Below are 108,200 nucleotides of genomic sequence, written 5' to 3'. Positions count from 1 at the left end.
CAACACTTTCTAGCTACCTTAACCTTCTTATAACTCCTTGAACACTCTAGGCACACTTTGGTCTCATGCCCTTTCCTGAAATTGCCTTCCTTCAGATGTCCACTTGTTTTCTCTCATGTCCTTCATTGTGAAAGTGGGTGCCCTAATATGCTACTTGGAGTATATAATGTCCCAGATATTTGAAAGCCCTTTTTTCCTTGATTTTTTAAAATTAATTTAACAGGGATGCCTGGGGTGGCTCAGTTGGTTAAGCATCTGCCTTTGGCTCAGTTCATGATCCTGGGATTGAGTCCAGCATTGGGCTCCCTGCTTAGTGGGAAACCTGCTTCTCCCTCTGCCTGCCACTGCCCCCTGCTCCTGTTACTTCTCTCTCTCTAAGAAATAAATACATAAAATTAAAAAAAAATTTTTCAAAGCAATCTTGGGAAAGGTAGAATGATTATTCTTATATTCCAGAGAGGTTAACTGCTCACACAGCTAGTAAAGGCAGGAATGGGGATTTAAACACTAAATCTAAAGAGCATCCAGTTCTGTTTTCTCTCCGACTCTCAAAAGAAGCAATCATGTTGCCAAACATATTTCCTACTGGGAAGGAGATCACTTTACAGTTGAGTATTCTGGGCCTCTGAGCAGTTACATTTCCCAGGACAAATTAATACAGTTGGGCTTTTGTTTTGAACTTGTGTTTTATGAGTTGAGTTACTTTGAGAGATCTCCCAGCACCTGGTTGCCCTGGATGCATTGGATAAAAAGTCTCTGGACTTTCAAATTGAGGAGATTTAAGTCTTTTTCAAGTCTCTTCTTCCATATCACCCCCAAGCGATCATTTTTAGATGTCAGTCAGATCTTATCATTCCCCAGCTCAAATTCCTCTACCCCTGACACACTCTACAGGATACAGTCTCTGGCATATGAAGCCTTTCCTGCTCTGTCCCTCTCCTCTTTTCCTGATTTCATCCCCTTTTAATTCTTCATTTCGCATAGAAATGAATTATTTGCTGTTGCCTGAATATATCTCTTTATTTTATTTTAAAGATTTTATTTATTTATTTGACAGAGAGATCACAAACAGGCAGAGAGGCAGGCAGAGAGAGAGAGGAGGAAGCAGGCTCCCTGCTGAGCAGAGAGCCCGATGTGGGGCTTGATCCCAGGACCCTCTGGTCATGACCTGAGCTGAAGGCAGAGGCTTAACCCACTGAGCCACCCAGGTGCCTCTGAATGTGCCATTTTAATCTGTCACTCCTGGTGATTGCCCATGCTTCCTGAAACCTCTTTTTTTCTCTCTTTTTACTTGAGAAATTTCTTTTGATCCTTAGAACTCAGGTCAGATTGTACTGTCTTCTGGAAGCATTCCCTGACCATCTCCCAACCTGGGGAGATGCCCCAGATGCTGTATAATTATTTAGCTTTCTGAGCCCCCTCTACTGTCTCTGTCCCCCCAACATACAGAATGGGGTGGGGCATCACTCCGAATAGGCTCTGTGGAGGTACCTTCTTCTCCCCATTTTTTTTTTTTTTGAGCCCAATACAGGGCTTAAACTCATGACCCTGAGATCAAGACTTGAACTGATATCAAGAACTGAGCTGAGATCAATAGTCGGATATTTAACCATCTGAACTACCCAGGCGCCCCTATTCCTCCCCGTTTTGTCCCATCAGCTCAGGCAGGTTACATACAGGGAAGGGCAGGTGCTATGGTACCCAGTGATGTCGGCTGTGACCTCCAGGCCACCCTCCCCAAGGGAACCAATGCTTGAGAGAAGTACCCAGGAGAGAACCCAGGCAAGAACCCATGATTGGCCCTTGGGGAAACCAGGTACTTTCTGGAGTCCTTAGTAGCAGCCTGCCAAAGCAAACCTCTTTCTGGAATAATAATAATCTATAATAATAATTTATAATAATATGGTATGTCATCTATGTTCCAGGCACTATTATAACCATTTAACCAGTCTGCAAATTTATCTTATGTAACTCACAAAAACATGACTGCTGGCACCTGGAGAGTGCCCAAGGTCACATAGTAAATGACAAAGTCAGGATTCAAATCTGGGCATTCTGTTTCTAGAGCCCATGGTAATAACCTATATTATCTTCCTGGCTTCTGATCTGCAGGTTCCTGCCTACCCTCTGTGGGAAACCAAATCAGAGGGTCCCAAGGCAAGGGCTAGGAGGCAAGTTTCTCTCCTCCTCATTTCCTACTTTCTCTCAGGACGACGGGCTTAGAGATGGATTTGAGAATTCTCATAAGTGGAAGGGGAGCTCCTAAGTGGCCTGAGCTTTGGAGGCTCCAGGAGAGAAAAGAGGACAGTCTGGTGCATGGGAAAAGGCCTGCCCTGGGGTGAGGGAGCTGGGAGCTGACCAGGAGCCCAATATTCTAGACCGGGTTTTGTTTCTTAGGCTCTGTATAGCCTTGGAGGAAGAAGTCCTTGCTTTTTTCTAAGTCTTAGTTTCCCCATTTGTAAAAAAGGGTAAATATGGGACTGGCTTATCCACCTCCACCAAAAGAGGGGGCATCTTCAGCTCTCCTGAGGAAAGAGCAGGGCAAGGAAGCCAAGGTGCAGGGCTAGTGGAAAGAGCTATCTGAGGTCTCGGTCTAGCCTGGATATGGGACGAGGTGGGCTGCCAAGCTCAGTCCCGCGACCCCATCCCTGTGACAGGGCCGGGTTAGGAAGACGTCGGGATCTCCCGTGTGAGGAGTGGGTAGAGGACAGAACATAGACCAAGGTCTCAGCTCTGCGGCATGCGCCCTCTCATCCCTCACCTCCTTATCCTCTCAAAAGGAGTCGCAGCCTCGAGGGGGTGGCGGTTGCGGGCGACCGGGCAGTGGATGGCCGCGTTGCGGCGGCCGCCTGGGAAGCTGCGGCCCTCCGGGCCCGAAGAGCATCACGTCATCCTTTCCGCCAGGCGCCCGCCCCCTCCCCGACGGCGCCTGCGCAGGCGCGGCGGGAGGGGGTCGCGGTGGGGGCTCTCCTCCGCGCATTCCGCCCTTCTCCAAGCTCGCTCCTGTCGCGGCGCTCTCGGCTGGCGGCGGCGGCGCTGAGAGGAAGGCGTCCAGGATGCGGCGCGGGGCGGCCCGGTGCCCCCCTGCCCCGTCACGGCAGCCGCGGCGGCCGCGGGGACCGGGCCAGGGCCGGGGGCGGCGGCCCGAGCCGCGGTAGCGGCGGCGGCGGCGGCGGCGGGAGGGGCGGCCTGAGGGCGGGCGGGAGCCCTGGTGCGGGGGCTCCGCGCTCCGCACGGCCCGGCCCGGCCCGGCCCCGGCGCCATGAGCGGCGGCGGCGGCGGCGGAGGGGGCTCGGCGCCCAGTCGTTTCGCCGACTACTTTGTCATCTGCGGGCTGGACACCGAGACCGGGCTGGAGCCGGACGAGCTGTCGGGTGAGTGCTCGCGGAGCCCGGGGCTGCTTCCCCGCGCCCGCTGCGGCGGGGGGACCCTCGAGGAAACCTCCCCGCTTTGTCCCGGGAGCTGGGCAAGGGCCGGTCTGCGGGACCCACGGCTGGCGCGAGGGAAGGGGGCGTCGGGCTGGAGGTGGCGTAGCGGGCTGAGGGGGCTCTGAGTCGGCAGGGGTCCGAATGGCCCCTCCGCCCCTTTGCGCTATGGTCCTGTAGTAGGCGACGAGGAGAAGAGGGAAGCGTTGTGTGTTCTGTTTGGTGAAGGTAGAGTGACTTGGTACAAGATGAAGGTAAGCCTGTTGTCGAACACCCGCTAGGGAGGGAAGAGGGTATCCCACATCTCAGTTGAAAGTAAGTTCCACCCAGACTGAAAACCAAAACAAAACAAAAAACAAGGAGAGCAAAACAGAAACTTGTGAGTTTTTCTGGCCTCTTCCCAAGAAGCCAGTTCCTCAAAACTGTTCTAACTCAGCCCTGGGCTGGGCTCCCTGCTTTGGTAGGACATGAAGTAATAAAGTGAACTTGAGGCACAAGAAGGGTGAGAACTCTGTTAGTTCTAGAAGGGGCCTATACCAAGCCATGCCTCTTTTTATGAGAAGTAATGGGTGGCCGTTATGAGACTAGCTTCATTTGTGAGTAAAAGGGCGGTGACCTAGTGGGAGAGTCTGGGTTGGGTGGTGATGCTTCTCAAGTCATCTTTCAAAGGGGGAAGTAGTAGGAAAGTGAACATGGGGCCCGGATCAAATTGACAAGAATTGCAGAAGAATGTCATAATTGTAAAATCCCCATGAATTCCACTGCACCGTCATTGGAACCTTTGAATTGCAACAGTTTTGAAAAAGTTTTTGGACTGTCCAGTTTGCAGGTTTCATGTGAGTTTGTTGTATCATCCTGATTTGATGAGGGATTTCCTTTTCATTGTTTTGTCTTGATGTATTCACCAAAGTTTCCTGAAGGTTATTATGCTGTTGACTAATTTTACCTTGCTTCAGAGATAATAGGACAAAATTTTTGTTTTGTTTTGTTTTGTCACCAGAAAAATTCCAGTGTTTCTTGTGGAAAAAAAAAAAAAATTAGGTGTATACTTCAAATGACAAAAATAGACCATCTTTTAAAAAGCATGATAAATTGATGACCTTTAACAAGGTCAGAACAGATACACAATTTTCTCAAATTAATACCAGATGGAGGAAAAAAAATCATGAAACAATAACGCTATTAATACTAGGCCTTTTGTTGGGGCAACTTTATTGTTTCAAGATCACTTCTTTAGATCTTCAAATTCTAATACAGATGTTGGTTTTTCATGTATGTTTCATATTTATTAAATTTGTGACTTTGTGATGTAGTTGTTGGAATTCAGTCCATGATGTTGGAGCTGGGAGAGACCTCAGAGAGGAATATGAACCCCAGGAAGGACAGTAGGGCCAACATTCTGTTAGTTAATTGCCTGACTTTTGGTTCAGTGCTCTCTCTTACACTAAACTGCATTTCATTGCCTGGTTGGGTCTTTAGAAAACACTAACATGTTGAGAAAGACTAAAAATATCACAGTTCTCCCCCGTAAAAGAAACTTTATAAAGTGGTGGAATAAGCAAGTGTTTGTTTTTTTTTTTTTTTATAATGCTGTGCTTTGAGTATCTATTAAATTATATAGAAATTTGATTTTAGGAACGCCTGAGTGGCTCAGTCAGTTAAGGATCTGCCTTCTGCCCAGGTCAGGATCCCAGGGTCCTGGGATTCAGTCCTGCATTGGGCTCCTTGCTCAATGGGGAACCTGCTTCGCCCTCTGCCTGCCCATCCTCCTGCCTGTCCCCTCTCTCTAACAAATAAATAAAATCTTAAAAAAAAAACAAAAAAATTTGATTTTAGAAAATGAAGAGAATGGTTCGCAAATGGTAAAAGCATTAGAATGAAGCTGGGAAATGATGTGTTAGTGAGAGCATGGGTTTTGCACTTAAACATTACCCCTCTGCAATATGTTGGCTATCTCTGTGACTCCGGGGCAAGTTAGATAACTCTGCTGGCATCTTCAATCTATAAAAAAGGGAATGTATATAAAAAGCATTTCATCAAGTAGACACTAAAAAATGTTACTTTTCTTTTAGTGACTATCTATAAATTATCTGCAAGTGAAAATTATATCCCTGTGAAAATTTATTGGGAGGGACGCCTGGGTGGCTCTGTTGGACGACTGCCTTCAGCTCAGGTCATGATCCCGGAGTCCGAGGATCGAGTCTTGCATCGGGCTCCCAGCTCCATAGGGAGTCTGCTTCTCCCTCTGACCTTCTCCTCGCTCATGTTCTCTCTCACTGTCTCTCTCTCTCTCAAATAAATAAATAAAATCTTTAAAAAAAAAAAAAGAAAATTTATTGGGAGAATAAAGAAAGGGGGAATCAATTGTATAAAATGTGTGAAGAAAGAGTATTTTTTCTGTCTTTTTAAATGTGGTGGCAGTAGTGGAATGCCAAGACCATTTATTCAGTAGGTGGCCTTTGTTCGAATGGGCATTGATTGAAGGATTTCTTTTTTTACTTCATTTCATTTCTGGTGAGTTGGTAGGGGAATATGGACTACGCAGAGGGAATCTGAAAAAAATAAAAACAGAATACAAATAGCTTTATGCAGGTCAATCTTGAGGCTCTCCAGGGTGCGTTTTCTCTCTATAGCTGGCCTTGTAGTTCTCAAACTGATGATGTCATAATAAGTGAAACTATAGGAAATTGTGAATTGCAGTCAGGTCTTTAGGGAGGTACTGAGGAGTCTATAAGTTCTCTCTACGCAAATTAAGTTCTATGCTTTAGGTTGCTTCTGTACTCTTAAAAGCAAATCCAGAACAGGCAAATCCAAGACACTTATTTGTTCCTTCTAGTTTTGTGGAGAAGGATTAAGATTCATTCTCATGTTGCAATAATAAGAGCCTGCTGAGTTGAATGTAAAACTCAAATCACTGGATTTTATAGGAGTCCCTCCCTCTCACTTCCCCTTTCTTTCACACTTAAGCATTTAGGCAAGTCATATGCTTATTTGTTGTGCAAGGAACTGAGGAAGGTATGAAAATTGTTTTCTGGTTAGTTGAGAAATTATTTTGGGTTTGGGGGAGGTGATCAATGAATGAATCGTAAGTCTAGCCAATTTTGGGAAATAGTGTCTGCTTGTTAGCTTCTTGAGCTTGTCAGAGAGATAAGCAAATCTGTAAGAATTGCATTTGAGGGGCGCCTGGGTGGCTCAGTGGGTTAAAGCCTCTGCATTCAGCTCAGGTTATGATCCCAGGGCCCTGGGATCGAGCCCCGCATCGTGCTCCTCTCTCTGCCTGCTTGTGATCTCTGTCAAATAAATAAATAAAATATTACAAAAAAAAAGAAAAAAAAAAGAATTGCATTTGATATATGTTTTTCCATTCCTGTTGGTTCATCCTAAGTGGGGTGGCAGATGGTAGTAGAGTGCATTCCTTATTTACCCCTTTGATGGATGGATATCTGAGGTGTATTTGTTTCTCCTTTTTCTTCTTGTGATCACTGCTGGTGACTGCAGGAGAAGGCTTACTGTGAGATGGGATTCCTGAATTTAACTTTCCCTGTCTGCCTGAGAATTAAGATTCCAGAATACTTGTGATCTGTTTCTTCTTACTTTGGAATCTTTTTAGGTTCCTCTGAACTGACTTGTACCTAGCTTTGAAATATAAGTATTCTTGGTTCATCCATCCAGTACTGCAGTTTTCCCAGGCTCTGAGCAGAGAGCCTTGGCGAGAATTGAAGAGAAAGGCTTGGGAACATAGATAGGAGACTTGTCAGTGTCCTGTATGAGCCTGTTTAGAATACTGAGAATATACTTAAATCATCTCTTAATATCACTGTTAGAAGAGAGAAAAAAATGCTTACTGACTAGGAAAGTCAGAGGACTGGTGAGATCATATTCCTCCTTAACCATATTGAGCAGTGAATTTAGAACCTAAAATTCATGGCATGTCACATGTGGAAGAACTCTCCAAGAGATTATATAACCTTCTGATTTTACAGATGAAGAAACTGAGGCCATGGGAAATTGGAGAATATTTTTCTCCCTTGCCATGTTTCATTTTTTTTTTTTTTTCCTGCTATTTGATGATGCTTTGCAGTAATCTGTTGAGTAGAGGGGACAAGTGAAATATTTGTTTGGCAGAGGCAGGAGCAGACATTATGGCAGTTTTTCTAGTGCAGGTTTCTGTTTCATGTTAAGGAAGAATACTATGTGATTCTCATGAAGGATGTCTTATTTTTTTTTAGATTTTTCTTTTCATATAATTTCACACTGAGCATTAATGTGAATAGTACAAAGAACTTCAGTGCATCCTTTTTACAGATTGACTGATGAACATTCTGCTTCATTTGTTTTATCACTTGTATGTATATATTTTCTTATATATATAAATAACTTCATTGTGATCTAATTCATATACCATATAATTCACATATTCAAAGTGTACAGTTCAGTGGTTTTTAGTATAGTCACAGAGTTGTGCAGTCATCAGTATAGTTAGTTTTAGAATATATTCATTACCCTTCTCCCCCCCCACCCACCCAAGACCCATACCCACCCATTAACAGTCACTCCTCATTTCCTTCCAACTCTGTAACCGTTCTTAGCCCTAGGCAACCACTAATCTATTTTTGATCTCTATAGATTTGCCTTTTCTGGACATTTCATAAAATCAAGTCCTATATGGTCTTTGTGATTGGCTTTTTTCATTTAGCAAAGTTCATCCGTCTTACAGCATTTATCAGTACGGGTTTTTTAAAGGGCTGAATAATACTCTGTTGTAAGAATATACCACATTTTTTTATCCATCAAATTAGACATTGGGTTGTTTATACTTTTTGATTACTATGAATAATGCTGCTGTGAACATTTGTGTACCTTTTTTTTTTTTTTTAAAGATTTTTATTATTTATTCAGCAGAGAGATAAAGAGCACAAGTAGGCAGAGCGGAAGGCAGAGGGAGAGGAAGAAGGAGGCTCTCCGCTGAGCAGGGAGGGAGCAGGAAGGGAGCCTGATGCCGGGCTCGATCCCAGGACCCTGGGATCATGACCTGAGTGGAAGGCAGCCACTTAACCGACTGAGTCACCCAGGAGCTCTGTGTACATGTTTTTTTAAAAAGATTTTATCATTTATTTAAAGAGAAAGTGAGAGAGCACAAGCAGAGGAGTAGCAGAGGGAGAGGGAGAAGCAGGCTCCCACTTAGTAGGGAGCCCATTGTGAAGAAAATAATGTGGGCCTTGATGCCAGGTCCCTAGGATCATGACCGGAGCTGAAGGCAGACGCTTAACTGACTGAGCTACTCTGTTGTCCCTGTACATGTTTTTGTGTGGAGATCTCTCTGCATTTCTCTTGGATATATACCTAGGAGTGAAAATGCTGGTCATATGGCAACTGTGTTTAACCTTTTGAGAAATTGACAGACTGTTTTCCAGTACAACTATACTAGTTTACATTCCCACTAGGGGTATATGAAGGTTCTACTTTCTCTATGTTCTTGCCAATACTTATAACTTTATTTTTGATTATAGGCATCCTAGTGGGTATGAATATATATTTCATAATAGTTTTGATTTTCATATCCCTGATAGCTAAGAAATATACGTTATATAAAAGAAAAAAAAGGCTATCTTTTTCCAGAGATGAATTGACTATAAAAAGCTTGATGAGCCAGTTTCAGAGTCAGTATGAGCTAATTTTTATTTTATTTTTATTTTCCTCTGCTGGTCTTTCAATTTTATGCATGGTCATTGTATAAAGGCATCTCTGCTCTGAATCCTAGACTCCTAGCTGAAGCAAAACTTAAATCCTGGTAGCTTACCTCAAGGGTTTGTGATAACTTCTAGAGGTCAACGTTGCTCTGGCAAGAGGAAGCTTTCCTACATTAGGTCACATATTTTCTTTTTGGAAGTTGAGCAAAGGAGAGATCGAGAGAAGAGATCAAAACATAGAAAACAGAGCAGTCCAAGGCAGTTTAAAAGTATATTCTGGGGCACCTGGTTGGTTCAGTGGATAGAACATGCACCTCTTGCTCTTGGGGTCATGAGTTCAGCCCCCACATTGGGATGGAGTCTACTTAAAAAAAATATTTTTTTCAGTTACATGCTAAATTAAGTTGGAGAGACTGTATATTCTTTAACTTTATTCTTTATTTTATATATATATATATATATATATATATATATATATATATGTATATATTTTCCTGTTTAACCCACTCTTACCAGTTCTGGAAATTTTTTTTTTTTTAAAGGATTTTATTTGTTTATTTGACAGAGAGAGAGATCACAAGCAGGCAGGGAGGCAGGCAGAGAGAGGAGGAAGCAGGCTCTTCGCAGAGCAGAGAGCCCGATGCAGGGCTCGATCCCAGGACCGCCGGGATCATGACCTGAGCCTAAGGCAGAGGCTTCAACCCATAGAGCCACCCAGGCGCCCCTCGAAGTGTCTTTCTTAGATCAAATAGTTACGAGGGCTTTGTTTCTAAGACGCTCCTTTTTTGGTGTGGCTGTTTTAGGATGTTTAATGCTTTTTTGTCTGAGCCACCCAGGTGCCCCGAGACTGTATATACTTTTTTTTTTTTTTTTGGTCAGAGAGAGTGAGCACAGGCAGACAGAGTGGCAGGCAGAGGCAGAGGGAGAAGCAGGTTTCCTGCTGAGCAAGGAGCCCGATGTGGGATCATGACCTGAGCCGAAGGCAGCTGCTTAACCAACAGCCACCCAGGCTTCCCGAGACTGTATATTCTTAAACATGAGAGAACCCTACTTTGCATTCCCTTAGGTAGGGAGGATCAGATTGAAAGTAAGTGGATTTTATCTGAACGGCCCTGGAGCCTTACTCTTCTCTGCTTACAACTCTGCGCGCGACTCTGCTCTGTGTAGCACTTCCTGCCCTCCTAGATTAGAAACTGTTTTCTTTGCCTAGGACATCCTTTGGCAATGCCCATTTCCAGTTCTATATCCTTTTATAAGCTTGTTTTCTGGCTAAATCTGGTGGATAGCCTTCTTGGACTTGGCTTAGCTTCTCAGTTCCTCTGCTGTCCCTGGATATGAATTACTGTCAAGTGGTCTTAGAGGTCTCTCAGGAACCTAGGTACACAGGAGAGAACCTGCTGGATATGGCATAGGATCCAGTGAAGGAGAGAAAGACAGCCTTTTGGAAGTTGGTGACTTAGGGAATTCATTGATTACACATAGGCAATCATTGCCAGATTTTTAGATTTAGTTCTCAAAAGTTACTAAGTGAAGCAGATAATGGCCCGATGTTTGTGTTCCAGATGTCCTGTGGTGACTGATTTTAGTTTGGAGTATATGGAACCCTGCACTGGATTTATGAGTGACATAGTCCTATCATGGTGGAAAATGAGAGCATGTGCCAGCTCTCAAGCTATTTTCAGTGTGCTGCTAGAGGATCAGATATGACTCCAGGAAGTAAGATGGGAACAGCTATAGTTTTGATCATCAGGTTTCTCTGATATACTAAGGTGGTCTGATATCTGAGACCTTAAGTATAGTATCTTACACTTAGGATCTGTCATAGTTTCCTGTTAAAGGTAGCCAGGTTAGTAATATTTTTTGTTCATTGCTGTGGTGGGTAAGTCAAGTCAATTTTGCTAGGCCATCTGTGATCTATTATACAGGTGGAACTAACTGGGTTAGTCTAGAGTATTCACGGAGTGCTGAGAGTTCTAATCAGGGAGAAGAAGGTTTATGGTGGTTCCTCTTACTTCATTCCTCTGTGAGTGTGGGATTCCTTGGCTTCTAAACTATTCCTAGTTGGCAAAACATAATATGAGTGTGTGTTTATTAATATGGGTCACAGAATTTAAAAAGTCAGAGCTAGAAATGAGAGGTAGTCTATCACTTTTTACAGAGGGTAATGATTAATATTTGTAAGTGACTTTATACTTTGTAATGTACCTTTTTTTTTTTTTTTAAGATTTTATTTATTTATTTGACAGAGAGAGATCACAAGTAGGCAGAGAGGCAGGCAGAGAGAGAGAGGAGGAAGCAGGCTCCCCGCTGAGCAGAGAGGCCGATGTGGGACTCGATCACAGGACCCTGAGATCATGACCCGAGCCGAAGGCAGCGGCTTAACCCACTGAGCCACCCAGGCGCCCCTGTAATGTACTTTTAAAGAGTTTTAAAATTTTTTCAGTCCTACTCAAAATACAATTTTTTGTCCATTGTACCCCAGCAAGTTGGAAAGAACTGTTAGAATCCATATCTTTTGTCTGGTTTCACACCATTGATGAGATTATTGTTTTCAGTTGTATATTTGGGAAAATTGAAGCAATGGCTTAATCATTGAATAGCAGAGCTATGGTGTGGCCTCTTTAGCTCAGTCCCCAACCCACATTGCAGTAGAAGAGCTCTGTCAGGAGAAGAACCAGGTCACTCATGGTCTGAAATTGTAGTTAAGGTGGTTGTTATTTTATATATATATTTTCCTGTCTAACCCACTCTTATCAGTACTGGAAATATCTTTCCTAGGTCAAATAGTTACGGGGGCTTTGTTCCTAAGAAGCTCCCTTTTTGGTGTGGCTGTTTTAGGATGTTTAATACTTTTTTGTCTGAGGTTTATTTTCTTTGAAAAAAAAAAAAAAAAAGGTTTGTGTCTTAACCTCAGAAATCCCTCAGTGTAGGCTGTAGTTTGCATATTTTGTGGTTGTAGTTTGGGGACTGGCTCTGACTTCTGGTTTACCATATTCTGTATAACGAAAGAATATTATGGGAAGCAACAAAGAAACTTCCGGGATTTTTAAAAGCAGGAAGACAGAGGAGGAAATGATTTAGAAATGGTATTCATAGAGCCACAATTTGTAAGTGGATAAAACCAATTTATAACAAATTACATGCACTTCTGTTATACATTAGAATTACTTTCCACAGGAATGTCAAAGGACTTGGTTCTTCTCTCAGTTGTGTTATCAGCTGATGTCCTTTTTTTCCCGTTAGTAGTTTTATTTATTTAATTTTTATTTAAAAAATTTAAAAAGATTTTATTTATTTATTTGAAACAGAGTGCAAGCAGGGGGAGCAGCAGAGGGAGAGGAAGAAGCAGGCTCTTCTCTGAGTTGGGAGCCTCATATGGGGCTCAATCCCAGAACCCTGGCTGGGATTATGACCCAAGCTGAAGGCAGATGGTTAACCAACTGAGCCACCCAGATGCCCCTGTAGTTTTATAGTAATAGCCCTCTGACACTGTTTTAGCCTAGTTGTGAAGATAGGTATTGATTATTGTTACATTGTTGAAGAAAACTAGAGATTTTATTTTATGTAAATTAGGCATCCTTTTTCTTGTTTTTCCAAGTCTTTATTTGACAATGTCTGTTAAAATTTTTAATTATTTTTACTGATAATAAAAATCATAGGTCATTATAAAAATTAATAAGAATGTCTGACTGGCTCAGTTGTTAAGTGTCTGCCTTTGGCTCAGGTCATGATCGCAGGGTCCTGGGATCAAGCCCCGCATCAGGAAGCCTGCTACTACTCCCTCTACCGCTCCCTCTTGTATTCCTCTCTCACTATCTCTCTTTCTTTGTCAAATAAATAAATAAAAGTCTTCTAAAAAATTGTTTGAAGATCATGGAATTTTTCTCTCTCTAAAAATAAAACTTTGAGTTATAAAATACACATTTCTTATAGAGAATTTAGAAATTATAGAAAAGTACAGAAATAAGTGACTCATAATTCTTCTATCCAGAATTAAGCTTAGTATTTTGATGTCTTTATGTAGTTCCTTTTAGTTTTTAAACATTTTTATTGCAGCATAGCTTAAACACATATCCTAAGTATATAGCTTGATGTATTTTTATATAGGTATGCATGTGTGTAACCATCACCCAGATCAATTCTTTCCAGTTTTTACTATGTGTGGGTGTATGTATGTATACTTTTACATATTGTGATAAAGTGAAATGTAAAGTTTTGTGTTTTGATATTTTTCATTTAAGGTTCTATCATGAATATTTCTCAATATTATCAAGTATTTTCCTGAAATTTTGTTGATCCCAGTGAAGAGTTAATTACAGGGAGCAGAAACTCATTCAGACAATCTAAACTAAAAAGGGGATTTCTTTCAAATTCTACCATGTGATATATTTATAAATAACATCTTAAAAGAATATCCAACATAAATATAAAGATCTATGGAATATTTCAAATTTTTCTTTTTTTCAGATGTCCTCATATCTATGTTTTTACACTTAGTGGGAGTCATTCTATAAGGTTATCCCTAAAACAAGTCTTTGTTGAGTCTGAGGAGTGTACATCTTAAGTTTTAATAGTATTGTCAAATTTTCTCAACAGTTTAGACACACACTTCAGTGTTTAAGATTCCAGTTTCTCTACATCTGTAATAAAATGTTAGGACTTTTCTGACATGTTTCCAATCTGCTAGGAAAAAAATATCTTGTTTTAATCTGAATTTAATGATTTGTGAGGCTGAGCATTTTTTCATATATTTCATGTACATTTGTATATTTCTTCGGTTCAGGTCCTTTCTTCATATTTCCATTGTGTTTATTATCTTTTTCTCTTTGATTTGTGGAAATTGTGTATTAAGAATATTTTGATTGTCAGGAAATATATCAAAACTTCAAAAATACTTGGAGTGAATGGGATGCTGGCATGGCTCAGTTGGTTAAGCTGCAGTCTTAGCTCCGGTCATGATCCGGGGGTCCTGGGATTGAGTTCTGCATCGGGCTCCTTACTCAGTGGGGAGCCTGCTTCTCTCACTGCCTCTGCCTGCCACTCTGCCTGCTTGTGTGTACTCTCTCTCTTTTTGACAAATAAATAAATAAAATTTAAAAAAAATACTTGCAGTGAAAATATATATGTGCACTAGTATATATTTATAAATTGGGATCATAAGAGAAGTGGATTGTGTATATACTGCTTTTTGAATATATTATTATATGTCAGTAATTTTTCCATGGTATTAAAAATGTCTTGAATATGGGGCACCTGGGTGGTTCAGTCATTGGGCATCTACCTTCGGTTCAGATTATGATCCCAGGGTCCTGGCATTGGGCTCTGTGTCGGGCTCCCTAATCAGCGGGAAGCCCACTTCTCCTCCTCCCACTGTCCCTGCTTGTGTTCCCTCTGTTCCTGTCTCTCTCTGTCAAATAAGTAAAACCCTAAAATAAAAGTCTTAAATAGTCTCATACCATTAAATATACTTCATATATGTGATTTTAATTATTTAATTCCATAGTGTGAGTGAACTATAAAATTTTTTTTTGAACCGTAAAATTTTTAGTGATTGTTTGGCACTTGGGTGGTTTATACTTTTTTATTACAAATAATTTTACACAGTAGTACTTTATACAGATCTTGACTGCCTTATTTTTGCTTTAATGTAAATATCGATAAGACATTATTAAGCCAAGTTAGATGAATCATTAAACACATTTAACATGTAGTGATAAATGTTTTCTCAAAAATGCTGTACCAATTTATGTTCACCTCTAGTTTGCTGTTATTTAATCCTATACACACACACACACACACACACACACACACACACACACACATTGTTCGGAGGGATTGTATATTACCATAACATAAAATTGAGCATTTAACCATTTAAAAATGTATAGTTCAGTGTCAATTTAGTATATTTCATAATGTTGTGCAGCCATCACCAGTATGTAGTTTGATAATATTTTCATCACTCTTGAGAGCAAACCCTGTACTCATTAAACCCTGTACTCCTTATTGCCATTTTCTCCCCAGTTCCAGGCAACCACCAACCTGCTTTCTGTCTCCATAGATGTGCTTATTCTGGATATTTCATACAAATGGAATCATGTAGTATGTGACTTTTTGTGTCTGGGTTCTTTCACTTAATGTTTTCAAGGTTCATCCTAGTTGTTGCATATATCAGTACTTCATTCTTTTATTTATTCTTTATTGAAGTATATGGTAGACACACATTGTTTCATTAGTTTGGGTGTAAAACATACTGATTGAATACATTATGTGATGCTCACAAGTGCAAGTGTAACTACCATCTGTCTCCATAAACACTTACAATATGATGAAGTCTTGTAATTTCATTCCTTTTTATGGCTGAATAATATTCCATTGTGTGGATGTACTACATCTTGCTTATCCATTCATCTGTTATAGACATTTGAGTTGTTTCTATTCTTTGGCTACTGTGAATTATGCTGCTTTGAATATTCATGTGCAAGATTTTGTTTGAACACCTGTTTGGGAATCTACCCAGGAGTGGAATTGCTGGGTCATTTGGTAACTTTATGTTTAACCTTTCCAAGAACTACCAAACTGTTTTCCACAGTGGCTGAACATTTTACATTCTATCAACACATGAGGGTTACACTTTCCCTACATCTTTGATAATAGTAATTTTTCATTTTTTGATGTCATTATGTTTTAATCTGTATTTCCTTACTACTAAGATATTTTAAAAAGAGCTATTTGCTATCCTTTATATTTATATTGTGAATTGTCTCTTTATAATTTATCTTCTTGCTCTTTTTTTTTTGTGGGGAGGAGCAGGAGGGACTGAGGTTGGGGTGCTTTGGAAGGTGATCTCTTTTTGCTTAGGGAAAGCTGATAAGTTTGCTATAGAAATAGGGTGGCTAAAGAAATGTGATTTGTGGCATTTATTTGTTTCCTGTGGCTGCTGCAACAAATTATCACAAACTGGGTGGCTTAAAACAACAATACTGTTTTCTCACTGTTCTGGAAGCCAGAGGTTCAAAATCAAGGTATTAACAGGCTGCCCTCCCTCATAAGCTCTAGGGGAGAATGATTAATTGCCACTTCTAGCATCTGTTGAAGTTTCTTCATCTTTAAAGTGGACTTAAAGTCTATCTCATAGGGTTGTTGTAGGATTAAAGAAGTTAATACATTAAATGGCTTGGGATAGTACCTGACACATGATGAATAAGCATTAAGTATTTTCACTGTTACTAACATTTTTCCTTGCATCACTTAACTCTATAACTTTGACATTAATGCAAAGTGAAGAAAGGGTAATAGTACTACATACATTTTCATTTGGGCCTGTTAGCAACCATATGAGGTATGTTCTGTTGTTATTTGCACTTCTTATGTGAGGACAGTGATGCACAGTATGGTTAAATAACTTGCCTGAGATCATTCGGCTGATATGTGCGAAGATTGGGATTCATCAGATCTGTTGGAATCTAGAGTTTACTTTTTTTAAGGAATTAAACTTCAGTGATATCAATATAGTATACAGTAAAGTGCATATACTCAGGTTCACACTGTGATGTGTTTTTACAAACTGAAGTGTTGCCTGCATCCGAGAACCCTTTCTTGTGCTCCTTCTAGTCAGTTTTGGCTCTCTTGTCTGCCAGAGGTGACGACTGTTCTGACTTCTAACAGCATTGATTAGTTTTGCCTTTCTGTACTTTTATATAAATGGAATCAAATGCTGTTCTCTTTTGTCTGGATTCTTTTGTAGAACATCATGTTTGAGAGATTCATCCATATTGTTAAAAGTAGTTTTCCATTGTTCATTCTCACTGCTGTGTAGTTTTCCATTATGTACTTCTACCACAGTTTATCTCTCATTTCTACTGTTGATGACACTGTGGGTAGTTTTTAGATTTTGAATATTAATAGTGATATATTATGAACATTACTGTATGTGCCTTTTTTGTGAACATGCCCTTTGGTCTTTGGGGTGGGTGTTTACCTAGAAGTGGAATTGCTGGGTCATAGGTATATATTCACTTTTAGTAAATACTGCCATACTGTTTTCCACTGTGGTTGTACCACCTTACATTCTCACCTGTAGTGCATAAGAGTGTAGGTTGCTCCCTGTCTTCATCAGTACTTGACATTTTCCTTCCTTTTTATTTTAGCTATCCTGGTGTTTGTGTAGTGGTATTGCATTACCAAAATTTGCATTTTTCTGGAAGACTAATGAAGTTGAGCACTTGCCAAAGGTTTATCAGACTTTTATATGTTTTTTTTTTTTTAAAGATTTTATTTATTTATTTGACATGGAGAGAGAGAGAGCATAAGCAGGGGGAGCAGCAGGCAGAGCACAGAGGGAGAAGCAGACTCCCATGACCTGAGCTGAAGGCAGACGCTTAACTGATTGAGCCACCCGGGTGTCCCTATAACCCCCTTTTCAGAAGTAACCAAGTCTTTTGCCATTTTTTGTTCAGTTGGTCTTTTTTTTTTCCTATTGATTTAATGGAATTCTTTATATGTTCTACATATGAATCTTTTGTCAGTTTCATGTATTGAAAATATCTCTTAATTTGTTTCCTTTTCATTCTCTTAATGCTGACTTTTGAAGAACAAAAGTCTTTATAATATCCAATTTATCACTTTTCTCTCTTTATATTTGGTGCATTTGATATTCTGTTTAAGATATGTTTGCTGTTGCACAGTCACAAAGATGTTCTGTTTCCTACTAAAGGCTTTATTGTTCTATCTTTCACATTTAGATTTGCAATCTCAGAGCTAACCCTCTTAATCACTATACTGTGACAACTCCATACTGCCTGAAAAAAGCTCTTCTACCCTTCTACCGTGCACGGGGGGCATGCACATGGGTGCCACTTTTCAACATTCTACAGAGTGGAAGAGAAACATTTCCATTGCTTTCACAGCTGGGCCTGTAGTACAACAACGCTTTGATACAACCAAATACAGTCCTTTTGATAGACGTTTAGTAAAACAAATGCTTGTCTTTGTGCTTTGATTTAGTACCAGCTGGTAAAACTTTAGTGTTTAGGAAACTGTTAAAAAAAAAAAAAAGAATATTACTCTAAGATGTCTTAAGGTAAAGAGAATTCACCTCTGTTATTGAGGGTAACCTGATAGGAGGCTCCCAAATTCTTTTTTATTTTAAAGATTTTATTTATTTGTCAGAGAGAAAGAAAGAGCCAGCAAGCACAAGCAGAGGAAGCAGCAGATAGAAGGAGAAGCAGGCTCCCCATTGAGCAGGGAGCCTGACATGGGTCTCCATCCCAGGACCCCAGGATCATGACTTGAGCCAAAGGCAGATGCTTAACCGACTGAGCCAGTGAGGCACCCCTATAATGATAAATTTTTATGTCTCTAAAACACTTAGTACAGAGCTGTGTAAACAATAGGAACTCAGTCAAGACTGATAAATTGCTTGAGCATGGAATAATGTAGTAATGCAGTAGAGTGGCTGAGGGTGTGGTAGACAAGTATTCTATGGTGGCTGAATGGAGAAAACATCACTGTACTTATATTTATAGCTTGCATTTGGTGGGAGGGTGTAAGATGTGAGGTTTTGGATGAATTGTTTTAAGTGTCTTGCACATTCAGTAAATATTTGTGGGTTGATATGTTGATGAATTATGGGGATATTTTCACCTCGAGGGAAAATTTAAATTTTTGGCTTGCACATTTCTTCTGTTTCTCTGTGGTCACAGAGGTGTATTTATTTTTAGAATTCTTCTTTAGCCTTATTTTATAATAGATTGGCTAGTTTGGTTTTTGCTGCTCTTGTAAAAAGAACTGTGTTATAATTAGCATCTCTGCTTCCTTTAACAGTTTTATGGATTTGTTTTGAAGAACTAAAAAAGAAACAAACTAAAAGAAATGTTCGTTGTGCTAAATATTTCTTCAAGAAGAGCATTTTATGCTAGATAGTATTCAAATGTGAAATTCCAAATATCGACACTGGAAAAAAAAATATCTCCCAAGACTGAAATGCCCCCAGAAACTCCTCCCCACATTGTCATGGTAAATTATCTATAGACTGGAAAGGGTAGAAATAAATTAGTGAGAGGAGACCCACTCTATATAGGAGCATTTAATTCCTCTGAATGAATTCAAGTCTCTTTTTTTAATTTAATTTATTTATTTGTCAGAGATGGGGGCGGGGAGCACAGGAGTGGCAGGCAGAGGGAGAAGCAGGCTCCTTGCTGAGTGAGTAAGGAGCCTGATTCAGGACTCTTAGGGCCCTGGGATCATGACCTGAACGGGAGGCAGATGCATAACTGACTGAGCCATCCAGGTGCCCCTGAATTCAAGTCTCTTGACCCAAACAAATTATACCCTAGAGTTTGGTAAGAGAATTGGGATGAGATCATTTAGTTGCTGTCTGTCAGGTCTAAGGATATGGAATTACCACAAAAAGACATATTTTCAAGACTGAGAAGGTAAGAGCTTGACATTTCTAGTAAAAATCTAGAATGGTTTATTAAGGATATGGTAAGAGGATTTAGAAAAGGAAACTGATTATTAAGAGCTGACACAGGCCCACTAGAAACATGTTAGGTCAGACTAACTACATTTTCTTTATTAAGCGGGAGTAGACTGGTAGAAGAGGTTAATAACTGTCACCACCGTTTTTGGATTCAGGAATGGTTTGATGGGAAGGATTAAGATATACATGGGGATAAGAAACAGATTTGAGTTGTATGATGAAGGCGGTAACGTGAAAGTAGCAGGGTAGAAAGATGTCCCTGCCCCCCCAAAAAGATGTGTCTTAATGGCAACACTAAAATGTGAGGCTTTTAGTTGGCTGAAACTTTGATTTATGTCGAAAAGTTGTGATTTTTAGCTTGTATTAATAGGTATTGACAGAGAAGTGGATAGTCCTATTTTAAATGTTGTTAGACCACACTTAAATAGAGTACTGAGTCTAGTTCTAGGTGCTAGGGAGGTGAGGGAACTGAAAACCATATGGTAGGAATTAAATTCAAAGGAGCAGACTTGTTTTATGACCAGTAAATGGCTCTGACAATAGGTCCCACAGAAGAGTTTCAGAAGAGGTTGGAGTTGCAGAATTGGCAACATTGTTGGAATACCATAGATTTTGATAGCACTCACTTGAATAAATGTAGATTGGCTAATCAGGCAAAGAAGCCAATGAAGGTCATTCTAAGCAGAGAATAGCATCTAAAAAAGAACGAAGGCATGATAAAGCATGCCATATTTTAGCAACTACAAGTGAGTTGGTGTGGATAATGTCTAAAGAAGGAGAGAGGGGTTGGGTAGGAAGTAAGACTGGCAGGTGCTTTATTGAAGGTGGAGGAACAGGAGCCCAGGAGATTTGATTGTGTTAAATCAGAAGGAATTCCAGGCTTTCTTACTTCCCTTCAAGAGCTCCGTGTAATACATGCCCTCCATAATACCCACGACCAGGCTCACCTAACCTGCCACCCTCCTCCCCTCCAGAACCTTCCCCCTCCGATTTCCCCTAATTCACTTCTCCTCTCCTTCACCCAATGTCCTCTGTGTTATTCCTTATGCTCCAGAAGTAAGTGAAACCATATTATACTTGACACTCTCTGCTTGACTTATTTCACTCAGCATATTTTCTTTTTCTTGTAGTTGTAAATAGCTCTACTATGAGAAAGTGCTTTATTTATTTATTTTAAAAGATTTTATTTATTTATTTTTTTGTCGCAGGGGGAGCAGCAGGCAGAGGGAGAAACAGGCTCCCTGTTGAGCCAGGAGCCTGTTGGGAGACAAGACGCTTAACCAACTGAGCCAACCATGCATTCTGAAATTGCTTTTTTTAAAATGCTATTGGGGTGCTATTTTAGTGGTTGCTTTTTTTTTTTTCTGGTGCCTTTTGGGTGGAGTTTTAGTGGATTTAGCAGCAGACTAAAGGGTATAGGTTTTTTTAATTTTTAAAAAGTTTTTACAGCTTCTATGATGATATGCTAGTTTGGTTGAGCTTGTGTCAAAGGTGTCAATTTGTGGGTCGGAACCTTTTTAATGTTTAATTCTCTGACTCCCATATGAAGGTTTTAAGGCATATTAACAGTTTGGATAAAAAGAATAATTTTTGTTCTCCTCAAAAGAATTGGGCTTTCATTGAAAACAGGTGGAAGGATGGAAATGAATTAACTGTAAATCTTGCCTTTAGTGAAGTCACAGTTTAGTACAGTACTGGCATTTAGTTCTCTCACAGAGTACATGATACTGGGTAGGGAGAACAGTCACATATGTTGGTAGTGACTAGAGAAAGCTGCAGTCTTAAAGGGTTGGAAGGACTTAGATCTAGAGGATGTGAATGGGGATGGGTAAAGTGTGGATCAACAGGGAACTCTTGGGCATGTTTAGGAACTATTTAGTCATCCTGTTTGACTAGAAATATGCTCTTCAGAGAGGATAGTAATGGAGGCTAGGGGAAACAAATAAAAAAACAACAAGGTTGTGTCAGATAGATTGTATGACAAAAGAATAGTGGGGGAATGGAGAGATGATGGTATTTGACTATAATAGCTTGAAGACTGTTAGCTGCCTCTATTGCCTCATAAATGACTCATTTGCAGGAAGATTGCTACCCTGTTAGTCATTCTGCTAGGGTCCTCATTTTAGCTTTTAGCAGACCTAATGATTTTCCAAGAAAAGGAGGATCAGTGTTTTTGTAGTGCTGTTGATTTTAATGGAACTGACTCATTTTCAGAGTGTGTCCAGACAAGAGAGCATGAGAGATACAGATGCTGGAGGAGAGCAAGAGTTGAGGTGGAGAAAGGTAGAGAGAAAGAACTGACATAGCATTTGTTCCTCTGGATCTTTCTAAGAAACTGTGGGTTTTCACCTAAAGCTTTGGCAACAGTGGTGGCTTTAAGTCTTGGGATTTTTCCAAGAACTGATAGAAGGCCTTAGCCTCCTGTCTGTTCTTACTAATAAGCTCACTTACTGGCAGGTTGTCTCCTCACCCCTTCTCCACCCTCTACCATTCACCATTTTAGCTTCATTTGTTACTTGTCCTGGATCTCCCTATTCCAGCTGCAAGAGGCTCTGAGGAACCATCTGTTAGAGGGTCTTAACTGCTAGAGGTTAGGGCAGCTTGGAGGTTGATGTTACTTGGTGCAGTGAAAGGATGCAGGAGATTTTGGGTTGCCTTTAGTTAGGGTGGAACCCTCTCATGAGCTGTAGACTGAGAATACTACTCTTTATTACAGTAGAGAATTTGTGGTTTTATGGCTTTTTAGACTTTTTGATGAAGATTGCTTAACCCACAGAATGTTCCTTTCTTTACACCAAAGCTGTACTTCTTCTTATTATTATTCTTTTTTTTTTTTTTAACATTTTAGTTATTTATTTGACAGTGAAAGAGAGATCACGAGTAGGCAGAGAGGCAGGCAGAGAGAGAGGGGGAAACAGCCTCCCTGTTGAGCAGAGAGCATGATGCAGGGCTCGATCCCAGGACCCTGAAATCATGACCTGAGCCGAAGGCAGAGGCTTAACCCTCTGCGCCATCCAGGTGCCCCAAAGCTGTACTTCTTTACTGCTCTAAATTCCAGTGTTCTAAGAGACATCCATTCTAGTGTCGTAGGTTAACAGAGTATTAGACAAGGGTGTCTGCAGGAATTTCTAATCCCATTTTGTGTCCTACTTGTTGAATGATTATCTCTGAGCCAGTTTCCTTATCTGTAAAATCTCTCTTAGGGCTGTGATGAAGTTTAATGAAATAATATATGTGAAAGTGGTTCAATGGATTCCAAGTGGTACATACATACTTTTCTTTCTCTTTTGCATTAACAGTTTCTCATTCCATATAATATAGAGAGGAGGAAATGTACAGAGTAGTTGCAGTACAGAAATTAGGAATTAGGTTAATGTTCTAAATCTGAGTTAAAAAGTATCTTCTTCATCAGCTGGGAGAAATGCACTATTATTTATATTCTTTAGTGAAATCACTTTATCATAGAGATTATATATGGTCATAGTAGGTAGGGAATTCAGAAAATACAGAAAAGTATAAAGAAAAAAGTAGCTATCACCCATACTTCCACTTTCCAGAAGTCATATAGCCATATCTAATATTTCGTGTATTCATTTTTATAACTTCTTCTGAGTTAAAGTATTTAAAATATGTATGTTAAGCAAGGTATCATTCTTTGTAATTTATAAGTTATATTCATAGGTGCACAAGAACATCTATTCTTTTCTTTCCTTTTTTTTTTTTTTTAAAGATTTTATTTATTTATTTATTTATTTGGCAGAGAGACAGGCAGAGAGAGAGAGAGAGGAGGAAGCAGGCTCCCCACTGAGCAGAGAGCCCGATGCGGGGCCTGATCCCAGGACCCTGGAATCATGACCTAAGCTGAAGGCAGAGGCTTTAATCCACTGAACCACCCAGGTGCCCCAGTAAATAAAATCTTAAAAAACAAAAGAAAGATTCATCAAGAAGCTGACTGGAAACTTGATGTTCATGGGGGAGGGATTGATTTCTGAGAGTTTCACTGGCTGTATAGTTTCTTCCCTGTAGTATGAAAGTCTCTAAGTCTTTTTTCTTGGGCGGGTCAGATTCATAGAAAACATTTCTCTAAATCTCTGCCTCAAGGACATAATCCCAGCTGCCAACTTTGTGAGAGCCAAGTAGTAGAAGGGGAATCCCAAATTCAGTATGTAAAATGTTTTTCTGTTTTTAGAATGATACCATTGCTTTCAGCTATGCCTTTGGTTTCCTAGCTATTGATGCCTGATACCTCAGCTGTAATCCCAAGTTATAGATATGCCCACTCTTTAAAATTTTTAAAAAAATTTTTCAATTGAGATAGAATTGACATATAATATGGTATTAGTTTTAGGAGTACAACATAATGATTTGATACATGTCTATATATTGTAAATGATGATCGCAGTAATTTTGGTTAACATTTATCACCACATAGTTACAATTTTTTTTTCTTGTAATGAGAACTTTTAAGATCTACTTTCTTAGCAGCTGCTGACTTTTTTTTTTTAATGAGCCTTTTCTTTTCTTTCTTTCTTTCTTTTTTTTTTTTTAATATTTGTTTATTTAGGGGGAATGAGAGAGAGCACGAGAGGGGGAGGCTCAGAGGGAGAAGCAGGCTCTGTGATGAGTAGGGAGCCTGATGTGGGACTCGATCCTGGGACTCTGGGATCATGATTTGAGCCGAAGGCAGTTGCTTAAACAACTGAGCCACCCAGGCATCCCAGCAACTTTAATATAAAAGCAGTGCAATATTGTTAACTGTAGTCACCATGCTGTACATGACATCCCCAGGTCTGACTTATTTTATAACTGAAAGTTTGTACCTTTTGACCACTGACACCTATTTCATTCAGCTCACTTTCTTTTATCTATCCCTTGTTAAGAATAAACTTCCAGTTTTCTTCTGGCATGTTGGAGGTGGCAGAGTGGGGAGAGTGTGTGGTGGGGTGAAGCTGGTTCTTTTATTTAAAAAAAATTCAGATATGATTTATGTGACATAAATTAGCCATTTTAAAGTGTATACTTCAGTCATTTTTAGTTTATTCACTGTTGTGCAGCCATCACCATTACCTAGTTCCAGAACATTTCCGTCATCCCAAACAGAAACTGTCTATCTGTTAGTAGTTAGTCCTCTGGCAACCACTTTCTGTTTCTATGAATATGTCTCTTTTAGATATTTCATATACATGGAGTAATACAATATGTAGTCTTTGTAGAAAGAAGCCTGTGGCTTCTTTCACTTAGCATAATGTTTTCAAGGTTCATTTGTGTTGCAGCATGTAACAGTACTCCATTCCTTTTTATGGCTGAATAATGTTCCATTGTATAGTTCTACAACAATTTATCTCTTCTTGAGCTGATGCCAGCTGGTTCTTCAATAGACTTTCAATCAGTCCTTCTGTTTTTAGTCCCATCTTTAACCCCACTTCCAGAAGTGCCTGATGCTACAAGTTCCTGAGCTTTTTGGAGGTTATATTATATCCTAGCTTTCTTTTATCTGCTGTAAGGAACCACTCATCCATCTGCTTTCCAGCTTCTAAAATTCTGTTGCTATCACCTTCACTTTCATTCTGTGTCTATGCTACCCTGACCCCTACCCCTCTACTGTTGTTTTGTGGGGTTTTGGGAAGAGAGGCCCCAGCAGGAGAACTAACTCATGCCTTCTGCTCACAATTTATTTTATTTTTTATTTTTAAAAAATATTTTATTTATTTATGATAGAGTGAAAGTGAGAGTACAAGCAGGGGGAGCAGCAGAGGGAGAGTGGGAAGCAGGCTCCCTGCTGAACAGGGACCCTGACTCGGAGCTCCATCCCAGGATGCTGGTATCATGACCTGAGTCAAAGGCAGATACTTAACCGACTGAGCCATCTAGGCGTCCCTTCTGCTCACAATTTAAAAGGTACAGTTTCCATGCTGGGTCAGACTGGAGGCCCAATAGTTATTAAGTCATGAAATGATCAAGCTGGGAAAATCCTTTCTAGTAGTATATATATTTTTTTTAATTTGATAGAGAGAGATCACAAGTAGGCAGAGAGGCAGGCAGAGAGAGAGGGGAAAGCAGGCTCCCCGCTGAGCAGAGAGCCCGATGTGGGGCTCAATCCCAGGACCCTGAGATCATGACCTGAGATGAAGGCAGAGGCTTAAACCACTGAGCCACCCAGGCGCCCCGGGAAAATCCTTTCTAAATTAGGAACTTGACCTCTACTTCTTAATCTTTCATGTGAGGAAAGTGAGACCCAGAAGACTCAAATTGTTTAGGTCACACAACTAGTTAGTAGCCAAAGTGAGACCTTAGCTCCATCTCCTGCCTTCTAGGCTAGTTGCTTACTGTTAATTTAGGCTGATTATGTTAAAATTTCGTATTGAGTAGAGAATGAAGATTGCTTACATTTGTCCTCTGCTGTTTCTTACTTAGAGATCCCAGTCCACTGGGTTTGCCCAAGTCCATTTTTCTGGAGGGGCTAGCTTTTATACAAAAGTGCCTATGTACACGATAACTGCTGGGAATCCTTTCTCTATCAGTAATTCAGTACAGTATGTACTGTATGTAATTCAGTACAGTATGTGTATATCCAACACACATGACAGTGTTCATTAGACTGATCTGAAAGTCCATGAATTTGATAGCTTGTTGCTTCCCATACTAAACAGAACAAATTATATAAGTTCAAGATGTTAGCTCAACAGATGTGTGTCCTACCAAGGTTTTTGGCTAAAAGGAAAGCAATGTCTACACTTGATATCTTGCTACCAAAGTTTTATCCTAGCTGTTGTTTGCAGCAATTCTGTCTGGATAGGTTCTCAAATCCTAGACTCTTGTTAAAACTGGGTATATAAGTAGTTCAGTCATTTTAGAAATACTAGATGCAGGAGTTGGACTCGCTGTGGAGCAGCCTGGAAGATGTCAAGCAGGAGGCAAAACATCAATAAAAGTAATGGCTGTATCCCTAAATCTAAAGTTATCTGACCAAGAAAATATGTTGAGAAAGAAAGTGAACAGATCTACCTCCAGGGGAAAACAAAGAGGTAACAGATGGTTTCTGTTGCTTTCATTGAAAAGCCTGGGCAGCAGCTTTTCTGGGTTAGTGACTTAGATAGGACAGGCTTTGTGGTGTGTCCAAAGTGGGGGGCAGCTCATTCTCTGCATTCTGGGTATTTGTGAACGTCTGACCCCTGAGTACATGTCAGCTGATGATGTGGGCCAAGATACAGCCTGTCCCTTCAAGGAGCAGGTACCCTCTCTGTGCCACAGGACCTATAAATTTACCTCAAGTTCATATGATGAAGAGGTGAGGGAAAGCGATGAATGAAGTATAGTGTTTTTGTTTTTGAAGATTTATTTATTTATTTATTTGACACAGAGATAGAGAGAGAGAGACAGTGAGAGAGGGAACAAAAGCAGAGGAGTGGGAGAGGGAGAAGCAGGGTTCCGAATGAGCAGGGAGCCTGATGCGGGGTTTGATTCCAGGACCCTAAGATCATGACCTAAGCTGAAGGCGGATGCTTAACAACTGAGCCACTCAGGGCCCCAAGTGGAGTATAGTGTTAGATGGTTTTGTGTAGCTACCAAAACTCAGCTAGTCTTACTGTGTTTTTTTTTAAGCTATCCCCATTGAAAAACTGCTGATAGTAATGAAATAGTCACCTAAAAGGAGTAGCAAGGTTAATTCTTGTTTAGTTAGAAATTTGCATTCCCTTCTCTTATTACACTGTGCCTTATTAGTCAGAGATGACTAGAGATTATCTCTGATTTATTCAAGAATTCAGAAAATTATCTGAAAGACAAAGAGGAATGAAATACTGAGGCAACAAGTGAATTGGCAAAACACAAGCTGATTTTTCAACATGTACCAGATATTTGTATGAGTTGGTAGTAGTACTGTTTCAATGGGCAGTCTGTTTTAGGAATGTTTGTAATAGGAAAAATACAGTGACATCTTTTAGTGCAGGAAGTAAACTGATCATAGCATGAGTGGCGCTGAATTGGTCACCAGTGTCACCAGCAGGATCAATTTTAGGACATCCCAGACTGCCAGTGTGCAAATGATGGCATAACAACCTGGTTGTATCCATTCCCAGAGGAAGAAAATTCTATCACTCTTGCTGTACATAATGTGAATTAGACCCTATAGGATTGGTGTGGGTATGGTGAGGTGGGGCAGCCCATTAGGCCAAAGCCTGTGTTTTGGCCCTGGAGTAAGGGATAGCTCAGTTGCCTTTGAAGAGTTTGGTCCAAGGTTTAACTTTGGATGTTTGAATTGTATTACCTGAAATCTCTGCTTTAAAACCTTGACAGGTTTTTTAAAAACATTAAACTTTTTATTTGAGGTAATTTCAGTTGCAGGAAATAGTTCAGAATTGAAACTCTACCCTTTACCCAGTGGTGGTAACTTCTTGCAAAGCTATTGGATGCTCTTAAAACCAGGATATTGACATTAATACACTCAAGTAAAACAATAGTTCCATCACCACAGGGATTCTTGGGCACTGCCCTTTTATAGAACCCTCCTTCTCTCCATCTCTGACTTCTGGCAACCACCAATGTGTTCTTCATTTCTAGAATTTAGTAACTTCAAGAATGGTGTATAAATGGGATCATATTGTATATTATTGGGATAGACTTTTCTCCCTTGTGTAGTACAGGTCTGCAGGCAATGAATTATCTTAGTTTTGTTTTACTTGAAAATATTTTTATTTTGCCCTCATTTTTTTTTTAAGATTTTATTTATTTATTTGACAGAGATCACAAGTAGAGAGAGTGGAAGGGAAGCAGGCTCCCTGCCGAGCAGAGAGCCCGACTTGGGGCTGGATCTCAGGACCCTGGGATCATGACCTGAGCCCAAGGCAGAGGCCTTAACCCACTGAGTCACCCAGATGCTCCTTGCCTTCATTTTTGAAGGAATTTTTTTTTTCCCTAATTATAGAATTCTGGGTTGACAGGGTTTTGTTTGTTTGTTTCAGTATTTGTATGGTGTTGTTGCATGTCTTCTAATCTCTGTTGTTTCTGGTAAGAAAGCAGTGGTAATTTCAATCATTTCTTTTCCTTAATGTATCATGTTTCTTTGTATCCTTTCAAGAATTTCTCTTTAATAATCTTCCTCCTTTTATTCCCTTTCTTTAAAAGTTTGACTGTGATGTCCTATTTTTTATTGTCTTCGTATGTATTCTGCTTAGAATTCACTGAGCTTTTTGAACCGGTCAATTTAGGTTTTTTACCAAAGTTGGGAAAATTTTGATCATTATTTCTTCAATTAAAAAAATTTTTTAAAAGATTTTATTTATTTGACAGAGACACGCAGAGAGGGAACACAGGGAAGTGGGAGAGGGAGAAGTAGGCTTCCTGCTAAGTAAGGAGCCTGATGTGGGGCTTGATCCCAGGACCCTGGGATCATGACCTGAGGTGAAGGTAGACACTTAATGACTGAGCCACCCAGGCGCCCCTAAAAAAATTTTTTTTAACTCGTTTGCCATTCTTTTCTTCCAGGGCTCCAATTATATGTATATTAGACTTGTTACTCCACAGATCTCTCGGGTTCTCTCCTATACACTCCTTTCTCTCCTTAATCTTTTTTTCCTCTCTGTTCTTCAGATTGGATACTTTTTGTTGATCTCTTTATTTATTATTTTTTTTTTTTATAATTTTTAAAAATTAAGCTCTATGCCCAGTGTGGGGCTTGGACTCACGACCCTGAGCTAAAGAGTCACATGCTCTACCAACTAAGCCAGCCAGGCACCACTGTTGGTCTTTTGAAGTTCACTAACTGTTCTGCATCTCCAATCTGCTGTTAACCCCATCCTCTGAATTATAGTCTATTTTGCTGTTGAGATTTTTTTTTTCATTCATTATGGACATAGCTGATCCCTCCCTTCCTCCCTCCCTTCCTTCCTTCCTTCCTAAGTTTTATTTATTTAAGCAATCTCCACTCCCAGTGTGGAGCTCGAACTCACAGCCCCAAGATCAAGAGTTATATACTCTACTGACTGAGCCAGCCAGGTGCCCCGATCATAGCTTTTTTTTTTTTTTTAAAGATTTCATTTATTTATTTGACAGAGAGTGAGATCACAAGCAGGCAGAGAGGCAGGCAGAGGGAGAGGTAGAAGCAGGCTCCCCACTGAGCAGAGAGCCCGATGCGAGGCTCGATCCCAGGACCCTGAGATCATGACCTGAGCCGAAGACAGAGGCTTAACTCACTGAGCCACCCAGGCGCCCCTGATCATAGCTGTTTTAAAATCTGTCTGTTGACCATAATATTTGGGTCAAGTCAGGGTCAGTTTCTGTTGATGGACTCTTCTCTGGAGAATAGATCATGTTTTCCTGTTTCTTTATATGCCAAACGATTCTGTTGAGTTGTGTCCTTGATGTTGATTATGATATGTTATAGACACTGGATTTTTCTTCTTTTTTATTTTTTTAAACCTTCCTCTAAAGAATATTGAATTTTGTTTGTTTTGTTAAGCTCTACCCTGCAGTGAATGGCAGTTTAAATCTCAGTTCAGTAAAAAAAAATAAATAAATAAATCTCAGTTCAGTTCTTTTAGGAGAACTTATACACAGGGTTTGAGGCACCTCCTTTTGGTTCTCTTCAGAATTTCCCTTCCTCACTCCTCTGTTGTGGTTGCCTTGAAGTCTGTCCACTGGTTTGTGAAGCTAGTAAGACTGTGGGTTTTGATCTGAATTTTAACCATCTTTCATGGCACAGACTGGGACCTGGTTGGCCAAAAGCCATTAACAGACTTGCTTGATGTCATTACCTATTATCAAGTTTTGACCCTCTTTATTCCATAATAATCTGCTTGCCTTTTTGTTCCCTAGTACCTTCAGGTATTGTTTTTTATATTCTGTCCATGTTCATAGTTACCTGCAAGAGAGTTGGTTTCATAGGAGCTACTCTTCCATGACTGGAAGCATGGAAGAGTATTTATATGCATCATGCTGGATAGAAACAATTCTTCCTCTCTCTCTCTCTTTTCTTTTCTTTTCTTTCTTTCTTTCTTTTTTTTTTTTTTTTTTTAATATTTTGTTTATTTATTTGACGCACAAGCAAGGGGAGCAGCAGGCAGAGGGCAAGGGAGATGCAGGCTCTCCACTGAGCAGAGAGCCTGATGCAGGGCCCCATCCCAGGACCCTGGGATCATGACCTAAGCCGAAAGCAGACACTTAACCAAGTGAGCCACCCAGGTGCCCCATCTTCTTCTTCTTTTTTAATTTTTTTTGGCAGGGGGGGGGGTTGTTCTTTAAAGATTTTATTTATTTGAGAGAGAAAGATAGAGTGAGCTGGGATGGGGAGCTGGGATGGGGAGGGGCAGAGGGAGAGGACTCCCTGCTGAGCAGGGAACTCAACTCAGGGCTTGATCCCAGGACCCTGAGATCGTGGCCTTTGCTGAAGGCAAAGGCTTAACCAACTGAGCCACCCATGTGCCCTAGATATAAATTATTCTGTTGACAATCATTTGTAGTTTCACAAATGTTTATACTATCCTTCCCTTCTAAGAGACTGGATATAAAAATGCCTTAGGGGCATCTCGCTGGCTCATTCTGTAGAGCATCAGACTCTTGATCTCAGGGTTGTGAGTTCAAGCCTCATGTTGGGTGTAGAGATGACTTAAAAATAAAAAATCTTTAAAAAAGTGCTCTTAGGGGTGCCTGGGTGGCTCAGCGGGTTGAACCTCTCTCTGCCTTTCGGCTCAGGTCATGATCTCAGGGTCCTGGGCTCAAGGCCCACATCAGGCTCTCTGCTCAGCAGGGAGCCTGGTTCCCCCCCTCTCTCTGCCTGTCTCTCTGCCTATTTGTGATCTCTCTCTCTCTCTCTCTGTCAAATAAATAAATAAAATCTTTAAAAAAATGTTAAAAAAAAATTGCCCTTAGCTCTTGCTCTTTTTTCTCTCTTTTTTTTCAAACTTTAAATTTTGTGTAAAGCTTCTTGAGTATATGTCAACTCTAATTACTGATAGATTTAGAAATTGAAATACTTTTATTTGGTATATCTAATCAAGATGGAGGTATAACAGATGTGACCCATAAACACTTTCTTAGGGAATGATGGTTACTTTTATTTTTCTTCAATCTAAGCTGACACTATGTTCTGGAGTAGCTTTGTGTAACTTAACATAAACCAAGTGGTGATTTGACTATATTGGGTCTTTCTCACATAGCTGTTTGGAACATGCCTTTTTGTATCTGCACTACTATTCAAAACCATCATTGTTTCCCACAGATGTAATACATTTATTATAAATGTGTGGCTTTGAGATTTTGGTGAAAAAAAAATTTTTTTTTTTAAGATTTTGTTTCTTTTGGAGAGAGAGAGAAAGAGTGAGCCTGATTGGAGGGGGGAGGGCAAAGGGAGAGGAAAGAGAATCTCAAGCAGACTCCCCACTGAGTGCAGAACCCAGCATGGGACTTCACAGCCCTGAGATCATGACCTGAACTGTAATGAAGACCAGGATGCTTAACCAAGTGAGCCACCCATACTCCCCTTCGTGAACATTTTCTGATGAACTTTCAGATGACTTCAGATACAAATTTTGAGGAAAAGATTTTTCTTCTTTTTTTAACTCATTCACATACGTGTGTATATTTAAAAAGAGAGAAGTTTGCATTTATAGACTTCTCATGATAAAAAAGGAGAAATAATGTTGTCATCATTAACCCAGAAAGCAGTTATTTAGTAGTGCATATGTTTTATTTTAGACTGTATGTAAGCCTACCAATTTAGGCTTATCTGTAAGTGGTCAAATGTTTCCTGCCCAAAATGGAGAAACATTTGGAGCTGTGGCTTCTGACTTTTTTGGGTCATGGAACCCTTTGAGTATGGGGGCGCCTGAGATAGTTAAGCATCTGCTTTCCAGCTCAGGTGCTTAAGTATCTGAGAATCTGGAGGCGCCTCAGATGGTTAAGCACCTGCCTTCAGCTCAGGTCACGATCCCAGGGTCCTTGGATCGAACCCCACGTCTGTCTCCCAGCTCAGCGGGAAGCCTGCTTCTCCCTCTTGGAAGCCTGCTTCTCCCTCTTCCATTCCCCCTGCTTATGTTTCCTCTCTGTGTCTCTCTCTGTCAAATAATAAATAAAATCTTAAAAAAGAATGACGAAAATCGCGTTTCTCTTTAGAAAAATGCACATATTTTCATACAAAATTTTGTAAAGTATTTCAGAGAGTTCAGGGTTGCTTTGAAGCTTTTCCGTTGTAAGCATCCCTTATTTAGAATTATTCAAATCAAGCTAGTTACCAACGGGGTAGATAGCAATACAAATATCGGTTTGTTTCTTGCTTGATCAAAACAGAACAAGTAAACAAAGAACCTGTTAGAAGTCCTTGTAAGGCGTGCAGGCTTAAAAAAAAAAATCTGTTATGGTTTATCTGAATTGTACTTCCCCAGGGACAGATTCACAAAGATAGACTGACACCTAGTTGTCTAATTTTTAAGTTGCTGTTAGAAATGGGTCTTAGTTCTGGCATCCAGACTTTATGACATTTGTGGACTCTATATGTGTTAGGCAAATAAGTAGTTACTATTTCCAGGACAATAGGACAGTTGTAGTTGCATGTCTTATTCCTAGTATCATTTGAATTTCCAAAGGTCTAAATAATTAGGGATTTAAGCGATCTGTGACATATGTACAGGTTTCCTGAAGTGGGTCTCTGTAGATGTTCCTGAGGCATTAAGTCTCTACTGCTTAGTCTGAAAACTTAGCCCTCAGCAAATGATGAAAGACTGAATTGTTTTAATAAAAATATCTTAGGTTTGTGAATCCCCTTCCTCTGTGACTTTTCTGACATTCTATATAGGGTGCTGTAGTGAACATGGTTTGGTCTCAGGGCTCTCATACCTCTTATACACCCCCTTTCTCCTTGCAGTGAAAATACTATATTCCCGATACTGGTCCAGTCCAATACACAGGACTCATGTCTAAGATTGGCAGTCTCAGTGGTGCCTTTATTGACTCTTTTTTTTTTTTTTAAAGATTTTATTTATTTATTTGAGAGAAAGATCACAAATAGGCAGAGAGGCAGGCATAGAAAGGGGAGAAGCAGGCTCCCTGCTGAGCAGAGAGCCCGATGCGGGGCTCAGATCCCAGAACCCTAAGACCATGACCTGAGCCGAATACAGAGACTTAACTCACTGAGCCACCCCGGTGCCCCGCCTTTACTGACTCTTTAACAAGAGATCTTTGCTTAGCTTGTTTGAAGAAGGGGCAGGAGGTAAAGAGGTGCTGCGAAGGATAGAGGATCTAAAGACCACTGTTCTTGTGATTCATAACCTTCCCCTCCTCTTTGTCTATACTCCATTTCAGTTATTTTCACCTCTGGCCTTTTCTCACTGGTTGTTTGAAATGGTCCATTCTATCCTTTGAATGCTCATTATGTCTTGGGGTCACCTCATAACCATCTTAAAAAAAATATGCTTCTCTAAAGACTTTCATTAAGGACAGTGGAAACTGCCCTGATTCCTGTTTCTGTTGAAATATTTTGTGGTTTTTAGTGAGGGGATTTTCTGGCCTAATAAGGAAGAAATGAGGAAACTGACAACTACAAGTGAAGAGGCTTAGGAGGAAGACATAGTTATCTTCTCAGAACTGAATGAGTTTAAATGCATATTCTGAGTATTTCAGAGTGTAGACAAGATCATTATGTCAGCTGCTCGCTGTTTAATTTTTCTGTACAGTGAGTGCAGCCTTGCCAAGGGTGTGTTCACAGGTGTTACTGAAAGCTTGAGACTAGCTGTACATAGCTGTAGGGGCTGTATTGTTACCACTGTTACCAGCTGCCTGCTGATTTTGCCAGTCTTTAGTGGAGATTACAAAATGTATTTTGAGAGATGAAATTTCCTGGAAAAGAGTTTCGGAAAACTCAGTTTGGAAGAAGGCAGGAAATGAGAGAAATTGAAATTGTGTTACTGGCTTTACTTGTCAGAAGTTGAAAGTTATGAATAAGTGTGCCTCTTATCATGTTGATGACAAAACCTGAGAGAAAGTGGAAATGAGTGTTTTTAGTTATAAACGATAGCTTTCTAACTGGAATCCTTATTAATTTCTGGACCAAGTACCTTAGAGTTACTATAAACTCTTTAGAAAGCTAAGATGCCTCTGGGATGATGTAGGGTGAAGAACTATGGGACTTTAGGTTTATCCTAATCCTGTTTCAGAAGAATGCAACTTCCTTAATCACTAGCTCCTTTGGGTTCCAAACCAACTCAGAACAACTGTAGAACAGAATTTGTTGTATCAGCTAGAACATGTGAGCAGGATGTTGTGCAAGTGTGCTCCCAGTGGTTGGACCACATAGAGTAAAGATCTGGAGCCTCCCAGATAATAACTTCCCTGTGAAGTGATTATTTGTGTATATTCTTTTTTCCTGTACATTTGAGAGGACAGGTGCTTCATTTTGTTCATTTCTGTCCCCTCAGTACCCAGGGCCCTTGTATGACATGATTATTCGATAGATAGGTATCAAATTCATTTGAATTGTTTTTGATCATGTTTTCCACATATGTTTCCATGACTCCCACTAAATTTATTTGTTTGAAGTATTTGGATACATTTAATTTGTCCCCTATTCCCTAACTCCTTAGGAACAGCAGTATTTGGGGCAGGATACTTTTGGATAAAGTAGCCGTGACTTTATAGTAATTTGATACCTTTTGAGCTCTTCATCTCATTATGTGGCATTGTAATTTTTTTTCCCCAAAGAATTGTGTTAGTAGTTTTAGTTAAGTTTGATTTTAATGATGTAGAGTAGAAGTTATGAAAGGGCATCACACAGAGTAAGGGTAAGTATTATTTTGTGAAATTGTTTTAGGCAAATTTATATGTACACATCATGTATGTGTATATTGCTTCATGATGTAACATTTGTTTCATACTGGAGTCATGGTCAAAAAAGTTTGAATAATATTGCTTTATTGTAATACTCTGTTATTTCATTTATCATATAGCATTATGCCAGTACATACAGGCTTCTAAAGCCAGGGATGGTGCCAGCCCTTTCATTTCCAGTACGACTGAAGGTAAAAACAAAACAAAATTGAGAACACCCAAGCTTTCTGGTGGCTTTTACCTGTCTCTACAGTGGTATTTTGTACCTTTGACCTTCTAACTTTCTTGTGCCCTTTTTTGACCAGTAGGTTTTTCATATTTGAGTCCGTCTAGGTGGTGGGTTCCTTGGTTCTTCCTCTTTTCACTTTAATGTTCTTTATTTCAGTATATTCTAGTGTTTTTAGGGGGGGAGGGGAAACAGGTAGAATTTTAGAAATTTTAAATTTTTCTGAATTGACAAAATACCTCATTAGATTTACCCTGAAATTTGCTTTTTTAAATGTTCTTCAATCTTTTAGTCCCTTCGTGTTTTTTCAGAGATCATAGAAATGCATACTTTATTCTGAATTTAAAATCATTTATGCTTCTATGATATCAGTTGGCTTTAAGCAAGCTAAATGTTGTTTACAGGGAAAAAAAGGTGGATATAGTCCTTGTCATTCCTTATGCTGTTTCCACTCCCAAGAAGATTAACCAGTGGTTTTAGTAATAATTCATTTTCAAGAAAAGAAAAGAAAAGAAAAGATAGCTAGTGGTGTCCACTCTTAACCACATTAAAACCTTTTCAGCTTCTTTACTTACCTAATAACTTTAATACCTTTCCTGTTCTTAGATGGTTGGCATACTAACTCTTTTGCCTTTATTTCTGTACCTTGCTGGATTACCAAGCTCAGGCAGTCATAACTCCATGATTTGGAGGGACTCCGTAGAGATGATTTGCTTCATTCTTTTTCTTGCAGGAGAAAATTTTGAGCAGACACCCCTGAGACGAACATTCAAGTCTAAGGTCCTTGCCCGATACCCTGAGAACGTAGAATGGAATCCCTTTGACCAAGATGCAGTGGGAATGGTTAGTATTTCTTAGCTACAGGTATGAAATAATTTACAAATGAATTTACAGTAGAACTGTGAATCCAGACTATGATAGCAGCAGTTCCACTAACTACCAGTAACTTTTGAAGAAGGGGCTGTCTGTATGTTACTCATGATTCTGCATTTTGATCAATATATCAGATACACTGAAAATCACATTGTTTCTGTTTTGTCAGATAAATGCATAGTAATGGTTCAGGGAACTTTGAGGTACTGAGCTATTTGTTTGCCTATAGTACTGAGATTACATGGTGAGTCTGATTTAAAACAGTTTTCTCTCATTCTCACTTGTGTTTATCTGGGTGATATGGTAGAAATGGGTATTATGTTTCATCCTAATTTTGGACAGGACAGCTTTTTTTTTTTTTTTTTTTTTAAATATGAGAGTGCATGGGCATAGGCTGTGGGGAGGGGCTGAGGGAGAGAGGAGCAGACTCCCTGCTGAGCGCAGAGCCCAACTTGGGGCTCAACCCAGGACCCTGAGATCATGACCTGAGCCAAAAGTCAGATACTTCACTGACTTTTGTTTACTCCAGGCTGCTAGGAGATCGTATGGAGATTGATTGATTTAGGTCAGTTTGATTAGCTGTCCAAGTTTTTTATATAACCCATCTGAGTTAAAATGAAAAAAGTGCATCTTTATCCTGATTATGTCATCTCCTTGCTTTATGTGAAATGCTCCCTTTTTTCCTATGAAAAGAGAAGGTTCTCTTCATGACAGGGTTTTGTGAGCTGATAGAGTCTAAAACTTTGTTTATTTTTAGGTGCAAAGTTGGATTTGTCTAGTATATAGGTATATTTCTAGCATTATTTTCCAGTAAATGCTGTCAGGCTTAACCACCTACCTAAATTCTCCGAGCTTTCTCTTACCTCCTTATCTTTGTGGATTTTCTTCCTGTCTTTGACATACCTTCTTTCCCTTGTCTGACTGATGAATTCTAATATCACCTCATCTATGAAACCTTTTCTGATGTTCCTGGGCTGGGTTGTCTATTCTGTGTTGCTCTAACACTTTGTTTTTGGGTAGTCCTGATAACTGCATTATAATTTTATTTACTCATATATCTTAGAATGGGAGATTCTTAGGACAGATATTTTGCTGCGTTGATCTTGACATCCCAAACACCTAGCATAGTAGGTACTCTGTGAGTAAATGAATAGTGGTGGTATTCTGAAAAGAGGACCAGCAGTGAGTGTTCTCACCACTTGTTTCCTTGTTGTCTTTTGCAGCTATGCATGCCCAAAGGGCTTGCATTCAAGACCCAGGCTGATCCCAGGGAGCCCCAGTTCCATGCCTTTATTATCACAAGGGAGGATGGCTCTCGGACATTTGGGTTTGCCCTCACATTTTATGAGGAGGTGACCAGCAAGCAGATCTGCAGTGCAATGCAGACCCTCTACCACATGCATAATGCTGAGTATGATGTCCTACATTCTCCCTCTGTTGATGGTCGAGACCATGGCATGGAGGATGGTGAAGGCACTCCTGGGACCAAGCTTCAGCGCTTCAACTCCTATGACATTAGCCGGGACACGCTCTACGTCTCTAAGTGCATCTGCCTCATCACACCGATGTCCTTCATGAAAGCATGTCGGAGTGTGCTGGAACAACTTCACCAGGCAGTTACTTCACCTCAGCCCCCTCCACTGCCCCTTGAGAGCTACATATACAATGTACTCTATGAGGTGCCACTCCCACCTCCTGGCCGGTCCTTGAAGTTTTCCGGGGTCTATGGGCCAATAATCTGCCAGAGACCAAGTACCAATGAGCTTCCCTTATTTGACTTCCCTGTCAAAGAAGTCTTTGAACTGCTTGGGGTAGAAAATGTGTTTCAGCTTTTTACTTGTGCCCTTCTGGAGTTTCAAATCCTGCTCTACTCACAGCGTAAGTCAGTGCTTACTAGAGCTTTCTCCCTATATAGGGCTTCCCTTCTTTCCATTTTGAATACAGTGGAACTGACTGTAAAGGTCATGGGCTGTTACAGTTTGAGCAAAACTCAGATCTTTTGCAGGTGGGTGGTAGATGGCAAACTGATGGAGCACAAGAGGGCCACAGTTTCTAATTGGCTGTCATCCTGGCCTTTTGCTAGGCACTTAAGCCTGGGATCCTTCCTGGCATCCCTTCTAATTGGTGGTTCTGGAAAGCTGACTTTTCCTCATTCTGTAGTTACTTTTGCCCCTTCTGCAACCTGACAGTAAAACTGAGGATTCACAAATAATGATCCTTTGAGAAAATGAGGATGTATTACTTCTTCCTGTTGTTTGTTATCACTGAATTGTTTTTTATAAATTAGAGGTGAACTGAATGTGAGGGGCAGGTTTGGACAAAATAGTAAAGTAGATCAGAAGGAAAAAGATGTTTATTAAATAAATCAGAAAAATAACATAAAACTTATTCATTCAGTACCTATTTATTTAGACCTTACCATGTGCCAAGCATTGTTTCAGGGACTAGAGATACAGTGGTAGACAAAACAGGTAAAAATCCTTCCTGTAATGGAACTGATCTTATAGTGGAGAGCAAGGGGGTGACTAAATAAAGTTTAGTTTAAAGTTAGTTTAGTTTAGTTAGCAGATGCCTAACTAACTGAGCCACCCAGGCACCCCTCCACTTTTTAACAGAGTGATTAGTTTAAGCCCTCTCTGAGCGACCCTTGTTAATATCTGTGGGAAAAGTATTCTAGGCAAAGGGCATAGCACATATAAGGGTTTTGAGAAAAGAATGTGCTTGTTATGTTTGAGAACAGTTGAGAAAACTGGGTGGATGGTACAGAGTGAGAAAGCAGGAATATAGAAGTAGATGTTGTTAAGACTTAATAGGAGCTTAGGTATTACAATTGTAGTCCACTGTAAGAACTTTGTTACTCTGAGATGCATAGTCATTGTAGGTTTTAAGTTTTTTTTTTTTTTTTTAAGATTTTATTTATTTATTTGTAAGAGAGAGAGTGAGAGCGAGCACAGGCAGACAGAGTGGAAGGCAGAGTCAGAGGGAGAAGCAGGCTCCCTGCAGAGCAAGGAGCCCGATGTGGGACTCGATCCCAGGAGGCTGGGATCATGACCTGAGCCGAAGGCAGCTGCTTAACCAACTGAGCCACCCAGGCGTCCCAGGTTTTAAGTTTTTTGACTCTTTATTTTGAAGTAGTTTCCAGCTTATGGAAGAGTTGCAAGAAATGTTCAAGGAACTGTTTGTGTGCTCTCCCACAATTCACCAATTATTAACATTTGGCCACATTTGTCTTATCATTCTCTTTCTCTGTGTGTGTGTGAACATAAAACTGAACCATTGAGAGTCGTCGCAGATCCCATGTGCCTTGACTCCTAAATGTGTCAGCTTTTATTTCATAAGAACAAAGATATTTTCTTACATAACCATAGTATGATTATCAAATTTAGAAAATGTAACATTGTTATAATATTGTATTCAGGTTTCACCATTGTCCCCAAAATATCTACTTTGCTATTTTTTTTTTTTAAATTCCTGATCCAGGGTCTTGTCTAGTAATATGCCTTGCTTTTACTTTTTACTTCTTAATGTCTTTCATGACATAGACATTTTTGAAGAGTGCAGCTAAGGCATTTTGTAGAATGTCCTCCAATCTGGGTTTTTCTGATGTTTCCTTGTGATTAGATTCAGGTGTTAAACATTTTTGGTTATAATACATAGAGGTGAGGTTGTGATTCTCTCAGAGCATTGTATTAGGAGGCACATAATGTGTGTTTTTATCATGACAAGAGGTACTTGATGTCAGTTTGCCCATCTTTGATAATGTTAATTTGAACACTTGGTTAAGATTATGTTTGCCAGTTTTCTTAAATGGAAAGTTGTCCTTCTTCCCTTTGTAATTAGTAAGTTGTGGGAAGTTATTTTGAAACTGTAAATATATTGTTCCTCTTTGAAGTTTTACCCAATAGTTTTAACATCCATTGATGATTCTAGTTGGAATTAGTTAATACCATCATGGTCACATTTTTTATTTATCTATACTTTATTTATTTATTTGTTTATTATTTTTTAAATTATTTTAAAATTATTTTAAAAAATATTTTATTTATTTATTTGACAGAGATCACAAGTAGGCAGAGAGGCAGGCAGAGAGAGTGAGAGGGAAGCAGGCTCCCCGCCGAGCAGAGAGCCCGATGTGGGACTCGATCCCAGGACCCTGAGATCATGACCTGAACCAAAGGCAGCAGCTTAAACCACTGAGCCACCCGGGCACCCCCATATTTATTTATTTTTTTAAAGATTCATTTAGTTATTTGAGAGAGAGAGCTCACAAGCAAGAGGGGCAGAGGGAGAGAGAATCTGAGGCAGACTCCATGCCAAGTGCTCAGCCTGTCAGGGGGTTTGATCTAACAATCTTAAGATCATGAACTGAGCTGAAACAAGAGTCAGATGCTTAATCGACTGTTTGACCCAGGTGCCCCTCCATCTATATATATTAGTTATCATTGTACTATAAGGAATAACATTTATTTTTCCTTGTTTGTTTAGTATTATATGGACTCATAGATTTTTATTTTGTTCAGTAAGTTAGGTACCTATAATGCAGGGGGGATGTTGTAGACATGGGAGAAGGAGGATTGAAACAAATATGACAGGTGACATTTTTCCATCAGAATTTGGGCTAAATTTCCCAGAATATGGGTGGTTCTATCAATAATAGAGCAATAATGCAATCAGTAATACAAATTTTAAGAGGTTTGAAGGCGATTAAGAAGATTTGTGTATAAACTCACATGGAACTCAGGACCTAAAGCCGTGTTTATAGCGTGGGCAGGAAAAAAATTTTTCCAAAAAAATTACTGGATATTGTTGAGCAAGGCTGATTGTAAAATGGTGTTGCCTTTTATCGCATGTAGGTTATGCTCTCTATTAATATTTAAACAGTTGAGGTTGGTTTTCTTGAAATAATTTTTATTTATGATTCAAAGGCCTCAGGTGGATGAAAATCTTTCTGGCCTTCCAAAAACATGTCATCACCACTCACAGTGTTGCCCACTGCATGTCTCACCTACTGAATAGAAAAGAAGTGTAACTTAGGGAAAAAATGCAGGCGAAATGGTATGACTTACAAAGTGTAACCCATTGGATGACTGAACTGACAGTTATAAGAATTTTTTTTTAACTTGTACTCCCGGGTAATGTTTGTTCTTTGCTGTATAGATACAGATTTTTTAATAGTGTATTTTTTACCATTTGCTGTTAAATTGTATGTAGAGAAGTTCTTTACCTGATATGAGTTAATAGGGTAGTAGATTGGATAATTGAAAAAGTCATTCAAGTCTGATAATCATAAAAATTATACATTATCCATTAAACATTGTATTTTAGCTTAAAACATGACTGTATAATAACTAGTCTTTTGATGAAGGGACTAGGTATTTCCTTTGATTATAGGTCTACTAGTCAGATGTCTGCATTTTTTTTTAAAGCCACACCCATAATGCATTCACTAGATTTTCTAGATGCATTTTGTTTTTAAAAGGGGAGTGAGAATTTAATGAACCTTGCAAAAGAACCAGAATGGAGACTAAATTTTTGCAGTTTTCCTTGTTTTTTTGGGCACTTAATAGCCTCATGATACGCTTAATTCAATTATGGTATTTTTTAGCCACTTTGCATTACTCAGTCTTCATATATATATATATATACATATATATATATATATATTTTTTTTTTTTTTTTTTTTTTTTTTGAGAGAGACAATGTGTGGTTGGAGGGGAGAGGCAGAGGGTGAAGGGGAGAATCCCAAGCAGCCTCCACTCCCAGTAGGGAGCCTGACATGGGTTCATCTCACAAATCTGAGATTGTGACCTGTGCCAAAATCAAGAGTTGGAGGCTTAACCAACTGAACCACCCAGGCATCCCTACTGAGTCCTTTTTTTTTTTTTTTTAAAGATTTATTTAATTATTTTTTGTGTGTGGGGGGGAGAGGGGAGCAGAGAAAGAGGGAGAGAGGGAGAGAAATCCTCAAGCAGACTCCCTGATTTGGGGCTTGATCCCAGGACCCTGATATCTTGACCTGAGCCAAGGTCATGAGTTGGGCGCTTAACTGACTGAGCTACCCAGGTGCCTCAAAGATAAGCTTTTTTAGAAAACAAATAAATAATGTGTGGACAAACAAGGCAGAGAAAGTTGAAAGTTTCCTTTTTCACCTAGAATCCTACTCCTCAGAAGTAATCTCTTAATTTTTTTAGTGCCCCCTCTCAAATATTTTTGAACCATGAACTATTTTTATGTGAAGTGTTGAGTACATATGTATGGCTTGTAACATTCTTTAAAGTATACATGTACATTATGATATGTGTAGGGTATATTAAAATTAATGTTAAACTTTAATATACCATAAGTATATGTTTTAAATATGGTATATTAAAATGTAGGAAAAAAGCCTTTCAATCATATGGTAGGAATTTTAACACATTACAGAAGGGTCTATATTGAAGTGTAAGACTTCCACCTCTGGTCCCTGGTTCTCCCTCATGGAGATTACTACTGTTTGCTGTTTCCTTCCAAACATAATCATGCATATACAACATATATACTTTTTAGAAACAACACAAATGGAAATATGCTAATCATTGTTTGCACTTTCTTTCATTTAATAATATATCTTGGAGAAAGGAACATAGAGATTAGGTTGTTTCCTAAGAACAAAGATTACCTGAGAAACATCCTTATTCATCCTTACTCACTTTTTCACAAAAGTGTGAGTATGCAAGGACAGTTCATGATTCAGTTTCCAATGTGTAGAATTGGCCCTTTGGTTTGTTTAGGGACAAATTATCTGCAGAGTGGTCCCACAGCTATTATCTTTCTTTGCACAGAGACAAGCCATGAAAACATTCCTCCCTCCCTCCCTCACCACTCAGGAGTGGTGGTTGTAATCCCACTATGTTTTGCATTATCTCCTTTTGTTAAAAGTAATTGCTCATTAAACATTATAGGAATTTTAAAAAAATATTTATTTATTTGGGGGAGAGAGACAGAGCATGAGCAGGGAGATGAGGGAGAAGTAGGCTCCCCAGCTGAGCAAGGAGCCCAATGGGGGACTTTATCCCAGGACCCCAGGATCATGACCTGAGCCGAAGGAAGACACTTAACCAACTGAGATACCCAGGTGCCCCAACATTATGAGAACTTTAAGAGAATATAATTGCCTAGAACCTTAGTGTCTCCAGTTGATTTTGTTTGTTTGAAATACTTTGGGTGCACATGACCTTCGGCTGCTTCCTGTTTATTGGTTTCACCTTCTTGGAATAATGAGCACAGACACAGGCAATAGCAAAGGAGATACTGATTTTATCATTTATACTGGTGTATAGAAATGGATTTTGTGCTATTGCTTAAAGCTCTTGGAAGTCAGCATCCTAGTGGGTACCACAGATTACTGGATCCCTGAGGCATTATTTGTTAGGTCCTCCTCCAAGGTAGGTTATTGCTTTTTCAAAATATAAAAATTTAAAATAGAAAAACAATTTAAAATATAAAATGAAACCAACAACTCAGACCAGAAAGGCCCTACAATTCCAAATTTCTAGTGTCTGTAAAATTAAACCATGTAAATGGAAAGTGACTTAGCCTTGAGAGAAGAGATTATCTCTGACCTCCAAAAGTGTTTTGTTTCTAAGAATCCCATAATTTCAAGTGCATCACAAGAAATTCTTCAGAGATTTCAAACTGAGGTAAATAAGGTTACCCACTCTTAGAAAATAAGTGGGCTGAGTTTTAGATACTAGATTAGATTTATCCTGAAAAGTAGGGAAAAACCAGAACTAGATTTCTGTGTTATTGGAAAACTTGCCTTGATGGAGCAGAGCAAGCCTTTTCTTTCAGACTCCAGCATGCCCTGTTTTATGATTATGGAATTGATGTTCCCAGACGCTGCAGCTAGGTACTGTAAGTAGTAGTCCAGTGCCAGGATGTCTCATGACAAAGTCATATTTGGGACTCCTCTACTCAAACTGTTTCCTGGCCTTCTGTGAAATTTTACTGTCCCTGAGCCGACATGCCAGGAATGCCAGCCATATAAAATACCTGCTTTATTGACTTTGGGCAAAGAAAGGAGAAAATCTTTTGGTTTTCTCATGATTGAAAAGGCCTCTGGTACTCCTGCCTGCCCACTCCTCCTGCCCCCTTTAAATCCAGCAGTGAGGGACGCCTGGGTGGCTCAGTGGATTAAGCCGCTGCCTTCGGCTCAGGTCATGATTTCAGTGTTCTGGAATCGAGCCCCGCATCGGGCTCTTTGCTCAGCGGGAGCCTGCTTCTCTCTCTCTCTCTGCCTGACTCTCCGCCTACTTGTGATTTCTCTCTCTGTCAAATAAATAATAAATAAAATCTTTAAAAAAAAAAATCCAGCAGTGATGTGTGTGTGTGTGTATGTATATATACATAGTGTAGATGGGGATGGGGTATTTCCGTGTAATATTTATTCAAAATATGTTTAAGAGCCAGTGTTGGGACCTAGACCTTCAGCTCTAAATAGCAGTTGAAGGTTTTCTTGCACACTTTTGCATTCTTTTGATTCATCTTAATTTTGAATTGTAAAATAAAATCTTAAGATGTCTGAGATTTTTTTTTTTTAAAGATTATTTAGTTATTTATTTGACAGAGAGAGATCACAAGTAGGCAGAGAGGCAGGCAGAGAGAGAGAGAGAGAGAGGAGGAAGCAGGCTCCCTGCTGAGCAGAGAGCCCAATGTGGGACTCGATCCCAGGACCATGAGATCATGACCTGAGCCGAAGGCAGCGGCTTAACCCACTGAGCCACCCAGGCGCCCTCAATGCTGTAAATTTTGTTAGTTTACTTTCATGTGGGACTAAATCCTCTTTCTGAAATTATATATATATAACCTAATTTAACTCTTCAAAGGTTACTTTTTTTTTGTAATTGGGGAAATGTTTTTGTTGCTGCTTGAATGATGGGTGGGAATCTTCACTAAATATATATATATATATATATATATTTAAAGATTTTATTTATTTATTTGATAGAGATCACAAGTAGACAGAGATCATAAATACTTTTCAATATAGGAATGACGATGCTTTGTGTGGGCACACATGAAAAATGAGACTCTCTTCTTGACCTCTTACTAGTTTGCTTTGATCTTTAATGAATATGAGAAGTTTATATTCTTTTGTCCTTCTGCTAAACCATTTTTTGTTTGTTTTAATTGATGATCCATCTCTCAGTTCACTTTTAGGCACTAATTGGTTGTATCATTTACCTATGTGCCTTAGTTTCCCCCAAGAAGCATATGAGGCATTTTCCTGTAATGCCCTTAAAATTAAGTTTGAGATGATGATGTTTTAATAATTAATTGCTATATATTTGCCCATTGGTTAAACTCTTTCCAGATTATGCTCTTCTTTGCTTAGCCAGGAATAAGGTGATAGGCAATTTTCAAAGTGTGAGTAGTGAGCAAATATGGGATACTTTGCTAAACTTTTACTTAGTTGATACATACCAGCTGTTGCTCGCTTTTTACTCAACCTTCCTCATTTTGGGGAAAGCTGTTTGATACTTATAACCCCTTTATGAACCAAGGTATTATTTTTTTAAATGATGGGGTGGATTTTTAGTATAGGAGACCACTTTAACCCTTATGAAATCTCCTTTGAAATCAGCCATTCCAGAGGATGTTACTCATCTGATTTTAAAATTTATGTGCCTCTGCTCTGTCTTTAAATGCCAAAAACCATTATACCATTTGTGAATAGCAATTTTTAAAATTCTACTTTTAACCAGTCCATTTTATTGGCTTTGCCAATGTATTTATTATTTTTTTAATAAAATGGGTCTAGAAATTGTGTTCTAAAGGAAAGCAAAACTTTGAACTCAGAGCCTTCCCTTCCAAACTGAGATCTCTGACCTAAAATAAGAGTTTTGAGGCATGAAAGTCAATCTTCTGAGTCTTTCAAATTCTCAGGAAGCTTTTTATTGAAGTATTAAAATAACACATTTGTGCTGTTCCTATTCAGGAAAAGTTCCAGGTGGAGGGCAGACTTGGCTAGTGCAGAAAACCAGCTTCTGCATGCTTTGTGGTTCTTTGGGTCTTGGTCTTGAAGGCAGAGCTCACCTTAGTTCCTTAACGAATGCAGACATATCTGAGTGGTAAAAGAACTGCTTTCCTGAATGAAGACCCAGGCTACTGTTCCTTTTTTTTGTTTGTTTTTGTTGCAGTTCCCCAACCCCTTTCGACTTAAGAGAATCTACTTAACCTTCTGATTTAGTATTTGAAGCAAGGTGCCATTTAGGATATCTACTGTATTTCCATATTAAATTTTATTATTAGCAGGAACCTGTTATGTGTGGGTACATTTCAGCTTGTGATCCGCTGAGGTCTCAGGGTTATCTTTCTGATACCCATAAGAGAACCACACTTTGAGCATATCCTTGCTGAAGTTTATCCTGATCCTTTCTAAATGTGAAATTGTATTGCAGGTTTTAACTTACTATTTGGCAAGCAAGTGCTTTGTTTTTGACTGGTTTGTATGTGTTTTGTTTTGTTTTTAACCTAGATTACCAGAGACTGATGACTGTGGCGGAGACCATTACAGCTCTCATGTTTCCTTTCCAGTGGCAGCATGTCTATGTCCCTATTCTCCCGGCTTCTCTCCTACATTTCTTAGATGCTCCTGTTCCTTACCTGATGGGCTTGCATTCCAATGGCCTGGATGACCGGTCAAAGCTGGAGCTGCCTCAAGAGGTGAGAGGAATGTGGAGCTTGGTTGCTGGTGCCCCTGGCCCCATTCTAGGATTAGAGAGAGAATGGCTTTGGGATGAGCCTAGGGTGGTGTCACAAAGTTTTTCTTTTATTCTGAGGAACATAAATAACCTTCCAGGAAAAAAATGTAAAAGCAACGAACATTTAGCTTAGTTTGTGTCGTTTGTCATCTTTATTACCTGACTTTATATACATTGTAATCTCTGTGTGTACACTATTGTGAATTGCCTTTTCCATGCATAGTTTTTCAAGTATTTTACATACTTTTCAAGACATTTATTAGGAAATCTTTTCAGGGTGGCTCTATTTGTTAAGCTTCTGACTCTTGATCTCAGCTCAGGTCTTGATCTCAGGGTCCTGAGTTCAAGCCTGTGTTGGGCTCTTTGCTGGACCTGGAGCCCACTTAAAAAAAAAAAAAGAAGTCTTTTCATTCTGTAAAACTTGAAATATATGCAGAAGAGTAGCATAATGAATTCCCGTGTGCTCAGCACACAGCTTCAATAGTTATCATACATGTTAAATTGTATTTTAGTTTTATACCTCCTACTCCCGATTATTTTAAGGGAGTCCCACATAATGTAATTTCATTATTACTTCATTACTCAGACCAAGTATTAATAAATCAGTGTGTTTCTTTTATAGGCCAGGTTTATCTGTAAAAGTTGACCTGATCATACTGATTCTTATGGTGCTAAGCCAGCTTTGAAAACTTCCCTTGTTCAAGATAAGGAAGGCCTTGAGAGAGAAGCTTTTCCTCTCTTGCTATGAGGATGGTCTGCTCCTCATTCCTATTGGTTGAGATACTGAGAGAATTGATTATAAATATGTATTTCTTTTTTTTTTTTAAGATTTTATTTATTTATTTGACAGACAGAGATCACAAGTAGGCAGAGAGGCAGGCAGAGAGAGAAGAGGAAGCAGGCTCCCTGCTGAGCAGAGAGCTCGATGCAGGGCTCGATCCCAGGACCCTGGGATCATGACCTGAGCCGAAGGCAGAGGCTTTAAGGCGCTGAGCCTCCCAGGCGCCCCATAAATATGTATTTCTTTATTTCCTGCTTCATTCTAAAGAAGATTTAAAGCATAAAATAAGATTGTTTTATTTTTTATTTTTCTATCTTATCTAGAACTGGTCTACCTTTTTATGTCTTTTTGTGGCTAGTATGAAACCACTTGGGAGAAGGGTTTTCATATTCTGAACTTCTCAGTCATTAGAAAGGCCTGGGAATAAGATTTTGGAGTATACATACACTGGTGTTATGTGGCTCTATTTCCTCCCCTACCAAAATGCTTATGGAGGAAGATTTTTGCATAACTAAGTAATATTAGTAAGGAAGCCTCCAAAGAGTATGGTCTCATGGAATTGGATCTGAGCCTCACTCATGTTGTTGGGCATGTCTTGGCAGTGTCCTTGATGAAACCCTCGTCATTAGATCACACCTGTAATATTTACATTGTAGTCAGATGGATCTCTACTTTTCCTTTCTCCTTTGGTTTTAGAAGGAAAATGTCCTCCTTGTAGCTTCTTCCCTTTCCACCCCCTTTGCTGCTTTGATTTTATATACTTTGTATTGTTTGGAGTGGGATAAGGTTAATTAAGGAAGAAAAGATCTGAATGGTGGAGAAAATCACTGAGTTCAGATATTGGGCTTTTATATATATTTGTTTTACTGATAAATATACATGAAGAGTACATGTCAAAGCTTGGAGAATGGAAACATGCATATTTAAATTGACACCTCTTCGGAATAAATCTATCATTTTGTAAAGTCAGAATAAGAATAACAACAAAAAATGGTTGAAGGTGGAGAGCTAAAGAGGCATGCAACATTGCAGTGTAATAAGTAGGTCACTAGGCAAGAAGCCAGTTTTTTCAGTTTTATTTTCATCTTGAGCATCTGCTTGCTGCATATTTGGGGCAAGTTCTGTTCCACGTAGGATCCCTCAGCATCGTTCTTTGGGTGCCTCAGGTACGTGGGTGTATGAAGAGGCTGCTAAGAGACCAGCAGTTTTCTTAATGGGGGACTCAGTGGGAATGTTTGAGAAACCCAAAAGTTCACTCTCTTCTGGGTATCGGGGTCTCCACTTCTGCAGTATTCTCCATCATTGGTGCATCCTTTGTGTCTTGCTGTGGTCTGCTTGGGAAGGAGAGATGACGATGTTACTGAGGAATACCTGTGCACACTTAATTACCAATTCGAGGGTTTCAGAGTCCTACTTCATCCAGACTGTCCTTTTGAAGGGCACATATTTGTGCAGGTCATTTCATAGGTGGATATTTACCTGGACTTTTAGCAGACAACCTGTAGAATACTTGAGCCTGTGTAGTTCCTCCTGGGAACTTTAGACTGGGGAGAACTTTCTCAAGGAGTAAAGCACCCTGAAATGTATGCATAATGAAAGAAGACTAATAATATCTCGAAAAGACAACTTTGGGAGGTTTCGCAAATTATATATATGTGTGTGTGTGTGTGTGTATAAATTTTTTTAAGGTTTTATTTTTAAGTAATCTCTACACCCAACATGGGACTCAAGCTTACAACTCAGAGCTCAGGAGGCACATGCTCTACCTATCAGCCAGGTGCCCATAAGTGATATATGTTTCTAGTAAAAAATTCTAAAGGTGCACAAAAGTAAAAATGACTTCAGATTTTACACCCAGAGATAACTACTTTTAACCTTTCGGTGGACATCCTTTGGTATCTTTACACTGCTAGAAGGAGGTTTGAGGCAGAACTGGGAAAATTCACCTGGGCCTGTGCAAAGGTGCATCATCAGGGTAATGGGGCAAGGTTGATTTAGAAAAAGGGACTTTCTCCAGAGGGATGAAGACTGTACATTTCTTAGATCCCTGAATCCGAATTTATCAGTTGTCGACCCATCTTAGGGCATCAGAAGACTGTGAAAAAGCCCTTTGTTCCTTTTTATACCAACCCATGAGCTCAGCTGTGCCTGAACAAGGGAGGGTGCCGAGCTGCCTTTGTGAGGCATTCTCTGTCCTGCACTTCTCTTTTGGGTTTCATTGTGTGGATCCAGGAAGGAGGCAGTTTGTCCATAGCTATGTCAAGGAAAACAGGCAGAGGATATTAGAGTAAAGAAGAGGGTATTACTTCTTCCTATCTTGGGTCTTTCTTTCCTACTGTTTTTTTCTCCTTTCTCAAGATACTCCTTCAATAGCTTTTCCCGGTAATGTATGTATTGAGCTCCTCTTCCGGGAATAACATGGAGATAGACTAGGGATGAAGCTGGCTGTGACTGTTATTATGAACTCAGGACCGGGAAGGGGCATTCTGACTTCCTGCAGGAAAAGATTTGGAAGACTTTCTGGGATTTTGGGGGTCCATGTAGTTACTACCCCAGAGTAGCTAAGTCTTCCCATGGCCTCTTCCAGCAAGGCAGGAGGTAAAATGAGGAAAAGTGATCATGTGGTTTCAGTGCCTCTTCTAGGCTACTTTTTGTCCCCCAGGCTGTTTTGCAGGAGTTGGCCTCTTAGCTGAGGAAAGGGTTGCCTGAGGAGTTTGAGGTAGGCTTGTAAGTTGCTTCTGTTTGCCAGAATTCTCAGTGTGTGGGAGAAAATAGTGTGAGGCTATTGTATGAGCTTAGTATTTGAATGACCTCCTATTTCACTTTGCCTTCTTATCCCTACCTCGAGTCCAACTCTACAAAAAATGGCTAGTGGTATCCAAGGCTCCTGTCTTAATCTAGCCCATCTCTGAAGTGTGCCTGAGCTGCATTCTGTCCTCTAGCTACCTCTCACCAGGAGTATATCAACAGTATGTGGACATAGCATTTGGAGTTCATAAAATTCTTTATAGACATTCTATATTTGTCTCACATCAGTGGCAGAAAAGCCAAACAAGCATTATTGAGGGTTGCTGTTATTTTTAGATGCCTCTGTGTTTCCAGCTGGACAGACTGCTTTTTTTTCTACAAAGAGAGGAGAACCAGTGGGATAAATGATTGCATTGTGTACCTTCGGTGGGTCACAGAGATTTGTTCTGTGACAGGTCTTATAAGGCAGGTGATCTTCATGACTAGATTTAGTTGTCTTTACTATCTTTTTTAATGATTTGATATGAAAGCATTTTTAATTAAAAAAAATTTTTTTTTAAGATTTTATTTATTTATTTGACAGAGAGCGAGAGATCACAAGTAGGCAGAGAAGCAGGCGGTGGGGGGTGGGTGGGTGCAGCGAGGAAGCAGGCTTCCCACTGAGCAGAGTCCGAGGTGGGGCTCCATCCCAGGACCCTGAGACCATGACCTGACCTGAAGGCAAAGGCTTTAACCCACTGAGCCACCCAGGTGCCCCTAATTTTAAAATCTTAAAGGGACAAACAAAAAGTCCATTTTTAGGTGTTAAACATTTATTAGCCTTTTTTTCTAGTCAAGGATTAAACTAGTAATTCAATGGAAGAACTCCAGAAAGTTAATTTTTTTCACTTAAAAAAATTTAAATTCAGTTAATTATCATATATTATTGGTTTCAGAGGTAGAGGTCAGTGATTCATCAGTCTTATAGAACACCTAGTGCTCATTACATCATGTGCCCTTTTTAATGCCCATCGCCCAGCACCCCATCCCACTAACCCGCTCTCATCAGTTTTTTTCTATGATTAAGAGTCTCTTATGGTTTGTCTTCCTCTCTGATTTCATCTTGTTTTATTTTTCCCTCCCTTCCCCTATATCTGTTTTTTGTCTTATGTTCCACATACGAGTGAGATCATATAATAATTATATTTCTCTGATGGTCATATCTCTCTTAGCCTAATATCCTTTAGTTCCATCCACGTTGTTGCAAATGGCAAGATTTCTTTTTTTTTTTTCTTTTTTTTTTGAGATTTTATTTATTACTTTAACAGAGAGAGCGAGCGAGCACATAAGCAGGGGGGACAATAGGCAGAGCAGGCAGAGGGAGAAGTAGGCTCCCCACCAAGCGAGGAGCCCAAAGCAGGACTTAATCCCAGGACCCAGGATCATGACCTGAGTTGAAGGCGGCCACCCAACCAACTGAGCCACCCAGGCATCCCACCCAGGCATCCCAAGATTTTTTTTTTGATGGCTGAGTAGTATTCCATTGTGTGTGTGTTTGTTTGTGTGTGTGTGTGTGTGTGTGTACACCACATCATCTCTATCCATTCATCTGTCAGTGGACATTTGGGCTTTCCCATAGTTTGGCTCTTGTGGACATTGCTGCTGTAAACATTGGGGTATAGGTGCCCCTTTGGATCCAGAAAGTAGCAAATTTTAAAGCTATTCTTCTAATCTTTGTATCTTAGATATGGGAAAGTTCTCTTCTTTGATTGTGGAATGGTAGATGGAGTAGTTAATGCAAGTGTTTATTGAATGAATGCATGCATGGACATGTTAAAATGTGCAGTTTTAATAGATTGAAAGTTTGGGGAATAGTTATATTTAAGGAGACTTAATGTCATCCTCCCACCTCTTCTTATAGATTGAAACACTTATTGGTACAGAGGAAAATAGAAGGATCAGTGGATCAGCAATTTGATATACAATAGAGGTACCATCCCAAAGGTGGGACTGTTTAATAATAACGCAGCTGGAAAAATTGTTCAAAAGGGAAAAAAGTAAAAAGATCCCTACCTTCCAGCATAACAAAATCAACCTGAGATGGATTAAAAAGTTAAAAACATCAAGAGCAAAAGTTTAAATCTTCTAAAGATAATATCAAGTACATTCTGACCTTTGGGTAGGGACTTTGTAAACAAGATACAGAAAGCACTATCCCTAAAATAAAAGAGATAAATTTGATTTTTTTTTAGTAAAAGGTGGAACATTTATGTGGTCTAAAGAAAAACCAGAGTATAAGTATGATTTTTTAAATTAAGAGAAAGACATCTTAAAATGAAAAGATGAGGGGCGCCTGGGTGGCTCAGTGGGTTAAGCCGCTGCTTTCGGCTCAGGTCATGATCTCGGAGTCCTGGGATTGAGTCCCGCATCGGGCTCTTTGCTCAGCAGGGAGCCTGCTTCCCTCTCTCTCTCTGCCTGCCTCTCTGTCTACCTGTGATCTCTCTCTGTCAAATAAATAAATAAAATCTTTAAAAAAAAAATGAAAAGATGATAAAACCTAGAAGATATATAATACGTATAACCCGCGAAGAATTAGCATCAAGAGTTTGTAAAGAAATTGTACAAACCAGTAAGATGATAAGCCACCCCTTAGAAAAATGGACTAAAGACATGAGCAAATATTGCACAAAAAAATGCACATTTTTTCACTAGCAACCAGAGAAGTATAAATTAAATGCACCTATTTCAGTGACAAAATTAAGAAATCTGATGATACCGAGTTTTGGTAGGATTTTGATCAGTAGATTGCTGGTAAAAATATAAATTGTTATAACCACTTTGGACACAGCTAGGTATTATCTTATAAAGTTGGACATTTGCTGAGCTTACAATATAGCAGTTCCACTTGTAGGGTACACCCAGGAGAAGATCTTGCACACGTGTCCCAGAAACCATTTAAAAATGTTAAAGCAGTAAATAGGAAAGAACTTACTGCCCTTTAATGGGAAAATTGATTAAATTGTGCTCTATCCGCACAGTGGAATATTATACAAGAGTGCAAATGAATATAATACAGCTACATATAAGAAAAGGGCTGAATGTTAGTAACCTTATGTTGAGTGAAGAAAAGTAGTACCACAACACTGCTTATGGAATAGCAATCCTTTCATAAATTTAAAAAACAAGCTGACATTTAAGGGCATTTATATGTGATAAATTGTCTAACAAAGGGCAAAAAGATAATAGAGAATTCTGGATTGTGGTTATATGGGGTTGGGAATGTGTAGGTTGGAGGATAAGATTGGGGAGGTGCTTATAGGTAGATAAAGTATTGGTAATGTTCTAGTTTTTGGATTGCCCAGAAGAAAATGTCTTTAAGATTGTCCTCAGAAAGTTTTCAGTTTATATTCCTAGTAACAGTGTATGAGTTGTTTGTTTTCTAGTAATTTGGCCAGCATTGGACTTTATGAATCTTGTAGATCTTTGCCAGTCTAGTAGGTAAAAAATATTTTGTCTATATTTCTTGGATTATTTAGCAGACTTGAACAACTCTGTGTGCGTGTGTGTGTGTGTGTGTGTGTGTGTGTGTCTGCAGTTCTCAAACTTTTTTTTTTTTTTTTAATTAACGTATAATGTATTACTTGTTTCAGGGATACAGGTCTATGATTCATCAGTCTTATATAATGCCCAGTTCTCATTACAACACATAACCTCCACAGTGTCCATTATCCAGTTACCCCGTGCCCTCACCCCTACCCCTCCAGCAACCCTCAGTTTCCCAAGATTAAGAGTCTCTTATGGTTTGTATCTCTCTTTGGTTTTATCTTGAAACAGAAGCACTATTAAGCATTTAATAATGCACTGCAGTGAAGGAAATGATAGTTGTCTTGGCAAGACAGGTTCATGGTTGTAAGATAAATATTTTTTTAAAAAAGCTTTTCTAATTTATAGCTATAAGGAAATACCAGTAGGGACAGGAGCTATAAAAGGATCTCTAAGGAGAAGAATGGAGGGTTAAGAGCTTGAGCGTATGTCTGAAGTCAGGCTAGCTCAGCTCAAATCCCAGTTCTACATACTGGCTGTATGACTTTGAGTAAGTTACTTAACCTCTTTGTAACAGTTTTGTCTGTAAAGTAAGGGTAGATAGATATTGCCAAGTTGTTGTTTGTTAATCCATATTACCTACCTCACCAGCAGTATATGAAAGTTCTGTCTCTGTATCCTCTCAGAAGCAACCTCAAAGCCAGAACAAAGCACAGAAATAATTAAGACCAGCCACTAAATCTAACAAATTAGTACTAAGGCTCAGAAGGGATAATGGTATGCTCAGGGTCATATAGGGAGATAGTGCTAGAGTCAGATCTGGAACCTAGACTTTCTGATTCACTCCTGGTGTTCTCTTTACTACTATAAGAATTCATGAATGCAACAAACATTTTATAGGTATTTATTATAGGTGTGACTTTTGTGCTAGGTGCTCAATATCTATGTCATCACAGAATCCTTAGCACTCTCTAAGGTAAGTGTTTTTATCTCTTTCTTTCCATTTTATAACTGAGGAGACCAAATCAGAAAGGTTAAGGAACTTACTCTAGAAAGTGGCAGGGGAAGATTGGAACTCAGGTCAGTTTCCCTCCTGAGCCCCATCTTCTTTATACTGTATCCCATACATGCCAGTATCAGATATTTCCTCTTCTCTGTCTTGTTCATTATCCTATCTGATATATATATATTATATTCATCATGCTCTCGAGTTGTTTACACTCTTCTTGTTTTGACTGCCAGGCTAACCTCTGCTTTGTGGACATTGACAACCACTTCATTGAGCTGCCAGAGGACCTGCCTCAGTTTCCCAACAAGTTGGAGTTTGTCCAGGAAGTCTCTGAGATTCTCATGGCATTTGGCATTCCCCCTGAAGGAAACCTTCATTGCAGTGAGAGTGCCTCCAAGCTAAAGAGGCTCCGGGCCTCTGAGCTTGTCTCTGACAAGAGGAATGGGAACATTGCAGGCTCCCCTTTGCAGTCCTATGAGCTCCTCAAGGAGAATGAAACTATTGCCCGCCTGCAGGCCTTGGTCAAGAGGACTGGGGTGAGCCTGGAAAAGGTAAGATGCTGTATGTGAGTTTGTGACAGGTATGGTCTGTACTAGGGGGCTGCCCTGGTGAAATATATATGAGATAAAAAAGCACCTAGTTCAGGGAAAGGCTTATTTGTGAGCAGTGGAAGAATGATTTTGGATGGGAGACTCTGGATTCAGCTCTGGCGAACATTATCTTAAGAAATGCTGTTTAGGGCGCCTGGGTGGCTCAGTGGGTTGGGCTGCTGCCTTCAGCTCAGGTCATGATCTAGGGTCTTGGGATCGAGTCCCGCATCCGGCTCTCTGCTCAGCAGGGAGCTTGCTTCCTCCTCTCTCTCTCTCTGCCTGTCTCTCTGCCTACTTGTGATCTCTCTCTGTCAAATAAATAATAAAATCTTTTAAAAAAAAATGCTGTTTAAATTTGAATTTGGATAGCTTCTCAACTGCGCATCAAGGAGAACCTGCTGTCATTTTTTGTGAACACTATAGCAGAGTGACTTGGAGGGAGGACAGTGGTAATCTTTGTATTCAGACCTCTTCTAAATCCATTGCCCTGTCAGTTTCACAGCAATCTATAGCATGCAGAGCAGGTTTTCTTAACACTGTTTTATAGATCAAGAAACCAAGGCTTAGAGAGCCCAAGGTTAAATGTCTGGTAATTGAGCAGAGGCTAGATCCTGGTCCTCCTGAATGCTAGTCATTTGCTTTTTCCAGGCTGAAGTTTCCTGACTTTGATGAGACTATCAACTTTCTGTAATTTTTTGTTTTCTGTTTTTGTTTTTTTAGCTTTCTGTAGTTTTTTACCCATCTCTTCACCCTCCCCAATTCTCACTGTTAAGTTATTTTTGTAAATTACATATAAACAGAATGGCCAATGTAATCATTTTGTTGGGCTATTTTTTTTTTTTTGCTAAAATGTGAAACATTTCGTTTTCCTGTTCTATTTAGTTAGTAAAGCAGATTTTTAAAAAAGGATTTTATTTATTTATTTGACAGAGATCACAAGTAGGCAGAGAGACGGGGGCGTGGCGGCGGGGGTTTTGGGGGGGGGGGAAGCAGGCTCCTTGCTGAGTAGAGAGCCCTATGTGGGGCTCCATCCCAGGACCCTGGGATCATGACCTGGGCTGAAAGCTGTGGCTTAACCCAATGAGTCAGACACACTAGTAAAGCAGATATTTAAAAAAAATCATGGCTAAAGAGGAGCAGAGAAATATTTAGAGAGGTTAAAACAGACACAGTAAGGAGAAATTCTTAGGGAGAAAGAGAAGAATGTGATGTGGGGGAGAAAATCAAAGAGATGAAGGGAGAGCCAGAGTCTGACTTTGTTGCTTTGCATTATCATTTTCTCATTGACTTTCCAGATTTCCTCCTTTCGATGATCCTTGAGATAAGTGGTAGCCCTTCCTCTATTCCTGAATCTCTGCCCATAATGATCTTATCTCTATTATCATTGAGTTCCTGGGTACCTGCAAGTGCCAACACTCTCATTTTTCTCTTCTGCATGTCAGAATTCCTCTCTCCCTTTGTCTTTCTCTCCTCTCCCCTTCTTTTCCTCCCCTCCCCTCCTCGCCTCCCCTCCTCTCCTCTCCACTCCTCCCCTCCCCTTCTTTCCCTCTCCTCTCTTCTCCTCTCCTCCCCTCCCCTCCTTTCAGCTCCCTTCCCCTCTCCTGTTCTTTTCCCTTTGTTTCTTTTCTCCATTTGCTGTGAACGACCATTGCAGGGTGGGGGAGTAGGGCGGGTGTGGAGGGAGTTAGGAGGGGAATAAGGGGTGGTAGGGGACAGATGAGTTGCGTTTTTTGGGGATAAAGAAAAAGCTTATATTTTCAACTGTTTTTTTCTTTCTTTGTAGCTGGAAGTGCGTGAAGACCCCAGCAGCAACAAGGATCTGAAGGTTCAGTGTGATGAGGAAGAACTCAGGATTTACCAGCTAAACATTCAGATCCGTGAAGTTTTTGCAAATCGTTTTACTCAGATGTTTGCAGACTATGAGGTGTTTGTCATTCAGCCCAGCCAGGATAAGGAGTCCTGGTTTACCAACAGGGAGCAGATGCAAAACTTTGATAAAGTGAGTAATCCTGCTAGGGAGGTGGTGAGGAATGAAAACATTCTAGACTCTCTTGAAGATTTAACTGAAGATGGGTTTTCCTGCATTATATGCTGGAAACAAGTTCATAATCCTTGTGATGTTGATGGGAATATAAGATCTTGCTTTAGAGCGCTGGTTATTACTGTCAGGTGATTTACCTTGAGTCCGAGAGCTCTCTTAGGCTAAGGTGCACTTGCAGGTCGGGCATGAGAATTCTGGGATGATTGGTCACCACAGTAGGTTACCTGAGTAAGTTTGGGCTAGTGTGTCAGAGTTTTAGGAGATCTGAAATTATGAGTGTTAAAAAAAAAAAACCAAACCATGAAGAGATTTTTCTGTTTGCTTTTCATAAAGACCTAAGAAACTTCAGAGAAATATTAACCTACTGGATCCCTTGGGTGGGTTGCCTTTGCTGGTCAAGGCTGATAGACCAGCTTCCCTCTTCCCTATCAATGACTGTTTCCTTTTGGTCCCACCAGGCGTCTTTTCTATCAGACCAGCCTGAGCCATACCTGCCCTTCCTCTCAAGATTCCTAGAGACCCAGATGTTTGCTTCTTTTATTGACAACAAAATCATGTGTCATGACGATGACGATAAAGACCCTGTACTACGGGTGTTTGATTCCCGAGTGGACAAAATCAGGCTGTTGAATGTGCGGACACCTACTCTCCGCACATCCATGTACCAGAAGTGTACTACTGTGGATGAAGCAGGTGAGGCCTTTTTGGTGCTATACTTGCCTGTTGGATTATGTCACTAGTGTCCTTGTTACTAAACATGCCAACTTCTTTCCCCGTTTCTGCTTTTTCATAAATTATTCCCATAGCCTTCCCATTTTTTTGCCTGGCAAACTTCTCCTTTCACATTGTGTCGGTTAGGAATGGATCCTGCTATAAGTAATCAAGAATTTAATCACCTTTGGATTAGACGGATGGGGGTTATTTTTCTCAAATTAGTAAGAAATGCAGAATTAGTGGTTTTCGATGTTGGCTCAGTTGCTCAGCAGTGTAATCAGTAACTGAAATTCTGTCTTTTCACCCAATTAATCCTTAACATTCTGACTTTTATATTCATACTTGTTGCCTCATGGTTACAAGAGGCTTTTTATGTTCACATTCAGGGCAAGAAGAGGGGAAGGTTGATACCAATGGTATTTTCCCTCTTGTATCAGAAAACTAAAGCTTTCCCAGAAATTCCCAACAACTTCTGTTGTTTGGTAGATCATGACCATGTTATATGACTATCCTTAAGTGCAAGGGAGGCTGTGAAAGTAAGTATTGAACTGGTTGTGACGTTACTGTAAACAATATCAGGGCTCTATTAGCAAGAAAGAAGGGGTGAATGAGTTATGGTTAGGCATTGGACAGTATTTGTCACAAAAACTTAGCTGAAATGTTTCTTCTTCCAAGGACTCTGCTCTGATGACCTCACGCTGAGTCAGTGGATTCCCCCTCTGTGTTCCTGTGCTGCTTTGTTCTTGCTTCTTCTCTGTAATCTCTGCTAGTTTGAGCTGTTATTATTAGGGAACAATTTAAGAGCAGAGACTATTTGCTCATTTTCTTGCCCCTAATCTGCTAGAATTGGCCTAGCACATACAGATGTTAAAAGTTGTTCACTGCTTGTGTGAATGAAAAGACCTTTTTGTTTACAGAGGCCCTCCCTAGATCAGCTTAGCTGGAGAATAGTCTCATTTGAGGTGTCACATTAAGTAGTGTGTTCACTTCCTTGTGGGTTGTTCAGTGTCCTTGTTGGAAGCTTTTTTTTCATTCATTTACCAAATTGTATAATAACTGTTCATGCTCAACATATGGTAAGTGTTAACAAATTTTTACTGGGTGAATGAATGTGCCAGGCATTTTTCTAGTTTTGAAGATGAAACTGGTGACAATTTTTTTTTTTTTTTAGATTTTATTTATTAGAGAGTGAGAGAATGAGAGTGTGTGTGCTTGCACATCAGTGTGAAGACGAGGAGAGGGGGAGAGAAAGGGAGGAGGATAGAATCACAAGCAGTTTCTGCACTGAGCACAGGGCCCAATGTGGGCCTCTGTCTCACAACCCTGAGATTATGACCTGAGCTGAAGTCAAGAGTCGGTTGTTTAACCGACTGAGCCACCCAGGCACCCCAAAACTGGTGACAATTTGGACAAAGTCCTAGCTTTGTCAAACTTATGTTCTCTAACCTTCTCTCTTTACCCTTCAACTCTTGTTTCAGGCTTTTCATTAAGATGACAGTCCTCTTGGCTAAGCTTGAGGGCATGTTGCCAATGCAAGTGGCTTAGTCTGACATAGTCATGCTTGCCTCCTGGAAAACATCAGGCTTTGTATTACTGAACCCTGCCTAAATTTTGGTCCTGGGAAGTTTGATGGAGATTTTTTTAAAGAGTGTCAGTTTAGAGAAACATTCCCCAAGCCATCAGTTTAAATCAGGACTTCCCAGTCTTTTCATGTTGTGTTACACTTGAAAATGAAAAATTTATATTTGATTCACTGAAATAAAGGGAGGAGTTTGTGTATAGCTAGAGGCTATAAAGTGAGAAGCTCTAGTCCCTTGAGGCCTTGCCCATCCCCGCAAGGGTTTAGGCAGTCAATTCTCAGCCCATCTGTAATCTATTTGTTGAACACCCAACACTGCAGCATACTGATTTAAATTACTCTGGTCTCACTTGTGGCCAGAGCACATATTCTTATGGGCCTATTAGAATGTGGGGTTTGGGATATGGAAGGAGGGTCAGCTAACCCTCATTTGTGTGATTCATTTCAGAAAAATGGGTGTCACAGACCCTTCAGTGATTCTATGCTCTGCTCTTGGGAATAATGGCAATATTTAGTATGCCCTAGAGAGATGTACTCCAAATATGCTAGGGCAGGGTTCTTGCCACTGGTCTCAGATCCCCAGCTTGGAGGACTACTGGTTCAGTCACCTCACTCCATCTTATATCTCACACCTCAGCTTCTTGAAGCAATCTGACTAGAAAATGGTAAAAACGTAACAAAAAGGGTCTTCTTTTTTTGCTTAAAATTTTAATTAAAAAAAAAATTTATTTATTTATTTGACAGAGATTACAAGCAGGCAGAGAGGTAGGCAGAAAGAGGAGGAAGCAGTCTCCCTGCTGAGCAGAGAGCCTGATGTGGGACTCGATCCCAGGACCCTGAGATGATGACGTGAGCCGAAGGCAGAGGCTTTAACCCACTGAGCCCCCCAGGCGCCCCCAAATTTTAATTTTTAAAATTTTTAATTATTATGTTCAATTAGCTAAAAGGATTTTTTTGGAGATCTTTTAAAAGATCTGCATTTAAAAGGGATCTTAATGGAAATCAATTCTATTTACTTGCTAACTTTATAGATCAAGGTGTTCCTTTGATTCACCATTGTGTCTGCAGGGCCTGGAATAGCACCTGCCACGTTTTGGACACTGAATAAGTTCTGTTGAATGAGAGCAAGGGTGGGAAGAAGTGAGGGAGGCCCAGAGAGAGAATGTGACTTGACCTAGGATAACATCAAGGCCCAACGACTGAGATGTTTTTATATGACTCTAGGAAATGCCAGGAGAGTTACCAGCTTTTTTTGTTCGTTCTCTTTAAATTATTTTTCCTTAATTGTCCAACTTGGCACATGATTCACACCAACCTAGAGGTGCTACAGACATGAGGGTTGGAGGTGTGGTGAGAAGGTGCACATGAGCTCGTTCCTTCTCCCAGCCTGCAGGCAGGCTCCCACAGATGGGTCCAGGGTATGAACCTGTTAGAGCTCACAGTGGTCGCAGGTGGGGACCCGCCTTATTCTTTAAAATTTTTGAAGTTGAGGGGCAGCTGAGTGGCTCAGTTTGTTGTGTTTGGCTTTGGCTCAGGTCATGATCTCAGGATCCTGGGATCAAGTGCCGAGTTGGGCTCCCTGCTTATCAGGGAATCTGCTTGTCCTTCTCCCTCTCCTTCTGCCTTTCCCCAGCTCATGTGCTCTCTCTCTCTCTCAAATAAATAAAATCTTTTTTTTTTTCTAACATTTTATTTATTTATTTGTTAGAGTGTGAGGGAGAGAAAGCACAGGCAGGCAGAGCGGCAGACAGAGGCAGAAGGAGAAGCAGGCTCCCTGAGGAGCAAGGACCCGGATGCAGGACCCTATCCCAGGACACTGGGATCATGACCTGAGCCAAAGGCAGCTGCTTAACCGACTGAGCCACCTAGGTGTCCCTAAATAAATAAAATCTTAAGAAAATATTTTTTGGGGATGCCTGGGTTGCTCAGTTGGTTAAGTCTCTGCCTTCTCTTCAGGTCATGATCCTGGGGTCCTGGGATCGAGTCCCGCATTGGGCTCTCTGCTCAGCCAGGAGTCTGCTTCTCCCTCTGCCTGTGGCTCCCCCTGCTTGTGCTCACTCTCTCTTTTTTACAAATAAAAAAATAAAATCTTAAAAAAATTTTTTTCTGAAGTATAAATGACATATAAGGAAAACTGCACATATTTAAAATTTTGGCATATGTATATATTTACATCATGGACAAGCAAATATACTCATCACCCTCAGAAGTTTTCTTTTGTAATACCTCCATCCTGTCCCCTCCCCATTCTTTCCTGAAATCCTGAGGCAACCAATGCTCTGATTTCTCTTACTATAGGGTTTTCATTTTTAGAATTTTATATAAATGGAATCACACAGTATGTTTTTGTGGGGTGTGTGTGTGTGTGTGTGTGTGTTTTAGTTTGGTTTCTTTGACTCTGCATAATTATTTTGAGGTTCATTCACATTCCCTTCAGTGCTGAGTATTATTCCATTGTATGGCTATTACTGCAGTTTGTTTATTTACCTGTTCGTGGGCATTTGGGCTATGAACATTTGTTTACATGTTTTCCTTTCCCTTGCATAAATACCTAGGAGTGGAATGACTGGATCATGTGGGTTTGTATGTTGACTTTTTTAAAGAAACGGACAAATTGTCTTTCAAAAAAGTGGTTGGTTGTACATTTTATATTCCCATTAACAGTTTATGAGAGTTATAGTTACTCTGTATTGTTGCCAACATTGAGTATGATCATTCTTTTCAATTTTAGCTGTTTTAATAGGTTTGTTGTGATATCTCAGTGTGGTTTTGATTTGGGTGTTCTTGATGACTGATGATATTGAACATTTTTCCATCTGCTTATTTGCCATTTATTTATTTCATCTTTTCCAGTGAAGTGTCTCTGCCCCCCCCCCCCCTTTAGGGTTATTTGTTTAATTTTTATTGAGTTTTGAAAGTTGTTTATATATTCTGGATACAAGTCCTTTATCTATGATTTGCATATATTGCCCCTACTCTGTGGCTTGTCTTTTTGTTTTCTTAACAGGGTTTTTTTAAGAACAGCATTTTAAATTTTGATGAGGCCTGATTTATCAGTTTAAAAAAAAAATAGATCAGAGGTGCCTGGGTGGCTCAGTGGATTAAGCCTCTGCCTTCAGCTCAGGTCATGATCTCGGAGTTCTGGGATCCAGCCCTGCGTTGGGCTCTCTGCTTGGTGGGGAGCCTGATTCCCCCTCTCCCTGCCTCTCTGCCTATTTGTGATCTCTCTCTCTGTCAAATAAATGAAATCTTTAAAAAAAAATGGATCAAATATTTTTTAAAAAATGGGGTACCTGGCTGGCTCAGTTGGTAAAGCATGAGACTCTTGATCTCAGGGTTGTGAGTTTGAGTTGGGTAGAGAGATTGCTTAAAAATAAAATCCTAGGGAAAAAAATGGATTATACTTTTGGTATTATATGTAAGAAAGTTTTGTTTAACCAAGGTCATAGATTTTTTTTCTCCATATTTCTTTCTAGAAGTTTTATATTTTTAGGCTTTTTATTGGGTCTATGATCCATTTCAAGTTAAATTTTATATATAGTATAAGCTAAGGATCCAAAGTTCATGTGAATATCCACTTGTTACAGCATCATATGTTGAAAAGACTATTCTTTCTCCAGTGAATTGCCTTCTAACCTTTGTCAAAATATCCATGATTTATATACATGTCAGTCTATTTCTAGATTCTCTGTTCAGTTTCATTAATCTTTTAGTCTACATTCATATCAGTACCACACTGTCTGGATTACTGCAACTTTATATAAAATCTTGAAGTCAGGTAATGTTAGTCCTCTGACTTCATTCACACTTGCTTTAACTGTTCTGGGTTCTTTGTATTTCATATATATATGGATTCAGCTTACCACTTTTCACAAATAACCTTCTGAGATTTTGATTGAAATTTTCTTGAATTTGTAGATAATTTACGGGGATTTGACACATTAATGTTATTGAATTTTCTGTTCTGTGGACATGGGATATCTCTCCATTCATTTAGGTCTTCTTTAGTTTCTCTCGGCATTGTTATGTAATTTTCACTGTGCAAGTTTTGCATATCCTTTGTCAGATTTATCTTTTAAATATTTTATAGTTTTTGGTATTATTATAAATGATATTTTACAATTTTAATTTCTGATTGTTAATATTAATATTGCTAATATATAGAAATATGAGTTCTACATATTGGTATGTATCCTTCAACCATACTGTACTTTTTTCTAGTAGTTTTTTGTACATTCTAGCAGATTTTCTACGTAGGTAATCATCTTACCTGCTAATAATGATAGTTTTACTTTTTCCTTTTCAGTCCAGATGTCTTTTATTTCTTTATCTTGCCATATTGCACTGGCTAGAACCTTTACTACAGTGTCAAAAAGACATGGTGATAGTGGACATTGTTGAGTTATTCCTGATTTTAGGAGAAAGCATTCACCATTAAGTATGATGTTAGCCATAGGTTTAAAAAAAAGAGGGATATATTTTTTTTTTTTTTTAAGATTTATTTTATTTATTTTGAGGGAGCAAGCAAGCAAACACATGGAGGGGGAGGGGCAGATGGAGAGAGAAAGAGAATCTTGAGCAGACTCCCCACTGAGTATGGAGCCTGACATGGGGCTCAGTCTCGATTTCCTGAGATCGTGACCTCAACCAAAATCAAGAGTTGGATGCTAAACCAACTGAGCCATCCAGGTGCCTCTCAGTGGATATCTTTTACTAGATGGATATTTGTTTCTGCTACTAGTTAACTTAGAGTTTTTGTCAGAGGGGATGTTGCTTTTTCTGCCTCGGTTGAGGTAATTATATGGTTATTAGATGTAGTTTTTTAATTTGGTGAATGACATTCATTGATTTTTTTTTTTTTTTTAAGATTTTTATCCATTTATTTGACAGAGAGAGAGATCACAAGCAGGCAGGGAGTCAGGCAGAGAGAAGGGAAGCAGAATTCCCTGCTGAGCAGAGAACCCAATGCGGGACTTGATCCCAGGACCCCGAGACCATGACCTGAGCTGAAGGCAGAGGCCCAACCCACTGAGCCACCCAGGCGCTCCCATTCATTGATTTTTGAGTGTGTGAATCAACTTGCATTCCTGAAATAAACTGTATTTGGGCATGATGTATTATCCTTTTTGTATATTATTGGATTAGATTTACTAAACTTTTGTTTAGAATTTTGCATCTGTGTTCCTGAGGGATATTGATTCATAGTTTTTGTTGTTGTTGTTGTTGTTGTTTTTTTGGTAATGGTCTGATTTGGTATTAGGATGATAAAGGTGGCTTCAGAGAATCAGTTGACAAGTGCTTGCTCCTCTTCAGTTTCCTCGAAGAGCTTATGTAACTGGTACTATTTTTTCTTTGGATGTTTGGCAGGATTCATCAGTGAAGCCATCTGGGCCTGGAGTTTTTTGTGGGAAGATTTCAACTTATAGATTCAGGGGTCCCTTGCTGGCTCAGTCAGTATAGCAAGTGACTCTTAATCTCAAGGTTGTGAGTTCAAGCCCCACATTGGGTGTGGAGCCCCCTAAAAAAATAAAATTAAAAATAAACTACAAAAACAAAATAAATAAATAAACTACAGATTTCATTCTTAAAGTAGATATTGGTCTATTCATATCTATTTCTTATTGAATGAGCTTTTGCAGTTTTTGTTTTTCAAGGAATCTTTTCATCTAACCTATTGTTAAATTTGTTGGTATTAAATTATTTGAATATTCCTGTATTAATATCTATAGAATCCATAGCAATGTCACCTCATTCCTGATACTGTTAATTTGTCTCTTTTCCTTTTTGTCCTGACCAGACTTTTAAAAATTGGTTTTACTGATCTGAAAGAACCAATGTTTGGGTTTTTAATTTTCTCTGTTTGCTATTTCATTGATTTTACTCTGTCCTTTATTATATCCTTTCTTGTATTTCTGGATTTAATTTCCTTGTCTTTTTCTGATTTCTTAAGGTAGAAGCTGAGGTCATTAGTTTGAAACCTTTCTTTTGTAAAATAGGCATTTCATGCTGTAAATCTCCTTTCAAGTAATATTTTAATGACATATGCTGATATTTTTATCTTTATTCAGTTTCAGAATACTTGATTTCTCTTTTGACCCATGAATTTTATATAGAAGTGTGTTATTTAGGTTTTTTTTTTTTTTAAATTTTATTAATTTATTTGACAGAAAGATCACAAGTAGGCGGAGAGTCAGGCAGAGAGAGAGGAGGAAGCAGGCTCCCGCTGAGCAAAGAGCCCGATGCGGGGCTCGATCCCAGGACACTGAGATCATGACCTGAGCCGAAGGCAGCGGCTTAATCCACTGAGCCACCCAGGCGCCCCAAAGTGTGTTATTTAGTTTTATGATGTTATTATTGATTATTGTGGTCAGAGGACATATTTTGTATGATTCAAATGATCTTAAATGTATTCAGACTTATTTTATGGCCTACAATGTGGTGTGTTTTCAAAAAATATTTGACTTATTTTTGTTATTCTCATTCAGAGAAAGCAATTGAACTGCGTCTGGCGAAAATTGACCATACTGCGATTCACCCCCATTTACTTGACATGAAGATTGGACAAGGGAAGTATGAGCCAGGCTTTTTCCCTAAGTTGCAGTCTGATGTACTTTCCACCGGGCCAGCCAGCAACAAGTGAGTCAACCTCAGGAATTCCCTAATCCAGCTCCCTAACCACAGATGGTGAGGGTTTTCCAGTATCTGGGCCTGAGCTGGTAGAAGACTCCCGGAATTTTATAAAGCAAATATGGGAAAGACCCAGACTGTCAGGTTGTTCACTTGTTTGAACAAGAATAAATACAGGTGGCAAAGTATAATTAATTCTTGTCTGTACTCTGCAAATTGAGATAGCTCCACAATGCCCGAGGCTGCAGAAAGCTATAGATAGATTGCAATAATCTCTTGACTAAATCCCACACCATACCTAGCTAGCATTGTGTCTTCAGTAAGTGGTAGTTGAAATAATTGGAGTCTGAACTGAAAGTAGATACTTTAGCAGCATTGCTCTTTTTTAGTTACTTTCGTAGATGGTTGTATCAAAGCTCAGACAAGAGTTGAATGTGTATAGTTTTGAGTCTGCATATGAAGTTTTTTGGTACATGTTTTAAGAGAACTATGTCTGTGTTCCCTGAGGAGTTTTTCTTACTCAGACACTGAGGTCTGAGCTCCTTTTCCTCAAGGTCTCTGAGCTATCTCAGGTGACTTTTTGGTGGTTTTCCCATGGCCAGTGTTGTTGCCTAGATGTTCAGGTTCTCTCCTGTTAGTAATTTTACCTTACTTTCTCAGTGCAATGTTCATAATTTATCTGCTTGAATTTTGTCAGGTGGACAAAAAGGAATGCTCCTGCCCAGTGGAGGCGGAAAGATAGGCAGAAGCAGCACACAGAACACCTGCGTTTAGATAATGACCAGAGAGAGGTAAGACACGTTAAGAGTGACAGTGATGCTGTGACTATTCTGCACTCTCCTCCTTCCCATTTCCTTGGCCTCTGGTCTAATTCAAATGTCTTAGCGATGACCTCTCTCCATAAAGAAGGGTTAATACTAGAGTTAGTTCCTGATATCTGATACTGGGACTTGGTTATGACAAATCCAGCATGTATCATGTTTTGCAAGTGACAGCTGGCTATTAACCATGTAGATCCTCTCCCTGAGCCACACCCTGTTTGTCGTCCCATTAGGAATGATGTCCCGCTTAAGAAGAGAGCCTTTCACTGTCCTTTTGGTACTCAGTCATGAATGATACTCTGAGGAGTGTGATAGGAACCTCAGAAGATAAGAGTCTAAAATTTGAGAGAATTACTTTTGAAATTTGTGAGTCTTTTTGTGTGTGTAGTGTGTAGTGTGGTAGTAAAGAAGTTAATTCTGTTAGAGTGAGAAGGAAGAAAAGCTGTACTTAGGTTAATACTGTGAATATCTGAAACTTGGGAGTGGGGGGCTTTTCTTCTATTTTTTTGTGTATTTTAATTTAAAATCGATAATCTTGACTTTTTTTCTTAGAGGAGCAAAAGACAGGAATGTTATCATACCTGTTATCATCAGGTCCCTGGGGATTAGGGATTTCTGAATTGACCTCCTGAGTCTACCAGCTGAGTTTCTTAGCTCTACTGTAACTTGTTCCCAGTGAAGTTTCTATTCTAAGCCTCAGGATGGAGACCCTGTCTTAGTTGCAGATAAGTTGTGAAAATGGAGCTTCACCTTCAGAATCCCATTTCAGGAGCTTCTCTTTGAGAAAAGACCCTGCGGTTTACATTTTATACACTTAAAACCTATTAAAGCATATTGTTTTCATATATGTCTGATACCTCAGTGAATGGGAAAACAAATACCATTTTGTCTTTGCTATTTTTTAAATGAATAAGAATTGCAAGGTATGGTTATGAGTTTTTAACTGCTGATTTATAGAATATGATTGTGGTTAGACATTTTGTGAAGGTGGCATAAGGGATTTGGGGTATTGGTGTTATTTTAGAAGTCTCCCCTGGGTCTTCCACTTCACCTCCACATTATTTTTTCAGCAGTGGTTATTGAGCATGTTTCCTTGGTCAAATCATTGTAGTAAGCACTTTGAAATATGAAGATGACAGGAGGTAGGCTTGTTGTCAAGGAATACCAGTTTATTAAGGGAACAAACTGATACACAAATAGCTTTAGTAGAACAGTCTTTGAAAGGGCCTTGTGAGAGGCAAGTCAATGTTTGATCTCTGATTATCAGAGCTCAGTTCTACCTGGGGTAGTATTCAAAGGAAGACTGAGGAAGCCATCATCTCTTTAAGCCTTAGATTCTGCCTTTAAGCCTGTTGCGGACATTGATGGGATTGTGAGAGACAAAGTTAAGAGCATTCAAGTAGAGGAAATAGAGGGTCAAAAGCTTGATAGTTGTGTGATGGAGGCTGTGGACAGAATCATTTGTAGTAAAGAGATGCAGGAGGTAGGTAACAAAATAGGAGGCAGATAGCAGTAGTTCAGGTGAAGGAATTGAAATGTCTAACCTTAGTGGTTGGTAGGAGGGGCAGACTGAGGACCAGAAGATAGAATGGATAGAATTGTACTACTGGAACAAAGTCTAGGGTGAAAATATTGGTTGCAAACTTGTGCTGCTGAGGGGATGTCATAGCGCAGTTCACTGAATTGCTGTGTGTATTTCAAAAAAAGTAGCATATGGAGAATCACCAGCACAGTGTAGAAGAACAGAAAATGGAGTTGTTGTCTTAAATGCACACTCTTATTTTCCAGGCCCTAATTTAGCAAGGCAATATACTTTATGATAGTAAGGGTAGATATTTTTTATATGGGCAGAAGAGTTAAACTCCTTGCAGTGTGGTGGAGAAAATGGATATCTCATTAGTACTCTGAAACTTGGTTGGGTTTGTACACCGAGCTGTACATGCTGCAGCCATGTTAGCTATGTGTTAGCCATGTGTTCTTTACCTCTTACATCATTAAAGCAAAGGTAATTACAGTACTCATGGAATGCCTTTTATCAGAGAAAACTCATAATATTGTCTTAGTTTTTCTTTTTGCTGCAAGAGTTTCATTTTAAGCTTTCTACCTCCAACTGTAAGCAAAAGGAGGCAATAAAAAAGTGTGGGGTGATAGTAGTGCCCTCTTCAGGCTCTCATTATTACTGGTCACCTGTGGTTTGTGTGCATGGATCCAAACAGCCTTGATCTTTCTCTTTGCTGTAGAAGTATATCCAGGAAGCCAGGAATATGGGCAGTACCATCCGCCAACCGAAACTATCCAACCTCTCCCCATCAGTGATTGCTCAAACCAATTGGAAGTTTGTAGAAGGCCTGCTGAAGGAATGCCGCAACAAGGTGAGCCACAATTGCTTGTGTTTATGTGCTCTTTCCCTTGGCAGCCAGGGCGGGATGTGGGGGGGACTACGTCTGGGCTCTGAGCACTCTTTCTTGGTTTTAAAAATTTTGTTAATATAATGGGAGAGTACTGATTTTAAGATCCTGTTAACTTGGAATTAGGTGTATTTATTTTAAATAAATATACCATTACTAGAGAGCAAGCACACTTTCCTTGATATTAACTTAATATGTACTTTTTAAAACTGAGAGATGGATGTACTTTTCAATTTTAGACACCTTACATTACTTAACATGAAATCCTTATAGTTGAATTGTCTTCAACAGATTAGTCTTACACACGGGAAAATGTTTTTGCTTCTCTGTTTTAATTTGATGGCAGTAATATCATTATCTAGACACAAAAATTTACGGGGTGCCAATTATGTGCCAGGCCAAAGTATGTTGTTCAGTTTAAGCTTATTGTTGGGATATTTTTTCTCAATTCTACAGACAGCTTAATGTTTTTAAGCTTTATGAGGTATACTTGATATGCAAAAAATTGCACACCTTTTTTTTTTTTTAAGTAGACTCCACACCTACTCATGATCCTGAGATCAAGACCTGAGGTGAGATCCAAGAGTTGATAGCTTAACTGACTGAGCCACCCAAGTGCCCCTACACACATGTTTTAATATATACATTTTGACAAGTGGGACATACGCATACCCCATGACACTGTCACCATAATTAAGGTGCTAAATATCTACCACTTCCAAAAATTTTCTTATGTTATTTTATGGTTTTTTTGTTTGTTTGTTTTTGTGGTAACTATAAGTAACATGAGATCTATTCTCTTAACATATTTTAAAGTGCACAATAATATATTGTTAATAATAGGTGCTTTGTTTAAAAATAGACAGATCAGTGGATAGAATAGAGTCCAGAAATAAAGCCATGATTAGTTGGTCAATTAATCTTTGACAAGGAGGCAGGAATATGAAACGGGAAAAAGATAGTTTCTTCAACAAATGGTGTTGGGAAAACTGGACGGCTACATGCAAAAGAATAAAACTAGACCACTTTCTTACACCAAATACAAAAATAAACTCAAGGATCTAAATGTGAGACCTGAAACCATAAAAATCTTAGAAGAGAGCACAGGCAGTAATTTCTCTGACATCAGCCATAGCAACATCTTTTCTAGATATGTCTCTTGAGGCAAGGTAAACAAAAGCAAAAATAAACTATTGGGACTACATCAAAATAAAAGACTTTCGCACAGTAGAGGAAATAATTAACAAAACTAAAAAAATGGGAAAAGATATTTTCAAATGACCTATCTAATAAAGAGTTAGTATCCAAAATATATATAAAGAACTTACACAACTCAACGCCAGTAAATGTCAGACTTGAACAGACATTTCTCCAAAGAAGGCATACAGCTGACCAACAGACACATGAAAAGATGGTCATCATCAATGAAATGCAAATCAAAACCGTAATGAGATACCACCTCACACCTATCAGAATAGCTAAAATCAAACACACAAGAAACAACAAGTGTTGACAAGGATGGTAGAGAAAAAGGACCCGTTGTGCATAGTTGGTGAGAATGCAAACTGGTGCAGCTACTATGGAAAATAGTATGTGGGTTCCTCAAAAAATTAAAAATAGGGTTCTATGTTTCAGCAACTGTACTACTGGGTATTTACTCAAAGAATACAAAAACACTAATTCAAAAAGATTATAGTAGCATTATTTACAATAGCCAAATTATGGAAGCAGCCCAAGTGTCCATCAATTGAAATGTATAGGAATATTACTCAGAATAAAGAATGAAATCTTGCTATTTGCAGCAACATGTGTGGATCTAGAGGGTATAATGCTAAGTGAAATAAGTCAGTCAAAGAAAGACAAATACCATGATTGCACTCATGTGTTGAACTTAAAAGAACAAAGAAAAGAGACAAACCAAAAAACAGACTCTTAACTGTAGGGAACAGATGGTTACCAGAAAGGAGATGGGAGGGTGGATGGGTGAAATAGCTGATGGGGATTAAGAGTACACTTATCTTGATGAGCGCTGAGTAATATATGGAACTGTGGAATCACTATATTGTACACCTGAGACTAATATAACACTGTATGTTAATTACACTGGAATTAAAATAAAAAAGATAAAATTAATAATAAAAGATAAAATAAATTTTAAAAAATAAAGTGATGGGATACCTGGGTGGCTCAGTTGGTTAAACGTCTGCCTTTGTCTTAGGTCATGATCCCAGGGTTCTTGGATCAAGTCCCACATCAGGCTCCTTGCTTATCCGGGAGCCTGCTTCTCCCTCTGCCTGCCATTCCCCCTGCTTGTGCTCTCTCTCTTTCTCTGACAAACAAATTAAATCCTTAAAAAAAAAAAAAAGTGAGACCAATTGACATGTTTACTGTACAGGTTTAGGCAGAGTAGGCAAAGAGCTGGCTTTTAACTAACATTGTGGTTTTGTGATGAGCACTGAGTAATGTATAGAGTTGTTGAGTCCCCAGTTTTGTACACCTGAAACTAATGTAACTATGTTAACTATATTGCAATTAAAATAAAAATCAGGGGGCGCCTGGGTGGCTCAGTGGGTTAAGCCGCTGCCTTCGGCTCGGGTCATGATCTCAGGGTCCTGGGATCGAGTCCCGCATCGGGCTCTCTGCTCGGCAGGGAGCCTGCTTCCCTCTCTCTCTCTCTCTGCCTGCCTCTCCATCTACTTGTGATTTCTCTCTGTCAAATAAATAAATAAAAAATCTTAAAAAAAAAAAATAAATAAAAAATAAAAATCAGTGCTATATTGACCAGCAGACCTCTAAAATTATTCGCCTTACATACTGAAACTTCATACCTATAGAGTAACAATTCTCTATTTTCCCTCTTTCCCCTCTCCCAGTAACCACCATTGTGTTTGCTTCTGCGATTTTGACTATTTTGGGTACCTCTTACAAATGGAATTGTGCAGTATTTGTCCTTTTGTGACTAGCTTATTTCACTTAGCATGATGTTCTCTTGGTTCATCCATGTTGCTGCAGAAGGCAGGATTTCTTTCTTTTTTAAAAGCTGAATAATATTGTTTTGTATAGTAAAATTCTATTGAATATCTGTACCACATTTTATTTACTCATTTATCTCTTGATGAACACTTGAATTGTTTCCGTGTCTTGGCTATCTTGAATAATGGGGCAATGATCATGAAGTACAGATAGCTCCTTGAGATTCTGATTTCAGTTCTTTTGGACATATACTTAGGAGTAGGATTATTGGATTAAAATAAACCCCCCCCCTTTTTTTTTTAAGGTTTATGAGATAGAGAGGGAGAAGAGTGTGTGTGTGAGAAGGAGAGGGGCAAAGGGGAAGCAGACTCTCTGCTGAGTGGGAAAGCCCTTGTGGGGCTTGGACAGGAGATCATGACCTGAGCCAAAACCAACAGTTGGTTGCTTAACTGACAAGCCACCCAGGTGTCTCCAAAATATGGCTGTTCTTAATTTTTCATGTTTTAGTTATGAATTAATTCTTTCCTCCCTCCCTCCCTCCCTCTTTCTCTCCCTCCCTTCCTCCCTTCCTTCCGTGTGGTTTAGGAGTATAGGTGAGGGGTTCAGTGGGGTGGAGTCTGGAACCAAAGGCCTAGAAAGAATTATTAAGACATCTTTGGTGCAAAATGGTGGTTTTATTGAGGCATGGGGACAGGACCTCTGAGCAGAAAGAACTTCAGCCTGGGATTGAGGGGTGACTGATTATATACTATGGGGTTGGGGGGAGTTAAGGAAAAAGGGAGGTTTCTGAAAGACAGGCCCTTGTCAGATTAAGGTTGTTTTCCCCCTCTAGCAAGGCATTAACATTAAGTTAGATGGGAGATTGCCTGAAAGAATATCACACATGTCCCACCTAGGGGTGGTGGGGGTTGGGTGGGGGGGTGGCAGGATATCAGCTTGTGGTTTGTCTTCACCTTGCCTTCTGTTCCCTCATATTCCCTCCCCTCCCCTCCCCACCCCCCCCTCCCTCCCTTCCTTCCTTGCCTGGGCAGCAAAGCAAAGTTTATTGAGAGTACAAAGCTCCCAAAGAGGGAGGGAGCCTGAGAGGATTGCCTATGAGTGTACTTTCTAATAAAAATATAGCCTGTCAACCAAATCAGTGTACCATGATTTTTGGGACAATTCAACTAACTTGATCTCTACTACACCCTGTTTATTCATCGGTGGAAAAGAAAGATTTTCCTGCATTTTCAGTTTGTAAGTGGTGGTTGTTATGCCCCAATAATGGGTCCCTGATTAAAGGAGGGAGACTGATACAAAGCGAAGGTCAAGCAAAGCTTTATTTTGCGCCAAGCATCAAGAATCTAACCAAACGTTCGGGGCCACACCTCCTACAAGACAGGGCGACCTTCTCTGCTTCACAGACTAGCTTTTAAGGGCAAAGGCCATGCGGTGGGGCCTGGCCATGCACAGGTGGCCAATGAGATTGTAACACACACAGGAAACTCCACAGTGATGCTAGGTGGCCAATTGAGTTACAATTTACCCTAGTAGACATTTGAACCAGCCTATTACACCTTGATTGGGATTGGCGCCCAAAAGGCTCCCAAAGGGCGGGGTCCATACTCCTTGGTAACCAGGGAGACAGTATGCATCCCCAACACTGATGGGATGTCTCCACCTGGCCTGACCCACCTTTGTATCTTGGCTTTGTTACCTAAAGCTGGTTTCCGGGACTTGTCTCCAAGTAAATCCCCTGGGGGAAGGGGAGCAGGGACAGTTTCTAAATAGGTCCTTAACAGTGGTCATTTATAGGATGAAATCCAATATACTTTCTCTTCCAGAAGAAATCATTACAATTACTAATTAGACAATATATCAGTACTGGTATTTTGAATTCAGGTGTCTTAAAACACAGCTTCTATCAGCTTACTCTGAGTCATTGGTATCATTTTCCACACAATATTGTCTTTTCTGCTATCAAGAACATTGGTGGTGCTGTCTTCCTCGAAAGAAGCCTTCTCTGTTGATTCTGAGGTTTCTTTTCCAAGCGGCTAACATTCATTCTCAGGTTTTGAGATGCAAGTCCAGGTTATATCCATTCTTTGGTTAACAATGATTATGAAATACATCCCAATATCAGAGATGTTAATACGCAGAATAATGTATGTATTAGAATTGAAGAAATACAGTAATCAGTCTAGCACTGCCAAATGGTGGTTACCATTTGTAGAGCAACAGGAACTCTTGTACTATTGGAAGTGTAAATTAGTGTGACCACTTTGGAAAACAATGTGGCATTATCTAGTATTCCTCTGGATACTTTCCCTAGAGAACCCTATTTTTGCAGTGTGATTCAGGAGATCTGTACAAGTAGCTTATAGCAGCATTCTTTGTAGTATCCCCAAACAGGAAACAACCCAATGCTAATCAGTAGTAGAATTAATAAGTGAATTGTAGTATATTCATATGATGGAATGCTGTACAGTGATGGACATGGACAACAGTTGCCCCCATCAATCTGTGTGAATTTCACAAACATAAAGTTTAATGAACAAGCAAATCACAAAAGAAAATGTGCAGGCAAAACTAAATCACCTCGTTTTGCAATGCAAATAAAGATGATAAGCATTTCTTTGCTTCTCTGTAGTTCTATTGTGTAGGTCAGGATAGTGGTCATTTCAGGAGTGAAAAGGTAATTTAGAGAGGACACATGGGATGCTTCAAAGATATGAATGGGCAGTGTTTTATTTCTTAACTTGGTGATGGTTATAATAGTGTGTGAGATATATGTGTGTATATATATATATATATATATATATATATATATATATATAACCCCACATGATTATGAGGTCTTTTTTGTGTTTAAAATATTAAAAATAACAACAATGGAAAAAATATGCCAAAGTAATAAGAATTATTTTCTTAAAGGTGGAATTAGGGATGATTTTCTTCTTGCTCTTTAAATTTTTGTATGGCAGAAATTTATAACCGAATTAAATCTTAGTTAAGGACTTGAACTCAGTATTCAGGCAGAGTTAGATTCAGAGGCCAGATCTGCTACTTTTTGGCTGTGTGATTTTGGCAAGTTCCTTAAGTTCTCTGACCTCGATTTCCTTATTAGTACATTGGGAACAGTAGTAATACATTTCTCAGTTGCAGTGTTTAATACAGTGCCTGGCACATAGTTGAAATTACCGTTATACAGTGTTTTTTTTTGTTTTTGTTTTATAACAAGCATTTGAAAATTTTTACTTACAAGTAAATTATTCTGAAAATCATAGAACACTTATGAAAGAAATTGAAGACACAAGGAAATGGAAAAACATTCCATACTCGTGGATTGGAAGAACAAATATTGTTAAAATGTCTATACTTCCCAAAGCAATCTACACACTCAATACAGTTGTGATCAAAATAACACCACCATTTTTCAGAGAGTCAGAACAAACAATCCTAAAATTTGTATGGAACCAGAAAAGACCCTCAGTAGCCAAAGTAATGTTGAAAAAGAAGAGCAAAGCGGGAGGCATAAAAAGTTCCAGATTTCAGGCTGTATTACAGAGCCATAATCATCAAGACAGTATGGTATTGGCCCAACAACAGATATATAGGTCAATGGAACAGAATAGAGAGCCCAGAAATAAACCCTCAACTCTAAGGTCAACTAATCTTCAACAAAGCAGGAAAGAATATTTAGTGGAAAAAATGGCAGTCCTCAACAAATGGTGTTAGGAAAACTGGACAGCAACGTGCACGATCACTTTCTTATAACACACAAAAATAAATTCAAAATGGATCAAAGATCTAAATGTGAGACAGAAAAACCATCAAAATCCTAGGGGAGAACACAGGCAGCAACCTCTTTGACCTCGGATGCAGCAGCTTCTTACTGAACACGTCACCAGAGGAAAAGGAAACAAAGAACTATTGGGACTTCATCCAGATAAAAGTTTCTGCACAGCAAAAGAAACAACCAACAAAACTAAAAGGCAACCCCTGGGATGGGAGATGATATTTGTAAATGACATAAAATAAAGAGCTCGTATCCAAAAATCTATGAAGAACTTAATCAAACACAGCACATAAAAACCCAATAATCATTAAGAAATGGGCAGAAGGGGCGCCTGGGTGGCTCAGTGGGTTAAAGCCTCTGCCTTCAGCTCAGACCATGATCTCAGGGTCCTGGGATCAAGCCCTACATTGGGCTCTCTGCTCAGCAGAGAGCCTGCTTCCTCCTCTCTCTCTCTGCCTGCCTCTCTGCATACTTGTGATCTCTATTTGTCAAATAAATAAATAAAATCTTTAAAAAAAAGAAATGGGCAGAAGACATGAACAGACATTTCTTCCAAAGAGGACATACAAATGGCTAAGAGATACATGAAAAAATGCTCAACATCACTCAGGGTCAGGGAAATACAAATCAAAACCACATTGAGATACCCCCTCCCATTGGTCAGAATGACTAAAAGTAAAGACTTGGGAAACAACAGATGTTGGTGAGGATGCAGAGAAAGGGGAACCCTCCTACATCGTGGGTGGGTATGCAAGCTGGTATAGCCACTGTGGAAAACAGTATGGAGGTTCCTTAAAAAGTTAAAAATAGAACTATAGTATGATCCAGCAATAGTACTACTGGGTATTTATCCATAGGATACAAAAATGCTAATTTGAAGGGGCACATGCACCCCAAATTATGGAAAGAGCCCAGATGTCCATCCACTGATGAATGGATAAAGAAGATGTGGTATAGGGACGTCTGGGTGGCTCAGTCGGTTAAGTGTCTGCCTTTGGCTCAGGTCATGATCCCAAGGGCCTGAGGTGAGTCCCATATTGAGCTTCTTGCTCAACAGGGTACCTGCCTCTCCCTCTGCTTGTTGCTCCCTCTGCTTATGCTCTCTCTTTGTCTCTCTGACAAAAAATAAAACATTTTTAAAAAAGATGTGTATATATGTACAGCAGAATATTACTGAGCCATTTACGACAACATGGATGGAACTAGAGGGTATTTGCTAAGTCTGATTTGCTAAATCTAGAGGATATTTGCTAAGTGAAATAAGTCAAAAAGAGATAAATACATGATTTCACTTGTATGTGGAATTTAAGAAACAAAACGAATATAGAGGAAAGGAAGGAAAAATAAGATAAAGACAGGGGAGGCAAACCATAAGACACTTTTTTTTTTTAATTTAATTTTATTTTTTATTTTTTTTAAAGATTTTATTTATTTATTTGATAGAGAGAGATCACAAGTAGATGGAGAGGCAGGCAGAGAGAGAGAGAGAGAGAATTGGAAACAGGCTCCCCGCCGAGCAGAGAGCCCGATGCAGGATTCGATCCCAGGACCCCGAGATCATGACCTGAGCAAAGGCAGTGGCCCAACCCACTGAGCCACCCAGGCACCCAAGACACTCTTAATTATAGGGAACAAACTGAGGATTGCTAGAGGGGAGGTGGGTAAATTTGGGGTAGTTGGGTGATGGGCACTAAGGAGGGCACTTGAGGTAATGAGTACTTGGGTATTATATGCAACTGATGAATCACTAAATTCTACCCCTGAAACTAATACTATATGTGAACTAACTTGAATTTTTAAAAATATTTTTTATTTATTTTCAGCATAACAGTATTCATTATTTTTGCACCACACCCAGTGCTTCATGCAATCCGTGCCCTCTATAATACCCACCACCTGGTACCCCGACCTCCCACCCTCCGCCCCTTCAAAACCCTCAGATTGTTTTTCAGAGTCCATAGTCTCTCATGGTTCACCTCCCCTTCCAATTTCCCCCAACTCCCTTCTCCTCTCTAACACCCATTGTCCTCCATGCTATTTGTTATGCTCCACAAATAAGTGAAACCGAACTAACTTGAATTTAAATAAAATCTTGAAAGAAAAAAAATTATTTGTCCTTAATTTTGATCCCCTTGACAGGTACTTTAGATATATTTCTAGCCTTAAATGCTTACAGGTTTGTTTGGTAAGATCAGTTAAACATTGAGAAACAGAGAATGTTGAAACTGATGTGACCAAAGGGTTTTATTCAACTCTTTTCATCTCATAAATGCAAAAAAATTAATCCAGAGTGATGGCATCACTTGCCCAGGGTCATACAGTGATTGCTGTGTTTTTATCTTTGTAACTGGGGGATAAATACATTTAATGTCTCTTGGTCTCACTCATTTTGTCCTTCCCAGCCCAGCAGATGTACTGTGTGGGTCACCACAGCCCTCTGTAGTTGAATGTGATCCTCCTGCTCACCATGATTATCTAATCCTATTGATTGATTCCTTGTAGACCAAGAGGATGCTGGTGGAGAAGATGGGCCGAGAGGCTGTGGAACTAGGGCATGGGGAGGTGAACATCACAGGGGTGGAGGAGAACACCTTGATTGCCAGCCTTTGTGACCTCCTAGAGAGGATCTGGAGTCATGGGCTACAAGTAAAGCAGGTAAGGATTGTGCAGACTCTCCCTGCTGAGCAAAATCTCTTTCTCCTTTCACTTCTAGCTTTCCCACACTCTTCTAGCTGGCTGGCTTTAAAAAATGGTGCATACCGTGTGGGATGAGAGAGCTCATAAGTACCAAATGTACTCTACAGGTCCTTTACTAATGGTACATTCCTAGTGGGAAAAGCTCTGTAATTAATATTTCTTTTATATACAGATAGCTTAACTGTCTAAGGATTTGAGAAAGGACTGCAGGAAATTGAGTAAGTTTGATTTTTGCTGCTTGATAACAGAGAATTTCTTTATTTTAGAATACTCTGGAATAGCTAGTCAAGATGGACAATTTTTACTTTTATGCATTTTTTAAAAGATTTTATTTGAGAGAGAGAGAATAAGAAAGAGAGCATGAGAGCAAGGAGAGTGAGAGGGAGAAGCAGACTCCCCACTGAGTTGGAAGCCTGATGTGGGACTTGATCCTGGGGCTCCAGGATCATGACCAGAGCTGGAGTAACTTAACCAACTGAGCCACCCAGGCACCCCTACTTTTATACATTTTTTAAATTTGAAGAGAATTTGAAATCTTTTCAAAAGCAGTTTTAGGGGCATCTGGGTGGTGCAGTTGGTTAAGTGTCCAACTCGTGATTTTAGCTCATGTCATGATCTTGTGGGTCATGCCCTAAGAGATCTCATAGAGATCGAGCCCTGGGAGTCTGCTTGAGATTCTCTCCCTCTGCCCCTCTCCCCACTTATGTTTTCTCTCGCTCTCTAAAGTAAACTTCTTGAAAAAAAATGGTTTTAATATGGATAAAATAGAAAATACATGTAAGTATCCATTTATCAAGGGCTGTATTTATCAAGGGCTGACAGTGTGCCAGGCGTTGTTGTTGAAGGCACTTGAGGTACCTTAGTGAACAAAACAGACTAAGATCTCTGCTTTTCTGGAGTGCTATTGTCATGGGTATAGAGACTGTCTACCATATCTGTCCTTCAGAACATTTTTTTTCTTTTTTTTTTTTCCAAAACATTTTTCTGTGTACATCGTACCTACATACTATGGATATTTAAAAATCCAACCAAAATGAGATACTTTTTTACATCCACTAAGATAACTAAAATAAAAAAGACAGTAATAAGTTTAGTGAGGATCTGGAGAAATTAGAACCTTCACACTTTGCTGGTGGGAATGTAAAATGGTGCGGCCACTTTAACATTTAACAAAACAATTTAACATTTAACAAAAATGTTAATCATGGTGTTGCATGACACAGTGAGTCCACTTTGAGCTACCTACTCAAGATAAATGGAAATGTGTCTATAAAAATACTTATACAAATGTTCATAGCATTATTCCTAGTAGGCCAGAAATAGAACAACACAGATGTCTATCAGTTGATGAATAGATACAGTAAATGTGTTGTATCTATACAGTGGAATATAGTTAAGCAGTAAAAGGACTGAGGGATGATACATGGTTCAACATACTAAGTGAAAGAGGCCAGTCACAAAAGACCACATACTGTATGATCCCATGTATGTAAAATGACCAGAATAGACAAATCCATAGAAAGCAGATTAGGGGATGTCAGACGGGCCTGAAGAAAGAATAGGGAGTGACGGATGATGGGTATGTTTCTTTTTGGGTGATGACAGTATTCTAAAATTAGGTAGTGGTGATGGTTATACAAATCTGTGAACGTACTAAAAAGCACATTTTGTTGTTGTTTTAAGATTGTATTTATTTATTTTAGAGAAAGAGAACGAGAGAGAGAACATGTGAGGGGGCAGAGTCAGAAGGAGAAGCAGATTCCATGCCAGTCAGGGAGCCCAATGCGGGACTCCATCCCCAGACTCCAGGATCATGACCTGAGCTGAAGGCAGTTGCTTAACCAGCTGAGCCACCCAGGCACCCTTTTTTTTTCTTTTTCTTTTTCTTTTTTTTTTTTTTTGGTAACAGATAATCGTATACTTTGTAAGTGTGGATTTATGGTAATGTGAATTATAGTTCAGTAAAACATTTTAAAAATCCAAATGGGATCATAACTATATGTAATGTTCGTAACTTGCTTTTTTTTTTTTTTTTAAGATTTATTTATTTGACCCAGAGAGAGAGATCACAGGTAGGCAAAGAGAAGGGTGGGGGGGAAGCAGGCTTCCTGCTGAGCAGAGAGCCCAACACTGGGCCGGATCCCAGGACCCTGAGATCATGACCTGAGCCGAAGGCAGAGGTTTAACCCACTGAGCCACCCAGGCGCCCCTAACTTGCTTTTTTTTTTACCTATTAATAAGTTTTTCATGTTCGTACCTAATTTTTAGGTGATACCATAGTAAGTGTTGAAGACCTAAAACTATGAATCTGACTTTGGAGTCAGAAAGACTGGGATTTGAATCCTAGCTCTGCTGGATGACTTCCAGTAACTTGTGATTTTTGAATCTCATTTTCTTTATCCATATCCCTGGAATTAATCCAATCTACCTTTGAGGGTTATGATAATTAGATATAATAAACATAAATACCTGGCATGTGGTAGGAATATAACATACTATGGCTATTATGCGAGGCTCTACATGAAGAATTTGTTTCTTTCCTTTTCTGTATAACAAATGAGTAGAATATATACATAATTATTTTATCATTTTTAAGTTGAGCGATCCCGACGTTTATAGTTGAGCTCTTTAGCTTTTCCGCAAAGTATACACCCCTCTGCCTTTGATGTTGCCATAAAATTTCTAGAGAGTTAGCCTTCTCCTGCATTTTAAGAAATAATACTATATCATCACATGTTCTAAACCTGTTCCCTGAGGCTTTGCAGCCATATTCTTAAAAAATTCCCATAGCATGAGAAATATTTTTTGGAGCCCATTTGACTCCCCCTTCAGTTTGGATAGATAAAGGCTACTTGTTTAGTGAGAAACTAATACAAAATAATGGGGACTTTTCAACTGAGGTCCCATTTTGTTCTGAATCTTGCATTTGGAGCACTAAAAGTGAAGCACTGACATTGTCACCAGAGGGAAGCAAGGGTATGTTCTTTCTGGCAGGGCGTTTATTCCCTCGGGGACCCATACATGTTCAGCTGCAGATTGTGACCATCCATGTTGCGTTTCTACTGCGTGTTCTCCTTAGGCCTTTACTTTGCTAGCGTGTGTGTAGAACACCATTCTTCTGGTGAGACATTCTCTGGTTATGTTCCAGTCCAGAAGTTCTATAACCTGGTTACTTATCATCATGCATTATGCATGATCCTGTGATCACCCAGATTGTGACCAAATTCACTCTGAGAGTGATCTTATTGCCTTTTTCTGAGGGCACCTTACTGATCAACTACCTGTTTTAATCTATTCAAAAGTAGAGAGAACCCAAACAGCAGTTTTTGCTGCTATCTTCCTAAACTTTGTTATTGGCCATGACTGCTCACAACTCTCTGGGTTTTCAATGACATTTTTCAAGGAGATGGGCATCCTTCTCCAGTATATTCTTCTAATGCTAAGAGGTGAGGTTTGGTTTTCATACTGGTTTTGTAACTGTTGCCCTTTGAGTAAGTGAAAATGGGTGGTTTCTCACCTGTGTATGACATCCTTAGAGAATCCAGTGCTATCTATATCTTGCTTTCCCTATATAATACCCTAAATGGGTAATTAGGCTAAATTGAACCTTGCAGTCTCAATCAGCCTCTGTGCAAAGGAGGAAAAAGAATTATTAGTATCTCCTGAACTAGAAAGACCCCAGTGCTCTATCACTGAGCCTTAGCCCAGCTGCAGCACTCTCAGTCCTGCCTTTACTCTCGCTCTAGTAAAATGACTGTGAACCAGAACATCCCTTCTGGCATGGCATCCCTTTGGCTCTTCAGTTGTATGTGAGGGCTCTCTGGTGACCGGCTGTACTTAGTGTATGTCACATGCACACAGGTCTATTAAGGGAGGCTGCCTTCCCAGTCTTCCTAGATTCTGGGGCTACAGTGATGAATAAGCCAAAGTCCCTGCCCTTTCAGGAGCCTACTCTGTTTTGGTAGAGGGATGGACAGATTTCTGGAAGTTGAATTGCTAAATCAAAGAGTGTGAATATTTTAAGCTCTCGTGTTGTCTTTCACATATATTATATCAATGTACCAGTTAGTGTATAGAATTGTAAGTCTTGTTGATATTGTTGAACATAATTTTAAAAAAATACTTGGTTTTTCAATGAATAAAATAGTCTTTTCTAGTTTTAACTTGTGTGTGTTTTTAATACCATTATGATTATTGGGTTTTGTTTTAAGCTCGTTAAATCCTTTTTTTTTTTTAAGATTTATTTATTTATTTGAGAGATAGGGAAAGAGCAGAGTGAGAGCATAAGTGGGGGTGATGAACAGAGGGAGAAGCAGACTCCCCACAGGGAGCCTGATGCAGGGCTCAATTCCAGAACCCTGGGATCATGACCTAAGCCAAAGGCAAATACTTAACTGAGACACCCAGGCACCGATCTTTCTTTTCTTTTTTTTTCTTTTCTTTTTTTTAAAGTTGGTTAAATCTTATAGGATATCCAAACATACTGCAAGTTTATGTTAACAGCTTGCTAATCTATAGGTGAGGATTTTCTTCCATTCAAATGCTTGATTTCTGCCCCCAAAAATCTATCAAATGAATAGAAACAAAATAGATTATCAGCTCTTCAAGGGACAAATTTTGAAACCTTAAATCCTCACATTCATCTGAGAGCGTAACATTTTATTTCAGAATATATAACTTCATAAGTTAAATGATCTCTTCCAGGTAGTCTATATAATATAATTGGGAGCAGTTGTTCTGACATTAGATTGAAGCTTGAATCCCAACACTTTGTTTACTATCTGTGTGATCCTTTACAGGTTACTTAATCTTTCGAATGCTCAGTTTGCTCTTTTCTAAAGAGAATGAGCATAGAGGTACCTATCCTGTAGAATAATTGAGAGCATTAAATAAAGTATTATATTTTGAACATATAACATAGTGCTTAGTTTGTAGCAAGTCTCAGGACATGGTAGCTTCCATTATTATTACTATCACTTCTCTGAAATATGGAACTGAAGTAATTGATAAAATTATTATAATAAATCCTACTACTAAAAAACCATAATACTGTGTTTACATTATATCAGCTATATAGAAACATTTACCATGAATCTAAAATAAAGTTTTTAATCACATAACAAGGGGCACCGTGTATTGCAGGATGACTAGAAAGAGACAAAGCAATGGCTGGATGGCCAGCTGGGCTCATTCATCACCTAAGCAAATGGTTCCCTTACATCAGGCTTGCAAATGTTAATCAGACTTGTGCCTTGGTAAAATGACAAATTACTATATGTCTCAGATAGTTTAAACTGCAGCTCTTACATTTCCAAATGTTAAGGTTCTGTATATTAACTATAGTTAAATGCCAGTGTACCTTCCTGGCGTACCTTCCTGCAGGCTTCTTCATTTTTACCTTCAATAGTAAATCCTCATCTTAATGACCGCTTATTCTCCTCAGCCTGAGCAAAGGGCAATAATGCCTTTAAGTGTTTTAGGAAATTCAGGAGCTATCTTAGGGTCTTGCAGACTAGATATTAGCTCCTCTGTGTAGAAGTAGTCATGCTCTACCCAGGCTGGCCTTTAACCAAAGCAGAAGTTGATAGGTTGTTTGCTTTTTTTCTTTCTTATCCACTGGTCTATTCATAGACTCTTTTTGGCCATGTCCTGTTTGAAGTGGTGGACATTTCTCTTTTCTTTTCCTTTCCATTTTTCTTTATATTTTTCCTACATTTTAGTAGGTTGATATATTTATATACACTTCATCTGGGTGTACATTGATATAAGGAAATAATAGTACAGATACTTTTTAGTAAAAGCCTATGTCTATATGTTAAAAGTATCTATGACTCTGTTCACTGGGTGCCTTGGCCTCTGAAATCTGAAATGATAGGTGTTTCTCCTTTGTGTTGGTTCCAGGGGAAATCAGCCTTGTGGTCCCATCTGTTACATTACCAGGAAAACAGGCAGAGAAAACTCACATCAGGAAGCCTCAGTACCTCAGGTAAGATGGTTTCTGCCCCATTGGGGAGAACCCCGTGCACCTGCTTTCCTATCCCCCACTGGAGTAATCATCTGCAGTGGACTATTCTAGGTCATTGAAACCTTTGCTGTATAATGTTTCCTTTTTTAAATTTTAAGCTCCTCGGCTCTCTGAACCACAGAGTGTGCTAAATCCATGGGGTTTGCTTTCATTATGTGTTTCTTCCCACACCTCCCCCCCCCCGCCACTTTTTAAAGAAAATTCTATGCCCAACATGGGGCTTGAACTCATGACCCCAAGATTGAGAGTTGTGTGTTCTGTTGACTGAGCCAGTCAGGCATCTTTGTTTCTGTGCCTTTTGATCAGTGGGATAGATTTGTATCAGCAAGAGGACAGTCCTAAAATGATTTTAGGTCTTTAATCAATTTGTGTGGTGCTGGTGTCCTATGTTTGGAGCAGGTTGTCTTCAGAGTTTTTGTTTTATACCTCAGAGATGGGCATTGAGATGGTCTATCTATTAAGAGAGCTTGTGTCCTACCTTGGAACTCAGAGTCAAGGCCTGGTATGAATGTGAATGATCTCTTAATACTTCTTTTACCTTTTTTTTTTTTTTTTAAGATTTTATTTATTTATGTGACACAGAGAGAGAGATCCCAGAACCCTGGGATCATGACCCTGAGCCACCCAGCTGCCCTTTCTTTTCCATTTCTAATTTAATAAAAATATCAGAGTGAGGAGGAAACTGGGATCCAGAGAGGAATTAAATTTATTCAAGATCACACACTGCGTTCATGGAAGAGGCCAGATTAGGAGCCAGGCCTCTTGTCTCCTGGTCTGGTATTCCTTCTGCAGTGTCCCTTTCAGGACAGTCCCCCTCCTTCCTGTACTTCTTGGCAGCTTCTCCCCTTCTCCCCTTTCTCCTTCATTTTCCTCTGTCTGCCAGGGATTTTGTTTTCTTGGATGTTCTTATCCTAATGGTGAAGATCAGTTCAAATGGAAGTAAAGACATAGGCTTGAATTCAATGTTTCTTTCTCCTTGTGGAGAAAGAAGTGACCTCAGTTAGCGTTGAATGTGGGGAAAATAGTTCGCTGAAAAACAGGTATAAGAGTTCTGTAAGTAGACTGATGAGTTTTTTTGGTCCATTTTCTGGATATTAGAACAAAAAGTCTTCTCAGGAAGGCTATAGAAGTTACTGCTGAGGGATAGACGATAGCCAAAAATTGTCAACAGCTAAATGGTGAAGATACTAAGTTATCAGTATTGGACCAGACATAGGATATATAAATACATTGGCATAACTCAGAGCTATCATGGGTTTGGTTCTAGACTACCACAAAAAAGTGAATATCACAATAAAGTGAGTCTGGTGAATTATTTGGTTTCCCACTGCATAAAAAAGTTATATTTATACTATACTATAGTCTGTTAAATGTACAGTGTTATGTCTAAAAAATATTTATACATTGATTAAAAGATACTTTATAGCTAAAAAATGCTAGCCATCATCTGAGCCATCAGCAAGTCCTAATCATGGATCATGGATCACTACAACAAATTAATAATAATGGAGGTACCTGGGTGGTCCAGTCAGTTAAGCCTCCAGCTTTTTGTTTCTGCTCAGGTTGTGATCTCTTGGGTCATGAGATTGAGCCCTGTTTCGGGCTCTGCACTCAGCGCAATCTGCTTGGGATTTCTTCTCCCTCTCCCTCTGCCTCTTCCTTGCACTTGAGCACATGCGCATGTGCATGCACTCTATCTCAAATAAATAAATCTTCTAAAAAAGCCAAATATAGTAATAATAAAAATTCTGAAATATTGTGAGAATTGCCAAAATGTGATACAAAGACCTAAAGTGAGCAAATGCTATTAGGAAAATGATGCCAGTAGACTGCTTGACACTGAGTTGCTATGACCTTCAATTTGTTATTTAAAAAAAAAAAAAAAAAAGTGCAATATCTGTGAGGCACAATGTTGTGCTTCATGAAAGCGCAACAAAATGAGGTATGTTTATATTGCAGCATTCTGGGACATTTACACATTCCCTTGGCTCTTTTGTAGCCCAGTTTGAGGCAAGAATAGGACATGAATAGCTCCAAATGGAAATACTGCTTCCATGGATACATAAGAACATGCTGGATTAGAAGCCAGAAGATTTGTGTTCCCTCCAGTCCTGACTTTGCCACTTGGTAACTAGGGCAAAGCATTTAACTTCTCCGAGTTTCAGTTCCCTACTCTGTGATACCTTCCTTGGCTATGTAGTTGTTAGAGGATTAAATGAGATGATATGAATAAAAGCATAACATCTGATAGCTACTAAGTACTTCATAAATATTCATGAATTGCTACATGTTACCAAAGTAAGCAGCTCTTCCTTGTTCAAATTTGGGTAGTCAGCTCTTAGGATATTCAGGTCTCTCTTTGGACATGACCATCTTTTTTATTCTAGGAATACTTTTTGATTCAGAGCGGAGGAAGTCTGATGCCAGCTCAGTCATGTCTCCCCTGAGAATCTCCCTCATTCAGGATATGAGGTCAGTCTGGATTCATATATACTAAGCCACTAAGAGCCCGTTTTCAGTTGTTCCTAAAGTGTCTACTTTCAACAGCAGAGTCTAGGGGACTTGGGCTTCTATGGCAGCTGCATTAACCAGGAAGACTCGCCATTGGTCTTGTGCTTCATGATGTAGTTATAGAGCTGCACGAGCAGTTAGTTTCTTGACATTTTTGGAGAATTATACCAGAGTATCACAGGGCTCCAGGGTTAGCTTGATTTTTTGAGAGCTATATTGTCACCCCTCTGCCCCCTGCAAATTGTGATGGCTTTCTGCAAAGCCACAGGGAAGCCCAGGATTTAGAGAATAAGAGAGATGGACTCTGACCAGGATGGGATCGGATTGTTTCAAGAGGCCTGTTTGGCTTTACAGGGGGAGGTATTGGTAGTGAGTTCCTCTTCTACCCCATTCCCCACCTCCTTTTTCCCATTCTCCCTTCAGGCACATCCAGAACATCGGGGAAATCAAGACTGATGTGGGAAAGGCCAGAGCATGGGTGCGACTATCCATGGAAAAGAAGTTACTTTCCAGACACCTGAAGCAGCTTCTCTCAGATCATGAACTCACCAAGTAAGGCCATTCCACCTGGAGTAGAACCAGGCTCCCAGGAATGGTGGGGAGGGTTTGGAAACCCTTGTGTTAGGAGGGAGAATATTCACTATTTCATTTCTGCTGTGTTCAGCTAAACTCAAATTGCATATGAAGATCTTGTAATATTTCCTCTTCTCCCTCTTTAACTATAGAAGAAAAATTCTGCTATGTTTGTTCTTCCTATCTTCTCAATCTGCCTGTCCCCAAATATCTTTCTTAAAGAGGTAGTGAGAAGATTGAGGTCCTTATTGGGTACCTCAGAGTTTTGGGGCTCCCCTCTCCCAACTGCTTGTGGGTGACTTGCATACCTCTTAGGCACAGGGCATTTTCTTGGTCTCTTTCCTGTCCTGGGGAAGAAAGGATTAGGAAAACAAAAGGAATAAGGTAACCCTTATCTCTTGTTCTTTTCTGAGGCCAGGGTGGGCCCAAAATAACTCAGGCCTTTTTCTTACTGTCTGGACCCTGCCGGAGTCTCCATAGAGCTTAAGGGCTTTCCAGTGGCCCTTGTAGGCTCCCTCCCTCCACGCTTTCCACCTAGAAAGAGGAAGAGGAAAGATTCCAAGGTTCTCACACTCCCAGGGGCCATTCAACCTACAGTTCGCTTCTCTGCATTTGATTTTCTTTTTATTTGTTTTGTACCCTACCTACCAGAGGAGTGGGAAGGAAGACTATCCCCCTTCTCTGCCTCTTGGACCACAAACTTTCCACTTTCCCTGTCTATGTTTGGCTCTTTCTTCACTGGCAAGCCTGTTGGACATTTTTGTTTAGCATTTCCTCAGGCATCTTTTCATGGTGTCCTTTATTATTTGACTTCTCCAAGGATGATAAAGCAGAGGAGTGGGCCTTGGGGAAATTTTGTGTAGACAGTTTTGAGTAAACCTGCAGAATCTGTTTTTATTCAAAGTGAAAATGTAATGATTTAGATTGTTTACTGTGTATGTAAACCACAGCAAGAAGTAGGCTTAAACCCTTTATAGGTCAGAGAGCTCACTTTGAGAGGTTGTGAAACAACAATTCTTAAAGCACTTAAATTTGATTTCCTAGAGGGACAGGAGGGCTTAGGAATAAAATTTGGAGTTTGGGAGAACAAGTGAACATATAAGCCTGGAGTCTGGAAGGGAAGTGTTTGTACACCAGATTCTAAGGGACAGTTGTGTATGGTTAAGAGAAAAACTTGCTATTGTAGCAGGTTAGGGCAAGAGTGTTTCTTGCTGGCCAGTGTGGGTGTCACCAGCAGGAGGACAGGGAGGCATCTGAAAGCAAGTCAAGCACAAAGAACTTTGTGAAGTCCAGTACAGTGGATAGGTCTGGGTATGTATGAGACAAAAGGCCCAGGCAGCAGCAAACAGCAGGAGGCTAGTTTTGCTTTCTTTAAACTGTAGCCCCTTTAAAAGGAGGTAAGCTGAGAATTTACTCAGTATTAGAAACTTTCCTCCTTATATTTTGGCCCCAGTACTACTCTAGTGAGTGGAAAATGAGTTTTGCTGCCATAGATTGCATTTTGGGTGGGGTAGAAGGGAGGAAAAAAAGGGGCCCTTCATCAAAACTTATTTATTCCTTCCTTCTGCTCTCTCTTACCTTTCTCTTCATTCTGCCTAACGCTCCAGCCACATCACACTACTCACACTTCTCAGGTTGCTAGGTGCTAGATTGCTAGAGTTTGTCTAGACATGTCAGAGACTTGGTTTGTCCTTCCCCTGGGCACCCATAGCATTTGTCACAGTATTTATACAAACCTGCCTCACTACTGATGGGCTATGTTATCATTGTCTAGTTGCTTGCCGCTTATTACAATTTCCTTTCATTGAGGGCATGAATGAGCATGTTGCCCAGCACCTAGTAGGTATTCACCTGGGCACATAAAATGTGTGCATAGCTGCACAGACAGGAGGAGGAGGACAGCCTTGGAGAGTATATCTTGATGGAATGCTCCTGAGTCTCTGGGATTTCCAGGTAGCCTCCAAAACTGTTTGCAGCTTGGAGAAGGGAGTTAGGTCAAGGCAGGGTAAGGGGGCTGCAGGGTCTAGGGGAGAAAGTTAGCTCTTGTATACTGAGCTTACACTGTTTCTCCTTGACCTCATTCAGTGACTAATACTGTGTAGTAGCCCCTCTACCCTGAAACTCACTTTGCGTGGCTGCTGTGGCCTTATATTATCCTGGTCTCTTTCTCTTCCTGCCCTTTCCAGGATGCTGGCTTCCACAGTCCTCAGTTCTCTGCATGCACACATGTTCTTTTCACGCTTTCTCTCTCACTTAGTGATCTCACGCATTCTCATGCCTTCTGTTTGCAGTTGTGTGACTTCCACATTTGACCCCGTAGCTTTGACTTTTCTTCTGAGCCCCAGTCCTGCATTTATTTCCATCCAGATTTCTTACCTTTAACTCAGCGAGAACAAAAACAAGCTTCACAGAATTATTCACCATAACTACCTTTCTCTCAAATGTTTTGTTTATATCACAACTCTTCCCCCTGAATGTTTCTATTCCTCCCTACCTCGTTTGAAATTGGGGTCCAGTTTGACTCCTTGCTTTGCTTTACCTTCCACGTGCACATTTCAGGTCCTTTGCCTCTGTCTCCACCTCTCTTCTTGTCTAGTGCTGTTGTCTTAGTTTCATTCTTGGGCCCCGATCACAGACCTCCTGCCATTGTTACTCCTACAATGCCCACTGGGGTGATTCCCCTAGCTAGAAGCCTGAAAGGGCCTGTGCCATCCCTGAAGGGTGACAATTCCAGCCCCTAGTTGAGGAAAGGAGACCCTGTGACTTCTGACACTGCATTGTAGTAACATCAATCCTTGGACACAGGTAGAGTTTGGTTTTGATGTTTCTGCTATGGTTTCAGCCACTTTCCCTATAGCCCTCATTTAGATGGAGTAGCTGGCTTTGTTCCTTTTTTAGGTGGCTCTAAAAAACTTGAAGCTTGACATCTTGTTCTTCCCTTAGCCGTCTCCTTCCAGAACTGAGTAATTCTAGCCTTTCCCCTCCTTTTGGCCGGGAGACTGATGTATTGCCTCCTCTCTGACAGAAAGTTGTACAAGCGCTATGCCTTCCTGCGCTGTGACGACGAGAAGGAGCAGTTCCTCTATCACCTCCTCTCTTTCAATGCCGTCGATTACTTTTGCTTCACCAATGTCTTCACAACTATCCGTGAGTAGCCCTGTGCTCCCCACTAGCCTTCACAATTCCAATCTTCATGAGCCTGCTAGCGCACTGTCCCTTTTTTTAAAGAAAGAAGATTGTCACTTGTACTTTCAATTTGCTTTTTGTTTCTGTAGGAGAGAGGTACATTTGCGCTCTGTGGAGGTTGTTTTTTCTCTGAAGCTTCTTGTTCTTGTTCTGAACTGGGGAGCTTAGTCTTTTTGGCCATCATGTTGTCACTGTTGTCCTAGGCACTGCTTGGGGGGCCTAAGGCGATGAAGGTGGAGTGGAGTTGGATGGCGTGGTGAAGTTCACTGCCCTCTTTGCACACCTGTAAAGAAATCTCCCTTTTGTTTTGCGAAAGGGAAAGCAGATTCCTACTCAGAGGAGTGATACAGCATCCTAGAAGGTTTTAGACCAGCACACAGGGAAAAATTACTCCAGGTTGCAGTGGGAGATTTGGGTTCAGGCTCTGGTCTGCCCTACCTCATTAGGTTTCTGTGAGCAGAGTTGACTCCTTCTGTGGCCCTATCTCCCTATTTGCAGAGTGAGGAAGGAGGGTTCAGTATGGTCCAAGGAAGGCTTTTGGAGCCTCATCTTCCTTTGGTACCAGGATGCTCTTTTCCTTAGGGGTTAGTCTCTGACTTTGCCCCATGGCTAGTTGTTTGGCCCATGACTCAGCAGCCTCAGCAGCATGGACTCTTGTTTCTGTATGACACCCATCCTCCCTCTCAGAGAGGAGTGTTGTAGGCTGCAGGAGAAGCAGTACTGGACTGGAGCTTAGGAGACTCACTATTTCCCTGTCAGTACCTCAGAAAGAACATTATAGGACCTCTCTGGAGATTGTTGTTAGAGTTCATGAGATGATAGATTGAAAAGTGCTCCGAAAAGCAATTCAGTACAACACAGAGTTGGTGATATTATTTGATGAACAAATTCACTTAGCCTCTGAGCCTGCAGATGGGCTTGGATCTTTGACTATGGGTGGTAACCCTGAGAGGAGTGAGACTGAGGGTAGGATTGGCTGATACTCTAAGCCTGCCAGAGACTAGGTCCTGGGAACTGCTGCTCCTGGCTCTCCTCAGGCTGGTACAACAGGGGCTCCAACCACGCCAGTACACCTGGGCAGGCAGGTCAGGGCCCTTTCAGGTATGGAGGGATTCCTGATCCCCCTCAATGCCTTTGTGGCTTCCCCCAAACAGTGATCCCGTACCATATCCTGATTGTACCAAGCAAGAAGCTGGGGGGCTCCATGTTCACCGCCAACCCATGGATCTGCATTTCGGGAGAACTGGGTGAGACACAGATCCTGCAGATTCCCAGGAATGTGTTAGAGATGACCTTCGAGGTATGTGTTATCCAGGGATCACAACCCCAGGCTCTTGGGGATCGGAGTCCAACAATGCTTATGGAGGCTTTCTGCAGGGCTTTATGGTGGTCTTGCTTTTATAATGTTAATGTATTAGCACAGTTGACCTGTCCTGGGATGATCAGAGGACAAAGCCAAGGGTTGACCCAGGAATGGGGGAGCCTGCCCTGTCTAAGTGGTCTCTGACTCGAAGACACTTCTCTGTCTGGATTTGCAGAACTCCTTGCCTTTGTCATGTTCAAAAGTCACAGAGACTTCTGAATCTCAACTACTGTCCCACTTCCAGACCCTTCTGCGTGCAGGCCCTTTTCTTCCTTTGGGTAGTAGCATCTTCTTTCTTGATCATTCTCCATCAGCGAGAGTGCTGGACCCCAGCCTTGGTGGTAGGGGAGTCATGTGCTCGTCCCTGTAGATACTAAGGGACCAGGTTGCAGGCAGCCAGTCAGATCTGTACCTCTGAGTAGTGCCTCTCTGTTCTCTTAACTTCCTGACCTACCTGCCTTCTTTTTTTGGCTGTTTTTTCACAGTGCCAGAACTTGGGAAAGCTCACGACGGTACAGATAGGCCATGATAACTCTGGGTTATATGCTAAATGGCTGGTGGAGTATGTGATGGTTAGGAATGAGATCACAGGACATACCTATAAGTAAGTGTTCCCTCACCTGTGCCCTGAGATAGTGGGGTAAGGTATACCAGGGGCTGGGTTTGATGCATGGGTATGTGGAGTTCCCAAGGAGATCCCTTAGGTCGTGGTAGACTGAGGTACTTCCTGTTTGGCTCTGCCTCATGCACCTGAAAAGAAACAGAAGGAGGGTTTTCCAGGCTAAGACATCTGATGTTGGTGTACACAGGTTCTAGGCTACCCATCATTCAGGTGTCTTTCCCAATGATGCACAGTGGGGCGGATGAGCAGGGCTTTGAGGAACCCCAGCCTGGTTTCAGAGCCTGTCTCCAGGGATTGGCTCAAAAGATGGCTTTTGCTGAGCAGCATGGGGAGGAGCTGGCAGCTCTGACAGGCCATTGCTTGACCTTTAGGTTCCCATGTGGTCGGTGGTTGGGGAAGGGCATAGATGATGGGAGCTTGGAGCGGGTCCTGGTTGGGGAGTTGCTCACATCCCAGCCTGAGGTGGACGAGAGGCCGTGCCGGACCCCGCCCCTGCAGCAGTCCCCCAGCGTCATCCGGAGGCTCGTTACCATCTCACCCAACAACAAGCCCAGTAAGTGGGAGGAGCGATTGGGCCCTCATGCCCCCCAGGTGGGGAATGTGGGCAGATGTCTGGGACCCTGATGTGTGAGTCCATACCTCAGCCTCTACAGCTGCCTTGGTATCTGTCACCCTCCTCTCATGAATCTGTGTGTGTGTGTGTGTGTGCCGGGGGGGGTGCGTGTCACACTCAGAGGCTTCTGCAGCCTGGCCTAGGTCCTCTGTACTATTTATATATGATTCTAGAGAGTGAGAGGTCTACCTTCTGGCCTTCTCCTTCCTTGTTCTTGGGCCTCACAGCCAAGTCTTGCCCTCTTTTGGTTGCCAGAAGTTCCAGGGTAAAATGGAAAATAAACTTTCCCTGCCTCTTTTAGAAATGGAGCTCTGAGGTAACTCTGAAAAGCTTTTGTTTTTCCCCAAGATTTTAGAAAGGGCTACCTCAACAAAGTTGAATGGGCAAGAGCCACTCTTAACTAGGGTCCAGTCCAGGCTATCCTGCCTCTCTCATGTGCCCTTCCTATGTCCTTAGTCTTGTGCTCAGTCAACGAGGCATTGTTAAGCCTCTGAGATTGGTTAGGGATGTCTGCTTGATTTTTATCAGAGCTGAACACCGGGCAGATCCAGGAGTCCATCGGGGAGGCAGTCAATGGTATCGTGAAGCACTTCCATAAGCCTGAGAAAGAGGTGAGCCTTCCTGCCCTCCAACCCAGGGCTTTATATTGAAGAGAGAGAATAATCTTTTTCCAGGCCCATGTAGTGCGGACAACCCGGAGTCTAGAGTGTGTGCCTCGGGGTCTCTGCCAACTTTGGGTTACCCTGTTTCCTTACACACTAATGACCCAGTAGAGTCCCTTGGGCCCCTAATGAGCAGTGTATTTTCCTGTCTTCTTCTGGATTTTCCTGGATCTCCCTGAACAATGGTCACTCTGGCTTTGCCCCTGTCGTGGGGACCCAGATCCATCCATCTGTTCAGCAGCTACACACTGGCAGCTGCTCTGTGCTTCTCACTGTGCCAGGTGCTGGGGAGACAGACAAGGTCCCAGCCAGGCTTTTGCTGCCCTCCCAGCTGTGGACTCTGGTTTCGGGGAAGCAGTGGTGGGGAGACAGCTTGGCTGAGGCAAGCCTGGCATTCTCTTATTTCTTTACATAGCGAGGCAGTCTGACGCTGTTGCTCTGTGGAGAATGTGGCCTTGTCTCGGCCCTGGAACAGGCTTTCCAGCATGGATTTAAATCTCCCCGGCTCTTCAAAAATGTCTTCATTTGGGATTTCCTGGGTGAGTTGAGCCAGGGTGTGAGGGTGGGAAAAGTATGTAAAGACATGGGAACTCACCCACACACTGTGGGTGCTGACCATTGGGGTCTGAGGTGCAGAAGCCAAACCAGGTGACTCTCAAATTAGATCTAGTTTTGTTTGCTCTGGCTTTTCTTGAAGGCTTAGAAACAGTCCTCACACTTTTTCCTTGTAGACTCAAAAGGCCAGTTGATAGTATTTGGAGCCCAATCCCTGTGATGTACCCACTTGGAGAATTTTCATGCAAGAACCTTTTCCCTCAAGAATGTTTTTCTTGCTTCTTTTTTTAAACTTCAGACTAGGGAAAAGACCATCTTTATATCAAGGGCCACTTAAGGAAATTTAAAACATAAGAATAGGGACCTTATATTTTGACATGTGACCAGCAATGTCAGAACATTCATGTTACAATAAGTTACCTGCAGCAACATGGAGAGACCCATGGGACATGGGACTTGCCCACAGGACAGTCAGGCATAGGTTGGTTTTGAGAGTCTTTGTCACTGGGAAGCTTTTCTGCTCTTCACAGAAAAAGCACAAACCTATTATGAGACTTTGGAGCAGAACGAACTTGTCCCTGAGGAAAACTGGCACACGAGGGCCCGGAACTTCTGCCGCTTTGTTACCGCAATCAATAACACTCCCCGGAACATAGGCAAGGACGGCAAGTTTCAGATGCTGGTGTGCTTGGGAGCCAGGTACTGCAGCCGCGTGGCCCCAAGCCCCGGAGGTGGTGCCGGGGGCTTGGAGCCTGCGGGGTGGAGTGGGGAGCGGCTAATGACTCGAGGCTGCTGGGCAGGGGAGGCCTTAGAGGCCCTGAATTTCCCTGTATGAAGCATATGTGTGGGGATGAGAGTATGTGTAACTGGTGGGGGCACATTTTGTTAGGGAGGACTAACACCATCCCGCTGGTGAGATTTGAAGCAGAGTCTATCTAGTCATTCCTTCAGCAAACATTTGGCTGTGTCAAGCATTATGGAAGGCAGGGGGAATGAGCTGAATAAAACATGGTCCCTACCATTTAAAAGTTTACATGTCCAAATTAAAGACGGTTCAAGGCAGAAGGTTGTGAGAGTCCCAAAAGGAAGCATACATTCATAGTTACACTGAAACTGTAGAGGAGAAAGATCAGAGAAAGGAGGAGGTGGTATCTGAGGCTTAGAGGTGGGGAGGGAGTTTGAAGCAGACAGAATATGCAGAGAGGTCCTAAAGGAAGCAAAAAACGTGGAGTTAGGAAATAACAGGTTAACGTGGGAAGGGCAGTCATAGGAAACAGTTGAAAGGAGGATAGGGGCCTTGGGGAGCTGGGGCAGAGAATCCTTCCATATTAGGATAGAGTTGTTTAATCAGGGCACTGAAATAATATGAGTTTGATACCATGCATGGTATACATCAGAGTGGGAAGATTATTGGGGCTCTTCCTGTGGGTCAGGTGAGGACGTGAAGGCCAAATAAATGTAAGGCAGAGGTTCATTTGGGCCAAGGAAGGCATAGTAGTTAAAAACAGACTCTGGAACCAGATTCACTAGGTTCATATTTTCAGATCAGCCACTCACTAGCCATATGAACTTGGACAAGCTACTTAATCTCTCTCTACCTCAATTTTTTCATCTATAAAGTAGGGGTAATAGTAACACTGATAGCACCTACCTCATATCATAGGGTTGTTATGAAGGTTAAAAGCTCTTAAAACAGTGTCTGGCACATGCCAAGTGCTATGTGGATGTGAGCGCTTAGGATTAGTTCTGGTTACGATAGTTCTGGGGAGGACTGATGCTCTGGGACAGATTGGCTATTGAGAGGGAAGAGGTGGTGCTGACTGGACCTCATGTCTGGCTGGGGTTTAGGGAACTGGGGGAAGTAGGGGGAGGCAAGGGAGGAGGTGTGGACCTGGTGGCAGGTAATGGGGTCAACTTGGGTCAAGTTGGGTTGGTGTCCCTGGGGCTTAGTCCCTAGCAGGAGCCTTTTAAAACCATGTAAGGCCTCTTTGCCAGGCACTGTTGGGGGAGGGAGAAGGGGCTGAGGTAGCTATCTACTTTTCCAGCCTCAGACTTTGTTCAAGGAGTGATGGAGCAAGTTTCCCCCTTGATCTTGTACTAACTATTTCCCTTCCCCTTCCCTTCTGATCTGCCCGGACTGACCCTTCCCCACCAGAGATCACCTTCTACACCATTGGATTGCTCTGCTGGCCGACTGCCCCATCACCGCACACATGTATGAGGATGTGGCGCTGATCAAAGACCACACACTTGTCAATTCCTTGATCCGCGTGCTGCAGACATTGCAGGAGTTCAACATCACACTGGAGACGTCCCTTGTCAAGGGCATCGACATCTGACCTCCCAGCACCAGCTAGCAGCAGGACGGAGAGAGACTCACCCTGCAGCTCTGACCCTTCTTCCCAAGGGAATTTAAGCAAGTTATGCAGGAGACAGGAGATGTACACTCACTGTAAAAAGAAAAGTAGAGGATTTTTGGAATAAATAATCTATTTTAGAGTTTATTTGCTGATTTGCTTTTTACACACTTTCATGTGAAAGAGTGATAGGGAGAGGGAGACGAGGTTGGTGCCGCTTATTTTGAAGCTGGTGCCCTCCCTCGCCATGGCCGCAAGCTGGGAGCCTGCGGCCTCCCCGGACTGAGCCTGCGGCGTGCGGGCGGAGCAGCTCTGCTTCCTCACCCGCGCCTGGTCATGAGGCCATTCCACGTTGTTTTTAAACTAATGTTTTCTATATTAACATTGTTATGGATACTTGGCTTTCACGGGCCACACACAGGTGTGCTGAGCAGGAAGCCCCAAGCTCCAATCAAAGGGATTTTTAGTAGTGCCTCTGTGAGCACTGATGAGTCAGTCCCACATCTTTTCTTTGTTTGTCAGTATTATTTGGAACGGAGACATGCCGGGATGCACCGTCGTGCAGAAGATCACGTTTCCTCTTGGCACACAGCTGCACGAAAGTAAACATAAGCATGTTTTAACAGGTTTTCGTTTTCTTTTTTTCTTCCTCTTATTTATTTAACCCTCCATTGTGTGTTTTAAATCTTTTTCTTTTCTTTTTTCTTTTTTCTTTTTTTAAGGAAGGAAAAAGCTTGTCACAGTCTAACTGGCTATGTTATTATTGTTAAATTTATGTTGTTTTGCAACCTAGAAACCAGCTACAATATGGCCCACTTAATAAAACACCTGAAACAAAACTGCATGGATCCCTGACTTTTATGGGGGGTTTGTGAGCAGTGGGTGGTGGGGGATATAGTTAGGTCCATGTGAAAGACCAGTGTGAGAGGCGTCGCATTGCCTAGGCTCCTCCCTCAACTGCCCAGGGTGCCCTCTCAGGGCCTGGCGGCTCCTGGGTCCTTCCTGCTGTAGCACCAGGAGCTTTCCCTAGTTTTTTTTTTTTTTTTAACTCAAATGGCTATTGAGAAGGATGCATTTAAGGGTTATTTTCCCACTCCACAGAAGACGAGGCTGAGGCACAGAAGGGAAGGGACCTGGCCAAGGTTGCAAAGGTGGTCAATTGACAGACAAGGTGTGAGATATTTCTTGAAGGGTAAGGAAAACCAGGGGTGGGAACATAGGGCACATGAGACCCTATCTTCTCTCAGGGGGGAAAAGAAGCTTTTTCTTGAGAGGATTTGTCTTTCCCAGGATGGTAGGTAGTAGATCTTTATGAGGGTCCTGAGAACTAGCTTCCTTCAACCACACCATTTTTTCAGGAAGTTTCAGAACTGTGGCTTGGTCAGGTAGAGGGCCTCAAACCAATTAATGTTCTCTTTTATGCTTCCCTGATTTTGCTTGTATGTTCTCCCTGCCTGGATGGAATGTATCCCCTGCTGCCTACTTCCTGTTCATAGTTCATGGTCAGTTTAGGAGTCACCCACTATGAAACCCTTCCTAATCCTCTGTGGGCACAGTTAATCATTCTATCATTTTGCTCCTGTAGTTGCTTAGATGCTGGTACCTGGGGTTATTGCTGGGTTATTGCTGCTTTCATGTTGGGCCCTCTGCTTGGGCTGTGAGATCCTGGAGGGTCCAAGAGGGTCATTCATTCATTTTCATCCGTGGTGATTGGCTGGCGGTGAGTGCCCAGGTAAGGCTTTTTGAAGAGGTGAGGAAAGGGCCTGGAGGCTCTGAGGACAGCTGCAGTGCAATATCCTGCCAGCAGAGGGTGTGAGTGGGCCATAGGAGTCTGCAGTGTTTTGGAAGTTGGGGAGGTACACATCAGGCGGGAACGAAGATTCCTGGCTAGGCAAGAAAGGCAGCACAGAACTCACTGCATGTATGTCTATTGTGGGCCTAGGCCAGAGATGACTGTAAGCCAGGTGCTTTACTCACGTACTTCTCCCTTTTCCTTACACCCCTGTGAGACAAGTGTAGATTATCACTGGTTTATAGACAAGGAAATTGAATGTCAGAGAAGTTTAGTTACTTGCCCAAGGCCAATACATCTGCTAAGTAGTTTGCGTGGAGAACTCTCTCACTCCAAGCTTGTAGGTTTTCCACTGACAACTACTACTTTCCTTGATTCAGGTTCCTGCTCAGATGCCCTCAGAGACACCCACCCTGAGCACTCTAAAATACCAACAAGTTCCATCAGTCACTTTTATTCCCTTATTCTACTTTATTTTCCTTCCTAACACCTGCAACCGTTGTACTAATTATTTGCCAATTCTCAATGTTCGATTTATGAGGGAAGGACACAGTCTGTTCAGAAAGTAGCAATTGGCACAAGGTAGATGCCCACTAAGTATTTGTGGAATAAATTAATTCATTGGCAGTGGTTAAGATAACAGACTATGGAACTAAAAGTTCTTCAGCTAAATCACTGCACTGCTAATGTGACCCAGAGCAACGTACTAGTTCCTGAACCTCCATTTACTTACCATCTGTAAAATGGGAATGATAGTGCCTTCATCAAAGGATTGTTGTGATTGCTAGCTGACTACACACATGGGTCAGGTGTGCAGTAAGTGCTAGATGAATCTTGGTTGTTGTTACTGCCCTTTTGTATCAAGCCCTGGTTCCAGACTGAGACCCAGATACCTGCACCCCACCCCACCCCATCCTTAAGGAACTCAGAGGCCAGTGCCACAGTGGAGGAGTATGACACCAGGGAAGGTATTGACCATAATGAGCTGTGCTTAGGGTGGGGAATTGTCAGAGGGAGTGGATGTTGCTTGTAGTGAGAATAGCTTGAGCAAAGGTGTGCAGACATGAAGGAGCCAGCCAGATTGAGATGCCTGGGTATGTCTAGCACCAGAGTCAATTCTGAGACCGAGAGGGGAGCAGATTTGTAGGTTCCACATCCATAAAGTAGAGGAGAGAAGGAAAAGACTTAAACTTTGCCAGTGCTCAGTAGATGTGGACTGAAGAAAAGACCACCTGAACCAGTCGCATCACCTGTGTGTGGCATTCCTAGTGCATGCTTGCACCCGAGAAGATGAGTCCTGCTGCTTTGAGCCCTCCTGGGATCTGAGACATGGAAACCTGTGGTCAGAGCACAACTGCTGGGCTGAGGCGTGGCAGCTGTGTGTTTCAAGTGCGGTGTGTGGCCCGAAAGACCACGGACAACACACAACCGACTCACTCAGGGCAGTGACTTCTGTCTCAAGGAATAATGTCTCAAGGAATAAGGGGAGGAATCTCTTTAAGGCAACCTAGGAGAGCTTCTCCTTTATCTTCTTCCAGCTTTTAGGTCCTGATTACTGGAGCCAGTGCTCATGCCAGTTAGAGTTAAATGACCCTTTATGTGCTGAGGGATCTGACTTGTCAAACTGTCCCATCCGTCACGGTTCTGTATGGAGGGGGCACAGCACCTAACACTTAGTTATGTGCTTTAATGGAGGGTGCTGGCGGCCTCAGTGAAACCGTGCAGGAGTAACACCCCTTCCAGCAGACGTTGCTGAGAAGGTGAGTGTCCACCATGTTTTAAAAATTAAGGCTCTTTTGGGACCATCTATCTGTCTGCTCCTTCTCACAGCTAATTCTGCTGTGAATGCCTCACTTTTTACTGTGTTTTGTTTTCTAATATGCAAATCCTTTTTGGAATGATGTGTGATTTAACAGAATAGGCGTGTTTAGTAGTTCAGTATTTCAAGGACACTTGAGTTAACTGCCTATCCAGCAGCCCTGGGTAGATCAAGTGGATTCAGTTCAAGTGCTGCCTGCTTTGGCTTTTGTACCTGCTCTAATTCGGGGCTTCTCAGACTGAGATTTCAGGGACTGATGAATAAACAAGCATGCAGCTCAGTGAATTATTGAGGACTGAATACCCTTGTAACCACCACCAGATCTAAAATAGAGCTTAAGTCAGCCTTCCTAGAGTTTTTTTTTTTTTGTTCCTCCTCCCAGTCTCCGCCTTCTCCTTCCTTCCAACTTTGTTACCTTTATATTAACCACTTCCTTGAGTTTCTTTATTGTTTTATCACCCAAGTGTACATCCCTACATGCTATATTAGGCAAATTGGTTTCCTTTTTTTTTTTTTTAAGATTTTATTTATTTATTTATTTGACAGAGAGAAATCACAAGTAGATGGAGAGGCAGGCAGAGAGTGGGAGGGAAGCAGGCTCCCTGCTGAGCAGAGAGCCTGATGCGGGACTCGATCCCAGGACCCTGAGATCATGACCCGAGCCGAAGGCAGCGGCCCAACCCACTGAGCCACCCAGGCGTCCCAAATTGGTTTCCTTTTTAACTTGATACATCTATTAAGTCCCTTTTAGTCTAAAGGGTTCTCTCTACCTTTTCCTTCCAGTTTGTCTCTTGAAGAACCTGGGATGTATGATCTGTAGTTTCCCACAGGCTTGATTTTGTTAATTCCATGCTGGTGGTAGTTCAATGTGCTCCTTTGTCCTCTGCATTTGCTATAAAGCAGCAGCTAGATCCAGGGACCTGATTTGCCTCCAGATTGATCCCTTTGAGGAGACTTTAGGTGGTGGTGTATTTGTTTATCAGGAGGCACATCATGTCTGGTGTTCACTTTTTTTTAATGTTAGCAGCTATCATCCTGTAAGTCATTCACTTGTGGGGGGTGGTTTGCAACATAGGGATGTTCTAATCTATCATTTTGTTTCATTTATTAGGTGGAATAATTTTATAAGGAGATGCTGCCCTTCATGTATTTGATTTCTCAGTAGAGTTTATAGGAAAGGCAGGGTAAGTGCTTAATTCTTTCCTTTTATTAACTTCTAAGATAATGTGCTGGGATGGTTCCCAGTTATACTCGGAAGGTAGCTATTTTTTAAAAAACATTGTTATGAACTCACAGACTTAACATGTGTCTGGTGAGTTTCATTCCTTTGCATTTATTATCTTTATTGATTGTCCCATTCTGGCAGTTGGGTACCTCTTCAAATTGCCTCTTAAGTTGTTTGTAATGACCCTGGTGGTTGCTTTGTGGAATTTCAAGATGTCCCAGGCTCATTTTATACGTTTTCTGTCTCAGGCTTGGAATCAGCTGTTTGTCTGAGAAGCCCTGGGTTCTGCATATGTTTTACCTTTTCCCGCCACCTCCTCTTGTTAAGGCTCAATTATCTCTGCCAAGTTGGTGACTCTTGTCTGCTGGTCCTCAGACGTAAGAAGTCCAAAGTACGCTGGTGGCAGGTGACACTTATGGTTCGATGCACTAGGGCCTACAGAATGTAGCTCTGGCAAGAGTGTGACTCTTCCAAGGAACTATCACTTCCAACTCTGCAGAACTTAGAGTTGCAGGTATGCAAGGGACAGCATCCCTCAGTGGGTCCTGGAAGTGATGGTAAGAGTGGCCACTCCTGCCTCTTAGTTCCTAGACCCATGTAGTCTTCCTTAGGGACATAGCCCCACATAAAGGTCTTGGATGTAGTGCAAATACTAGATCCTGAAGGATGGCACCCAGGTCTTACAGATTTCTGCCTCATGTCATTGAAGCGAGTGCTTCAGTTGTGCCTTCAGTGAGCCATCCCAGTGTTCTCTGAGGTTGGTAGCTTCTGGGTGGTGGAGCGCATACATGACCAGTAAAAGTATATATGACTTAATGTTATGAACCCGCTCCCTGACTCACTTCACTGTGAAGTGGGTGTGCTGGTTGGATGCTCTGCTGGATGCAATTCCCTGCCGGAGGAGTAGGTACTCTCTGAGCATTTGGATATCGGCGCTGGCTGAGGTTCTGTGGGAAGAAAAAGCAAACCTATTTTCAGAATAGATCTTGGTCCCTGTGAGGATGAACTGCTGGCCCTGCCAGGGCCTCTTGGAGTTGATCTGCCCTCAAGTGGCTGCTTGGGCTCCTCAAGGAATAGTGCTTTACCTGGGCTGGGCATTGGCCTCTTGCTGGGAGAGTAGACATTCTGAGGCAGCAGTAGCTAGAGTAGTTTTGGTATGTGGGGGTCCGTGCTCTTGGGCCTCTGAGTGGCCTGTATCTCTGCTGGTGCCAGTGACAAAGTGACTCATTTAATCTACTTAGTTTTCAGTTCCTTTTGGTGGGGAATGCTCTCTGGTGTATACTCATGTGTCATACAAAAGTCTTCATACTTTGTGCCTACTCCCAAATGTCCAGCCACATGCCCATTCCCCAGACCTTCTTGTCTCCAGTCTTCTAGACCTTTTTCTTTCAGTCCTCAGACTAGCCAGCTAGACCACTGGCCACTGCTCAGGAATGTATACGTAGTATCCTATGTATTACTCTCCTTCCATAACCATTTGCAGCTCTGTTCTTTGGGAAGATTTCCCCTTGCTTTCCCTTGTTTCTCACTGTCTTTCAAGGCTGTCCCTGAATGTGACTGTCATGCAGCTGCTGTCCATTTCTGTATTCCACCCACCTACCAAGCTGACCCATCAGCAAACCAAGCTTGGTCACTATTTCCATTACATTTCCATTACAGTGAACTACTGATGCCTGCACCTGACTTCCTGGTTTGGCAGAACCCAGTTCATAATGGTAAGTTCTTGATGTATTGTCACTTAATCCTCATGGTCAAGCATTTCATCCAAACCAGGGCCCAGTCATATGCCTGAAGCTCTTTCTCAAAAGGTATATAAATCTCAGTTGTAGATGGCAGGGTTTTGCTCCAGAATCGCAGCATCCTGCTTTGTGATCCTTTCTAATTATTGGAACTGGATGAGATACATGGATGCTCATTAATTTTTCTTTTCTTATTTTTTTAAGGTTATATTTATTTTTCAGAGAGAGCGCAAATGCACACACAAGCAGGGGGAGTGGCAGAGGGAGAAGCAGGCTCCCTGGTGAGCAAGGAACCTGGGATTCAATCCCAGGACCCCAGGATCATGACCTGATCCAAAGGCAGATGTTTGACCGACTGGACCACTCAGGTGCCCCTAATTTTTCATATTAAAAAGATTTAGGGGTGCCTGGTGGCTCACTTTGTTGGGCAACCAACTCTTGATTTCAGTTCAGGGCACGGTATCACTGTTGTGAGATGGAGACCCACATCAGGCTCTGCACTCAGCATGGAGTCTGCTTGGGACTCTCTCTCTCTTCTTCTGCCCCCTCCCAGGTCATGCTTGCACATATTCTCTGACTTTCAGAATAAAGAAGTGAAATATTTAAAAAAAAATTTAAAAAATATATATGGTTCTTGTCTTTAGGGAGTTTGCAGTCTAATGAAGAGAGAAATATTAATTTTTTAAAAATCTGGGGCACCTGGGTGGCTCAGTGGGTTAAGCTGCTGCCTTCGGTTCAGGTCATGATCTCAGGGTCCTGGGATCGAGTCCCGCATCAGGCTCTCTGCTCAGCAGGAGTCTGCTTCTCTCTCTCTCTCTCTCTCTGCCTGCCTCTCTGTCTACTTGTGATCTCTCTCTCTATCAAATAAATAAATAAATAAATCTTTAAAAAATAAAAATAAAACAATAAAAAATCACTCACGGGGTGCCTGGGTGGCTCAGTGGGTTGGGGCCTCTGCCTTCGGCTCAGATCATGGTCCCAGGGTCCTGGGATTGAGCCCCACGTCAGGCTCTCTGCTCAGTGGGGAGCCTGCTTCCTCCTCTCTCTCTGCCTGCCTCTCTGCCTACTTGTGATCTCTTGTCTGTCAAATAAATGAATGAAATCTTAAAAAAAAATTTTAGTATTAAAAAGAAATAAATCACTCACATGTTAAGTTCCAACTGTCATCAGTTCTGTGAAGACCCAATGCTGTGAGAACCTAGGGGGATTTGGCTTAGTCAGTGAGGTCAGAAGGACTTCCCTGAAGTTGAAGTTTGAAATTGACTGGGCAAATGAGGAGGAAAAGTGTTTATGTAGAGGGAGCAATGGTATGCCAAGTGTCTGTGCTGGGAAGGAGCAGAGAGCACACAAACCCAGAGGATGGAGCAGAGGGTGGTGGGGAGGAAGCCGAGCAAGAGCTGGAGCCCATCTGTGCAGGGGCATGGAGACATTTCCCTTTACTATTAGAGCCCTGAAAAGTCACACAAGGGTTTCTGGAAGGTGGGTGACATGTTCATATTTTCATTTTGAGGAAGGGATGTGAGCCTCCCAGCTAGTGGCCAAAGGGGAGATGAGAGCAGCTTGGACTAGGGATGGTGGAGTTAAAGGGAAGGGGTTCTAGAGTTGCTTCAGAGGCAAGACTGAGAGGACTTGGTGATGGATTGGGTATGGGCTGAGGAAGAAGCATTGTCAAGCCTATCTCCTAGGCCTTAGGGTTACATAGTCTATACTAAAGTTCAGTATGCAGTCTTGTGCGTGTAGCCAAGTTAAAATGTGTGAGATGGTGTGTGTAACTGTGCTTACTGGCTCACTCACCTATGGGACACAGTCTAGCTGTTTTGAACTTCCTTTACTCATACTAATTCTGAGGGAGATGGGGCTGGCAGAGCACATGAGAATCCTTGAAACTTGAGGTTCCTTCCTGCCTTTCCCTCACCCTGCTCTTTCCTCTAGGGTGAGGCAGGCTCTGAACATTTCTGCTTTGGCCCTCAGGTGGAGTCACAGTGATCTCAACTTCCGAAAGAGGCTTATTTTAGGGTCTGACCTTTAACTCGAGCCACACCGGCTGGACAGTTGCAGCAACCTCGGAACTGCAGGATTAATCACTGGAAACTTGGTTTCAATTGCTTGATTGCTGACCCCAGAGCTGGGCCAAGAGCATCCCTGGACCAAACTGTGTGTTACTTTTCTTTCATCTTAGTTCACCTCTTGGTCCCTGATCTCCTGCTCCATCTTTAGTAAGTTCTGGCTTTGAGGGCTGATAATACCTTCCCTACCTCTGTGGGCAGTTGTAGGCCAGACAACTCTTGGAATCTTTATGTTGCACTTTCTAAAATGTTGTTGTTCTCATTGATGTTACAACTGAGAACCAAAAATATTGAACATACTAGGGACAGGCCTTCTATTAAAGAAACCTTTAGCCAAGATCTTGTAGGACTTTGTAAAAGTTTTCTGCTCTTAGGTTTGTGTATGTTTATTTCAGTTTTGGAGATTGGAGAGAGCTCTGGTGAGAGCTGGAGTTGGGTGACCTCAGCCCACCATGGTAGCACACCTGGTTGTGCAGTTTGCTAAGCCTATCCCTGTAGCATGATTAGACAATATGACTTTATACAACTTTGTAGCAAAAAGCAATCAGAATGTTGAATTAAAATGGGTGCTTGGTTTTATCTGCAACTTATTTCAATTTACTGAATACAGAGGTGTGATTCTCTTGGGTAGTTCTTTGTTTAGAATAAAGTTGCTAAATCCCAAATGCAGGCTTTAATCTGGGAAGCTGGAGCAGCTAGGTTTCAGTCTAAGAATACTGGGTCCACAAACTCAAATAGGGTGACTTCCTGTTCTCAGTTTCTTCATATGTAAAATGAGCACATTAACTTCACGTTACTGGTGTGTACTGAAGATTGCAGGACTCAGGAAAGAAATGGTTTTCAAAAACAAGTCAGTAGCTATTGGTCAAGAAGACTAAGTAAAATGCATCCAAACTGAAAAAGAAGTAAAACTATCTGCAGATGATATGATCTTGTATTTAGAAAATCCTAAGGAGTCTATTAAAAACTATTAGAACTAATAAATGAACTTAGTAAAGTTTCAGTATACAGAATCTTTATACAAAAATAATTGTGTTTCCATAAAGGAGCAATAAACTGATAATTAAATTAAGAAAATTTTATTGACAATAATATCAAAAAGAATAAAATACTTAGAAATTTTTTTCAAAGATTTTATTTATTTATTTGAGAGACAGAGATCACAAGTAGGCAGAGAGGCAGGCAGAGAGAGAGAGAAGGAAGCAGGCTCCCTGCTGAGCAGAGAGCCCGATGTGGGGCTCCATCCCAGGACCCTGAGACCATGACCTGAGCCGAAGGCAGAGGCTTTAACCCACTGAACCACCCAGGTGCCCCTAAATACTTGGGAATTTTTAATAAAAGGAGTGTGAAACCTATACTCTGAAAACTACCAAACGTCACCAAAGGAAAAGGAGTGTGAAACCTATACTCTGAAAATTACCAAACGTCACCAAAGGAAATTAATGGAGACTTAAGTAAATAGAATGACATCTGTGTTCACGGATCAGAAGACTTAATTTTGGTAATATGGTAGTATTCCCTAAATTGGCCTATATTTCACTGAAATTTCTAT

At 40.7% G+C, this 108,200-nt stretch overlaps 1 protein-coding gene across 4 annotated transcripts; it reads left to right on the top strand.

The window, feature by feature from the left end:
* Positions 1 to 3,240: 3,240 nt before the first annotated feature.
* Positions 3,241 to 98,846, top strand: DENND5A (DENN domain containing 5A; the record flags this gene model as incomplete). 4 transcript variants are annotated; one of them, XM_082683031.1, is made up of 23 exons in its annotated part: positions 3,241 to 3,374; positions 35,531 to 35,602; positions 36,371 to 36,480; positions 37,734 to 38,388; positions 47,027 to 47,214; positions 55,546 to 55,863; positions 57,686 to 57,901; positions 58,402 to 58,636; positions 66,722 to 66,872; positions 67,561 to 67,654; positions 69,925 to 70,056; positions 79,346 to 79,498; positions 85,442 to 85,526; positions 87,953 to 88,037; positions 88,500 to 88,628; positions 91,675 to 91,796; positions 92,990 to 93,135; positions 93,684 to 93,802; positions 94,192 to 94,373; positions 94,962 to 95,044; positions 95,511 to 95,634; positions 96,181 to 96,315; positions 97,806 to 98,846. In XM_082683031.1, the coding sequence occupies 23 exons, from the start codon at positions 3,263 to 3,265 to the stop codon at positions 97,883 to 97,885; spliced, it is 3,726 nt and encodes a 1,241-aa protein (XP_082539157.1). In that variant the 3' UTR covers positions 97,886 to 98,846. The 4 variants fall into 4 exon arrangements, with proteins under 4 accessions (XP_082539157.1, XP_082539154.1, XP_082539155.1 ...); XM_082683028.1 differs by having other exon boundaries at positions 96,181 to 96,349; XM_082683029.1 differs by lacking the exon at positions 35,531 to 35,602 and having other exon boundaries at positions 3,263 to 3,374; positions 96,181 to 96,349.
* Positions 98,847 to 108,200: the final 9,354 nt, after the last annotated feature.

The sequence above is a fragment of the Mustela nivalis genome (assembly GCF_964662115.1).
Source record: "Mustela nivalis genome assembly, chromosome: 9".
NCBI lineage: Eukaryota > Metazoa > Chordata > Mammalia > Carnivora > Mustelidae > Mustela > Mustela nivalis.
The sequence above is the reverse complement of the archived record's forward strand: the minus strand, read 5'-3'. Positions and strand labels throughout refer to the sequence as shown.